The 144,179-nt window shown below is 46.0% G+C and overlaps 10 protein-coding genes across 10 annotated transcripts in view; 3 read left to right on the top strand and 7 right to left on the bottom strand.

Annotated features, from left to right (window-relative positions):
• Nucleotides 1-10,969: 10,969 nt before the first annotated feature.
• Nucleotides 10,970-11,902, bottom strand: LOC132251740 (olfactory receptor 6N1-like). The gene has a single exon (XM_059731669.1). The coding sequence runs from the start codon at nucleotides 11,900-11,902 to the stop codon at nucleotides 10,970-10,972; it is 933 nt and encodes a 310-aa protein (XP_059587652.1).
• Nucleotides 11,903-20,877: 8,975 nt separating this feature from the next.
• On the bottom strand, nucleotides 20,878-21,810 carry LOC132251739 (olfactory receptor 6N1-like). Its single transcript, XM_059731667.1, has one exon. The coding sequence runs from the start codon at nucleotides 21,808-21,810 to the stop codon at nucleotides 20,878-20,880; it is 933 nt and encodes a 310-aa protein (XP_059587650.1).
• Nucleotides 21,811-28,344: 6,534 nt separating this feature from the next.
• LOC132251738 (olfactory receptor 6N1-like) lies at nucleotides 28,345-29,277 on the bottom strand. The gene has a single exon (XM_059731666.1). It carries the CDS (start codon nucleotides 29,275-29,277, stop codon nucleotides 28,345-28,347), a length of 933 nt encoding a protein of 310 aa, XP_059587649.1.
• A 7,863-nt stretch (nucleotides 29,278-37,140) lies between these two features.
• On the bottom strand, nucleotides 37,141-38,073 carry LOC132251737 (olfactory receptor 6N1-like). Its single transcript, XM_059731665.1, has one exon. It carries the CDS (start codon nucleotides 38,071-38,073, stop codon nucleotides 37,141-37,143), a length of 933 nt encoding a protein of 310 aa, XP_059587648.1.
• Nucleotides 38,074-46,888: 8,815 nt separating this feature from the next.
• On the bottom strand, nucleotides 46,889-47,821 carry LOC132251736 (olfactory receptor 11L1-like). Its single transcript, XM_059731664.1, has one exon. It carries the CDS (start codon nucleotides 47,819-47,821, stop codon nucleotides 46,889-46,891), a length of 933 nt encoding a protein of 310 aa, XP_059587647.1.
• Nucleotides 47,822-54,352: 6,531 nt separating this feature from the next.
• On the bottom strand, nucleotides 54,353-55,285 carry LOC132251735 (olfactory receptor 6N1-like). The gene has a single exon (XM_059731663.1). The coding sequence runs from the start codon at nucleotides 55,283-55,285 to the stop codon at nucleotides 54,353-54,355; it is 933 nt and encodes a 310-aa protein (XP_059587646.1).
• A 19,612-nt stretch (nucleotides 55,286-74,897) lies between these two features.
• LOC102568865 (olfactory receptor 13G1) lies at nucleotides 74,898-75,827 on the top strand. The gene has a single exon (XM_019481175.2). The coding sequence runs from the start codon at nucleotides 74,898-74,900 to the stop codon at nucleotides 75,825-75,827; it is 930 nt and encodes a 309-aa protein (XP_019336720.2).
• A 17,806-nt stretch (nucleotides 75,828-93,633) lies between these two features.
• Nucleotides 93,634-95,471, top strand: LOC102568630 (ribonuclease). The gene is made up of 2 exons (XM_006268793.4): nucleotides 93,634-93,798; nucleotides 94,684-95,471. The coding sequence occupies exons 1-2, from the start codon at nucleotides 93,654-93,656 to the stop codon at nucleotides 95,154-95,156; spliced, it is 618 nt and encodes a 205-aa protein (XP_006268855.3). The 5' UTR covers nucleotides 93,634-93,653; the 3' UTR covers nucleotides 95,157-95,471.
• Nucleotides 95,472-130,792: 35,321 nt separating this feature from the next.
• On the bottom strand, nucleotides 130,793-131,755 carry LOC132251651 (olfactory receptor 226-like). Its single transcript, XM_059731606.1, has one exon. It carries the CDS (start codon nucleotides 131,753-131,755, stop codon nucleotides 130,793-130,795), a length of 963 nt encoding a protein of 320 aa, XP_059587589.1.
• An 11,674-nt stretch (nucleotides 131,756-143,429) lies between these two features.
• LOC106739727 (olfactory receptor 6F1-like) overlaps nucleotides 143,430-144,179 on the top strand; it is a 921-nt gene continuing 171 nt past the window's right edge. The window contains exon 1 of the mRNA XM_014604767.3: nucleotides 143,430-144,179. This exon is cut by the window's right edge and continues 171 nt beyond it. Within this exon, the coding sequence (XP_014460253.2) occupies nucleotides 143,430-144,179 (750 nt within the window).

Genomic DNA, 144,179 nt, shown 5'->3' with positions numbered 1-144,179 from the left:
TGAACCTGAAAGCTTGCTTAATAACTATTCTCCAACTATTTGGGTTGGTCTAATAAAAGATATCAAATTCACCCAAGGAACCTGGTCTGTATTAAGCTTAGATTTTTGTGGGCACAATGAAGTCACTCATTTTGGCTTTGAGCTCCCATTGCTACTGCTCGTGTCCTGTTCTGACATTTTCATCCATGAGGTGGTGCTTCTGGTCTCTATGGTGATATTTTGATTAAGTTCGTTCTTCATCACCCTGGTACCTACATATACATAATCTCTGCCACCCTGAGGATACACTCTAAGGAAGGCAAGAGGAAAACCTTCTCCACTTGTAGCTCCCACCTCATTGTGGTAGGTTTGTTCTACTTAGCAGCTTTCTTCAGGTATATGAAACCATCTACAGCCTCCTCGGGACTTCTGGACAGAATGGTTTCCATCCACTCCAGCATCTTAACCCCCATGCTGAATCTCATCATCTGTAGTCTGAAAAACAGCCATATGAAAATTGCTCTGCAGAAAAGAGTATGGAAATTCTTGATATGGCAGTAGCTTTTAAATGGGAGTGACACAAAAAATGATGTCTTGGTCAGACGCCTTACCATCAACATAACCGCAGTCTAATCTATTTAAGAACCGCTTGTATTATGAGACAACTCTCCCAGATCTCTGTAAAAAAAAAAAAATTTAAATCAATCCATAAAAGAGCAGAACAGTAAAAAGAAAGAAATAATTGAAATAGTTATTCCAAGCAATGTTTCATAATGTCCAGAGAGCATCCAAAGATGAAAAGCTAAGGGTTTTGCATGTTTATTTAATTTCAATGTTTGGATGTTAATGGATTTTCTTAAATTGTTTTGAAGATCACTATAAAACATATTTGGCAAAAGCAAAAAATTCCATATTTTCTCTCATTCAACATGCTCCCAAATAAAAATAAACACTGAGGTTTTTGAAAAGCAGAATATAGAAATTTTTTTTCCAAAGTTGTGATCCACTATGTGATGTTGAGTAAGTCCTCCTGGGAACATTAAGGGCACATCCCCATAAGTGCAAACATGTGTTTCCCGAGGGACAAATAGCAGTGCAAATACTTGGTTATTTGTGCCCTTGCTAGTTGTCCCAGGACATGCCCCAGCACATGTGCTCTGGCATGTGGCAAATTCCTGCAGGTGGGGTAGGGGAGGCTGTGTTGGCTTAGAAATGGTATTTAAAGGCTTGTTTTTTGGGAATTGGCTTACAGGTATATGCATTTAAGGGGTCAAGATAGGCAGCAGGGGTTAAATGAATTTCTAAAGAGTTTAGGAGACACACGCACAGCTTCTCATGGCTCTGGAAGTAGATGGGCTGTCTAGCACAACAAGGCCAGTGGATGAACACAGCCTGAGTATATAAGGGGGGCATGCCATAACTTGAGATCACAGCTTTCAAGCCAGACAGGTTGTCTAACACAACAAGGACACACATCCTGGAAACCAAAGAAGTATGTACCATACTGTCCCATAACACAAGATAAGTTACACCAACAACAAGGCCTCAGAGAGCAGACCAAATTAGGACAAGGCAAAAGAGAGCAGGGGGGTCTAAGTCCTGGTTTTTGGGGAACAGATCCTAGAAAGTGAGAGAGATGCATTTCAACCCCTTGTCCATTTCAACCCCTTAAAAGCATAAGATGGAATTGAACCAGTTTCTTTCATTTTTTGAACAATTCTGTAAAGGGAAGCACCCGTGCTCATGTTCCTATCCTTGCTTTCTTAGTGGGGTTGAAACGTTGTTGTAGGTACAATGTTCCAAGAAACATGCAAGAAGCAAGGGTTTTTGATGGAAACATTTATTGGATCAACAGCAAAGTTTGAAGAGATGTTTGGAGAAGATAGATAAGCACAAAAGCTTATCTATCCCTGGCACCCCTTCATTCTTACTTATTCTATTAAGAAGTGAAGGCTTTCAGGCATTGGGATTCTTCAGCTACAAACCGCTGAACACTGTGGGCCCTCTGGAATTCACAGTGACCACCACAAGGGTTGAAATCAAACCTGGAGATGGTGGAAACTCACAATTTCCAATTCATGGGGATTTGGCAATAAACAAACCCTGTATTTTCACACTGAATCAGAACACAAACAGAAATTTTAGAACTTTATTCATTTTGAAAAACCTTCATGAAACCATTCTTAGATTTAATGTCAGAATTTTACAATTCAGTTTGGAAAATGTATGTTATTACATCTCCTGTCCATAAGTATATTTGTGTATTTATAATGCAACATCAGTATTACATATAACATATACCTGATATACCCTTGGCATCATTTTGTAACATATATATTATAGCAGCATATAATACAACACAAAATGACAATCTGGTTCACTATGACACATTCAAACATGGAGCTTTTGTTCCATCTGCTATTTAGCTCTGCTGTGTATGCTTCCCTCCCACAGGTCAGAGTGGAATACCCAGTATATGCCTATCGCAACTTGGCCAATTAAAGATATCTCCCAAAAAGAAAGCTTACCCCTCTCATTGCAATAGCATGGCAGTTCTAGTAAAAATTCAAAATGCTGCCATTTTTTAACTGCTTTTCGTCATTAATACTTTGAGATCAAAGAATTCTGGCTTGTTCTAGTGAGAAACACATGCTTGAAAGTCCGTTTCATGCACCAAATTTTACCTTAAAACTGGGAGAACTTGATGGAGAATGTCATATCCCATTCCTTTATTGGGTTTCCAATGTAAGTTGTTGTTGAGTCCAACCATTGCATATTCACAGGACTCCTGAACATACTTTTACTTTAAAAAAAATAAAAAATCAGGAGATTTTTTTTAAGGATTCTGATAAGGATACATCTTTTCATGTTATGCCTACTCTACCATGGCAAAATCTATGTGCAGATCTGAATTTTGTGGCTGCTCATTTTTTTTAAAAAGGTCAGGTTGCAATAACTTTACTAACAAGTAATTGAAGCTCAGAAAAAAAAAATATAAAAAAAAGAAAAAAAATTGATCAAACTATTCTTTAGGAATAGCTCCAAGTAGTATTTTAATCTATTTACTATCATATTATCTGTAGCTGGCATAAAGCAAAATACATTCATGGATATATTGTGGCTAGCTTTTATTATTTTTGACCTGAAACAGAGAGATACCATTCTACTCTACCCTAGGATCTGGCCATTGATATTTAGCTCCATCTATGTTACCTAAATGTATTTCTGTTCCATATTAATGGAGTGCTGGTTCTGGGATGCCTTGACTTTTCAGTGAGCCATATATAAGGAACCTAACAGGAAATTCTTAATACTCAGTTCTTAAAGGCAAGCCCCTATATGTTTTACCAAACATGCAGCCAGGAATGGGTGTACAGGCAGTCACTGGTCCCTTTTATCACATATATTCCTTTCCTGAAGGGTCCCCTATTAAGCAATGAGACTTGATCAAGGGAAAGATACTAGGACCATTAGATTAAGCACTGGAATGGAGAAACACAGGTGTCCAAAAATAGTAATAGGGAAGTCATGAGAAATCAGGAACTCCCAAACTTAGCCCTTGCCCCTAAAGAAAGTTCTTTTCATGGCCTCTTACACATCCTTGTTTCTCAGTGTGTATATGATTGGATTCAGCAGTGGCATTACCATTGAGTAGAAGGCAGATACCACCTAATTGACACTTGATTCATACTTCACTGCAGAGTGCACATACACGTAGATGAGTGTCCCAAAATAGATGCTGACCACAGAAAAGTGGACAGCACAGGTGGAAAATGTATTTTGTTGGGGAGCAGAAAATGACACCCTCAGAATGCTGACTATGATTTGGACATAAGTAGCCATGGTGAGAAGGACAGTAGTCATAAAGATAACAGTGCTCAAGGCAAAGCATAACACTTGGGTGGCACAGGTGTCAGAGCACGAGAGTCTAAAGAGCTGATCAGCATCACAGAAGAAATGGTTAATCCTTTTTGGGGTGCAGAAGGAAAACCTGGCCAGCATGGTGGATGTAAATGTTAGGCGGATGAACCCCATGAGGCAAAATACCACAGTCAAGTTCTGGCAGGTCCTGGGGCTCACTATGTTGGAATAACGCAGAGGTTTACAGATGGCTAAGTACTTGTCATAAGCCATGACTGTCAGAAGAAAGAGCTCAATGGCAGAAAGAGAGAAGGGAAAGTAAAAGTGGGCTATGCAGCTAGAAACAGAGATTGTGCTCCTCTCCACCAGGAAACTGGCCAACATCTTGGGCACTGTGACAGTGGTGTACCAGATTTCCACTACTGAGAGGTTGCAGATGAAGAAGTACATGGGAGTTTGCAGCTGGGAGTCCACCAAGACAATGATGATGATAAGAATGTAGCCCATAAATGATAGGATGCAAATGATTAGGAACAAAATAAAGAGAACAACCTCGAGCTGTGGCTGGGGCGTGAACCTCAGAAAGATGAACCCATCAACCTCGATCCTGTTAATAGGAAAATATTTACCCATAAGAGGACAAAAAGTCCAGTCACATTAGAAACCAGAATATAAAATCACCTATGACAGAATTTTGTGGAGATCAATGAATGTCATAAAATAAAATAAAATACATTGAAAAAGAACTTTTCTTTGATCAAAGAAAAGTTTTGAGATTTTTGATTTTCTAGGAGGCTTTGAAAACTTAGTCCTCTTGTATATATTTCATAAGAAAAAGAAAATGAAGTAGAAAACAAAAGGGAAGAAAAGAAAGGGTTGAAGTAGTTAGATTCCAAATGGACTCATTTAATAACAATATAGTAACGTAACCAAGGAGCTGGTGATTCTTCTTTTGAATAACAGGGCTGTGCTAAATTTCGACAGTTATTTTATTTTGAAGCTGTTTCAACACGTTTTGAGCTCAAAACAGCGAAAATGTAATGAAACAAAATGCTTCGAAACAAAATGTGTGCACTCAAAACTTTTCAAGTTTCAAAACATTTTGAGTTTTGAAGCCCGGCTTGCTTGCAGCTGAACAGAAAGTAAGGAGAGGGAGGGGGAGGAGGCGGGGAAGGACTGCTCTTATATTGACTGTGTAGCTGGCCAGTGACTGAGCTCCTTCCCTGAGGTCCCTTCCAATCCCAATGCTCTGGGGGAAGGATAGAAAAACTGCATAAAAAGCATTGTTTGAAATGAGCTTTCTCTGTGCCTTCACACTTACAAGTGACATGAGTTTTGCTCTCAGCAGTTTGAGGTGGTTTCCCAAAAGCCCTTACACCTATCTCCTTGAAGCTTGGCAGGATTCATGGCCTTAGTGGGGGCTACCAAGCCTGCTGTTTTCACCTCCCTGTGCCTTCACACTTATAAGTGACATGAGTTTTCCTCTGAACAGTTTGAGGTGCAGTTTCTCAGAAACCCCTGTACCTATCTCCTTGAAACTTGACAGGCTTTGTGGTCTCAGCAGCATCTACCATCCCTGCTATTCATTCGAATCAGGAAAGAAATGACAAAGTTATAGGCATTTTTGTGATTCCCCATTATAGCCTATGGACAAAACATCAACATGCATTGAAACAGCAAAACAGTTTAGATGACATGAAAAGGAACAGTGCTTTGAAACAGCAAAATACAACACTGTCCCTTCAAAACAGCGAAATGGATGTCGAAACGAAATGGTGCTGTTTCACACAACCCTACTGAATAAAAAGCATGTGTGTGGTTGCTTTGGGCATTTCGTAACTCCCAAAAGAGCAGTGATATGAAAAGTATTATGATTTTTGTGATCTATTGTCCAGAAAAAAATAATGGTAAAAATGAGATCATAATGGGCAAGAACCCTCCTGAACCTTCTCCTTCTATTTCCTGAAGACCTCTTCTCAGTGTGGGTTTAGGGCATCAAGAAGCACAACTGACATGATCTTCACTGTTTGCCAGCTGCAAAGAAAATGCAAGGAACATCATAAACCTCTCTACATGGCCTTATTTGACCTGAAGAAGGCCTTCTACTGTCAACCGAGAAGCGCTGTGCAGATGCTTCTGAAATAAAGATACACACTGAAATTCATCACCATTTTTTGCCTCCTCCATGACAGTACACAAGTGGTGGTTCTCAAAACCAGATCTATCACATATCCTTTAGAGGTTAAGCTAGGAGTTAAGCAAGGCTGCAACACTTCTCAATATTCCTTGCTATGATGGTACATCTGACCACCAACAAGGTTCCAGCTGGAATGGAGCTGAACTACTAAATGGATGGTAAGATGTTTAACCTCAGCTGACTCCAAACCAAAACCAATACCACGCCAACCTCAATCATTGAGCCCCAGTACGCTGACCATGCTGTAGCGTGTGCTCACTCAGAAGTAGACCTTTAGGTAATTGTTGACATCTTTACCAAGGCATACAAGAAACTAGGGCTGATGCTAAACATTCAGAAGTCCAAGGTCCTCCACCAACAAGCTCCTAATGAAAAGTCCCCATATCTGGTAATTTATAGTCATGGTGAGACTCTAGAGAACATTGAATATTTCCCATACCTCAGAAGGCATTTCTCACAAAAGGCTGTCACTGACAAAGAAATACTACATCACTTCAAATGTGCAAGTGCTGCCTTTGGATGCCTGATGAAATGAGTGTTGCAAGACTGTGACATCATGTCCAAAAAGAAGCTCATGATTTATCAAACAGTGGTGATCCCCACCTTGCTGTACCGAGCTGAGACATGGACAGCATATAGGAGGCATTTACAGTCGTTGGGACAGTTCCAGAAACACTGCCTGCAGAAGATCTTCAGAATCCAGTGGGAAGACAGATACATCATCATTAGAGTCCTCTCACAAGCAAACACCATGAGCATCAAGGTGATGATCATCTCACACAAACTTCACTGGGCCCACCATGACATCTGGATGTCCAACACTGGACTCGTGAAGCAAGTTTTATTTTCCCAGCTCAGCCAAGGCATATGCTCACGAGGAGTGCAGAGAAAGCATTTCAGGGATGTCCTGAAGGCCAACTTAAAAAATACAATACTAAAGTCAACTCATGGGACACCAAGACCACCCAAGACCACCCCTAATGGACGAAGAGTCTTCTTCAGGGATCACAGTCATTTGATACCTTACAACATGAACAAGAGATAGAAAATTGGGAACAGCAGAAACAGCATGTCATGGGCCAAATCAAGAATCCAGTGCCACCCATCCCACACAAAAATACATGTTCCAGCTACAGTAGAATTTCTTGATCCCAGGCAGGCCTCATCAGACATCTTTGGAGACATAGATAGACAATTGTGGAAGACAATCATTGTCAATGGCAAGAAATTGCTGAAGATGAAGGTTGAAGGGATATTTTGAAGGAAATGGAGGCTCTCTAACCAAACCTTCACTGGGATGCACATCAGAGCTTTCCACATTGCTTCATGTTTTAGAAAACAAGTGGAGGGAACTGGATGAGACTCTGCTCCTACATTTCTAGCAAGGGAAGGAAAAGTTCCCATCTACACTTTTGAAGCTTTTCCATTTTTAATCATCGTCTAATTACCTCTTCAATGGGGTAGAGAGAAAGAGTTTGAGATTAAGTCAATAACTTATTGTTTAGGGCACTATCTTTAAAGAGAGGAGACCCCAGGATCTGACCCTGCTCCAATGAATATTTCAGGATTTTATAAAAAGTTAAACATATTCAGCAGGACATTTAGAGAGTCATGCCACCCTAACAAGCCACCATGGTTAGGAGGTGGGATAATTCTCATGGGAGGCTCATATCTCCTCAGACAGAAAAGAGATTTCAGCCTGATTCTCCCTTAACATAGGTGAACACATGAGCCTTGGGAATATTTGGTAAGAAAGTAGTACATTTTCCTCCAAGTGTCTGCTGTGTAGGGTTACACATGCTCAAATGTATTTGCAGGATGAGGCTCTGCAGGTGACATAAGCAGAAAACTACCTCTTTTCTGGATCCCAGTAGAGTTCAGGGTGAGGCAGGCTCCTGACGTCAGATACAATTCCACCCATCGGGCACCTGAGTGGGCTTAAGTGCCTAAATGTGCTTCTATTCTACGCTGTTCAAATCTTTGATCTGTTTGACTCAGGTCTTTCAAGGGAAGTGTTAGTCTGATCCAGGGAGAAAAAAAGTGCTCTAATTTCAGTCCTTCAGCTAGCCAAAATGCACGATTTCAGCCCTTCTGTCTTTGTTCCATGGGCAAATTTTCAATCCTTCGGAGCTCTACTGCCCAGGGGCAGGTGCTGGCCTTAAGCCAACACCTCCACCTTCTGCCACAGGGTATGACCCCAGAATACTTTGACCTCTATGAGCATCCCAGTGCAGTCATGGCTCAATCTAGACTTTTGAACAGGTAGGTCCAAATAGGATGGCACATCATCACATAGAACACAAGACACATTTTTCTCCAGTTAATGACAAACTGGGAACTTTGCTACTATTCTAGGAGGCTAACACTGAAGTACTTAGTTTTGGTTCAAAGCAAAACCAAACATAAATATTGGCATGTGCACTATGTTGTTAGACTATATATAAAGCTTAACAAAAAACAACAAACTAGACAATAATAGTCAAAACACTCAAAAAAAGATTCCCATTAGTCTGGTAGTCATTATAGTTATATGTATGTTTCTTACACAAATTCATAAAACAAAAAGATAGCCTTCTCAAGTATCTTGATAGTGCCTCTAATACTTCATTGTCAGTCATTTCTACACCGGAGTTAATATTACAACACCTTAAGAGGTGTTGGTGGAACTAAAAACAGACTGCCGGGCTGTGAAATGGAAGAAAGGCATTACCAGGAGTGACTGACAAGCAGCAAAATTGCAGAAGAAATAGTGAACCCTCAAGACCATTACAAAATATTATTCAAGGTCATTCACACCTGTGGAGTGGGGGGGGGGGGGGGGGGATTAGCAGGAATCAGGGAGATGAAAATGAGCCATGAAGTCAGTTGACTGTCTCAGTATTGCCTAAATAGAAATGCCACTGCCATTCCCCAGCAGCTAGTTTTAAAGTTTTGGTAGGGCAGGAATCATAGGAGGCTGCAACCAAGGAAAGCACCAGGCCAACTGTAAACTGGATGTCACCTCTGCCGCAGTGTGGCATGTCACAAGCTTGCTGGGTCTCAGCACTCACACCAGGGTAGAGCTAACCTAATTCCTTCTGTGGTGTGGCCTGCAACAAGCCTTCTGTCTCAGCTATGACATGATGTGTGTACTTACCCAAATCTCCCTAACCCTAACCTAATTCAGTGAAACACATCCAAGACCTCACGCCCCACCTTTTTTTTTTTTAATTCTTTTTTTTTAAGTCCTTTATCTTTACTTCTCTCCCACTGCCTGTTCACTTCAAAAAGTGCTTTTCACAAGATTTTTCACCTCCAACAAATGCCTCCAGCAGGCTCCTGCTGGCTGTAGAGGGAGAGAACCTCCACTGGTGGTTTCTCCTCTCCCAAGTAGTGACAGGCCACCCTCATCACTTGTCTTCCACCAACCAGGAAGGATAGAGTACTGGCTCCTGTCCATACCCCTACTCAACATGCCACATAGTGGCAAGCCAGAGTGAGAGAAGTGTGTTTCAACTGGGAACACACAGGAATTCAGTGACCACAACAAAGATCGAATCAAACTTGGAGGTGTTGGACACTTACAACTTCTTTTCATGGGGATTTGGAAATTAAAAAATGTATTTTCACACTGAATAAGAATAGAAACAAGAATATTAGAACTTTATTCCTTTTTACAAAACTTCAAGACACCATTCTTAGCTTTCATGTCAGAATTACAAATTTTAGCTTGGAAAATGTGTTATTCTCATGTACATATGTAGATTTGCGTGTTTATAAGGCAACATCTGTATTACACATAACATGCACATGGTATACTCTAGGCATCATTTTGTAACATATATTATAGCAGCATATACAATAACACAAAGTGAGAATCTGGTTCACTATAACACACTTGAACATGGAGTTTGACACAAGCATTGGTTCCATCTGTTACTTAGCTCTCTTGTGTACGCTTCCCTCCCACAAGTCAGACGAAGACTGCTACCATACCCAAAAGCTTGTCTATGCCTATCCCAACTCTACAGTTTGTTCAATAAAAGGTATCACTGAAATTGAAAGCTTGCCTCTTTCATTGCTATAGCACGGCAGTTCTGGTACAAGTTCAGAATCCTGCAACATTTTGAATTGCTTTTCTTCGTTAATATTTTGATATTGAAGAAATCTGGCTTGATCTAGTGAGGAACGGGGGCTTGACAGTTCATTTCATGTACCAAATTTTACCTTAAACCTGGGAGAACCTGATGAAGAATGCCATATTTTATTTCTTTACTGGATTTGCAATGTAATTTGTTGCTGAGACAAGTCATTGCATATTTCCAGGACTCCTAAACACCATTAATTTACTTAAAAAAAAAAAAATCAGGAGAGATTTTTTTAAGGATTTTGATAATCAGACATCTTTTCATGCTATACCTATTCTACCATGGACAAATCTATGTGAAGATCTGAATTTTGGAGCTCATTTTTTTAAACTGTCAAGTTGCGATAACTCTACTAACAAGTAATTGTGGTTCAAAACCCCCCCCCAAAAATTGATCACACCCATCTTTGGGAATAGTTCTAAGTATTTTAGTCTATTAACTAGAATATGAGCTGCAGCTGACAGAAAGCAAAATACCTTCATGGATTTAGTTTAGGAGTCTGAGGACACATCTACATGAGATGCTTACTGCACAGTAGCCTAATAACACTGACCAGTAACATGCCAGTCAAAAACCATGTTAATATGCTACCACATGGTGTTTTTAGGCTACTATGCAGGAAGAGTCACAAAATACCTGTGTACTGGCACTACTGAACATTATCTCTAGTTACTGTGCATATAGTTAGTACTTCATTCAGCAAGAACAAAAGTAATTGTGCTGTAACTGAGGCACGTTCATGAACATGTACATGAGCCCTGAAATGAGGAATAGGGAAGCCAGGAGAACTCAGGAACTCCCAATCTTATTCCTTACCCCTCAAGAAAGTTTTTTTCAGGGCCTCTTTCACATCCTTGTTTCTCAGTGTGTATATGATTGGATTCAGCAGTGGTGTTAAAACGGAGTAGAAGACAGATACCACCACATTGGCATTTGATTCATACTTCACCGCGGGGCGCACATACATAAAGATGAGGGTCCCAAAATAAATGCTGACCACAGAAAGGTGTGCCGCACAGGTGGAAAATGTTTTCTGTCGGGCAGCAGCAGATGACATCCTCAGAATGGTGACTATGATTTGGACATAGGAGGCCATGGTGAAGAGGACAGCAGACATAATGACAACAGTGCTGACAGCATAGCCCACCCCCTGGATGGCATAGGTTTCAGAGCATGAGAGTCTAAAGAGCTGATCAGCATCACAGAAGAAATGGTTAATCCTGTTTGGGGTGCAGAAGGAAAGCCTGGCCAGCATGATGGATGCAAACGTTGGGCAGGTGAACCCCAGGAGCCAACATACCACAGCTAAGTTCTGGCAGGTTCTGGGACTCATGATGGTGGAGTAACGCAGGGGGTTGCAGATGGCTAAGTATCGGTCATAAGCCATGACTGTCAGGAGAAAGAGTTCAATGGCAGCAAGGGCGAAGAAAAAATAATACTGGACTATGCAGCTGGATACAGAGATCATGCTCTTCTCCACCAGGAAACTGGCCAACATCTTGGGCACCGTGACAGTGGTGTACCAGATCTCCACTACTGAGAGGTTGCAGATGAAGAAGTACATGGGAGTTTGCAGCCGGGAGTCCACCAAGACAATGACAACGATAAGAACATTACCCATGAGTGATGAGAGGTAAATGGTTAGGAACAAAATAAAGAGAACAACTTGGAGCTGCTGCTGGCAGGTGAACCTCAGAAAAATGAACTCAGCAATCACAGTCCTGTTATGTCTTTCCATGGGGTTGGCTGGATTAATTTGGATAAAGAAATCTATAAACAAACAGGTATATCCGCAACTACAGCATCATGGTTTGCCCAAAGTGAACTGACCCTATCTCGCTAGCTAGCATGCTAAGCTTACTTCCAAGATATTTCTCCAACACTCCCTTTAGGGCTTATCCCAAATATCTGGTTACATTCTCTCTCTCTGGTTAACTGCCCATCTATCTATCTATTGATCACAGTCTTCTTGCATTGGATTGACCCTAAAGTGACAACTGCTGTAGGGTTACTAAAAAAGAATGGGACAATTTCATCCCAAGCATTCATTATCTGCCAGTACATTATGTCTGGGATTCCCAAAAACTCTGTAAAGCCATAGTAAATGTATATATATCTGCATCTTTTTACCACATATGGCTTGTTTTAAGACTACATAATAAATTCAGCAATATATCAATGAAACTTCTTTCATGAGGATAAATATTGATTTTATTACATTATCATATTTGGAGTAGAATTCCCCAATTAAATTATAGTCTACTTACAATCTGATAGGATGTTACTTTACTATATCAGAAGGGAACGACCAGAGTCACATAAAACTCACAATATAAAATCACCTATAATGGAAGGTTATAGAAGTCAATAAATAACATGACATAAAATAAAATATACTTATGAAAATGGAATTTTCTTCTAGAATGCTGATTATCTAGGAGGATTTTAAAAGATAATCTTCTATGGCATATGTTTTTAAGAAAAAGAAAATGAAGTAGAAAAAAAACGGAGAGAAAAGGAAGTGTTTAAGTTGTTAGATTCCAAATGAACACGATAAATAAAATGAGAAGAATGTAACCAAGGAGCTGATGATTATTCCTTCTAATACTCAATAAAACCAGCGTGTGGTTGCTTTGGAGCTTTCATGACACCCAAGGGATCAGTCATGTGAAGAGTATTATGATTTTTGTGAGTCATCCTCTAGCAAAGATAATGGTAAGAATGAGATCATCATGGGCAACATCCCATTCCTCCTTTCTCAACCTAACTTCAGAACTGAACCCACATAACTGCAGCTTTAGTCAGTTATGCAAACTTTGGGATTGTAGTCAACTGCATCGTGGAATAGGAGCACCCTGCATGGGAATCTGTTGCAAGTAAGACAGTGGAGAAAGAGAGGCCTCCCACCTTTGAGTCTAATAATTTACAGATTGGGGCACTTCCTGAGATAACAACCCCTCTCATTCTCAGTGGGTTTGTATCTGGATCGCTTTTCTGCAGAAATCTGGTCTAACTGCCAGCCCTCTTCTTGGGCTGTCAACCTGCAGTTTCCACTTTATCTTCATTAGATACGAACTACTCGGGTTGTTTCTGAATTGTGAGGATCAGGGGCACAGGTTAGCCTGAGGCTTCTCTCTGTGCTGCACAACCCCAGCAGGGAAGGCAGCTGGCTCCAGTATGTGGGGCTTCCCTCCTGTATTGGGCGAGTGCAGGGGCTGCATGAGTGGCAGGGAGTGCCAGCAATACAGATGCCCCGCTGGAGGCTGCACCGCTAGCTGCAATGTGCAGCACTGGCTGGAGCTGTGTCCCATGGGGCACCTGTGCCCTGAGTGCCCCACCTGCTGCTGCTGCTGCTGCTGCCACCTCGTGCTGGGGATGCACACCACGGGGTGAGTGTGGGAAGGTCCCCACACCCCCAACCCTCCCTCACACCTACACGCCACCCAACCAAGCTCTGCGCTGCCATCCCCCACTTGAGTGCGGGCTCTGCCACCAGCCCCATCCCCAAGCTCCCCATGCAGAAGCTGCACGCTGGCCAGGCAGATCCTTTCTGCCCATGAGGGTAGGAGTGAGGCAATAGGGTATGTTTGGATGTCGGTGTACATGTGGGCACCTCGCTCCCACCCTCATGGGTGGAAGGGCAGGGAGGGGCACAATTTGTTGGTGGTTTCTGCAGGCCCAATGAAAGTGCTTGGAGGGCCAGATCTGGCCCGAAGGCCTTATATTGCCTGCCCCGATCTACCTATTGCTATAATAGGGACAGCTATGAATCCAGAGGGAGGAACAGAATCAGTCCTACAGTTCATTTGGGGAGCTCAGACTTGATAGCAAGCTGGGTTTTGGTTATCCACTCGGTGAGAAAGAATCTACATTTACCTTCCTGAAACGTGGAATAGAGCCAGGCCTCTAGCTATTTAGTAGCCAGAAGTTTCAAGATATATGACTGCGATCACCACAAACATAGACACTGGGGGAAGAATTTCATTTGAATTGTGGGTGCCAAGTATACTTTTGCAGCTGCAGGATGAGGAGGTCTTTTGAGAGTTCCAGGGGTATCAGACTGTTTCTCATAGGCAGACTGAGGAAAAGCATTTGGGCTAGGTACAGATAACCAAAAAGCCCAAGGATGAATCAATTCAGTCTTTGCAGATTTGTATAAACTGCACAGATTAAACTGAAACAAGTGAACAGGAATGCAGCCACATGCCTGCAGTAGCTCAGGCCAGAAGCCAGGGGGCTCTAGAGCATGGCTCCCCGGTTGTCTTCACTTCCTCTCCCTGCTGCCCCCAAGGTCTCTGGGATTTTAAGTCCAGACTTACAGCAGCAGGACTATGCAGGGTTGCTCATCACTTCGTCTTCCTACTTCCAGTTGCTTCTGGGATTTGTAGTGCAAAGTTGCAGCCAGGTGTAAGTTTTAGTGGGGGAAGGGGTGTTTAACCCCCACTCCCCGGCCACAGACCTGAGACCCCAACCAGAGTTTGCCTGTGGTGGGGGGGGCACCCCCCCTCCAACTGGACACTGGATTTTGTCCCCAGATGGGCTTGCCAACCCCCATCTTCTTATCAGACAGCTCTCACTGGTCCAGCTAGGGAGCAGAGGGGCAGGCCCAGCCCTGCTCTCTGGAGAAGACAGCACAGCCCAACACAGAGCTGCAAAGCATGCCGGGATGCTGGGGGACTATGATTTAACTGAAACCAGGAAGAGGGCTGGGATAGAAGTTTCATAAATCAGTTTGACCCAAATCAGTTAAGTCTGATACTACATTCAACCAGGCTTATCTTAAACCAGTTCCAGCCATTTTTAAACTGGTTTACCTGCACTGAGCTTCTGTTCTGTTACAGGTTTAAACCAGTTTCTGATCACTAAAACCAGTTTATGTGTAACTTCTGTCCCTAGCTGTGGAGTCTAACTTCTCTTCCAACTATTCTGCTGGGCCAATAAAATATATCCCCAAACCAATTCTGCTCCTCAGCTTTAGGCAGAGGCACTGAGTCCATACAGCCTGCCTCTTGTGTCTGGCTCTTAGCTGTGAAGTCTGTGGGGGCAGTCTCTGGGGCCTGCTTTGATAGTGGCTGAGACAGAGAACCCTATAGACCATTCTGCTTAGGTCCATATAGAGAGGTATTGTGTCCTCCAGTCCGTTCAGGAGACATGCCCAGGTGGGTTGATAAGCAGGGAAAACTGCCAATCCACCAGTGGAGGGAGCAAATGCAGACAGCTTTCAGTAACATGCAGAACTGCCTGTGTAATTTAGAAATGGGAAAAAAAGCAACCATAGCTCTCAGCAGAAATTGGTATGGAAGTGTTCCCACCAATGGGTCACAAAAGGTAACACTGAACAAGACCACTGAAGTGAAATGGCCATTGGCCACTAGGTTGGGATTGAAGCCTCATAGAGAATGGAGGGCCTTGAAGCAGATCTCTAAAGGATGATCAAGACCTTGTGTTCCACAAATGTGTGATGCCATATACACAACTGGAATAAAGCACCCAACAACCTGACTATGTGTCTCTGAGCACTCACCTACCAGTCTGGCTTGCTGTTCTCTTTTCCCACCCAACAAGGAGACCTGCTATTCCTGAGAATCACATAGCATGGAAACCTGACCAGATGTTCAGGACTCCGCCCCCACTCCCCGAACTCTAGCACAAAGATCCCGCAACCAAACCAGCACTCATAGGTGCTATCCTACAGTCCAACCAGCACTCTGAATTGCTGACCCTGAGCTTGAGTCAGATGTTCCTGTGGTTTAAGTTATTCTAGATCAGTAGTCATCAACCAGTAGATCACAATCGACTCATCGATCGTGGAGCCTCTGAGAGTTGATCGGAGGCTGAGTGTAGGCATGCATGCCCATGCACATGCCCCACCCCACCCAGTAGGTCAGTCTGTGAGGGAGAGAAGGGCTGGGAGGCTCAGATCAAGGTCCCTGTGATGTGGGAGGGAGTGGGACAGAAGCAGGGACAGCGGCAGAGGCTGGGGTGAGTGGGGCCCAGCCAGGCTGGGAGATGAGACAGAGCCCATGTAGCTCATCCAGAGGTACGGGGGGTCTCCCACCACCGTGCACACCCCAGCAGAGGCCCAGAGGGATGAGCCCCTGATCTGTGCGAGGGGCAGAGGCTGCTGCTTCTGTGCACTGGTCTCTGAGCCCTGAGCCCTGCTGCAGCTGTCCCGGGAGCGGTGTGATGCCATGTGTGTCCCACCACCGCGTGGGCTGGGGTTGTGGCTCAGGTAGATCCTGGGTTGCACTTTAATAGAAAAAGTGATCTTGTGCTTAAAAAATTGGAGACCACTGTTGTAGATCAAGAGATGAAACAGGGGAACATTGATATACACCATCTGAAGATGTAACCCTGCAGCTCTGAGTAGCAAGGCCAGTTAAACCCGAGTTGCAACAGAGTCTGACGATCCTGAATCAACTCTGTCAGCCATATCTGGACCCACAGGAAGGAAAATCATGGAAGGCAATCATCCTTGACTGGGAGAGATTGCCGAAGAAGATCTGTCCCTGGCACTCCAGATGTTACAGTCGCAACAAACAGTTGCTGTGATTTCCATTCCTGCTGCTCCCCCTCCCCTTTTAAAGCAACTACAAATGTGCACTTGCCTGTACCCTGGCAGAGGGTATATTTTAATTGATATGTCATCAGTTAGAGAGCCAAATGATCTAGGTTCTCTTCCCTTGTCTGTGAGTAGAAGCAACTTATTTTGCCTTCGAGCACTTCTATTTCCCTTTAAATTCCAGGGTCTCATGTCAGCTCCCGCTGTGGGAAATCCAGGGCTGGAATTATCTTTCATTAAGGGTAAAGTTACAGGGCAAAATGCAGTACCATGAAGAGAAATGATAGCTCACTGAAATACAGGAAGCATTATAGCTGTATTAGCTGAGTACTCCAGTCAGGTTATCATCCCTATTTCCTCAGCACGGCTAATTCAACCAGGAGGAGCACCAAGCTAATAGGGACGCACTACTTGTGGTACTCAAACTTGCTTTTTAAAACTGAGGTATCACTATATGACACTAGTCTGCCATGCACGTTGACCCAAAGCTTTGGTACAGTGACTAGCAAGCACAAAGGGATTCTGATATCACCTGGAGCTGCCGGGAGAGGTTTTATTTTTATATCACTTGCTTCTCCATTTCCTGGTGGAGAAGTTCCTGGGTTTTCTTGAGAAGTCAGATACTCTTCATGCCTGAAGGGTGTCAGACCTTGATTCAATTTTAGGAAAGGGACTTGAAATGATTTCTAGAGGGAGTAAAGTCAATGCATGGGGACAATAGAAATACATAGGATGGCAGGCTGCCTACCTTGTCGGCCTCACATTATGGGACCATCTTGTCCCATATGCAAATGTTGGCTAAGTCCATAAATCATATCTCATTCCATAAATTAATTGGTTTCAATACTAGAATATGACAAATAATTCATCCTCAATTGACAGGTCACAAAATCCTTAGACGCAGGTGTAGCAGTGGATGTAGTCTTTCTGGACTTTAGGAAGGCTTTTGACACTGTCTCCCACCCCATTCTCATTAAAAAACTAGGGGACTGTGGCGTCGACACCTACACAGTCAAATGGGTCACTAACTGGCTGGAGGGCCACACGCAGATAGTGGTGGTGGATGGGTCATTTTTGACCTGGAGAGATGTGGGCAGTGGGGTTCCCCAGGGCTCAGTCCTTGAGCCCGCAATGTTCAACATCTTCATCAGTGACTTGGTTGGGGGTGTAAAAAGCACCCTGTTCAAATTCGCAGATGACACTAAGATGTGGGGAGAAGGGGGCACACTACAAGGGAGGAATAGGCTGCAATCACACCTAGACAGGTTACAGGAGTGGGCGGATGAGAACAGGATGGTTCTCTACACTGACAAGTGCAAGGTGCTGCGCCTGGCAGGGAAGAACCAGCAGCATACCTACAGGCTGGGGAACTCCCTTCTAGTCAGCGCAGAGGCAGAAAAGGATCTTGGAGTCATTATTGATGCCAAAATGAACATGGGCCGACAGTGTGGGGACACGGTCAGGGCGACCAACCGCACCTTGTCATGTATCCACACATGCATCTCAAGCAGGTCCAAGGAGGTGATCCTCCCCTCTGTGCGACACTGGTCAGGCTGCAGTTGGAGTACTGCGTCCAGTTCTGGGCACCGCACTTTAGGAGGGATGTGGACAACATGGAGAGGGTCCAGAGGAGGGCCACCCGCATGATCAGGGGGCAGCAGGGCAGGCCCTATGAGGAGAGGTTAAGGGACCTGAACCTGTTCAGCCTCCACAAGAGAAGGCTGAGGGGGCATCTGGCGGCCATTTACAAACTAGTCAGAGGGGACGAGCAGGTATGGGGGGGGGGGTCCCTGTTCCCCCGAGCACTACCAGGAGTGACAAGAAATAGCGGTCACAAGCTGGCAGAGGGTTGATTCACACTAGACATCAGGAGGTGCTACTTCAGTGTCAGGGTGGCAAGGATCTGGAACCAACTTCCAAGAGAAGTGGTGCTGGCTCCTACCCTGGGGGTCTTTAAGAGGAGGCTGGATGAACACCTCGCCAGGCTCCTTTGAGCCCAGTACTCTTTCCTGCCATGGCAGGGGGTTGGACTTGATGATCTGCTCAGGTCCTTTCTGACCCTACCAACTATGAACTATGAATCTTTTTCACTGGATGAATGGACGGACGGGAAGATGGACAGATTTACAGATGATCTTTTTTTGTCTAGATTCTTCATGAGTAGAATATCCGTCTTGCCTGAGGTGTAATAATCTTTCAAAGAAAATCCCATGAAGAACTGCCCTTTTTCAAAATGGGAGCTGTTGCCCAGTTTTCTACCTGGGATGGAGGTCTTTTTCTAAGTACTTCTCATTTAATGGAGTCCACTTTGCAGATGTTTTCAAAAGAAGAAAAAACAAGTTATCTTTCATCATATATTTATGTATTTATAATACAACATCAGAATTGCCTGTCACGTACTGTAGGCATTATTTTGTAACATATCATACCAGCAGAAAATATGATGCCAAGTGAGATACTGATTTACTATAACAGTCAAACATGGAGTTTTACAAAATGTGCTATCTGCCACTTAGTTCTGCCGTACTTGGTTCTCTTCCACAGGTATCTGTTTTGCTCTCACCACTTCATAATGCAATATCATAAATATTTTATATGTACTAGATGTACTGTAGGCATTACTTTGTAATGTATATATTAGAACTGAGTATAATACAACACACAGCGATAAACTGGTTTACTATAACATGCTCAAACATGGAGTTTGACACAAGCATTTTTTCCATCTGCCACTTAGCTCTGCTGTATTTGCTTCTCTCCCAAAGGTCAGAGGAAGGGTGCTGGAATATCCAAAAGCTCGCCTATGTCTATCCCAACCATGCAGTTCTTTCAATAAAAGATATCACCGAAAGAAATCGCGCCTCTCTCATTGTAATAGCATGCAAGTTCTGGTAAAAATGTAGAATGCTGCCAATTTTTAACTGCTGTGTTTCTTCAGTACCTTGACAATGAAAAATGTTGCCTCCATTTAGTAAGGAGCATGTGTTTGAAATTTCAGCTGATGCACCAAATCTTATCGTAATACTTGGAGAACCTGATGCAGAATGCCACACTCCATTCTTTCGGTGGGTTTCCAATGTAATTTTTTGTTGAGTCCAGCCATGGTATTTTACAGACTGTGAAACACCGTTAATTTTTTTTTTTGGCAAGGAGGGGTGGGAATCAGGCAGGATTTTTTAAAAGACTCTGATAAGATTTCATCTTTCCATTTTATACTTGTTCTACCATATCAGAATCTATGTAAAGATCTTAACTGTATGGCTCATTTTTGAAAAAGGCAGGTTGTGATAATACGACAAACAATACATTAAATTGCACCTCAAAGAAAGAGAAAAGATTGATCATAGTATTCTTTGGGAACCATTCCAACCATTTTAATCGATACACTATAATATGAGCTGCAGCTGACAGAAAGCAAAATGCCTTCGTGGATTTAGTTTAAAGACAGGGCCAACTTTTATTATTTTTTACCCAAAAAGGAGAGATGTCATTCTGCCGTATCCAAGGATCTGGCTGTAGAGGTATAGCTACATCCATTCCCCTAAAAGTATGTCTACTCCATGTTGATGGAGTGCAGGTTCAGAGATGCCTTGACTTTTCAGTGCATCAGAAATAAGGCACCTGACAGAAAATTCTTAATACTCACTCTGCGAAAGCCAGGCCCTCCTATGTTTTCCCAATCATACACCCAGAACTAGGTGTACCATCAGTCAAGGGTCCTTTTATCATACATCTTTCTGTCTGTCTTGAAGGAACCAAAGTTAAGTACTGTACGGTTTTTGAGTAGATGTCATATCTTTCATTATACCAACTGAGTAGTTAGAAAAAAGTTCTTAGCAAGCTTTTGGGCACAAACACCCTTCTTCAGGAGACTCCCTATGCTTGAAGAAGAGTGTTTGTGCCCAAACGTTTGCTGAGAAATGTTTCCAACTACTCAGTTGGTCTAATGAAAGATATCACATCTACCAAAAAACCTTGGCTGCCTATGTCTTTAGATCAACATGACTACAACCAAAAACCCAGCAAAGTTAAGTAATGGCACTTGATCAAAGGAAACATGCTGGGACCGTGAGATTAAGTACAGCAATGGAAAACCACAGGAGTCTGAAAAGACTGATAGGAAAGTCAGGCAAACTCAGGAATTCCTAAATTTAACCCTTACCCCTCAAGAACGTTTTTCTCAGGGCCTCTTTCACATCCTTGTTTCTCAGTGTGTATATGATTGGGTTCAACAGTGGTGTTATCACTGCGTAAAAAACAGATACCACTTTATTGGCATTTGATTCATACTTCACAGTTGGGCGCACATATATGAAGATGATGGTTCCAAAATAGATGCTGACCACAGAAAGGTGTGCAGCACAGGTGGAAAATGTCTTTTGTCGGGCAGCAGCAGATGACATCCTCAGTATGGTAACTATGATTTGGACATAGGAGGCTATGGTGAAGAGGACAGCAGACATAATGACAACAGTGCTGAAAGCATAGCCCACCCCCTGGATGGCATAGGTGTCGGAGCATGAGAGTCTAAAGAGCTGATCAGCATCACAGAAGAAATGGTTAATCCTATTTGGGGTGCAGAAGGAAAGCCTGGCCAGCATGATGGATGCAAACGCTGGGCAGATGAACCCCATGAGCCAGCATACCATAGCCAAGTTCTGACAGGTCTTAGGGTTCATGATGGTGGTGTAACGCAGAGGGTTGCAGATGGCTAAGTACCGGTCGTAAGCCATGACTGTCAGGAGAAAGAGCTCAATGGTACCAAGACAAAAGAAAAAGTAATACTGGGCTATGCAGCTAGAGGCAGAAATCGTGCTCTTCTCCACCAGAAAACTGGCCAACATCTTGGGCACTGTGACACTGGTGTACCAGATCTCCACTACTGAGAGGTTGCAGATGAAGAAGTACATGGGAGTTTGCAGCCGGGAGTCCACCAAGACAATGGTTATGATAAGAATGTTACCCATGAGGGATAAGATGTAAATGAGTAGGAACAAAATAAAGAGAACAACCTGGATCTGTGGCTGGGAGCTGAACCTCAGGAAGATGAATTCAGCAGTCACAGTCCTATTCACTCTTTCCATGGGATAGTCTGGATTAACTTGGAAAATTAAATCTGTAAACAAGCAGGGATATCAGCGACTACAGAAGCCTGATTTTCCAGTTCATCATATCTAGTTAGTTAGCATCCCAACCTTAATTCCAAGATATTTTTTGCAACAACTCTCTTTAGGACTTCTCCCAGAATCCAGTTACTTTCTGTTTGCCTGCTTAGCTGCCTGTCTATCAATTTATTGATCACAGTCTTATTGCATTGTATTGACAGGAATGTTACAACTAATGTAGGGTTACTAAGAAAGAATGAAACATTTCATATCCACCATGTATCATCTCCCAGTACATAATTTCTAGGATCCCAAAACACTCTATAAAGTCATTGTAAATACAGCTTTCTGTGTAGCTCTTTTAACATACATAGCTTGTTTTCAGTCTACATAATACATTCAGCAACATTTTGATAAAACTTATTTTGTGGGATAAATAGGAATTTTCTTCTAGTATCATTTTTAAGTACAATTCCCCATTGAAGTTAAACTCTACTTACTATCTGATAGGATGACATTTGCTCAGAAGGGAAGGGAAATTCCAGAGTCAGATTACAAGTCAGAATACAAAATCACCTATGAAAGAACTTTTCAGAGATCAAAAAATGTCATAAAATGAAATAAAATAAAAGAAGTAAAATACCATGAAATGGAATAATGAATATGGACTTTTCTTCTAGGATTTTGGTTGTTTAGGAGGCTTTTCAAAGATAAAAATCTAATGCACAGAATCATTAAGAAAAAGAACAAGAAATAGAAAAGAAGGATAGAGAAGAAAGGATTTAAGATGTTAGATTCCAAATGGACACTTCAAAGAAAATTATAATAATTTAACTGGGGAGCAGATAACTGTTCCTTCTCATACTAAATAACAAGCCAGTGTGTGGTTGCCTTGGGATTTTGGTGTCACCCAAGGGAGCAGTGATGGGAAGAGTATTATGATTTTTGTAAGACATCATCTAGAAAAAATAATGGAAAGGATGAGATCATCATGGACCAGATCCCATTCTTCCTTTCTGAACCTAGCTCAGGGGTTCACAATTGAACCCACATAACTTCATTTTTGTCAGTTATGCAGAGTTTGGGGTGCTATTCAACCCCGTCATGAAATAGGAGCACCCTGCATGGGAACCAATTGAAAATAAAACAATGGAGGGAGAGCGGCCTCCCACCTTCTAGCCCAGTAACTTACTATTAGGGCACTTCCTGAGAGAATAACCCCTCTCATTCTCAGTGGGTTTGAATCTGGGTCTCCTCATTCCCAGAAAACTGGTCTAACTGCCAGACCTCTTCTTGAGACTGTCCACCCACACCTTGCATTTAATCTTCATTAGATAAGACCTACTAGAAAAGTTTCTGGCCAGCCAGGATCAGGGGCCCAGGTTGCAAACCAGGGCTCCCACTTTCCATGTCATCCTGTCCTAATAGCCACACACCTCCAAGCCTGTCTTTGTTCATTCTGGCCCCACATGGACCCCTTTCCCCTTTCCCATTTACCCAGTGAGGAGGGCTCCTCACAAAAGGAGACTGCATAATGTCCTGAATTATGTCTGTCTTGGTGTGCAGTGGCTAGAGTGTTTTCCTGGGGGTCTTGAAGCTGAGGGAAATAGAATAGCTGAGGCTCAAGTTCCTGGGCCACTCCACTAAGCAGCTGGGTGTGTGACAGCTCACAGACCAGGTGGATGTTGGATAAGCCACTGCATCCTAGGATACTGAAATAATTCAAGTTGTGTGGCACATCTATGGGGAGAGGCCCCACATTAATGGGACAGCACCTGGTTACCAGCTCCACCCAGCCCTGTGTGCTGGTTTTGGGCCCTGCTAAGGACTGGGCCTTGGAAGCTTGAGCTACCTCCGCTTGGTCTATCATGCTGAGTCATGGCTGGTGGGTCTGGGGCAATTTGATGTTCTATGTACAGTTTGGAAACTCTTCACATGCACACATATATACACACACAAAAGCCTTTAGCCTTTCACCAGATATAGATTTTCCCTTTATATTCTTGGTGTTCATTACTGGAATATTACTACAGAAAAGATAAATAGGTCATTCTTAAGTGCTAAAATGGGCTTCAGGAAAGATAGTCATGGATTCCACATATGGTTAAAATTATGTAGTAGTCGATGGCTCAATGTCTAGTTGACAGCCATTATGTATCAAGCAGAGGGGCCCAGGGCTCAGTCCTGGGGCTGGTTTTGTTCAATATCTTCATCAATGACCTGGAAGATGGCATATAGTGCAGCCTCAGGAAGTTTGCAAATGACATAAAGCTGGGGTGTGAACAAATTGGAGAGAATACAGCAAAGGGCAACAAAAATGGTTTGGATCCTGGGTACATGACTTATGAGGAGAGGCTGAGGGAACTGGGCTTATCTAGTCTAGAGGAGAGAAGACTGAGAGGGGACTTAACAGCAGGCTTCCACTACCTGAAGGGTGGTTCCAAAGAGAATACAGCTAACTCTTCTCAGTGGTGGCGGATAACAGAGCAAGGAGCAATGGTCTCAAGTTGTGGCCAGGGAAGTTTAGGTTACATATTTGGAAGATTTGTTTTTTCCCTCAGAGGGAAGTAAAACACTGGAACAGGTTCCCCAGAAAGGTTTGGAATCTCCATCCTTGGAGATGTTAAGACCTGGCTAGACAAAGCCTTGGCTGGAATGATCTAATTGGGGCTGGTCCTACTTTGAGCAGGGGTTTGGACTACATGACATCCTGAGGTCCCTTCCAACCATAATTTTCTATGATTCTATGATCAATCACAAGTGTAAGGCTTTTGGTGCTTGGCAAAAAGATGCCAGCTTCAAGCAAAGGAAATTGAATCTCCAACATGCGAAGGTAGATGTCCTAAGGAGAACCTGCAATATGAAGATCAAAAGTTGGGGATAGAAAGCAATAGAGATTCAACATCTCACTGACATATACAAGTGATTTTTTTCAGGGCCACCAAAGCCATAGACAGTGTGAGCACCCAGGGGTCAGCCCCCTTGAGACCAAAGTATAGAAGAGACATTATCAAGGAAAGATGAGACATATAAACCCACTGGAAGGAGTATTTTGAAGATGTTCTCAATTAACGCTCTGCTGTTGATTAAAGTATTCTCAACTCCATCCTGCAACACCCAGGCAGAGATGATCTCAAAATCCCTCCAACCCTTGATGGGGTGAGGAAAGCCATCAAGCAGATGAAGAATGACAAGGTATCTGGAGTGGTTGGGATCCCCATGGAAATCTTCAAGAAGGGGGAGGAGGGGTGGAGAAAACTTCAAAGCTCCATGCCATCATCTTAAGGATCTGGAATGATGAGGAAATCCCAGATGACCTCATGGATGCCATGATTGTAATTTCCATAGTCAGACTTGTGTCCTTTCTTGAAGCTTGTCACAGAGGGATTGCCTGGCTGCCCACCACAGGAAAGATCATTGCAAGAACCCTCCTGAACCTTCTCCTTCTACATCTGACCACCAACAACGTTCCAGCTGGAACGGAGCTAAACTACTAAATGGATGGTAAGCTGTTTAACCTCAGCTGACTCCAAACCAAAACCAATACCGCGCCAACCGCAATCATTGCGTTCCAGTAGGCTGATCATGCTGTAGCGTGTGCTCACTCAGATGCAGATCTTTAGGCAATCGTCAACATCTTTACCGAGGCATTCAAGAAAATGGGGCTGATGCTTAACGTTCAGAAGTCCAAGGTCCTCCACCTGAAACTTCCCAATGAAAAGTGCCCATCTCTGGTAATTTATAGTCATGGTGAGACTCTAGAGAACATTGAATATTTCCCATACCTCAGAAGGCATTTCTCACAAAAGGCTGTCATTGACAAAGAAATACTACATCACTTCAAATGTGCAAGTGCTGCCTTTGGATGCCTGATGAAATGAGTGTTGCAAGACTGTGACATCATGTCCAAAAAGAAGCTCATGATTTATCAAACAGTGGTGATCCCCACCTTGCTGTACCGAGCTGAGACATGGACAGCGTATAGGAGGCATCTACAATCGTTGGGAAAGTTCCTTGAATGCCCGAGGAAGGTCCTCGGAATCCAGCGGGAAGACAGCTACACCAGCTTTAGAGTCCTCTCACAAACCAACACCATGAGCATCAAAGTGATGATCATCTCACACAAACGTCATTGGGTCAGCCATGACATCTGGATGTCCAACTCTGAACTCGTGAAGCAAGTTTTATTTTCCCAGCACAGCCAAGGCATATGTTCACGAGAAGGGCAGACAAAGCACTTCAGGGACGTCCTGAAGGCCAACTTAAAAAAGTACAACACGGATCTCAACTCATGGGACACCAAGACTACCCAAGACCACCCCTAATGGAGGAACAGTCTTCTGCAGGGATCACAGTCATTTGATACCTTACAACATGAACAAGATGGAAAAGTAGGAACAGCAGAAACAGCATGTCATGGGCCAAATCAAGAATCCAGTGCCACCCATCCCACACGAAAATACATAAAAAGTTTCCAGCAACACTTCTGAAGCTTTTCCACTTTATCATAGCCTAATTATCTCTTCAATGGGGTAGAGAGAGATGGTTTGAGATTCTGCCACTAACCCGTTGTTTAGGGTGCTATCTTGGAAGAGAGGAGAGCACAGAATCTGACCCTGCTCCAATGAATATTTCAGGATTGTAAAAAAAGTTAAACATATTCATTAGGAGATTTAGAGTCTCATGCCACCCCAACAAGCCACCATGGTTAGGAGGCTGGATAATTCTCATGGGAAGCTCATATCTCCTCAGACAAAAAGGAGATTTCAGCCTGATTCTTCCTTAACATGGGTGAACACACAAACCCTGGGGATGTTTGATAAGAAGGTGGTATATTATCCTCCAAGTACCTGCTACGTAGAGTTACACATGCTCAAATATGTGAGAAACAAAGGTTTTTTATAGGCACTTTTTTTGGATCAACAGTGTAGTTTGGAGAGATTTGAGACAAGCTTTCCAGCACAAAAGCTAATCTGTCACTGGAGCCCCTTAATTATTCAATTAAAAAGTGAAGGCTTTCAGAAAGCTGGATTTTTAACTCCAAACTGCTGATCACTGGGAATATGCAGGAATTCACAGTGACCACAACACAGATCAAAATCAAACCTGGAGGTGCTGATCACTCACAATTTCTTATTCATAGGGATTTAGAAATTAAAAGATGCATTTTCACACTGAATAACAATACAAACAAGAATATTACAACTTTATTCATTTTGAAAAAACTTCAAGACACCATTCTTGGCTTTCATGTCAGGATTACATAATTTAGTTTGGAAAATGAATGTTATTCCTTCTCATGTACATATGTATATTTGTGTGTTTATAAGGCAACATCGGTATGACATGTAGCATACACAAGATATACCCTAGGCATCATTTTGTAACATATATATTATAGCAATAGATAATATCACATAAAGTGAGAATCTGGTTCACTATAACACACTCAAACTTGGAGTTTGACACAAGCATTGGTTCCATCTGCTACTTAGCAGTCTAGTGTACGCTTCCTTCCCACAGGTCAGACGAAGAGTATGAGCCTACCTAAAAGCTTGTCTATGCCTATCCCAACTCTGCAGTTGGTTCAATAAAAGATATCAGCAAAAAGGAAAGCTTGCCTCTTTCATTGCTATAGCATGGCGGTTCTGGTACAAGTTCAGAATGCTGCAACTTTTTGAACTAATTGTCTTCATTAACTGAAGAATTCTGCTTGATCTAGTGAGGAACGGGGGCTTGAAAGTTCATTTCATGCACCAAATTTTACCTTAAAACTGGGAGAACCTCATGGAGAATGCCATATCCTATTCCTTTACTGGGTCTCCAACGAAATATGTTGCTGAGTCCTTCGCATATTTACAGGACTCCTAAACACTGTTACTTAATTTTTCAAAAAAAATCTGGAGAGATTTTTTTAAAAGATTCGGATAGGCATGCAACTTTTCGTGCTATACCTCTTCTACCATGGCAAAATCTATGTGAAGATCTGAAGTTTGGTGCTCATTTTTTTAAAAGGTCAAGTTGTGATAACTCTACTAACAAGTAATTGTGGTACAATCCTCCCCCCCCCCTCGCAAAAAAAAAAAAAAAAAAAAAGATTGACCACCCTAGTCTTTGGGAATTGTTCCAAATATTTTAGTCGATTAACTAGAATATGAGCTGCAGCTGACAGAAAGCAAAATACCTTCATGGATTTAGTTTAGGAGTCTGAGGACACATCTACATGAGATGCATGCTGCACAGTAGCCTAATAACACTGACCAATAACATGCCAGTCAAAAACCATGTTAATATGCTATTGCATGGTGTTTTTATCCTACTGTGCAGATAGAGTCACCAAATATCTGTGTGCTGGCACTACTGAACATTATCTCTAGTTCCTGTGCATTTAGTTATTACTTCATTCAGCAAGAAGAAAAGTAATTGTGCTGTAAGTAACGCAAATTCATGAATGTGTACATGAGCCCTGAAATGAGGAATAGGGAAGCCAGGAGAACTCAGGAACTCCCAAACTTATTCCTTACCCCTCAAGAAAGTTTTTTTCAGGGCCTCTTTCACATCCTTGTTTCTCAGTGTGTATATGATTGGATTCAGCAGTGGTGTTAAAACGGAGTAGAAGACAGATACCACCACATTGGCATTTGATTCATACTTCACCGCGGGGCGCACATACATAAAGATGAGGGTCCCAAAATAAATGCTGACCACAGAAAGGTGTGCCGCACAGGTGGAAAATGTTTTCTGTCGGGCAGCAGCAGATGACATCCTCAGAATGGTGACTATGATTTGGACATAGGAGGCCATGGTGAAGAGGACAGCAGACATAATGATAACAGTGCTGAAAGCATAGCCCACCCCCTGGATGGCATAGGTTTCAGAGCATGAGAGTCTAAAGAGCTGATCAGCATCACAGAAGAAATGGTTAATCCTGTTTGGGGTGCAGAAGGAAATCCTGGCCAGCATGATGGATGGAAACGTTGGGCAGGTGAACCCCATGAGCCAACATACCACAGCTAAGTTCTGGCAGGTTCTGGGACTCATGATGGTGGAGTAACGCAGAGGGTTGCAGATGGCTAAGTACCGGTCATAAGCCATGACTGTCAGGAGAAAGAGTTCGATGGCAGCAAAGGAGAAGAAAAAATAATACTGGACTATGCAGCTGGATACAGAGATCATGCTCTTCTCCACCACGAAACTGGCCAACATCTTGGGCACCGTGACAGTGGTGTACCAGATCTCCACTACTGAGAGGTTGCAGATGAAGAAGTACATGGGAGTTTGCAGCCGGGAGTCCACCAAGACAATGACAACGATAAGAACATTACCCATGAGTGATGAGAGGTAAATGGTTAGGAACAAAATAAAGAGAACAACTTGGAGCTGCTGCTGGCAGGTGAATCTCAGAAAAATGAACTCAGCAATCACAGTCCTGTTATGTCTTTCCATGGGGTTGGCTGGATTAATTTGGATAAATGAATCTGGAGACAAACAGGCATATCAGCAAGTACAGAATCATGGTTTGCCCAAAGTGAACTGACCCTATCTAGCTAGCTAGCATACTAAGCTTACTTCCAAGATATTTCTCCAACACTCCCTTTAGGGCTTATCCCAAATATCTGGTTACGTTCTCTCTCTCTGGTTAACTGCCCATCTATCTATTTATTGATCACAGTCTTCTTGCATTGGATTGACCCTAAAGTGACAACGTCTGTAGGGTTACTAAAAAAGAATGGGACAATTTCATCCCAAGCATTCATCATCTGCCAGTACATTATGTCTGGGATTCCCAAAAACTCTGTAAAGCCATAGTAAATGTATATTTATCTGCATCTTTTTTACCACACATAACTTGTTTTAAGTCTACATAATAAATTCAGCATTATATCAATGAAACTTCTTTCATGAGGATAAATATGGATTTTTTTATATTATCATATTTGGAGTAGAATTCCCCAATTAAATTATAGTCTACTTACAATCTGATAGGATGTTACTTTACTATATCAGAAGGGAACGTCCAGTCACATAAAACTCAGAATCTAAAATCACCTATAATGGAAGGTTGTAGAAGTCAATAAATAACATGACATAAAATAAAATATACTTATGAAAATGGAATTTTCTTCTAGAATGCTGATTATCTAGGAATCTTCTATGGTATATGTTTTTAAGAAAAAGAAAATGAAGTAGAAAAAAAACAGAGAGAAAAGGAAGTGTTTAAGTTGTTAGATACCAAATGAACACGATAAATAAAATGAGAAGAATGTCATTAAGGAGCTGATGATTATTCCTTCTAATACTAAATAAAACCAGCGTGTGGTTGTTTTGGAGCTTTCATGACACCCAAGGGATCAGTCATGTGAACAGTATTATGATTTTTGTGAGTCATCCTCTAGCAAAGATAATGGTAAGAAAGGTTCGGAAAGGGGGAATGGGATGTTGCCCATGATGATCTCAAACTTCAGAATTGAACCCACGTAACTGCAGCTTTAGTCACTTATGCAAACTTTGGGATTGTAGTCAACTGCATCGTAGAATAGGCGCACCCTGCATGGGAATCTGTTGCTAATAAGACAGTGGAGAAAGAGAGGCCTCCCACCTTTGAGTCCAATAATTTACAGATTGGGGCACTTCCTGAGATAACAACCCAGCTCATTCTCAGTGGGTTTGATTCTGGATCTCCTTTTCCCTGGACAACTGGTCTGTCAGCCCTCTTCTTGGGGCTGTCAACCTGCAGCTTGCACTTTATCTTCATTAGATACGAACTACTCAGGTTGTTTCTGAATTGTGAGGATCAGGGGCACAGGTTAGCCTGAGGCTTGTCTCTGTGCTGCACAACCCCAGCAGGGAAGGCAGCTGGCTCCAGTATGTGAGGCTTCCCTCCTGTATTGTGCGAGTGCAGGGGCTGCATGAGTTGCAGGGAGTGCCAGCAATACAGAAGCCCCACTGGAGGCTGCACCGCTGGCTGCAATGTGCAGCACTGGATAGAGCTGTGTCCCATGGGGCACCTGTGCCCTGAGTGCCCCACCTGCTGCTGCTGCTGCTGCTGCCACCTCCTGCTGGGGATGCACACCACGGGGTGAGTGTGGGAAGGTCCCCACACCCCCAACCCTCCCTCACACCTACACGCCACCCAACCAAGCTCTGCGCTGCCATCCCCCACTTGAGTGCGGGCTCTGCCACCAGCCCCATCCCCAAGCTCCCCATGCAGAAGCTGCACGCTGGCCAGGCAGGTCCTTTCTGCCCATGAGGGTAGGAGTGAGGCAATAGGGTATGTTTGGATGTCGGTGTACATGTGGGCACCTCGCTCCCACCCTCATGGGTGGAAGGGCAGGGAGGGGCACAATTTGTTGGTGGTCTCTGAAGGCCCAATGAAAGTGCTTGGAGGGCCAGATCTGGCCCAAAGGCCTTATATTGCCTGCCCTGATCTACCTATTGCTATAATAGGGACAGCTATGAATCCAGTGGGAGGAATAGATTAATTCTTACAGTTCATTTGGGGAGCTCAGACTTGATAGCAAGCTGGGCTTTGGTTATCCACTCGGTGAGACAGAATCTACATTTACCTGCCTGAAAGGTGGAATAGAACCAGGCCTCTAGCTATTTAGTAGCCAGAAATGTCAAGTTATATGACTACAATCACCGGAAACATAGACACTGAGGGAAGAATGTCATTTGAATTGTGGGTGCCAAGTGTACTTTTGCAGCTGCAGGATGAGGAGGTCTTTTGTGAGTTCCAGGGGTGTCAGACTGTTTCTCATAGGCAGACTGAGGAAAAGCATTTGGGCTAGGTACAGATAACCAAAAAGCCCAAGGATGAATCAATTCAGTCTTTGCAGATTTGTATAAACTGCACAGATTAAACTGAAACAAGTGACAGGAATGCAGCCACATGCCTGCCGTAGCTCAGGCCAGAAGCCAGGGGGCTCTAGAGCATGGCTCCCCGGTTGTCTTCACTTCCTCTCCCTGCTGCCCCCAAGGTCTCTGGGATTTTAAGTCCAGACTTACAGCAGCAGGACTATGCAGGGTTGCTCATCACTTCGTCTTCCTACTTCCAGTTGCCTCTGGGATTTGTAGTGCAAAGTTGCAGCCAGGTGTAAGTTTGAGTGGGGGAAGGGGTGTTTAACCCCCACTCCCCGGCCACAGACCTGAGACCCCAGCCAGAGTTTGCCTGTGGTGGGGGGGGCACCCCCCCTCCAACTGGACACTGGATTTTGTCCCCAGATGGGCTTGCCAACCCCCATCTTCTTATCAGACAGCTCTCACTGGTCCAGCTAGGGAGCAGAGGGGCAGGCCCAGCCCTGCTCTCTGGAGAAGACAGCACAGCCCAACACAGAGCTGCAAAGCATGCCGGGATGCTGGGGGACTATGATTTAACTGAAACCAGGAAGACGGCTGGGATAGAAGTTTCATAAATCAGTTTGACCCAAATCAGTTAAGTCTGATACTACATTCAACCAGGCTTATCTTAAACCAGTTCCAGCCATTTTTAAACTGGTTTACCTGCACTGAGCTTCTGTTCTGTTACAGGTTTAAACCAGTTTCTGATCACTAAAACCAGTTTATGTGTAACTTCTGTCCCTAGCTGTGGAGTCTAACTTCTCTTCCAACTATTCTGCTGGGCCAATAAAATATATCCCCAAACCAATTCTGCTCCTCAGCTTTAGGCAGAGGCACTGAGTCCATACAGCCTGCCTCTTGTGTCTGGCTCTTAGCTGTGAAGTCTGTGGGGGCAGTCTCTGGGGCCTGCTTTGATAGTGGCTGAGACAGAGAACCCTATAGACCATTCTGCTTAGGTCCATATAGAGAGGTGTTGTGGTCTCCAGTCTGTTCAGGAGACATGCCCAGGTGGGTTGATAAGCAGGGAAAACTGCCAATCCACCAGTGGAGGGAGCAAATTCAGACAGCTTTTAGTCACATGCAGAACTGCCTGTGTAATTTAGAAATGGGAAAAAAAGCAACCATAGCTCTCAGCAGAAATTGGTATGGAAGTGTTCCCACCAATGGGTCACAAAAGGTAACACTGAACAAGACCACTGAAGTGAAATGGCCACTGGCCACTAGGTTGGGATTGAAGCCTCATAGAGAATGGAGGGCCTTGAAGCAGATCTCTAAAGGATGATCAAGACCTTGTGTTCCACAAATGTGTGATGCCATATACACAACTGGAATAAAGCACCCAACAACCTGACTATGTGTCTCTGAGCACTCACCTACCAGTCTGGCTTGCTGTTCTCTTTTCCCACCCAACAAGGAGACCTGCTATTCCTGAGAATCACATAGCATGGAAACCCGACCAGATGTTCAGGACTCCCCCCCCACTCCCCGAACTCTAGCACAAAGATCCCGCAACCAAACCAGCACTCATAGGTGCTATCCTACAGTCCAACCAGCACTCTGAATTGCTGACCCTGAGCTTGAGTCAGATGTTCCTGTGGTTTAAGTTATTCTAGATCAGTAGTCATCAACCAGTAGATCACAATCGACTCAGCGATCGTGGAGCCTCTGAGAGTTGATCGGAGGCTGAGTGTAGGCATGCATGCCCATGCACACGCCCCACCCCACCCAGTAGGTCAGTCTGTGAGGGAGAGAAGGGCTGGGAGGCTCAGATCAAGGCCCCTGTGACGTGGGAGGGAGTGGGACAGAAGCAGGGACAGCGGCAGAGGCTGGGAGATGGGACAGTCAGAGCCCAGGTAGCTCATCCAGAGGTACGGGGGGCCAGAGGGATGAGCCCCTGATCTGTGCGAGGGGCAGAGGCTGCTGCTTCTGTGCACTGGTCTCTGAGCCCTGAGCCCCGCTCCAGCTGTCCCGGGAACGGTGTGATGCCATGTGTGTCCCAACACCGCGTGGGCTGGGGTTGTGGCTCAGGTAGATCCTGGGTTGGGTTGCACTTTAATAGAAAAAAGTGATCTTGTGCTTAAAAAATTGGAGACCACTGTTGTAGATCAAGAGATGAAACAGGGGATCATTGATATACACCATCTGTAGTTGTAACCCTGCAGCTCTGAGTATGAAGGCTAGTTAAGCCGGAGTTGCAACAGAGTCTGACAATCCTGAATCAACTCCGTCAGCCATATCTGGACCCACAGGAAGGAAAATCATGGAAGGCAATCATCCTTGACTGGGAGAGATTGCCGAAGAAGATCTTTCCCTGGCACTCCAGATGTTACAGTCGCAACAAACAGTTGCTGTGATTTCCATTCCTGCTGCTCCCCCTCCCCTCTTAAAGCAACTACAAATGTGCACTTGCCTGTACCCTGGCAGAGGGTATATTTTAATTGATATGTCATCAGTTAGAGAGCCAAATGATCTAGGTTCTCTTCCCTTGTCTGTGAGTAGAAGCAACTTATTTTGCCTTCGAGCACTTCTATTTCCCTTTAAATTCCAGGGTCTCATGTCAGCTCCCGCTGTGGGAAATCCAGGGCTGGAATTATCTTTCATTAAGGGTAAAGTTACAGGGCAAAATGCAGTACCATGAAGAGAAATGATAGCTCACTGAAATACAGGAAGAATTATAGCTGTATTAGCTGAGTACTCCAGTCAGGGTATCATCCCTATTTCCTCAGCATGGCTAATTCAACCAGGAGGAGCACCAAGCTAATAGGGACGCACTACTTGTGGTACTCAAACTTGCTTTTCAAAACTGAGGTATCACTATATGACACTTTAGTCAGCCATGCACATTGACCCAAAGCTTTGGTACAGTGACTAGCAAGCACAAAGGGATTCTGATATCACCTGGAGCTGCCGGGAGAGGTTTTATTTTTATATCACTTGCTTCTCCATTTCCTGGTGGAGATGTTCCTGGGTTTTCTTGAGAAGTCAGATACTCTTCATGCCTGAACGGTGTCAGACCTTGATTCAGTTTTAGGACGGGGACTTGAAATGATTTATAGAGGGAGTAAAGTCAATGCATGGGGACAATAGAAATACGTAGGATGGCGGGTTGCCTACCTTGTAGGCCTCATATTATGGGACCATCTTGTCCCATATGCAAATGTTGGCTAAGTCCATAAATCATATCTCATTCCATAAATTAATTGGTTTCAATACTAGAATATGACAAATCATTCATCCTCAATTGACAGGTCACAAAATCCTTAGATGCAGGTGTAGCAGTGGATGTAGTCTTTCTAGACTTTAGGAAGGCCTTTGACACTGTCTCTCACCTCATTCTCCTTAAAAGACTAGGGAACTGTGGCATCGACACCTACACAGTCAATTGGGTTACTAACTGGCTGGAGGGCCAAACGCAGATAGTGGTGGTGGACGGGTCATTTTTGACCTGGAGAGATGTGGGCAGTGGTGTGCCCCAGGGCCTAATTATCTCTTCAATGGGGTAGAGAGAGATGGTTTGAGATTCTGTCACTAACCCGTTGTTTAGGGTGCTATCTTGGAAGAGAGGAGAGCACAGGATCTGACCCTGCCCCAATGAATATTTCAGGATTGTAAAAAAAGTTAAACATATTCATCAGGAGATTTAGTGTCTCATGCCACCCCAAGAAGCCACCATGGTTAGGATGGTGGATAATTCTCATGGGAAGCTCATATGTCCTCAGACAAGAAAAGAGATTTCAGCCTGATTCTTCCTTAACAAAGGTCAACACACGAGCCCTGGGGATATTTGATAAGAAAGTGGTATATTATCCTCCAAGTATCTGCTACATAGAGTTACACATGCTCAAATATGCGAGAAACAAAGGTTTTTTATAGGCACTTTTTTTGGATCAACAGTGTAGTTTGGAGAGATTTGAGACAAGCTTTCCAGCACAAAAGCTACTCTGTCACTGGAGCCCCTTATTTATTCAATTAAAAAGTGAAGGTTTTCAGAAAGCTGGATTTTTAACTCCAAACTGCTGATCACTGAGAACATGCAGGAATTCAGTGACCACAACACAGATCAAAATCAAACCTGGAGGTGCTGGACACTCACAATTTCTTATTCATAGGGATTTGGAAATTAAAAGATGCATTTTCACACTGAATAACAATAGAAAGAAGAATATTACAACTTTATTCATTTTTACAAAACTTCAAGACACCATTCTTGGCTTTCATGGCAGAATTACATAATTTAGTTTGGAAAATGTATGTTATTCCTTCTCATGTACATATGTATATTTGTATGTTTATAAGGCAACATCGGTATGACATGTAGCATACATAAGATATACCCTAGGCATCATTTTGTAACATATATATTATAGCAATATATAATATCACACAAAGTGAGAATCTGGTTCACGATAACACACTCAAACTTGGAGTTTGACACAAGCATTGGTTCCATCTGCTACTTAGCTCTCTTGTGTACGCTTCCTTCCCACAGGTCAGACGAAGAGTACGAGCCTACCCAAAAGCTTGTCTATGCCTATCCCAACTCTGCAGTTGGTTCAATAAAAGATATCAGCAAAAAGGAAAGCTTGCCTCTTTCATTGCTATAGCACGGCAGTTCTGGTACAAGTTCAGAATGCTGCAACTTTTTGAACTCATTTTCTTCATTAACTGAAGAATTCTGCTTGATCTAGTGAGGAACGGGGGCTTGAAAGTTAATTTCATGTACCAAATTTTACCTTAAAACTGGGAGAACCTGATGGAGAATGCCATATCCTATTCCTTTACTGGGTCTCCAACAAAATATGTTGCTGAGTCCTTCGCATATTTACAGGACTCCTAAACACTGTTACTTAACTTTTCAAAAAAAAAAAAAAAAAAAAGGAGAGATTTTTTAAAAGATTCGGATAGGCATATAACTTTTCATGCTATACCTGTTCTACCAAGGTAAAATCTATGTGAAGATCTGAAGTTTGATGCTCATTTTTTTAAAAGGTCAAGTTGTGATAACTCTACTAACCAGTAATTGCGGTTCAACCCCCCCCCCCCAAAAAAAAAGATTGATCACACTAGCCTTTGGGAATTGTTCCAAATATTTTAGTCTATTAACTAGAATATGAGCTGCAGCTGACAGAAAGCAAAATACCTTTATGGATTTAGTTTAGGAGTCTCAGGACACATCTACATGAGACACTTACTGCACAGTAGCCTAATAACACTGACCAGTAACATGCCAGTCAAAAACCATGTTAATATGCTACTGCATGGTGTTTTTATGCTACTGTGCAGGCAGAGTCACAAAATATCTGTGTACTGGCACTACTGAACATTATCTCTAGTTACTGTGCATTTAGTTAGTACTTCATTCAGCAAGAACAAAAGTAATTGTGCTGTAACTAAGGCACGTTCATTAACGTGTACATGAGCCCTGAAATGAGGAATAGGGAAGCCAGGAGAACTCAGGAGCTCCCACGCTTATTCCTTACCCCTCAAGAAAGTTTTCTTCAGGGCCTCTTTCACATCCTTGTTTCTCAGTGTGTATATGATTGGATTCAGCAGTGGTGTTATCACTGCGTAAAAAACAGATACCACTTTATTGGCATTTGATTCATACTTCACCGCGGGGCGCACATACATAAAGATGAGGGTCCCAAAATAAATGCTGACCACAGAAAGGTGTGCAGCACAGGTGGAAAATGTTTTCTGTCGGGCAGCAGCAGATGACATCCTCAGTATGGTGACTATGATTTGGACATAGGACGCCATGGTGAAGAGGACAGCAGACATAATGACAACAGTGCTGAAAGCATAGCCCACCCCCTGGATGGCATAAGTGTCAGAGCATGAGAGTCTAAAGAGCTGATCAGCATCACAGAAGAAATGGTTAATCCTGTTTGGGGTGCAGAAGGAAAGCCTGGCCAGCATGATGGATGCAAACGTTGGGCAGGTGAACCCCAGGAGCCAACATACCACAGCTAAGTTCTGGCAGGTTCTGGGACTCATGATGGTGGAGTAACGCAGAGGGTTGCAGATGGCTAAGTACCGGTCATAAGCCATGACTGTCAGGAAAAAGACTTCGATGGCAGCAAAGGAAAAGAAAAAATAATACTGGACTATGCAGCTGGATACAGAGATCATGCTCTTCTCCACCAGGAAACTGGCCAACATCTTGGGCACTGTAATAGTAGTGTACCAGATCTCCACTACTGAGAGGTTGCAGATGAAGAAGTACATGGGAGTTTGCAGCCGGGAGTCCACCAAGACAATGACAACGATAAGAACATTACCCATGAGTGATGAGAGGTAAATGGTTAGGAACAAAATAAAGAGAACAACTTGGAGCTGCTGCTGGCAGGTGAATCTCAGAAAAATGAACTCAGCAATCACAGTCCTGTTATGTCTTTCCATGGGGTTGGCTGAATAAATCTGGATAAAGAAATCTATAAACAAACAAGTATATCAGCAACTACAGAATCATGGTTTGCTCAAAGTGAACTGACCCTATCTAGCTAGCTAGCATGGATTGACCCTAAAGTGACAACTTCAGTAGGGTTATTAAAAAAGAATGGGACAATTTCATCCCAAGCATTCATCATCTGCCAGTACATTATGTTTGGGATTCCCCAAAACTCTATAAAGCCATAGTAAATGTATATTTATCTGCATCTTTTTTACCACACATAGCTTGTTTTAAGTCTACATAAATACAGCAATATATCAATGAAACTTCTTTCATGAGGATAAATATTGATTTTATTACATTATCATATTTGGAGTAGAATTCCCCAATTAAATTATAGTCTACTTACAATCTGATAGGATGTTACTTTACTATATCAGAAGGGAACGACCAGAGTCACATAAAACTCACAATATAAAATCACCTATAATGGAAGGTTATAGAAGTCAATAAATAACATGACATAAAATAAAATATGAAAATGGAATTTTCTTCTAGAATGCTGATTATTTGGGAGGCTTTTAAAAGATAATCTTCTATGGCATATGTTTTTAAGAAAAAGAAAATGAAGTAGAAAAAAAACGGAGAGAAAAGGAAGTGTTTAAGTTGTTAGATACCAAATGAACACGATAAATAAAATGAGAAGAATGTAACTAAGGAGCTGATGATTATTCCTTCTAATACTCAACAAAACCAGCGTGTGGTTGCTTTGGAGCTTTCATGACACCCAAGGGATCAGTCATGTGAAGAGTATTATGATTTTTGTGAGTCATCCTCTAGCAAAGATAATGGTAAGAATGAGATCATCATGGGCAACATCCCATTCCCCCTTTCTCAACCTAACTTCAGAACTGAACCCACGTAACTGCAGCTTGAGTCACTTATGCAAACTTTGGGATCGTAGTCAACTGCATCGTGGAATAGGCGCACCCTGCATGGGAATCTGTTGCAACTAAGACAGTGGAGAAAGAGAGGCCTCCCACCTTTGAGTCCAATAATTTACAGATTGGGGCACTTCCTGAGATAACAACCCCTCTCATTCTCAGTGGGTTTGTATCTGGATCGCTTTTCCGCAGAAAATTGGTCTAACTGCCAGCCCTCTTCTTGGGGTTGTCAACCTGCAGTTTCCACTTTATCTTCATTAGATAAGAACTACTCAGGTTGTTTCTGAATTGTGAGGATCAGTGGCACAGGTTAGCCTGAGGCTTGTCTCTGTGCTGCACAACCCCAGCAGGGAAGGCAGCTGGCTCCAGTATGTGCGGCTTCCCTCCTGTATTGTGCGAGTGCAGGGGCTGCATGAGTTGCAGGGAGTGCCAGCAATACAGAAGCCCCACTGGAGGCTGCACCGCTGGCTGCAATGTGCAGCACTGGCTAGAGCTGTGTCCCATGGGGCACCTGTGCCCTGAGTGCCCCACCTGCTGCTGCTGCTGCTGCCACCTCCTGCTGGGGATGCACACCATGGGGTGAGTGTGGGAAGGTCCCCACACCCCCAACCCTCCCTCACACCTACACGCCACCCAACCAAGCTCTGCGCTGCCATCCCCCACTTGAGTGCGGGCTCTGCCAACAGCCCCATCCCCAAGCTCCCCATGCAGAAGCTGCACGCTGGCCAGGCAGATCCTTTCTGCCCATGAGGGTAGGAGTGAGGCAATAGGGTATGTTTGGATGTCGGTGTACATGTGGCCACCTCGCTCCCACCCTCATGGGTGGAAGGGCAGGGAGGGGCACCATTTGTTGGTGGTTTCTGCAGGCCCAATGAAAGTGCTTGGAGGGCCAGATCTGGCCCGAAGGCCTTATATTGCCTGCCCTGATCTACCTATTGCTATAATAGGGACAGCTATGAATCCAGAGGGAGGAACAGAATCAGTCCTACAGTTCATTTGGGGAGCTCAGACTTGATAGCAAGCTGGGCTTTGGTTATCCACTCGGTGAGACAGAATCTATATTTACCTGCCTGAAAGGTGGAATAGAGCCAGGCCTCTAGCTATTTAGTAGCCAGAAGTTTCAAGATATATGACTGCAATCACCACAAACATAGACACTGGGGGAAGAATTTCATTTGAATTGTGGGTGCCAAGTTTACTTTTGCAGCTGCAGGATGAGGAGGTCTTTTGTGAGATCCAGGGGTGTCAGACTGTTTCTCATAGGAAGACTGAGGAAAAGCATTTGGGCTAGGAACAGACAACCAAAAAGCCCAAGGATGAATCAATTCAGTCTTTGCAGATTTGTATAAACTGCACAGATTAAACGGAAACAAGTGAACAGGAATGCAGCCATATGCCTGCAGTAGCTCAGGCCAGAAGCCAGGGGGCACTAGAGCATGGCTCCCCGGTTGTCTTCACTTCCTCTCCCTGCTGCCCCCAAGGTCTCTGGGATTTTAAGTCCAGACTTACAGCAGCAGGACTATGCAGGGTTGCTCATCGCTTCGTCTTCCTGCTTCCAGTTGCCTCTGGGATTTGTAGTGCAAAGTTGCAGCCAGGTGTAAGTTTGAGTGGGGGAAGGGGTGTTTAACCCCCACTCCCCGGCCACAGACCTGAGACCCCAACCAGAGTTTGCCTGTGGTGGGGGGGGCACCCCCCCTCCAACTGGACACTGGATTTTGTCCCCAGATGGGCTTGCCAACCCCCATCTTCTTATCAGACAGCTCTCACTGGTCCAGCTAGGGAGCAGAGGGGCAGGCCCAGCCCTGCTCTCTGGAGAAGACAGCACAGCCCAACACAGAGCTGCAAAGCATGCCGGGATGCTGGGGGACTATGATTTAACTGAAACCAGGAAGAGGGCTGGGATAGAAGTTTCATAAATCAGTTTGACCCAAATCAGTTAAGTCTGATACTACATTCAACCAGGCTTATCTTAAACCAGTTCCAGCCATTTTTAAACTGGTTTACCTGCACTGAGCTTCTGTTCTGTTACAGGTTTAAACCAGTTTCTGATCACTAAAACCAGTTTATGTGTAACTTCTGTCCCTAGCTGTGGAGTCTAACTTCTCTTCCAACTATTCTGCTGGGCCAATAAAATATATCCCCAAACCAATTCTGCTCCTCAGCTTTAGGCAGAGGCACTGAGTCCATACAGCCTGCCTCTTGTGTCTGGCTCTTAGCTGTGAAGTCTGTGGGGGCAGTCTCTGGGGCCTGCTTTGATAGTGGCTGAGACAGAGAACCCTATAGACCATTCTGCTTAGGTCCATATAGAGAGGTATTGTGGTCTCCAGTCTGTTCAGGAGACATGCCCAGGTGGGTTGATAAGCAGGGAAAACTGCCAATCCACCAGTGGAGGGAGCAAATTCAGACAGCTTTTAGTCACATGCAGAACTGCCTGTGTAATTTAGAAATGGGAAAAAAATCAACCATAGCTCTCAGCAGAAATTGGTATGGAAGTGTTCCCACCAATGGGTCACAAAAGGTAACACTGAACAAGACCACTGAAGTGAAATGGCCACTGGCCACTAGGTTGGGATTGAAGCCTTATAGAGAATGGAGGGCCTTGAAGCAGATCTCTAAAGGATGATCAAGACCTTGTGTTCCACAAATGTGTGATGCCATGTACACAACTGGAATAAAGCACCCAACAACCTGCCTATGTGTCTCTGAGCACTCACCTACCAGTCTGGCTTGCTGTTCTCTTTTCCCACCCAACAAGGAGACCTGCTATTCCTGAGAATCACATAGCATGGAAACCCGACCAGATGTTCAGGACTCCCCCCCCACTCCCCGAACTCTAGCACAAAGATCCCGCAACCAAACCAGCACTCATAGGTGCTATCCTACAGTCCAACCAGCACTCTGAATTGCTGACCCTGAGCTTGAGTCAGATGTTCCTGTGGTTTAAGTTATTCTAGATCAGTAGTCATCAACCAGTAGATCACAATCGATTCATCGATCGTGGAGCCTCTGAGAGTTGATCGGAGGCTGAGTGTAGGCATGCATGCCCATGCACACACCCCACCCCACCAAGCAGGTCAGTCTGTGAGGGAGAGAAGGGCTGGGAGGCTCAGATCAAGGTCCCTGTGATGTGGGAGGGAGTGGGACAGAAGCAGGGACAGCGGCAGAGGCTGGGATGAGTGGGGCCCAGCCAGGCTGGGAGATGGGACAGTCAGAGCCCATGTAGCTCATCCAGAGGTACGGGGGGCCAGAGGGATGAGCCCCTGATCTGTGTGAGGGGCAGAGGCTGCTGCTTCTGTGCACTGGTCTCTGAGCCCTGAGCCCCGCTCCAGCTGTCCCGGGAACGGTGTGATGCCATGTGTGTCCCACCACCGTGTGGGCTGGGGTTGTGGCTCAGGTAGATCCTGGGTTGGGTTGCACTTTAATAGAAAAAGTGATCTTGTGCTTAAAAAATTGGAGACCACTGTTGTAGATCAAGAGATGAAACAGGGGAACATTGATATACACCATCTGAAGATGTAACCCTGCAGCTCTGAGTAGCAAGGCCAGTTAAACCCGAGTTGCAACAGAGTCTGACGATCCTGAATCAACTCTGTCAGCCATATCTGGACCCACAGGAAGGAAAATCATGGAAGGCAATCATCCTTGACTGGGAGAGATTGCCGAAGAAGATCTTTCCCTGGCACTCCAGATGTTACAGTCGCAACAAACAGTTGCTGTGATTTCCATTCCTGCTGCTCCCCCTCCCCTTTTAAAGCAACTACAAATGTGCACTTGCCTGTACCCTGGCAGAGGGTATATTTTAATTGATATGTCATCAGTTAGAGAGCCAAATGATCTAGGTTCTCTTCCCTTGTCTGTGAGTAGAAGCAACTTATTTTGCCTTGGAGCACTTCTATTTCCCTTTAAATTCCAGGGTCTCATGTCAGCTCCCGCTGTGGGAAATCCAGGGCTGGAATTATCTTTCATTAAGGGTAAAGTTACAGGGCAAAATGCAGTACCATGAAGAGAAATGATAGCTCACTGAAATACAGGAAGCATTATAGCTGTATTAGCTGAGTACTCCAGTCAGGTTATCATCCCTATTTCCTCAGCACTGCTAATTCAACCAGGAGGAGCACCAAGCTAATAGGGACGCACTACTTGTGGTACTCAAACTTGCTTTTTAAAACTGAGGTATCACTATATGACACTAGTCTGCCATGCACGTTGACCCAAAGCTTTGGTACAGTGACTAGCAAGCACAAAGGGATTCTGATATCACCTGGAGCTGCCGGAAGAGGTTTTATTTTTATATCACTTGCTTCTCCATTTCCTGGTGGAGATGTTCCTGGGTTTTCTTGAGAAGTCAGATACTCTTCATGCCTGAAGGGTGTCCGACCTTGATTCAGTTTTAGGAAAGGGACTTGAAATGATTTCTAGAGGGAGTAAAGTCAATGCATGGGGACAATAGAAATACATAGGATGGCAGGCTGCCTACCTTGTCGGCCTCACATTATGGGACCATCTTGTCCCATATGCAAATGTTGGCTAAGTCCATAAATCATATCTCATTCCATAAATTAATTGGTTTCAATACTAGAATATGACAAATCATTCATCCTCAATTGACAGGTAACAAAATCCTTAGACGCAGGTGTAGCAGTGGATGTAGTCTTTCTGGACTTTAGGAAGGCTTTTGACACTGTCTCCCACCCCATTCTCATTAAAAAACTAGGGGACTGTGGCGTCGACACCTACACAGTCAAATGGGTCACTAACTGGCTGGAGGGCCACACGCAGATAGTGGTGGTGGATGGGTCATTTTTGACCTGGAGAGATGTGGGCAGTGGGGTTCCCCAGGGCTCAGTCCTTGAGCCCGCAATGTTCAACATCTTCATCAGTGACTTGGTTGGGGGTGTAAAAAGCACCCTGTTCAAATTCGCAGATGACACTAAGATGTGGGGAGAAGGGGGCACACTACAAGGGAGGAATAGGCTGCAATCAGACCTAGACAGGTTACAGGGGTGGGCGGATGAGAACAGGATGGTTCTCTACACTGACAAGTGCAAGGTGCTGCGCCTGGCAGGGAAGAACCAGCAGCAGACCTACAGGCTGGGGAACTCCCTTCTAGTCAGCGCAGAGGCAGAAAAGGATCTTGGAGTCATTATTGATGCCAAAATGAACATGGGCTGACAGTGTGGGGACACGGGCAGGGCGACCAACCGCACCTTGTCATGTATCCACACATGCATCTCAAGCAGGTCCAAGGAGGTGATCCTCCCCTCTGTGCGACACTGGTCAGGCTGCAGTTGGAGTACTGCGTCCAGTTCTGGGTGCTGCACTTCAGGAGGGATGTGGACAACATGGAGAGGGTCCAGAGGAGGCCACCCGCATGATCAGGGGGCAGCAGGGCAGGCCCTATGAGGAGAGGTTAAGGGACCTGAACCTGTTCAGCCTCCACAAGAGAAGGCTGAGGGGGCATCTGGTGGCCATTTACAAACTAGTCAGAGGGGACGAGCAGGTATTGGGGGGGGGGGTCCCTGTTCCCCCGAGCACTACCAGGAGTGACAAGAAATAGCGGTCACAAGCTGGCAGAGGGTTGATTCACACTAGACATCAGGAGGTGCTACTTCAGTGTCAGGGTGGCAAGGATCTGGAACCAAATTCCAAGAGAAGTGGTGCTGGCTCCTACCCTGGGGGTCTTTAAGAGGAGGCTGGATGAACACCTCGCCAGGCTCGTTTGAGCCCAGTACTCTTTCCTGCCATGGCAGGGGGTTGGACTTGATGATCTGCTCAGGTCCTTTCTGACCCTACCAACTATGAACTATGAATCTTTTTCACTGGATGAATGGACGGACGGGAAGATGGACAGATTTACAGATGACCTTTTTTTGTCTAGATTCTTCATGAGTAGAATATCCGTCTTGCCTGAGGTGTAATAATCTTTCAAAGAAAATCCCATGAAGAACTGCCCTTTTCAAAATGGCAGCTGTTGCCCAGTTTTCTACCTGGGATGGAGGTCTTTTTCTAAGTACTTCTCATTTAATGGAGTCCACTTTGCAGATGTTTTCAAAAGAAGAAAAAACAAGTTATCTTTCATCATATATTTATGTATTTATAATACAACATCAGAATTGCCTGTCACGTACTGTAGGCATTATTTTGTAACATATCATACCAGCAGAAAATATGATGCCAAGTGAGATACTGATTTACTATAACAGTCAAACATGGAGTTTTACAAAATGTGCTATCTGCCACTTAGTTCTGCCGTACTTGGTTCTCTTCCACAGGTATCTGTTTTGCTCTCACCACTTCATAATGCAATATCATAAATATTTTATATGTACTAGATGTACTGTAGGCATTACTTTGTAATGTATATATTAGAACTGAGTATAATACAACACACAGCGATAAACTGGTTTACTATAACATGCTCAAACATGGAGTTTGACACAAGCATTTTTTCCATCTGCCACTTAGCTCTGCTGTATTTGCTTCTCTCCCAAAGGTCAGAGGAAGGGTGCTGGAATATCCAAAAGCTCGCCTATGTCTATCCCAACCATGCAGTTCTTTCAATAAAAGATATCACCGAAAGAAATCGCGCCTCTCTCATTGTAATAGCATGCAAGTTCTGGTAAAAATGTAGAATGCTGCCAATTTTTAACTGCTGTGTTTCTTCAGTACCTTGACAATGAAAAATGTTGCCTCCATTTAGTAAGGAGCATGTGTTTGAAATTTCAGCTGATGCACCAAATCTTATCGTAATACTTGGAGAACCTGATGCAGAATGCCACACTCCATTCTTTCGGTGGGTTTCCAATGTAATTTTTTGTTGAGTCCAGCCATGGTATTTTACAGACTGTGAAACACCGTTAATTTTTTTTTTTGGCAAGGAGGGGTGGGAATCAGGCAGGATTTTTTAAAAGACTCTGATAAGATTTCATCTTTCCATTTTATACTTGTTCTACCATATCAGAATCTATGTAAAGATCTTAACTGTATGGCTCATTTTTGAAAAAGGCAGGTTGTGATAATACGACAAACAATACATTAAATTGCACCTCAAAGAAAGAGAAAAGATTGATCATAGTATTCTTTGGGAACCATTCCAACCATTTTAATCGATACACTATAATATGAGCTGCAGCTGACAGAAAGCAAAATGCCTTCGTGGATTTAGTTTAAAGACAGGGCCAACTTTTATTATTTTTTACCCAAAAAGGAGAGATGTCATTCTGCCGTATCCAAGGATCTGGCTGTAGAGGTATAGCTACATCCATTCCCCTAAAAGTATGTCTACTCCATGTTGATGGAGTGCAGGTTCAGAGATGCCTTGACTTTTCAGTGCATCAGAAATAAGGCACCTGACAGAAAATTCTTAATACTCACTCTGCGAAAGCCAGGCCCTCCTATGTTTTCCCAATCATACACCCAGAACTAGGTGTACCATCAGTCAAGGGTCCTTTTATCATACATCTTTCTGTCTGTCTTGAAGGAACCAAAGTTAAGTACTGTACGGTTTTTGAGTAGATGTCATATCTTTCATTATACCAACTGAGTAGTTAGAAAAAAGTTCTTAGCAAGCTTTTGGGCACAAACACCCTTCTTCAGGAGACTCCCTATGCTTGAAGAAGAGTGTTTGTGCCCAAACATTTGCTGAGAAATGTTTCCAACTACTCAGTTGGTCTAATGAAAGATATCACATCTACCAAAAAACCTTGGCTGCCTATGTCTTTAGATCAACATGACTACAACCAAAAACCCAGCAAAGTTAAGTAATGGCACTTGATCAAAGGAAACATGCTGGGACCGTGAGATTAAGTACAGCAATGGGAAACCACAGGAGTCTGAAAAGACTGACAGGAAAGTCAGGCAAAGTCAGGAATTCCTAAATTTAACCCTTACCCCTCAAGAACGTTTTTCTCAGGGCCTCTTTCACATCCTTGTTTCTCAGCGTGTATATGATTGGGTTCAACAGTGGTGTTATCACTGCGTAAAAAACAGATACCACTTTATTGGCATTTGATTCATACTTCACCGTTGGGCGCACATATATGAAGATGATGGTTCCAAAATAGATGCTGACCACAGAAAGGTGTGCAGCACAGGTGGAAAATGTCTTTTGTCGGGCAGCAGCAGATGACATCCTCAGTATGGTAACTATGATTTGGACATAGGAGGCTATGGTGAAGAGGACAGCAGACGTAATGACAACAGTGCTGAAAGCATAGCCCACCCCCTGGATGGCATAGGTGTCGGAGCATGAGAGTCTAAAGAGCTGATCAGCATCACAGAAGAAATGGTTAATCCTATTGGGGGTGCAGAAGGAAAGCCTGGCCAGCATGATGGATGCAAACGCTGGGCAGATGAACCCCATGAGCCAGCATACCATAGCCAAGTTCTGACAGGTCTTAGGGTTCATGATGGTGGTGTAACGCAGAGGGTTGCAGATGGCTAAGTACCGGTCGTAAGCCATGACTGTCAGGAGAAAGAGCTCAATGGTACCAAGACAAAAGAAAAAGTAATACTGGGCTATGCAGCTAGAGGCAGAAATCGTGCTCTTCTCCACCAGAAAACTGGCCAACATCTTGGGCACTGTGACACTGGTGTACCAGATCTCCACTACTGAGAGGTTGCAGATGAAGAAGTACATGGGAGTTTGCAGCCGGGAGTCCACCAAGACAATGGTTATGATAAGAATGTTACCCATGAGGGATAAGATGTAAATGAGTAGGAACAAAATAAAGAGAACAACCTGGATCTGTGGCTGGGAGCTGAACCTCAGGAAGATGAATTCAGCAGTCACAGTCCTATTCACTCTTTCCATGGGATAGTCTGGATTAACTTGGAAAATTAAATCTGTAAACAAGCAGGGATATCAGCGACTACAGAAGCCTGATTTTCCAGTTCATCATATCTAGTTAGTTAGCATCCCAACCTTAATTCCAAGATATTTTTTGCAACAACTCTCTTTAGGACTTCTCCCAGAATCCAGTTACTTTCTGTTTGCCTGCTTAGCTGCCTGTCTATCAATTTATTGATCACAGTCTTATTGCATTGTATTGACAGGAATGTTACAACTAATGTAGGGTTACTAAGAAAGAATGAAACATTTCATATCCACCATGTATCATCTCCCAGTACATAATTTCTAGGATCCCAAAACACTCTATAAAGTCATTGTAAATACAGCTTTCTGTGTAGCTCTTTTAACATACATAGCTTGTTTTCAGTCTACATAATACATTCAGCAACATTTTGATAAAACTTATTTTGTGGGATAAATAGGAATTTTCTTCTAGTATCATTTTTAAGTACAATTCCCCATTGAAGTTAAACTCTACTTACTATCTGATAGGATGACATTTGCTCAGAAGGGAAGGGAAATTCCAGAGTCAGATTACAAGTCAGAATACAAAATCACCTATGAAAGAACTTTTCAGAGATCAAAAAATGTCATAAAATGAAATAAAATAAAAGAAGTAAAATACCATGAAATGGAATAATGAATATGGACTTTTCTTCTAGGATTTTGGTTGTTTAGGAGGCTTTTCAAAGATAAAAATCTAATGCACAGAATCATTAAGAAAAAGAACAAGAAATAGAAAAGAAGGATAGAGAAGAAAGGATTTAAGATGTTAGATTCCAAATGGACACTTCAAAGAAAATTATAATAATTTAACTGGGGAGCAGATAACTGTTCCTTCTCATACTAAATAACAAGCCAGTGTGTGGTTGCCTTGGGATTTTGGTGTCACCCAAGGGAGCAGTGATGGGAAGAGTATTATGATTTTTGTAAGACATCATCTAGAAAAAATAATGGAAAGGATGAGATCATCATGGACCAGATCCCATTCTTCCTTTCTGAACCTAGCTCAGGGGTTCACAATTGAACCCACATAACTTCATTTTTGTCAGTTATGCAGAGTTTGGGGTGCTATTCAACCCCGTCATGAAATAGGAGCACCCTGCATGGGAACCAATTGAAAATAAAACAATGGAGGGAGAGCGGCCTCCCACCTTCTAGCCCAGTAACTTACTATTAGGGCACTTCCTGAGAGAATAACCCCTCTCATTCTCAGTGGGTTTGAATCTGGGTCTCCTCATTCCCAGAAAACTGGTCTAACTGCCAGACCTCTTCTTGAGACTGTCCACCCACACCTTGCATTTAATCTTCATTAGATAAGACCTACTAGAAAAGTTTCTGGCCAGCCAGGATCAGGGGCCCAGGTTGCAAACCAGGGCTCCCACTTTCCATGTCATCCTGTCCTAATAGCCACACACCTCCAAGCCTGTCTTTGTTCATTCTGGCCCCACATGGACCCCTTTCCCCTTTCCCATTTACCCAGTGAGGAGGGCTTCTCACAAAAGGAGACTGCATAATGTCCTGAATTATGTCTGTCTTGGTGTGCAGTGGCTAGAGTGTTTTCCTGGGGGTCTTGAAGCTGAGGGAAATAGAATAGCTGAGGCTCAAGTTCCTGGGCCACTCTACTAAGCAGCTGGGTGTGTGACAGCTCACAGACCAGGTGGATGTTGGATAAGCCACTGCATCCTAGGATACTGAAATAATTCAAGTTGTGTGGCACATCTATGGGGAGGGGCCCCACATTAATGGGACAGCACCTGGTTACCACCTCCACCCAGCCCTGTGTGCTGGTTTTGGGCCCTGCTAAGGACTGGGCCTTGGAAGCTTGAGCTACCTCCGCTTGGTCTATCATGCTGAGTCATGGCTGGTGGGTCTGGGGCAATTTGATGTTTTATGTACAGTTTGGAAACTCTTCACATGCACACATATATACACACACAAAAGCCTTTACCCTTTCACCAGATATAGATATTCCCTTTATATTCTTGGTGTTCATTCCTGGAATATTACTACAGAGAAGATAAAAAGGTCATTCTTAAGTGCTAAAATGGGCTTCAGGAAAGATAGTCATGGATTCCACATATGTTTAAAATTATGTAGTAGTCGATGGCTCAATGTCTAGTTGACAGCCATTATGTATCAAGCAGAGGGGCCCAGGGCTCAGTCCTGGGGCTGGTTTTGTTCAATATCTTCATCAATGACCTGGAAGATGGCATATAGTGCAGCCTCAGGAAGTTTGCAAATGACATAAAGCTGGGGTGTGAACAAATTGGAGAGAATACAGCAAAGGGCAACAAAAATGGTTTGGATCCTGGGTACATGACTTATGAGGAGAGGCTGAGGGAACTGGGCTTATCTAGTCTAGAGGAGAGAAGACTGAGAGAGGACTTAACAGCAGGCTTCCACTACCTGAAGGGTGGTTCCAAAGAGAATACAGCTAACTCTTCTCAGTGGTGGCGGATAACAGAGCAAGGAGCAATGGTCTCAAGTTGTGGCCAGGGAAGTTTAGGTTACATATTTGGAAGATTTGTTTTTTCCCTCAGAGGGAAGTAAAACACTGGAACAGGTTCCCCAGAAAGGTTGGGAATCTCCATCCTTGGAGGTGTTAAGACCTGGCTAGACAAAGCCTTGGCTGGGATGATCTAATTGGGGCTGGTCCTGCTTTGAGCAGGGGTTTGGACTACATGACCTCCTGAGGTCCCTTCCAACCATAATTTTCTATGATTCTATGATCAATCACAAGTGCAAGGCTTTTTGTGCTTGGCAAAAAGATGCCAACTTCAGGCAAAGTAAATTGAATCTCCAACATGCGAAGGTAGATGTCCTAAGGAGAACCCGCAATATGAAGAACAAAAGTTGGGGATAGAAAGCAATAGAGATTCAACATCTCACTGGCATATATGAGTGATTTTTTTCAGGGCCACCAAAGCCATAGACATTGTGAGCACCCAGGGGTCAGCCCCCTTGAGACCGAAGTATAGAAGAGACCTGATCAAGGAAAGATGAGACATATAAACCCACTGGAAGGAGTATTTTGAAGACGTTCTCAATTAACGCTCTGCTGTTGATTAAAGTATTCTCAAATCCATCCTGCAACACCCAGTCAGAGATGATCTCAAAATCCCTCCAACCCTTGATGAGGTGAGGAAAGCCATCAAGCAGATGAAGAATGACAAAGTATCTGGAGTGGTTGGGATCCCCATGGAAATCTTCAAGAAGGGGGAGGAGGGGTGGAGAAAACTTCAACGCTCCATGTCATCATCTTAAGAATCTGGAATGATGAGGAAATCCCAGATGACCTCACGGATGCCATGATTGTGACAGGCTTCAAGAAAGGACACAAGTCTGACTATGGAAATTACAGAGGGATTGCCTGGCTGCCCACCACAGGAAAAATCATTGCAAGAACCCTCCTGAACCTTCTCCTTCTACATCTGACCACCAACAAGGTTCCAGCTGGAATAGAGCTAAACTACTAAATGGATGGTAAGCTGTTTAACCTCAGCCAACTCCAAACCAAAACCAATACCGCGCCAACTGCAATCATTGAGTTCCGGTAGGCTGATCATGCTGTAGCGTGTGCTCACTCAGATGCAGATCTTTAGGCAATCGTCAACATCTTTACCGAGGCATTCAAGAAAATGGGGCTGATGCTTAACGTTCAGAAGTCCAAGGTCCTCCACCAAAAACTTCCCAATGAATAGTCCCCATGTCTGGTAATTTATAGTCATGATGAGACTCTAGAGAACATTGAATATTTCCCATACCTCAGAAGGCATTTCTCACAAAAGGCTGTCATTGACAAAGAAATACTACATCACTTCAAATGTGCAAGTGCTGCCTTTGGATGCCTGATGAAATGAGTGTTGCAAGACTGTGACATCATGTCCAAAAAGAAGCTCATGATTTATCAAACAGTGGTGATCCCCACCTTGCTGTACCGAGCTGAGACATGGACAGCGTATAGGAGGCATCTACAGTCGTTGGGAAAGTTCCTTGAATGCCTGCGGAAGGTCCTCAGAATCCAGTGGGAAGACAGATACACCAGCTTTAGAGTCCTCTCACAAACCAACACCATGAGCATCAAAGTGATGATCATCTCACATAAGCTGCTTGGGTCAACCATGACATCTGGATGTCCAACTCTGAACTCGTGAAGCAAGTTTTATTTTCCCAGCACAGCCAAGGCATATGTTCACGAGGAGGGCATAGAAAGCACTTCAGGGACGTCCTGAAGGCCAACTTAAAAAAGTACAACACAGATCTCAACTCATGGGACACCAAGACTACCCAAGACCACCCCTAATGGAGGAACAGTCTTCTGCAGGGATCACAGTCATTTGATACCTTACAACATGAACAAGATGGAAAAGTGGGAACAGCAGAAACAGCATGTCATGGGCCAAATCAAGAATCCAGTGCCACCCATCCCACACGAAAATACATAAAAAGTTTCCAGCAACACTTCTGAAGCTTTTCCACTTTATCATAGCCTAATTATCTCTTCAATGGGGTAGAGAGAGATGGTTTGAGATTCTATCACTAACCCGTTGTTTAGGGTGCTATCTTGGAAGAGAGGAGAGCACAGGATCTGACCCTGCTCCAATGAATATTTCAGGATTGTAAAAAAAGTTAAACATATTCATTAGGAGATTTAGAGTCTCATGCCACCCCAACAAGCCACCATGGTTAGGAGGCTGGATAATTCTCATGGGAAGCTCATATCTCCTCAGACAAAAAGGAGATTTCAGCCTGATTCTTCCTTAACATGGGTGAACACACAAACCCTGGGGATGTTTGATAAGAAGGTGGTATATTATCCTCCAAGTACCTGCTACGTAGAGTTACACATGCTCAAATATGTGAGAAACAAAGATTTTTTATAGGCACTTTTTTTGGATCAACAGTGTAGTTTGGAGAGATTTGAGACAAGCTTTCCAGCACAAAAGCTAATCTGTCACTGGAGCCCCTTATTTATTCAATCAAAAAGTGAAGGCTTTCAGAAAGCTGGATTTTTAACTCCAAACTGCTGATCACTGGGAATATGCAGGAATTCACAGTGACCACAACACAGATCAAAATCAAACCTGGAGGTGCTGGACACTCACAATTTCTTATTCATAGGGATTTAGAAATTAAAAGATGCATTTTCACACTGAATAACAATACAAACAAGAATATTACAACTTTATTCATTTTGAAAAAACTTCAAGACACCATTCTTGGCTTTCATGTCAGGATTACATAATTTAGTTTGGAAAATGAATGTTATTCCTTCTCATGTACATATGTATATTTGTGTGTTTATAAGGCAACATCGGTATGACATGTAGCATACACAAGATATACCCTAGGCATCATTTTGTAACATATATATTATAGCAATAGATAATATCACATAAAGTGAGAATCTGGTTCACTATAACACACTCAAACTTGGAGTTTGACACAAGCATTGGTTCCATCTGCTGCTTAGCTCTCTTGTGTACGCTTCCTTCCCACAGGTCAGACGAAGAGTACGAGCCTACCCAAAAGCTTGTCTATGCCTATCCCAACTCTGCAGTTGGTTCAATAAAAGATATCACCAAAAAGAAAAGCTTGCCTCTTTCATTGCTATAGCACGGCAGTTCTGGTACAAGTTCAGAATGCTGCAACTTTTTGAACTAATTGTCTTCATTAACTGAAGAATTCTGCTTGATCTAGTGAGGAACGGGGGCTTGAAAGTTCATTTCATGCACCAAATTTTACCTTAAAACTGGGAGAACCTGATGGAGAATGCCATATCCTATTTCTTTACTGGGTCTCCAATGAAATATATTGCTGAGTCCTTCACATATTTACAGGACTCCTAAACACCGTTACTTAATTTTTCAAAAAAAATCTGGAGAGACTTTTTAAAAGATTCAGATAGGCATGCAACTTTTCGTGCTATACCTGTTCTACCATGGCTAAATCTATGTGAAGATCTGAAGTTTGGTGCTCATTTTTTTAAAAGGTCAAGTTGTGATAACTCTACTAACAAGTAATTGTGGTACAATCCTCCTCCCCCCCCCCAAAAAAAAAAAAAAAAAAAAAGATTGACCACACTAGTCTTTGGGAATTGTTCCAAATATTTTAGTCGATTAACTAGAATATGAGCTTCAGCTGACAGAAAGCAAAATACCTTTATGAATTTAGTTTAGGAGTCTTAGGACACATCTACACGAGATGCATGCTGCACAGTAGCCTAATAACACTGACCAGTAACATGCCAGTCAAAAACCATGTTAATATGCTACTGCATGGTGTTTTTATGCTACTGTGCAGGAAGAGTCACCAAATATCTGTGTACTGGCACTACTGAACATTATCTCTAGTTACTGTGCATTTAGTTAGTACTTCATTCAGCAAGAACAAAAGTAATTGTGCTGTAACTAAGGCACATTCATGAACATATACATGAGCCCTGAAATGAGGAATGGGGAAGCCAGGAGAACTCAGGAACTCCCAAACTTATTCCTTACCCCTCAAGAAAGTTTTTTTCAGGGCCTCTTTCACATCCTTGTTTCTCAGTGTGTATATGATTGGATTCAGCAGTGGTGTTAAAACGGAGTAGAAGACAGATACCACCACATTGGCATTTGATTCATACTTCACCGCGGGGCGCACATACATAAAGATGAGGGTCCCAAAATAAATGCTGACCACAGAAAGGTGTGCAGCACAGGTGGAAAATGTTTTCTGTCGGGCAGCAGCAGATGACATCCTCAGTATGGTGACTATGATTTGGACATAGGAGGTCATGGTGAAGAGGACAGCAGACATAATGACAACAGTGCTGACAGCATAGCCCACCCCCTGGATGGCATAAGTTTCAGAGCATGAGAGTCTAAAGAGCTGATCAGCATCACAGAAGAAATGGTTAATCCTGTTTGGGGTGCAGAAGGAAAGCTTAGCCAGCATGATGGATGGAAACGTTGGGCAGGTGAACCCCATGAGCCAGCATACCACAGCTAAGTTCTGGCAGGTTCTGGGACTCATGATGGTGGAGTAACGCAGAGGGTTGCAGATGGCTAAGTACCGGTCATAAGCCATGACTGTCAGGAGAAAGAGTTCAATGGCAGCAAGGGCAAAGAAAAAATAATACTGGACTATGCAGCTGGATACAGAGATCATGCTCTTTTCCACCAGGAAACTGGCCAACATCTTGGGCACTGTGACAGTGGTGTACCAGATCTCCACTACTGAGAGGTTGCAGATGAAGAAGTACATGGGAGTTTGCAGCCGGGAGTCCACCAAGACAATGACAACGATAAGAACATTACCCATGAGTGATGAGAGGTAAATGGTTAGGAACAAAATAAAGAGAACAACTTGGAGCTGCTGCTGGGAGGTGAACCTCAGAAAAATGAACTCAGCAATCACAGTCCTGTTATGTCTTTCCATGGGGTTGGCTGGATTAATTCAGATAAAGAAATCTGTAAACAAACAGGTATATCAGCAAGTACAGAATCATGGTTTGCCCAAAGTGAACTGACCCTATCTCGCTATCTAGCATGCTAAGCTTACTTCCAAGATATTTCTGCAACAACTCACTTTAGGGCTTATCCCAGAATCTGGTTACTTTCTCTCTCTCTGATTAACTGTCTATCTATCTACCTGTTGATCACAGACTTCTTGCATTGATTTGACCCTAAAGTGACAACTTCTGTAGGGTTACTAAAAAAGAATGGGACAATTTCATCCCAAGCATTCATCATCTGCCAGTACATTATGTCTGGGATTCCCAAAAACTCTGTAAAGCCATAGTAAATGTATATTTATCTGCATCTTTTTTACCACACATAACTTTTTTTAAGTCTACATAATAAATTCAGCAATATATCAATGAAACTTCTTTCATGAAGATAGTTATTGGTGTTATTATATTATCATACTTGGAGTAGAATTCCCCAATTAAATTATAGTTTACTTACAGTCTGATAGGATGTTACTTTACTATATCAGAAGGGAATGTCCAGTCACATTAAAACTCAGGATATAAAATAACCTATAATGGAAGGTTGTAGAAGTCAATGAATATCATGACATAAAAGAAAATATACTTATGAAAATGGAATTTTCTTCTAGAATGCTGATTATTTGGGAGGCTTTTAAAAGATAATCTTCTATGGTATATGTTTTTAAGAAAAAGATAATAAAGTAGAAAATAAAGGAGATAAAAGGAAGTGTTTAAGTTGTTAGATACCAAATGAAAATGATAAATAAAATAAGAAGACTGTAACTAAGGAGCTGATGATTATTCCTTCTAGTACTAAATAACAACCAGCGTGTGGTTGCTTTGGAGCTTTCATGACACCCAAGGGGTCAGTCATGTGAACAGTATTATGATTTTTGTGAGTCATCCTCTAGCAAAGATAATGGTAAGAATGAGATCATCATGGGCAACATCCCATTCCCCGTTTCTGAACCTAACTTCAGAATTGAACCCACATAACTGCAGCTTTAATCACTTATACAAACTTTGGGATTGTAGTCAACTGCATCGTGGAATAGGAGCACCCTGCGTGGGAATCTGTTTCAAGTAAGACAGCGGAGGATAAGAATCCTCCCACCTTTGAGGCTAGTAACTGACTAATAGGGCACTTTCTGAAAGAATAACCCCTTTCATTCTCAGTGGGTTTGAATCTGGGTCTCCTCTTTTCCAGAAAACTCATCTAACTGCCAGTCCTCTTCTTAAGGCTGTCTACTCATACCTTGCATTTAATCTTTATTACATAAGAACTACTGTAACATTTTCTGGCCTACCAGGATCAGGTGCACAAATTGGAAACCAGGGCTCCCACTTTCCAAGCCCGCCTGCTTTAATAGTCACACACTTTCAGGCCTTTAGATCTGTTCATTCTGGCCCTACACAGAACACTTTCTCATTTATCCAGCAAGGAGGGTTGTACACACGCAACTGAAGAGCAATCGAGTGTTAAAAATGGCTTGGTGCTTGGTGCTTGAAGTGTTTTCCTGGAAAGCAAGAGTTGCAGGTCCAAAGCATACCTATAGAAGAGATTGCTAAAATACATAGCTATATTAACAGACAGACAAATGAATCTTTTTCCTGTTACTTATATCAAGATTGTCTAACCCATCTGGCCCCATAGCAGATTGAGTGCTGCAGGACCTCTCCATGGACCGAATAAATGGCACAGGGCTGGACCTCTGAGTTAGATCATACCCTTGGACCACCCCACCATGCTGATCCAGTGCTCAGGATACCCATTCTAGCCAGTCCAGGACCTGGCAGGTAGAGACCCAGCACCCCAGGTGTTGTCCAGAGGGGGGTCACCAGCAGGGCCTCTGGGTGGAAAGGTGGTGTGGCATGTTGCTGGTCCAGATGGAGAGGACATCCCACTGGGTCTGTCTTCACTACCCCTTTTATAGGGGCAGACCTTCTGTGACCCCAGTGGCAGGGGGCCTGCCCAGGCAAGGGCCAGCCCCTGGGGCACTGAGCATGTGCATTCCAAGTCAGGACATGCAGTTTCAGGTGTCTATAATGGTGGCTTGGGTGGGATCTGCAGCATTCTTTCTCCTTCAAATCTTGAGCCAGGGAGGGTCAATGCAGGCTGATGGTTGGGTCATGGAGCTGATGGCTCGGTCATTCAGAAGGAGCTATTTTTAGACGTACTGCCATTGTCTCTCAGGCACCCTCATTCATCCCCATTCATTCAGGAGCCAAGTTACATAAGAGAGGCAGGTATGAGTCACACAGTTACAAAAGAGTTACAATAGGGCATGCCCAGGCAAGGGACACAAGATGGAGACTTGAAAAACAAAATGGAAACTTGACGTGACTTATGCTAACTTACATATGTAGGCCTAAATCATAGTATCAGTAAAACAGTAATATAGAATAGTAAAAATTAATATAAACATAATAATTATACAATATAAAGAAGGAGAAAAAACAAAACAAATACAACTTACTACCAAAATAAAATGCTGAAGTTTATCTTATGTCTTAGCTCACTTATACTTATCTATAGGGAATACAGAGGGAGAGAAAAAGTCAGAAATTGTTAGGGGAAGGGGAGGGAATGTATTTTTAAATTAAAAAAAGAACAACTGGGGGTTTTGCCACACCAGGAGCACCATGGCCTCTTTCTGTGGAGTCAGCCAAGTGCCCTAGAGCTATATCAATAGAGTCCCAGAAGCACAGTGGAAAAAGGCCTGACATAGAGGCTACTTCCTACCACATCAGCTAAGCCCTCATGATGCTGGACTTCTTGCTGTGCTGAAGAAGCACTGTTGTTCTCACTAGGCTCCCTGAGATGTTCAGCTATGGTGTTCCTGGGCCCTATGTCTTACGTGTTGCTTGGGCACTTGGCTGCCATTGGGGGTATGTCTCCCATTAAGGCTGCATGCTGGATGGTCCAGCTCTGTGGGCCATATCTGAAAAGCTCACTGGCCAAGTTCATGGATGACATCAAGTTATGGGGCAGTGCGGTCACTCCAGGAGATAGGTTACAGATACAGTTGGACCTGGACAAGCTAGAGAGTTGGGCAGACCAGAACCAGATTAAGTTTAACACCCCCAAGTGTAAGGCGCTCCATCTGGGGGCAAACAACCCTCAACATACACACAGGCTCGGTGGTGACAGCTTGATTTGCACCACAGCCGAAAGGGACCTGGGGGTAATGATTGACCATCGCATGAATATGAGCTGTCAGTGCGATGCAGTGGCCAGCAGGGCACATAACACATTGGCATGCATCAACCAATGCATCTCATGTAAAACTAGGAAAGTGATACTCCCACTGTACTCAGCACTGGTGAGACCGCAGCTGGAGTACTGTGTCCAGTTCTGGGTGCCGCATTTCAATAAGAACGTGGAAAAACTTGAGAAGGTCCGGAAAAGAGCCACGTGTATGATCAGGGACTTGCAAGGCAAGCCATACAAGAAGAGCCTGAGGGTCCTGGGCCTCTTTAGCCTAAAGAAGAGAAGGCTGAGAGGGGACTTGATAGCAGCTTACCGCTATATCAGAGGAGAGCATCAGGAGCTCGGTGAACAACTGTTCACTAAGGCATCCCCAGAGAAGACCAAGATGAATGGATACAAACTCCTGGAAGGCCGCTTCAGGCTTAATACCAGGAAAAACTCCTTCACAGTCAAGGTGTCCAGACTGTGGAATAAACTCCCTTCAGAGGTGGTGCAGTCACCTACCCTGGAGGTTTTCAAGAGGAGACTGGACAGTCACTTTACTGGGGTCACTTGATGCCAGTTGTCTTCCTGCCTAGAGTGGAGGGGCTGGACCTCATGATCTGTGAGGTCCCTTCCAGCCCCTAACAATCTATGAATCTATGAACTGAGCTGTATTTTTGACACCTCTGACTGAGATCATGTTTAAAGAAGTTCATGTTCATTGGGTTTGCCACTGCTGTAATGAAAAAAAATTCTATCTTTATTAACTCATCAATATTAACAGACATATAAGAAAACAGAAAAAAAAGCTGTGACGTTTTGATTCTGTTCATATGTTCACCAAAGCATCCCATGGGGAGACAAGAAACAATGGGCACAAACTAATTGAAGATTGCTTCAGATTGGACATAAAGAAAAAACTTCTTTATAAGTCAAGTGCCAAGGGTCTGGAACAGACTCCTCCCAGAGGTGGTACTGTCACCCACCCTGGTGATTTTCAAAAAGCATCTTGATGCTCACTTTGCTGGGGTCATCTGAACAGGTGGAGTACCTTGCATTTGTCTACATTGAATTGCATCCTGTTTCATTCTGCCCATTGATCCAACCTGTCCAGATTGACCTGTATCCACTCCCTGTCTCCGATGTGTTAACTTTGCCCCATAACTTGGTGTCATCTGCAAACTTGGACAGGGTGCTCTCCACGCCCTCATTCAAATCGCTGATGAAGATATTAAATAACACCAGTCCAAAGACTGAACCCTGCGGCAAACCACTGCCCACCTCCTTCCAGATCGAAAACGACCCATCCACCACCACTCTCTGGGTGCGGTTTGCCACCCACCTGACTGTGTAAGATCCATTTCACAGCCTGCTAGTGTCCTTATGAAAACAAGATGTGAAACTGCATGGAAGGCCTTCTTAAAGTCCAGGTAGATGACATCTGCCTCAGCTCCAGTGTCAAGGCAGTGTGTTACTTGGTCGTAAAAGGCTATAAGGTGTGTCAGGCAGGATCTACCTGTGACAACCCCATGCTGGTTTCCTTTCAGCATCATTTCCCCTGCTAGGCCTTCACAAATGCACTCTTTAATGATTTTTTCCAGTGTTTCCTCAAGGGTAGAGGTAAGACTGACTGGCCTAAGGTTACCCGGCTCGTCCCTTCTCCCCTTCTTAAAAATGGGCACCACGTTGGCCCTTTTCCAGTCCTCAGGGACCTGACTAGAGCACCATGAGTGCTCAAATAGCCGTGCCAGTGGCTTAGCTATGACACTGGCCAGTTCCTTCAGCACCCATGGATGGAGGTCATCCAGGCCTGCTGACTTGTACCCATCCAGCCCCTCCAACTGTTCCTTAACTAAGTCAGCACTAACCATTGGTGGTCTAGCGCTTCCTGGACATCTGTGTTCAAATTGGGGGAATTGTCTTGGCCAGTACTTAGGAATACTGAAACAAAGAACTCGTTGAAAAGCTCCGTCTTTTTCCCTGTGTCGGCCACCGACTGTCCTAATTTGTCCTGCAGGGGCCCTGTGTTACCCTTTCCTTTCCTTTTGCTCGCTATGTATCTGTAGAAGGACTTTTTATTGCCCTTGATTGTTGTAGACAGCCTAAGCTTCAGCCCTGCCTTGGCCTGCCTAACTGATTCCCTGCAATAGTGCACCAGGGAGGTATATTCCTCCTTGGTGGCTGCCCCCCACTTCCACTGCTTATAAATCTCTTCATTTGCCCCCAGTCTTTTCTGGAGTTCCCTGTTCAGCTAAGGGGGCTTTTTAGTCCCCTTTCCAGCGAAATGGAATAGTCTCCTTTTGTGCCCCAAGGATCACTTCCTTGAGAAACCGCCAACCCTCCTGGACCCCCATATGCTCGATGCTCTTGAGTTCAGCCACCTCACTAACTAGCCTTCTAAGCTTACTAAAATTGGCCCTTCTGAAGTCTAACGCTTTAGCCTTGCTGGTTATTTTTCCCACCCTTCGCTGGATTGTGAATTCGACCAGCTGATTGTCACTATCTCTCAGGTTACTGTGCACTCGCAGTTTACCCACAAGATCATCCCCTGTTGCTAAGACCGGGTCTAGCAAAGCGTTACCCCTGGTGGGACTGGACACCTCCTGGGTTAGGTGGAGGTCCTGCACGCAGTATAAGAACCCACATGAGAGGTTTGTTTTGGCTGTCTGCTCCTCCCAGCAGATGCCCAGGTAATTTAGGTCCCCCATGACCACCGCCTCTCTTGCCTGAAAGGCCTCTGAGAGCTGCCTGGAGAATACCAGGTCTAGCTCATCATCCTGATGAGGAGGTCTGTAGTAGACCCCCACTATCGAGTCCTTTTCCCCTGGACCCCCCTGTATCCTGACCCATAATACATCGGTATTCCCCACCTCTACCCTTGCCTTGATGATGGTAGATGTGTACTGCTCCCTAACACAGAGGGCACACTGTTGGCTCATATTCAGCTTATTGTCCACTGTGACCCCCAGGTCCTTTTCTGCAGAGCTGCAGCCCAGGCAGTCGGCACCCAGCCTGTACTGGTACATGGGATTGTTCCTTCCTAAATGCAGGACTTTGCACTTGTCCTTGTTGAACCTGATGGGGTTCATTTTGGCCCAATCCTCCAAATTGTCTACATCACTCTGAATCCCAGCCCTACCCTACCCTACCCTACCCTCCAGCATATCTACTACTCCCCACAGCTTGTTGTCATCTGCAAACTTGGTGAGAGTGCATTCTGTGCCATCTTCCAGGTCACTGATGAAGATATCTGTCTTGATACCTTTAAGAGTGTTATGTGTAAGTTGTTACATTGGCCCGTGGATTTCAGGAGGGAACCGAAGGGAACAGCAAAACAATAGGCTGAGCACTGCTTTCTGAATAAAAAAGCTTTATCATTGTATAAGCTTAACTCCTTGGTCTTTTGATAACTACACATAATACCAAGAGGGGGTGCCCAGAAAGACAGAAATATGGAGCATCTCAGAGGAGTTAAAGCTGTCCAGGAATGCAGCAAAAAACTGGAAGAAATTTAAGCAGAGTTTTACCATATATATGATGACCAGTGGAAATACAGAGAAGGAACCACTCTAGGTAGCAATTTTTTTAAAGATAGCAGGTCCAGAAGCTCTGTCTCTTTATAATAGCCTAGAGATAAACAGAAAAGCTATGGTGCAGTAATTTAAAAAAAAGTTAGAGGAATATTGTATACCCCTCCCAAAATGAAACCTTTGAATGGTATAATTTCCACGAGATAGCAGAAAGAATGTGAGACAATACAGGAGTTTGTCGAAGACCTGAGGAGCAGGATGAAGCACACAAGAAACAGCAGGTGCATGCTCTATGCAACAAGGAAGAGGAAGAATTCCTCATTGGCACAATGCAAGAAGAAGTTCATCTAGGGGGTAATATACCCCTTATTGATGCAACTAAGTATCGGGTCATAAATGATCAAATAAGTACACTTCCTCAAAGTAAAATGGAAGAATAAAGCCCCAGGTCCAGACAGAATACTGATGGACGTTTATATTGATAACATTAATTGGTGAACTCTAGTCTTGGAAAAATGGTATAACTTGATAACTGAGCTGGGTCAAAACCCAGATTCTCAGAAAAGGAGTACCATCAGACCTATTTTCAAAAAGGTTTAAAACATAAGCCAGAATCTTATTGCCCCATAAGTTCAATAGATGTTTCAGCTAAAATTTTTGTGCACCACTTGTTATACCATCTTGTAGCATGGGTAAAACAAGAAACCATATTACATGAACATCAGACTAGATTTAGGGATGGGTATTCCCCTATTAATAACATATTTATTCTTCAGTTTTTGAGACATAAATACAGGCAAATGTGCAAATTAGCACTGTAGGTTGCACTTGTTGATCTGTCAAGAGCTTTTAACAGTATATATAGAAGTAAACTTTGGGAAAAAAATTGATAAATTATGGGATTGACCCTTCTCTTTTGTACCTGATGATAGAATACTATAAAGACACATGGGTCCAAGTTAGATGGGGCCTGAGGGGCGAACTCACACAAAAATTTCAGACACAAAATGATGAATTAACTGTGCAGTAAATGTCTTGGCGTCTACACATATGCCCCTATTAGGGCATATATAACTAATACACTCCACAGCAGGGTAGTATTTGTAAATACTTGTAAATACAAATGCTACCCTGCTGCGGTGTTTTTTTCATGTGAAGCAGAGCATGTGTAGACACTGCCCAGGCTGGCTAGGGAGCAGGGTGCTCAGCATGGGGGCTAACTGTCAGGCAACCGCATGCTGAAGCATCCTTGTGCCTCAGCCAGCCTCTCCACAGCACGTGCAGCCCAGTCAGAGCAGACCTTGGTTGGCACACTGACACCTAGGTCCCCTGCCAGCTCCAAATGACAAATAAACTCTGGTGCAATATGCTCTGGAGTTTCTTGTTCTGGGGTGCACATTCAAATGGTGCACCCAGGAGCAAAAAATTCCAGAGCAATAAGCTCCAGAATTTATTTGTGTGCATTAATCGCACATGTATATGTACCCACTGTGAACCAAAGCTCTTGAGGGACACATGATACAAATCAAGGTCAGATGTTCGTTAGGTTTACCTCCTTGTAGATCCATTGAGATAAGCTTTCGGCTTTCAACAACACTTTCCTTATGGCAACCAAACGTACACAGTTGACATTGTTGATGAATTAGTAAAAAAATCAGTGAGCGAGTTCCATAGAGAATTCAGGGATTAATGCCCAAGGGAACCTGTGGATTTTTTGTGCTGTTCTTTTAGTATAAATGAGTTTGGTGCGACTCAATTCAAGACCATTAATTTCTTAAGGAGGATCGGCAGCTTGGTTCATCCCTATTGCAATGTCGTTGGTTGTTTTCTTATGTCATGATCTCACAGTCATCCAAAAATCCTTTCCCTGTGGTTACAAGTGACAATTTCTCCTGTGAGATATGAAAGCTGCTGCAAAGGCTGAACAACTCTAACAGGCAGCAATAGGCATACAGTAAGGGTGAGTCCTTTCATTTGTTGTACTGTTATGCTTCAGAAAATATATTTTTCTCTACTCAACTAATAAAGTAAGGTCACCTGAACTGTGTTCTCAATTCTCCTCCTGTTCATATGTAAAATTCTCTTCTCTTTCTATATGGTCTCATAAAAATAAAAGGAAACAATATTTTTTTAAATTAAAACATCTGAAAATGAAATTTTATGTATATATAATTTCATGTGTAGATGTTATAATTATATATATATAATTATATATATATAGTATATAACCTGTGCAATTAAAATATATAATTTTAATAAATATATAATTTTAATAAACATATAATTATATATATATATAAACTTTTAATAAACATATATATAGTTTTAAGTCTTCTTATTTTCAGTGACTGAAAATATTTGATTTGCCTTATTGAGAAATTTGGAGAAATTAAATGATGTAGTTTAACTTAAACTTTTTTATTTCTTGCTTTTTCCAAATTAGACAGTCCACCAAAGATTATTTTACAAAAATCTAATTGCAGGGAGATTTTCTTTCTGTGTTTATAGAATGTCAACCCTTTAATGAATCTGGAGTCTGGAGGCAGCCTCAACCAGCACAATGTAAATTAGAAATCACTGTTTTGATGTCAGTAGTGCATCCATCGTATAACTGCTAGATGTGTGGTCAGAGCTGGACTTCTAGTTGACTTGTCGTGAAGTTCAAACGCAACTCTGTTCTCTAAAAGGTCTAAAAGACCTAACTGTTACATTTGCAGCCATTTGTACAGAGAAGGGAAAACCCAACCCCAGTTCTAGGGTACCCAAAACATTTTTACCTTACCTTTCCCACTTTTGCAGAGTTTGTAGTTGACCTCAGCATTTGCAAATCAGTGAATACCTATGGAGTATACTCAAGAGGACTGTTCTCTGGTCAGGAAGATGTACATAAGCATAGGAATGTCAATAACCCCTGAATTTTTTTAGCAAAAGTAGAAAAACCTTTCCACCCAATACTGTAGTGGCTTGGGTGCTTGTCCATGTACTAGGTTCACTTTGCTATGCAAGGTCTGAACTTGTTTCTCCAGGTAAACATCAGATCATGGGCTAAGCATTATCCGGACCCCTCTCCAGCTCTTCTCTTCAACCTATCTCACTGGTCAGCCAAGCATGGAAGATATGTTGGGCCCAGAACATAAAGGGAGGGGGATGCCCACTAGCCTGTGCCTGTGCTTCCAATGGGGCAGCAACTTTCCTATTACTACTTAGTGAATGCTAAGTAAGTGGAAGATGAAATGTCATGAAGTTGGCAGCAGAGAGCACTGGGCAGTGGCTGGCTTATGGCTTGATAGTTAGAGCCCTTTGGCTGGAAGCAAGAGTTGTTATTTCAACACGCTCTGTGGGGTTTAGAAATTGGGTACAGTGCTTCCTCAGGAAGTATGGTAACATCCTGAGTCAAGTGGAGAGACAGCTGCCTTCTTCCAGTTCCAGTTTGCTTTCTGAAGGAATGTGCGCATGAGTGCCAAAATTTGCAATTGGGAAACAATGCACATGCCATTTAGGAATGTAAAATCAAACAAGTGGGTTTTACACGCCTAACCTAGTCAAACTGAACTGCTGTCTGGAGCAAGATAATATTATCACACCCGAGTTAAGGTTTTTAGCTAGGGCTAAAAACAGTCTGCATGGTTCTGAAATAGAAGAGAGGCAGAGATTATCCGGAATGGCTAACAGGCAACAAAACCACAGAATGAAGGTTAATTTGAATAGCTGAACAACAAAGCATTAAAAGAGAGAGGGTCATTAACATCTATGAAGTGAAGAAAGATTAGCAAAAATCAGGGAGATTATGGTAAGTCATAAAGTCAATTCATTCCATCAGTGCTGTATGAATAGAAATGCAACTGCCCCTCCTTGCTAGTTGGCTTTAAACTTTGGGTAGGGCAGGAATCAAAGAACTGCACCACTGCCCCCTCCCTGGATCCACCCCTGTGTACACATCTCAGCACTTTCGCCCAAGTTTCTTTCAAGCTGTGTGCAAAATTCCCTTGAACTCCGCTTACACTTGATGTTCATCCTGGTGTCTTGTAAGGATCACAGACAATCAATCCTGCTTGTGTTTTGGAGTCCATGAAAAGTGTTAAACAGAGCTACACTACCATATATAACCCTATGTGGATTTTAACAAAGACACTCCTATTCAACGGGGGGGAAAACTCACAGTGCATCATGCTACGATTGCTATGGATAGACACCATATTTTTTTTTCATATTTCATTACATGCATTCCAAGGGGGAGATCATACAATAACATTTCAAGTACATTTTCTGCGGAGAACTCTAAGTGATACGTTAAAGGGCTGCCTGTGTCACAGAAGCATAATCTGAACATAATTGATAGTAATTCACTGTTCTATATGTAATTTCTGCTGCATTAAACTCACTGAATGGAAAAAGGGGCTTCAGAAACTCTGTCCCAAATAAACATAGTCCCAGTATTAAATGAAAACCTTTAAGTCAGAGAAACCAAGCAACCCCTTGCTCACAAATAACAGCAGAGAGAGCTGAATTTTATGTCTCAGACCCACTTAACTAAGATCTTTTCATTTTTTTTCAGAGTAAAGATCATGGTATATTATAATATGGGCACAGGGTGTCAGAAGAACGGACAGGCAGACAGACAGATATTTTCACCTTTTATCATTTCTGCATTTGAAAACACTGAAGGGTAAGAATTTAACATTTCCATTTCCTTTAGTCATCAGATGTGTATCTTTTCTATTTTCCTTTTATTGTTCTAGTTCACCCCCTTTTTGTGAGTGATGAATTTAAACTTAGGGTGAAGTTGCACATGACACTTCTCTATCTGTGGTACATTAAGCAGTGTTAAAGTAAGAATGTATGGTGAGCAGATGTTGCTAAGAGTTAATATACCATCTTGTCTGCACAGCTCTGACCTTGCAGCAAGAGGGCTGATGAGCAGGGGCATGGCTAGGGAGGAAGGAGGACTCAGGAAACTATAGGCCCATAAGTCTTACCTCGGTCCTGGGGAAGCTTTTCAAAAGAAATATCCTGACACATGTCCAGGAAGGGCCAGCAGGGGAGGTTATGCTCAGGGGCAACCAGCATGGGTTCATTAGGGGCAGGTCTTGTCCAACCAACCTGGTGGCCTTCTATGACCAGGTCACCAAGTCCTTGGATGCAGGTGTCGCAGTGGATATATTCTTTCTGGACTTCAGGAAGGCCTTCGACACGGTCTCTTACCCCATTCTCAGTAAGAAACTAGGAGACAGTGGTTTTGAAGCCTACACAGTCAGATGGGTCACTAACTGGCTGGAGGGCCGCACCCGGAGGGTGGTGGTGGACAGGTCTTATTTGACCTGGTGGGCAGTGGGGTTCCCCAGGGCTTGGTCCTCAGGCCCGCACTATTCAATGTCTTCATCAGTGACTTGAGCGAGGGGGTAAAAAGCACCCTGTTCAAGTTCGCAGATGACACTAGACGTGGGGTGAAGTGGGTATGCTAGTAGGAAGGAACAGGCTGCAAGCAGATCTAGACAGGTTACAGGGGTGGACCAAAGAGAACAGGATGGGGTTCAACACTAACAAGTGCAGGGTACCGCACCTGCGGAGGAAGAACCAGCAACACACCTACAGGCTGGGGAACTCCCTTCTCATCAGTGTTGAGACAGAAAAGGATCTTGGAGTCATCATTGATGCTACAATGAACATGGACCAACAGTGTGAGGACGCGGTCAGGAAGGCCAACCATACCTTGTCATGCATCCACAGATGCATCTCAAGCAGGTCCAAGGAGGTGATCCTCCCCTCTACGCGGCACTGGTCAGGCTGCAGTTGAAGTATTGTGTCCAGTTCTGGGCACAATGCTTCAGGAGGGATGTGGCCAATATGGAGAAGGTCCGAAGGAGGGCCACCTGCATGGTCAGGGGTCAGCAGGGCAGGCCCTATGAGGACAGGCTGAGGGACCTGAACCTGTTCAGCCTCCATAAAAGAAGGCTGAGGGGGGGATCTAGTGGCCATTTACAAACTAGTCAGGGGGGACCAGCAGGCATTGGGGGAGTCCCTGTTCCCCTAAGCACTACCAGGAGTGACAAGAAATAATGGTCACAAGCTGGCAGAGGGTAGATTTAAGCTAGACATCAGGAGGCGCTACTTCACTGTCAGGACGGCTAGGACCTGGAACCAGCTTCCAAGAGAAGTGGTGCTGGCTCCTACCCTGGGGGTCTTTAAGAGGAGGTTAGATGAACACCTCGCCAGGGTCATCTGACCCCAGTACTCTTTCTTGCCACGGCAGGGGGTCGGACTTGATGATCTGCTCAGGTCCCTTCCGACCCTACCAGCTATGAAACTATATGCATAGTGACTAGTTCAATAGGATTTTGTTCTCAACTTTAATTGAGACGATTCACATTCATAGCAACTATATATTACATTTGCTTTCCTCTTTTCCGGCCCAGCAGCTTGTGGAGACACACACTCACACACACACAAACACCTACACCAGTTTTCTTTTTTGCCATATGAGATTCAAGTGTGGAATAAGCATGGGGTTTTCACCTGTTATATTCAATTACATGTGAGTGGGGCTCCCCCGTCCCTGTTAAATTCAATGAGAGACATGTATAACATTCATAGACTCCTCTTAAAAAGTCCAAAATCATAGATTAAAATCAGCTCCTTGAACTGAAACCCACCTAAAGATTTATTTTACCATGTATACTATACAAATCTTCTACTGCAATTTAGGGATGTGCCACTATTGACTTCATTGGTGTTTTTTAAAGTGGATTAGCTAACCATCATCCCAAATAGCTCACATTGGCTTAACAAACAAGAGGTAAATTAATAGCTTTCATTTCCAAAGGGACTGATGGAGAAATAGGTAAATCCCATCAATCTCTACTAGTCTGTTGCTTTCACCATTGTCTTCAGCCAATCCCTTCATATCATTTCCACTTAATTTGATGGCATTTGTTCCCCCCCCCTCTTTTTTTTTATAGATCCTATATCTGAAGAAGAAATGTCAGTGGAAAATCAAACAACTCTGAGCTACTTTATTCTCCTGGGGCTTTCCAGTGACTCACAGCTCCAAATTTTACTCTTCACGGTGTTTTTAGTTATATACGTAACAACCCTAGTGGTGAACATGTTGATCATGTTAGTGATAAGGGTGGATCCAAACCTTTCCACCCCCATGTACTTTTTCTTGTTCCATTTGGCCCTCTCAGACATTGCTTATTCTTCAGTCACCGTTCCAAAGATGCTGGGGAACTTCCTAGCAGAGCTTCAGAGAATTTCTCCCCAGGGTTGCATTACCCAGATCTTCTTTAGTCTCTTGGCTGGTTGTAGTGAAGTGTTTATTCTGGCAGCAATGGCTTATGACCGATATGCAGCTATCTGTGTCCCACTACATTATATGAGTATTATGAATAACAAATTATGCAGGCAAATGTTGGGTGGGTCATGGGCTATGGGTTTAATATATGCACTGCTGAACACTCTCCCCTTTTTAACTGTGCATTTCTGTGGACCTAAAAAAATTGACCATTTCAGCTGTGAGCCCCCTCCAGTCTTAGAAGTAGCTTGTACTGAGACTTTTACCAACAAACTGTTGCTTCATACATCTGCAATGTTGGTTGGAGCCATTACCTTCTCCTGTAACTTTGTCTCCTACATTCGCATCCTCTTCACCATCCTGAGGATACGCTCCACAGAAGGCAGGAAAAAAGCCTTCTCCACCTGCAGCTCCCACCTTATTGTGGTGGTTTTGTTCTACAGCACAGGTTTGTTTAGGTATCTGAGACCTAATTCAGCTTCCTCAGTGGTTCTAGACAGACTCTTCTCCATCCAGTACAGTATCCTAACACCCATGTTAAACCCCATCATCTATAGCTTAAAGAATAAGGAAGTAAAAACATGCTTAGGAAAATTGTTAGGGAAACTTTATTTTTTCCAAAACCAGTCTTGATTCTTGGATGCGCTGGTGTCAACTTTTATTTTTGCGGGGGGGAGGGGGGTTACCTAAGATGATGCCCACCCCCACCCCCAGCAGCACAGCTGGAGGAGAGCTGAGCAAAGCCCACAAGGGGGTGGGGGCAGAAGTTAGAAGAAATGTGTTTGGATTATCGGTTGTTTTAAACTCCTTCTTTTCTCATCCTCTGGGAACTACAAAGGCTGTTTGGTCATTCTGTTCGTTGATGGTCACAGGCTCCAAAAGGAAAGGACAGGTAGGATGACTTCTGGTCATTGAGACTTCCGGATCTGGCAATTGATTATCTAAGTGCCACTAATGCCATTTATGCACAGGCTGGCATTTTATCCTTTGGAGTTTAGTCCTGCACATGTAGACAACCTCATGTGACTATTAGCCCTGTGTGAATAGGGAACTAATTTGATTCGGGTTCAGATTCAGCCGATTTGAATGCCATACCTGCAACTGTCATCTGAATCAGACAAAAGACAACAAAGTTACAGATATTTCATTGATTCCCCATTATACCCTATGGCTGAATCTCTGAATCTTTTCCGAATCGATTCAGAAGCTCCGAATTGATTCAGAAAGCCTGAAGCTTCCCGCGATTCGATTCAGATTCATAGATTCGGCCTCCAAATCATCTGAATTGTCTCTGAATCCGAATTCATGATCCAAAGCTTTGCACAGCCCTAGTGACTATATGGTCGCACAGATTACAGGCATGCACAGGTGTAGTCAGGGTCCATGTCCATGCTCCTTGTGGAAGCATAGTGGCCTCTGACACCCAGAAATGAAGTCAGTAAAAATCCATTACTTTTAGGCTTATACTTAGGAATAGGAAAAATATTCTATCTTCCCCCCATGCCTCAGTGCCTACAGTACGCAGGTGTAATGCTCAAGGTTGTGAGATATAAAGCACTCTCACTCAAATGGGATTCAAACTAGGGCTTTTCTCACTTTTCCACATAGCACTCTAACCACCACAGTGCAGCCATTGGTCTGGCCTTTCTCCAGCATTCATTCTGAAGCTGAACCCTAATAAAACTTTTGAAAAACAATACACAGAGGGCAATTTCTCCCTCACTGAAGTAGGGGGGAAAGGAAGAATTTGAGGTTTAGTTCCAGACTAAAGCTTAAGTCTTTGCCTTTTCAAAGCCAACAGCCATTTGACAGCCACACACCTTTCAGCTCACTTGTTGCCTCCCATGGACCTCCCTTTTGTGGTTGTATAGGGATCAGCGCAGTGCAAGAACAAAGCTGCTGCTTCACTAGGGCAAATTCCCCAGCTAAAATTAGGGCCCCCTTGACTTTCACTTATTTGATTTACACACTCTCTAGCTTGCCCTCTTCCTTCTGGCCTCATATATCTTCCCTCCTTTCTCCCACTCAAGGCTGCCAATGAGGCCAACTTCAAATAGAGCACTGTGAGGGGGTCTGTAGAAATGAACATGCTTTCCCTTTATTGCTGCCCTCCCACCTCTGTGCAACATGTTTACCAGATCTAGAATTCAAGATGGATTTACTTTCCTACACAACTGGGGTATCAAAGATACAGCTGGCAGGCTGGGTTTAACTTGCAGAGTCATGTCACTCAGCCCGTGGGTCTCAGGCTACCATGGAAAGCCCATCTGCTGTGTACTGAACATGGTGCAGGAGTTGGACCCAGCACAGGCTGAACATACACTCCAAATTGGCCCCATGTGCTATGTGCTGCATGTGGCCCCGGGACCAGACACACCCTGCACTCTGGATCTGGGACTGGTAAGGATAGGGCCCACAGATCCAGCAGGCAGAGCCAATCTGGAAGAGGCACCATATGCATCATGCACACCTGATCTGCCCCATGAGCAGCATGCTGCACCAGGTATGCTGCATGCTGCATACAGCACAGGAGGGCTGGACTCAGTGGGCCCTGCGCACAGTGCTTGGGCTGGTTTGGGGGCAGCACTGCATGGAGTACCTGTGTTAGACCAGTCCTGTGCATTGGATCCTGGGCCTGTAGGGATTAGGCCCACACACTGGTCCCATGTGCGAGAGTCAGCATTCAAGGCTGATCTGGCGCACGCACCACATACAGCATGTCCTCCAGACTGGCCCCACATATTGTTTGTAGTGGAAGCCCCAGACCAGCCTCACATATGGTATGCCATGCCCAGGGCTGGAGCTGACTCAGGCTGCACGCAATACAGCTGGTGCCTGCTTCAAGCAGTATCTGGGGCTGTTCTGGATCACATGCTGCATGTGGCATTCACACCAGACCATTCCTGTGGGCTGACTCTGGCATGTGGAGTCCAATGTCTATTAATCATTTCTCAACACCTTCATTACCTTTAGATTGTATGGATCTGTCTACCCACCTTGTATTTTCACCTGTCCTAATTGAGAGTTAAATCAATGAAGCTATGCTGGTTGGGAATCTGGCCCACTGACTTAAAAGGAACAAAGAAATAAGATACTGCTCAAGGTTATCAGACTGTGAGCCATAAGTTTCATAAGATAGTGTGGAATAGCAGACATTATACAAGGCAGCCAGCTCAGATCATATACTACTGAGGACAATGTCAAAACTCCTCTTGAATTAAATGACACCAGACTTTAATCTCTGAATGTTTATGCACTCAGTCTGAGTAACTAAAATATATATCAATGGGTACCATTAGTGTCAGGGGAAAAAATGGAAAAACATATTAATTCAGAATCAGAGTAATATGCATAATTTGATAACATTTCTAGAAGAACTTTGCCCTTTAAAAAAAAAAATTCATGTTATTTGAAGTGATTCCCATTTATTTGCACCTTTGGAATGTTGTTTGAGTTAATTTTTGCAGAGATGCACAAGGGATATAAGATTTCCCTAAAGAATGGTTCTATGTATGAAGATGAATAATCATAAACACTTCATACTTTTGGAGTCCGCACTTACCAGTTAAGTTCATTCACCATTAAGCACTCAGCAATAGGTAAGGATGTGCATGGATTTCATTCATCCTTTCTCCCTTTCCTAGTCACTTTTCATTCTTATGTATTAATTCAATTGTATTCCTGATTGTTTTTACATGCTTAGAAAAAAAAACCTAATAATAATTTCTACTAGGAATATGCTAAAAGTCCAACCATATCATTGCTAACAGAGCAACCATTTGATTCTGATCTCAAATTTAAGGTTCATATTATCAAAGTTTCATGAAAACATGAAGCATTAGGTTGAGTAATATGTTTATGTCTCTAAACAATCCAAATAGATTATGTTTTTCTTATTTTGCTTTTATGATTTTAATTTTTCTTATTTTGCTTTAATTTTGCTTTTATTTTGTATTTTATTTTCTGAGATTACACAATTCCACAGCTGTGTTTATGAATCTTGCAGCATATTCTGATTTTAAGTTAGACCCAAGCAAATCTGGTCTACTTTTAGATATATTTTGGAGTCCCTCTGAATTTCACTGTGGTTAGAATCTATACACAATGGAGTTTAAATGTTGAAAGAATTGTATAAGTGAGCAAAGCTCCATAAACTATTGAGTGTGCTTTGAAATAGGGTGAAAATAATTAATTAAGATACCATGATGTCTTGCATGTATTCAGACTGATACTCATTTTCAACGGTTTTGCAATACAGAAACTCCTTTGGCGTCTTAGAAGACATCACCTTTTTCATGTAGGATGAGTAACAGGAGATGCAGCAGATTCAATAAAGTGGTATTAAGAACAAAGAAGTCTCAGGGCATTGTTACACATTAAGTTTAGGCATCTTCTGTAGCTATTAACTCCTGGATTGTCAACACATTACCCCTGAAACTAGTTTTAAGCACACTTTAGACAGCTTAAAGTTATACCACTCCAGAACAGGTTTATCTGTGTTACCCAGTGCATAAGGTGTGGTTATTCCCCACAGATGAGCCACCCCAGTTGCAGTCCTGCAGCATCCCAGGATGCAGAGTTTCCTCCCTGACCCTCCAGTTCTATGTGGACAAACTTTCCATTACTTGAACTCTACTGCCTAGGTAGCATTTCTGACACCAAGCCAACTCCCCCTCCTGCCACAGGAGCTCCCCTGCTGCAACCCTGTGCAAATAGGCTGCAGAGCACAAGCCAGCTACCCAGGTTTCTGGGCATGGACTAGTCTAGGAGTGCGATCAAAGAAGGGTGGGGGGTAAAGGTAGGGGACAAGAGTGGGTCCTCATAAGGTGGGGCTTCCTTCCCAGGGCAGGAAAAGTAGCTCCATCAAAAGCACCTTCCATCACTGCTCACAGGTCACAGCCATCCTGGGAAGCATGACCAGCAACCCCCACACCCCAGTCCCAATATATTAAAATATAACACCTGCTTTAATTTAGTTTAGCTTAATTTTTAAAAAATGAGAAAAAGGAGGCATTGTATCTTGATTGTCCCATAAATTATTATGGGTCCCATACTTGAAAAAATGGTACGGTAGAAAATATCTAACCTCGTTTATAGGTATGACCATCAATGTAAGAATGGCATTCAAGATCGTATTAGAAATAGCTTATTGACCCAGGTGAACTTATATTTTAAAATGTGGTTGAGAACATCCTGAGTCCAATTCCTGCCCTCTTCTCTACTTATAATTGGAAGCCTGCTGGCTAGGTAGCTGCAACCATTTTGCGTGTTAACACATCTTGATATAGTTTTGCTTGTGGTCTGAATGAAATATTGAGAATGTCCAGGCTAAATGAAATGTCTATAATATATATTGTATATAAACACATATTCTAGACATTTCATTCAGCCTGTTACATTTTTTATATACATATACACACACACATACGTACACACACGTGTAGCTAAATATATACGTATCCAACTCTCTCTCTCATTTCTGATTGGCAATGTGACAGCTTTAATTTTTTGTTTTCATTTCTAGGAAAGAAATGCCGAAAGGAATGGAAGCCAGTAATCACACCAGAGTGTCTGAATTCATCATTCAAGGGCTCTTTGACCAGCCCTATCTCCAGGGTATGTTCTTTGGAGTCCTCCTGTGTCTGTATGTGATGGCTATCAAGGGAAATTCCCTGATCATCTTGGCTATCCTCTTCCACCCACCTCTACACACTCCCATGTACTTCTTCATTGCCAACTTAGCTATGGTTGACATTTTGTGCAGCTCCTCAGTTCTTCCCAAGATGCTGCAGAACCTGATGCAGGAAAAGAAAACTATCTCCTTCAATGACTGCATAGTCCAGCTCTTTGCCTTCACTTTGCCAATGGGGACAGAAGTTGTGCTCCTCACAGCCATGTCATTTGACCGCTATGTGGCCATCTGTCATCCCTTGCGCTATGTAACCATCATGAGCAAACCTGTCTGTATCATGTTAGCAACTGGTGTCTGGGCAACTGGTACCATCAATTCTCTGGTGCATGCATTCCTCATGGTGCAACTGGATTTTTGTGGACCCAACCTCATTCAGCATTTCTTCTGTGAGATTCCACCACTCCTGGCATTGTCCTGCAGTCCAACCCACCTCAATGAAATCATGGTATTCATGGCAGATATCTGTCTAGGCATGGGTGGTTTCCTGCTGACCATCATATCCTATGGATTAATCATTCTCAGCATCCTGAAAATCAAGAGCTCCAAAGTGAAACGGAAAGTCTTCTCCACATGTTCTGCACACCTTGTTGTGGTCACCTTGTACTACTCTGCCCTCATCTACACCTACATTCGGCCTACGTCCAGCTACTCACTGAAAAAAGACAAGTTAGTGACTGTTCTGTATACACTTGTGACTCCTGCACTCAACCCTCTGATCTATAGCCTGCGCAACAAGGAAGTCAAAGTTGCCTTCATGAAACTCCTTCCATTCACAAGATAATCCTTCTCCTTTCAATACAACTGATTCTCTTGTGCATAATCATGTCTATGGAAGATCCACTGACAGTGACTTTTTTTTTGTATTTTTACAGACTTCTATAAACATAGAGGAAGACATAGTCTGTTCTGTTTAATGGAATTGCAGTGATCTATAGAAGCTAGGCACATGGTGCATTGCCAGCAGCGCATTTCTCTGGATTTGCACCAAAGGAGTATAAGCTCTGATTGGCATCATTCAGCTATGCTGGTTTATGATGGATTAAATGACATGCATTGTGTAGTACAATTCTTCATATGTAGATTCATTAGTGTGGGGTTTTACATACTGTTCTTCAGGGATCATTACTTTTTTTAAAAGACTATGCCTTATTCTCTAATTTCTTATGAGACATGAAATCCAAAATCCCCATCAAGAAATCATTGATCTGAGACCATAGACTCCATTGTGTGTCCAACATCAGCCCAGGGGCTCCAAACGTGCAGATTGCAGGGCTCAGGTGGAAATGGTGGTGGTGAAAGGTGACCCCCATTATTGTACCTGCACCCCACCTGTGTCTCTTGCTGATCAGGAGCAGGTGCTGGAAGGAGAAAACTGCTCATTCCTGCTGCTGTCCCCCATTGAGTCCAGGTCCCCACATAGCTGCTTCCTGCACTGCCTGCTGAATCATGGAAGCAGGAGCTCTGCAACTTCCACTACCCCCAACCCTAGATCACCCAAGGACAGTGATGGCGGCATGTAGGGTTTTTTTCTGCACCTGCTCCCTACCCAGACCCCTTTTCCCAAATCATTCCAGGGATTCCAGCAACATCCTCCCCCCCACCATCCCCTCCCCAACATGGTCTGACCTCACTCCCTGCCTGGACTCTTAAGGGGACCCAGGCATCTGGGGCCATGGAGAACTGGAGCTTCTGGCATGCCCCCTGCTAAGCTGGCTCCAGCGGACAGTGCAAGTCCTGGAAATGGCTGGGGGAGGGGGGGAGGAATCTTTCCTTCCTTCTCGACTGTTGCACATTCTTTATTATAAGGTCAAATGTGTTTCTCGCTGCCAATAAACAATAACCTATAACTATGTCAAACAATATATGGAAATATGCAGCAATTCTCACCAGTCATTTCAAAATCTTCCACCAAATTTAAGTAATTTTCCTGAGCTATAATTTTCGGCAGACATTATTAAAACACCAAGATGGTGACAAGTGTCAGCACCTGACTTACCATTTCTTTTTGACCTCCTCAAATCAGCACCACACCACAAACTAGTAGTGTAGTATGTGGTATGGTCTGCAAGTTTGTTCATTCATCTTGCAGGGGTACCCACTTCCACCTTGATGCTTATGAATCTGGCATGGTATTCTGATCTTGGGCTAGGTCTGAGCAAATCCAGTTTAAAATCATGTTGGGCAATGGTGTTCCCCTGGATTACACCACAGACAGATTTTACCATATTTGCTCAAATAGAAGATGGCACTGATTATAAAATGCCTCCCTCAATAAATAGCTTCTATATATAAAAAATTTATAAATTTATTATCATTTTCCAGGCACAGAATCTAAGTATTAGAGATTTGCCTTGAATTTGTCCCCCTCCCCACTACTACACATGGGGAAATAAATTTGGGGGGATTAGCTAGCTCTTTGCTCTCTACTTTCCACCAACTTTTCCCCCTGGCAGCCTTTCCTTCTTCCTTTATTAGACCCAGCTCTTCCTGAGCTTATGCAAAAAATAAAGACAACAAAAAGTCCTTCTTCCGGTATATAGGGAGCAAAAAGAAGGTGCAGGGTAACATAGGACCCCTACAGGGCAGGTTAGGGCATTTGGTGACAGATAGGCGGGACAAGACTGAACACTTCAATGACTTTTTTTCACTTCAATGACTCTGTATTCCTGAACAAGGATCAAGACAAATCTCCCAATTGCATTATAGATAAGCACAGGAGGAACACCAGCTCACCAACAGTCAACACTGACCTAGTAAAGGGACACTTGGAGGGGCTGAATGTGTTTAAGTCAGAAGGCCCGGATGATCTTCATCCAAGGGTGCTGAAGGAATTGGCCAGTGTCATAGCAGAGCCACTGGCCTGGCTGTTTGAGCACCCATGGTGCTCAGGTCAGGTCCCAGAGGACTGGAAAAGGGCCAATGTGGTACCTATTTTCAAGAAGGGGAGGAAGGATGATCTGGGTAGTTATAGGCCAGTTAGTCTCAGCTCTATCTTTGAGAAAACCTTTGAAAAAATTATCAAGGTGCACATTTGTGGGAGCCCAGCAGGAAAAAATAATGCTTAAGGGCGACCAGCACAGGTTCATAGCAGGTAGATCCTTCCTGACTAACCTTGTTTCTTTTTATGACCACGTCACAAAATGCTTAGATGCAGGAGTTAAGGTACATGTCCTCTATTGGATTTTAAGGAGGCCTTCAATACGGTATCTCATCCTATTCTTATAAATAAACTGAGTGGCTGTGACATAGATGAGTACACAGTCAGGTGGGTGGCAAATTGGCTTAAGCATTGTATCCAGAGCATGGTGGTGACAGGTTGTATCAACCTGGAAAGACGTGGGCAGTGCCCCCTTCCCCCCCTGCCGCCCCCACCCTCCCCCCCAAGGCTCAGTTCTTGGACCTGTGCTATTCAGTGTCTTCACCAGCAACTTGGATGAGGGTGTGAAGAGCACTCTGTCCAAATTCACAAATGACATGAAATTATGGGGTAAAGTAAACACACCAGTGGGCAGGGATCGAATCCAGGTAGACCTGGACAGGTTGGAAAAGTGGGCAGAAAAGAATAGGATGCAGTTCAACAAAGACAAGTGCAAAAAGCTGCATCTAGGGAGAAGGAATCACCAACACACCTATAGGCTAGGGGATGACCACAGCAGCACAGCAGCAGAAAGGGATATGGGAGTCATAGTTGAATCCAAGGTGAATATGAGTCATCAGTGTGATGAAGTAATCAGTAAAGCTAGCCACACTCTAGCATGCATTAGCAGGTGCATCATGAACAGGTCCAGGGAGGTGATACTTTCCCTCTATGCGGCATTGGTCAGGCCACAGCTGAAGTACTGTGTCCAGTTCTGGCACCGCGTTTCAAGAGAGATGTGGATAACTTTGAGAGGGTCCAGAGGAGGGCCACTCATATGGTTAGGGTCTGCAATTCAGGCCCTATGAGGAGAGACAGAGAACCCTGGATCTCTTCAGCCTCTGCAAGGGAAGGCTGATATGGGATCTTGTGGCTGTTTACAAAATTATAAGGGGAGGAAGCAAGAAATAGGAGATGCTCTGCTTACCAGGACACCCTTTGGAAAACCCAGGAACAACAGCCACAAACTGACAGAAAGCAGATTTAGGTTGGACATCAGGAAGAACTTCTTTATGAAATGAGTTACCAGAATCTGGAATGGGCTCCCAAGGGAGGTGCTGCTCTCCCCTACCTTGGGAATCTTTAAGAGGAGACTGGACAAGCACCTGGCTGGGGTCGTCTGACCCTAATGCTCTTTCCTGCCCAGGGCGGGGGGTCAGACTCAATGCTCTATTGAGGTCCCTTCCGACCCTGACAACTATGAAACTATGAAGTGAAAAGCAAATTAAAAAAAAATAACCTTGAAATTAAACATGTTACCTTTCTTTAAAATGTTGCAGGTCTTAGCACAGCTGTTTCATAAACACACTTTTAAGCAGTACTTTGTCATCTGCTTATATCTAGTATAAACCATGCATGATAGGAAGAAGCAGGGCCTGGGTTCTAGCCTGCTACACTCTATTAATTTCATCCAAGCACTATTAAATGCAAGGTGCAGTGCGCTCCCACATCCTGAGTGAGTGCCTTAACCATTTACCTATTGAGCTACAAACTAAGAGGACACTCTTTTTCTTTCTTGGGATCAATTACATCATTTACCATAGGTCTCCCCCCCAAAAATGTAACCACGCCACTTCAAGATAGGATTAAAAAAAAAGATTTAGGCTCACAAGCTGATTGACTTAGACATTAATGGGATATGAGGTCTTCAACACGTATCAGTATCACACTAACTCTCAAGGATTCCAAGCCCAAACCATATGGCAAATTATGATTATACCTCCTCCATGTTGGTGACAAAAATTTTCACTTATTGCAATAAAGCCCTTTTGAGAGCAAGAAGTCTCCCTGCCTTTTAGCTATCAGATAGCACACATGCAACCCTCCTGCATAAGCCACTGTATTTTTTTTATCTGCATTTTTGCCTTCAACATATTCTCAGTCTTACTTAATGATAACCTTTTTCCTCCTCTAAAAAGGGTTTTGCCATTTGCTGAATAGCATAAACAGTCAATGTTCCCCGTTAGATACAGTATTTATCCAAAGATTACAAAATGAACTGACAAACTGATACCAAGCTTCAAATATTTCAAATGGGAACTGTAAAGAGGAAGAATATAAGGTGCTCCACTTCTCTGCCTGGCACAGGACAAGACATAATGGATTTGAACTGAAGCAGTGGTGAATTAGGCTAGACATTAGGAAAACTTTTCATGTGTGAGGATAGTCAAGCCCTGGAATACAGAACCGATGGAGGCTGTGGGATCCCCAATGGTGCAGTCAAGAACAGGTTAAATAAATACCTGTCAAGAATGATTTAGGTATGTTTGATCCTATACAAGGATGACTATGGACTAGATGAGTTTTCAAAGTTTGTTCCACACTATTGTCTAGAATCCCCATGTAGTATAATCACCTGCTTGTTGTTAAATATAGATGGGTTTTAAAAATATGGGATAAAAAAATTACAGGGGTGTAGGTTGTAGCCATGTTGGTCTAAGGACATAGGCAGACAACGTTCTTTGGGTGAATCTAGTATCTTTTATTAGACCAACTTAAATAGTTGGATAAAAAATTGACATTCAAGCACCTTTTGATTACTTGTTTAGTTACAATTTAAATGTTAAATATTCTTCAGCTGGATAATAAGAAGAGAGAACCAGACTGAGACATGTTCCAACACAAGGGAACATCCCCTGTTTGGGAAGTACGTTCTCCACCCTTATTGCAAGAACAGCCCCACTATTACCACAAGGCCTGTGAGAGCAGAAGGACTATGTCAGTAGTGTCCTAACCACCAGCTGACACCTAAAAGGTGAGTCAGGGCTGGCTTTGCACATGTAGGGTCTTCTTTGATCTTCACTCACATCTTGTGGTTGAGTTTGGGCAGTATGTGGATGAATGGATTGTGCCCGGCCCTGCAAATTAGCTCTGGACCTGCCTCTCAGCCTGTGTGCAGATGTGTGTGAGTGGACAGGTCTATGGATATAAGCACAAAGGTCTGAGAGAATAAGCAGCCTTTGGAGGGTAACTGGGGCAGCAGCTGGTACAGAGAGGGCAAGACCTGGCCTGAAGAACAGTACTGATGGAGATGGTGTTGGTGCTATCTGACCGTGAGGGTCAGTCCTTCCTACAGTGATATTTCCTGTATGGAGACTGATAAAGGGAACATGACAGGGATGAGATGCAAGACAGGATCAGATTGTGTATCTCAGTTTGACACCTCTGTGCTTAGCTCCTCAGCCCAGCCAGCCCTAGACTCCTTCCTCTTCTATCTCCCATGAGCCCCTGGCCAGGAAGCCTGGTCTCTCCCTGCACTTCCTTCACATCAGCTCTTGGGCCCAGATATCATGGTGTCCAGGGACTCCTACGCAGACACAGATCACCAGGAGGTGATCATGTGGAATAGGAAGCTTAGTGTAGTAGAAAAGGTGCCCAAGAAAGGGGCTCTATGAAGGGGCTGAGTTTGTTGGAAGCTTGAGGTGGATTGTGGGGGACCCTAGCTTTGAGAATGGTTGAAGTCTTCAGCTTGAGCTAGAGAGGGATTGGGGAATGATCCTGGGTCTGCGTGAGCTTGACCAGGAGGGGAACTCACGCAGGGAGGGTTGGGTGACTTGGAAAGGGCTCCTGAATCCAGAGGAGGTCTCTTATTCCAGAAGTGGGATGATATGGACTAGGGAGAAATCCTGCCTCTGCGATACTCTGACCACATCAGAAGTGCAGGTCAGCAGGTGGGTGAAGGAGCTCCAGACTCTCATGGGGATAGATGGTGGGACACACAGACCAGCCCTTTTAAAATGGCCTTGCTGCTGTAAGAGGGTCAGTTCCTTACCCTGGCATCATCTGCCCCCTGCCCTGTTTACCCATTGCTCTGCTGTTTCTGCCTAGAGCAGCACACAGGTAGTAACATGATAGCTGGACTGTTGGTCTGAGACAAGTAGGGATATGGCAGAAGACCAGGCTGGCTGGTCCTGGAAGCGGGGGAAATTGTCCCATGCAGAGCTCCATGCCTCCTAATTAGGTTACAAGGTTTCTCAGAGGGGGAGGATGACTTGCAACCTTTTTCATTAACAGTTATTCAGGTACCTGAATAGAGTGAGATGGAATCATGCATCAGTGGCTAAGTCCACTTAGGTTCCTACTAGGTAGTCTAGGATCTGGCTCCCGTGCTGGGCCAGTAGGGGGAGCTCCTGCATTAAGCCTCCCACCTCACTATGCCTGTCCACCTTCAAGACGCCACGTGTCCCTCCAGGGGCGCCTAAGCCCTGGCAGACCATCTTTCGAGCCTCACCACAGAGTCCAGGGTAATGTGTGCTACCAACACCCCGAGAAGGGACTGTCTGGGGCCTGTGTCCTCGGGGAAACACAGGCCTAGTAGTCCTAAAGGCAGGACTTCCATCCAGGAAGAGCACACACCAACTGCTGAAACTTCCTTAGCCTGACGAAGGGTTTTTGAACCCGAAAGCTTGCTTAATAACTATTCTCCAACTGTTTGGGTTGGTCTAATAAAAGATATCAAATTCACCCAAGGAACCTTGTCTGCCTATGTCCTTAGACCAACACGGCTACAACCTACGCCCCTGCTAATAGTCCTAAAGGTACTCGACCCAATACAAGAACTTGGGGCACTTCCCCAAGTCTAGGGCCAAAAAGGATAGTCTCCCTTAGTCCGCAGACCCAAGGGGCCTCCTAGGCATAATTAAACCCACCTCTCAATAAGTCTCCTACACCAGTCACACAGGAGAACTTTATTGGTTACAGAGGGTAGGGTTAGAATAGGGTACAGGGTAGAGCAATATCAGAGAAATCCCATTGAGCAAACTCCTGTGGCTGGGGTAGCCTTTGATCTTGCATCTGAGTTACTGCAAGCTATATATCTAGTTGGATCTCAGTTAGTTTACTCACAGTTATCATCCAGAGGCAGTTGGAGATTCCCTCTGGAGGCAGGCAGTTCCTTGATCATGAGTTTTGAGAGAGAGAGCAAGTTTCAGATGGTACAGCTCTTCTTTGTTCCTGAGTATCCCTCATGGCTGCTGCCCCCCTCCTCCTGGGCAGTCCTTAACTTATATAGCCCTTGTGACCTCATTTACCTGGTCCAATGGAGGCCACCACCTATAGGCTGTCAGCCAACCAATTTGAAATATTCCTCCCACCATGAAGGAAGCCCCTCACCCAGGTATGTGATACCAGTCATGTAGGCAGAGGAAGCAGGGTTCCCCCCCTCCCTCAGGAATGTATCCAGCTCAGGTTACCCAAAGAGATAGGGTAAAGGCGTGTATCCTCTGCTGGGCCCATCCTAATCACACTTGTCACATAGCAGAGTTTTTGAGGGAGAAACAAAGGTGGCTTTCTGCCACAGCTCCTAAGTCCCTGGTGTGACCTGGTGCTTTGTCTCTTACTGACTTTGATGCCAGTGGCTATACCCTGTTGGAGTGAGGGAGACTGGGATGGTTGGGCAGAGGAGCTGTCCTGTGGGAGAGAATGGAGAGACTGGGCCTGTGGGTAAATAGTTGGGGAGGGAAAGCAGAAGATGGGATGGGCCAGAGTGGGGAGAGAGGACTGATCTCGGGAAGGGCTGGGTTACAATTGGTGTGGAAGGTCCACCAGCAGGGAGAGAACGGGATAGATGGAGTTAGGGGCTCAGTGGGCAATTGGAGAACCTGGGGCATGGGGCCAAATGGCTGTCTGGGGAGAGGTTGGTGAGGTGCGGCCAAGGCGCTGCTCTGGGGGCAGGGGATGCCAATGAATTAATGCAGGAGCAGCTGGTCTAGCTGTTGTATGTCCCTTCACTCATCTCCCCTCCATCATCCTGCAAATAGTGGTGTGGGGGCAGGGGTGGCTCATTCAAGTAGCTGGATCCCAGCAATCCCCTCTCCATTGACACGTATTCAGGCCAAGCACTACCCTCCCTGTGTCTGCTACTGTCCCCGTCACCCCTGCAGCAGCCTAACCCTTTGTCTCGCCCTCAGGGTTACACACACACAGGCCCAAGGGCAGGGCCAGAGCTGTGCCTCACAGGGCTGGGTACAACCCCATCAGCCTGGGACAGCCCAACGCCAACACTGGGCAGTGAATGAGGCCTTGTGCTGAGCCGGCCCACACTCACCCGCTGGATGCCAGTTAGGACATTGCTGTCATGGTCCCACTTCCCTCGGGGCCCTGTGGTCAGAGGGAGATTGCTTTCATCATGATGGTAGGGGAAGTCTTGTCTATGCAGAGGAAGTTTCACAACTCTGGGGGCTCAGCATGGGAAATCAGTAAAGGGTCAGAGCTAGCATGGCAGCTAAAGAGAAAAGTATTTCTACCCGAGTCCTAACCAGAATGTCCTAGCCAGATCACCACGTGGTCCAAGGGGATGGTGTGCACAGTGATCTGGGCTACCTGGAAACTGGGCCACCTGGAACAAAAGGTGCTGGGATACAACCAGTATGAAGTCATATATCCAAGAACCTGGATTGCAGCCCTGGCTCCTGAGCTGGGAACTCCACACACCGGTGTCCAGTGGAGTCCTGTCCCTCTGCAGATAACCATGGCTCTAGGCAGAGAAACCTCCTGTGTGAGGAGTTTCCTGCTGTTGTGGTGAGAGACACATCCTCCCTCCTCTCCCCACTTCCCCTAAAGCACAGGGGCTCTGAGGGGACTTGAACCATGTCAGGAATGTCCCCGCTGCCAGCTGACAACAGCAAGAGAGCAGGGCCTGGCCCAGTGCAAAATGAGCCCTCACATCTTGCCATTTTCCAGGGTTGGGATTGGGCTCATCCTTGACTGAAGGGTTATCCCACAAGTGCTAACTCTGGGCCTCATTTTGGAGGAGGGTCATGTCTGGCTGGGCTTATTCAGGGAAGAGGACTAGCTGGGATGTCCATTCACAGGGGTCCTAGATCATTATGGGCAGACACGTGACTGCTCATGTGTATCCACACCCAACCCTATTCCTCAAGATGCACACAGACTGCCATCCATCTCCACTGTGCACATCCACATATCCCCCCCACACACCGACTTATGTTCATACCCTCCCATGTCACTACACCACTGCAGCACCGTCCCTGGAAACACACTTCCACTCATTCTCAATATGCAGGGAAGTATTTTATTGCAAGAACAGCAAGAGAATGGAACAGACTTTCAGTTTCCAAGGCACAGTCGGAGACAGTCAAATCCCTGCACTGTACAGTCAACATCTACCCGCTCAGTGGACAAGGGATGGGAAAGGGTTGGGTTCACTGTATAATGGACACTAACAGGAACCAGAAGGTGAGGGGTGGGGAGATGGGTGCCCTGTGTTCATGCACAACAAGGGAAGGTTGGTAGATCCCACCCTGAGGCCCCGAGTGACTGACAATTCAGTGAGCCTTAACCTAGAAGGAGCAGAAAGCAGCAGAGGATTTCACGTGGAACAAAGGCAGGTTGTGTAGGAGCTAGACCATCGCAGCATGGCCAAGCCCTTAAGTAGTTCACGATTGCCCGGAAGTGCACAGGCATCCAGCTGACACAGGCCACCTGCATGGTGCAGATCAGGCAGGTGGAATTGTAGGCACAAAACCTCCAGCAGCCCTGGCCCATCAGGTCGCAGCCAGTGAGGTGCAAGGGCATCCTGCTGTCAAAGAGGTTGCCTGCAAAGTGGTTTCCATTGATGCAGATATCTATAATTTGGTACATAGGCACATGGATGAAGCTGGCACCCTGGGTGAGGTGGGCCAGGCAGAGGGACAGCAGGGCAGAGAGGAGCAGCAGCGTGGGGCAGGGGCCCCTTGGAGCCACGGCTCTGTCATTCACAGGATCTTCTTGGAGATGGAGAGAGGGGATGGTGAGGGAGTGGCATAAAGATCTACTTCCCCTACAGCAGTGTTGTCCCCTGGCCCTGCCTCCTCCCATCACCCTCCCACACCACCTCCCCCGAGCTTCTCTCCTTCCCATTGCCCCCTAATTTGGCCTCAAAGCCCATCTGCCCCCCCCTTCCTATCCAACTGCATCCAGTGACCCCACTTATAGTGAAGCCCCATTGTGCCCAGTGCTGTCCCACACGTATGCATTCATATACATGCACACGCATGCGCCCACTCACACAAGCACTCTGAGAGCCAAGTTCTGTGAGGAGGAGTTGACGGTTTAAGCACAAGGAAAGGTCGATGAGTCCCCTGCTGCAGAGGGAGGCATAGGAAGGTCAGGATCAGGCATTTCTAGGACACCTGAGATTGCTCAGATCCTCAATTCCCAATTCCATTTGGGACACTAAAATCTTGTCACAAGCTTTGGTAATCACAGCTTTGGAGCCTGTGAATCAAAACCTGCTCTCCTGACTCTTTAATGAAATCTTTAACAAGTTCTTTGCCTCTGTTTTCTTGGACAGGGAACAGAACAGCTCTCCCACCACAAGTAGGGGCAATCTTGAGGATAGCACTGCCAGGCCTCGGGTCTGTGCAAAAGTAGTAAGGGATCTTCTGGAAGGGCTGGATGTTTTTAAATCTGCGGGCCCTGATGCCCTCCACCCACGGGTGTTGAGGGTCATTGCTGTGCTCTTGGCCCGGCTGTACGAGTGATCGCGGTCCACGGGCCAGGTGCACAGAGACTGGGAACTAGCTAATGTGGTCCCCATCTATAAGAAAGGGAGAAAGGAGGACCCAGGAAACGATCGGCCCATAAGCCTCACATCAGTCTTGGGGAAAATCCTTGAAAAAAATTATCAAGGAGCACATCTGTGAGGGGCTAGCAGGAGGAGATAATGCCCAGGGGAAATAACATGGGCTCATCAAAGGCAGGTCCTGCCAGACCAACCTGATGGCCTTTTATGACCAGGTAACTAAATCCCCGGATGATGGTGTCGCCATGGACGTAGTCTTTCTGGACTTTAAGAAGGCCTTTAACGCTGTTTGTCACCCCATTCTCATTAATAAACTGAGCAACTGTGGCATTGATGCCTACACAGTTGGCTGGGTCAAAAATTGGCTGATGGGGCGCACCCAGAGAGTAGTGGTGGACGGGTTGTAGTCGACCTGGCGGGATGTGAATAGTGGGGTCCCCCAGTACTTAGTCCTGGGGCCTACACTGTTCAACATCTTCATCAGCAACTTGGATGAGGGGGTGGAAAACACGTTGTCCAAGTTTGCCAATGACACCAAGATGTGGGGAGAGGTAGGCATGCTCGAAGGCAGAGAGAGACTGCAATTAGATTTAAACAGACTACAGAAGTGGGTGGATGGTAATAGGATGGGGTTCAATGTAGATAAGTGCAGGGCGCTGCACCTGGGAAGGAATCCACAGCATACATACAGGCTGGGGAGCTCCGCCCTTGTGAGCACAGATGCAGAAAGGGATCTTGGAGTCTTTATTGACTCCAAGATGAACATGAGCCGCCTATGCCAGACCGCAGCCAGCAAAGCCAACCATACCTTGTCGTGCATCCAAAGATGCATCTCAAGCTGGTCCAGAGAGGTGATACTCCCCCTGTACGTGACATCGGTCCGGTCTCAACTGGAGTACTGTGTCCAGTTCTGGGCACCGCACTTGGAGAAGGATGTGGCCTGCCTTGAAAGGGTTCAGAGAAGGGCCACCCGCTTGATTGGAGGGCAACAGGGCAGGCCCTATGACGCCTGTTTCAGGTGATTTTTCAAGTGATGTTTGTGCGTGTGTGTTATGAATGACATCTTCCAAAAGAGAACCAGAAGCAGACATCAGCCCGGAGCAGGAGGAGAGAGGGACACCGTGGTAGGATTGGCAGAGCAAAGGTGAAGTCAGGATCAAGGTCAGGGTGAGCAGACCGTGGCTGGGGTTAGAGAAGGGCAGGTGGAGGGGGTGCATGCTGCAGTTTTTCGAGCACAGACTGAAATGCCTGGTTCAAGTGAGATCATCCAGGAAGAGGAGATACATTGCTTCCCTATCTGGGCTCTACTCAGCCCAAAGGAAAAGATGCAGCGAACTTGCCCCCCCAGCCCATGAGGAGTAATGCCAACATGGACCTACCTGTAGCCCTTGCAGTAGGTGCTAGGGTAGGTGTTTCGGCATGAGAAGGTGCTTGTATGGAAAGAGATGTAACTTCTGCAGGCAGTCCCACAGCACAGCACCCTACTGTGGGACTACAGATTTGCTGGAAGTCCCTGGGGGAAGCCTGCGTGACTGTATGGGAGATCTCAGCAGGCTGGGGGCTGGGGCTCTTCCACCCCATCATGCTCACACAAACATCTGTCCACAAGATATGGGGATAGCTCACGTGCTTCATCACCAGCCTCTTAAAGCAGAACTTTTGGCCCTGGCAGGAGGGCCGTGGCCCTGGGCCCTGCCTTCAGCGTCATGTTTGGTGACAGATGCATTGGTGGAGGGATGGTCTGATGGAGTGGTGGGTGCCTGTTATAATGAGTGTGGGCGACTGGGAGGGCGCAGAAAGACTGGGGAATTCCACATTGAACAATTTCTCAGTGCGGGTGACTGGGAAATGAGGACAGGAGGAGCCAGAGACTCATTTTCAATCAAATGTTCACACGTGGCAACCTGCAGCCCCTGCGCACCCCAACCCTGCACTCCCACAAGCTCCACTTGTTTGACTAGCTCCCACAGCACCCTCTGCATTTCTTTGCTTTGCTTGTCTTCTGCAAATAAGGTCAGGGACATCATATGTCAATATGGAGCCTTGTGATGAGTTTGAGAGATCAAACCCACAGCACGAGGAAGGTTTTAATAGCAGGGAGCTCTGAGTGGAGAGCGTCAACCTGTATCTGAGCAAGTAACAATCACGTGTACACCAGTAAGATTTTGTTGATCCTGGCATTTGCTAAGCTATATTGAACCTTGATCAAACTTCACCTTTCCACTTCAGCTGTTAATGATAAATCTCCATCTCTTGCTGTTTGGCAGTGAAAGAGAAACCAGAATCTAAAGCATGACTGCAAATATCATGGCCTCGTTTCTCTAAGCCATATTGCTCAACTTCAGTGTTGCCTTCCTAAGAAGGAATATTTGCAGGCAGCTGTTTTTAGTATAAAGTCTGGGTCAGGCTTGACCCTGACACCTAATCTAGATTCTTGAAACTTTAAATCCTGTTTTGGCCTGTTTTGACCTGTATTCTGATATTAAAGGACCCAAATATGAGAGAGAGAGAGGTCACTTCTTTTCTGCTCTATAACTGGGAGGTAAAAGTCTCTGACAATGACATTATCTCTGGCAGCATTTACCTTTGAAATCACATTAAATATGTCTTTATCCACAGCCAGATATGGCAGAGACCTCTCTCCAAGAGCATGTGTTGTCAAATCTGTATTCCTCATTTCATAGTCTATGTGAGAGCACTTTGCTGTGTTTCTAACAGCTTCCATCTCCTGTTACCCAGCCAAACGCCTGTGGGCAAACAAACCGGGGTGTGTGCCAAGGACAGCCCTGGAGAGATGCCAGGGTGAAATCATTAAAAATAATCAGTCCAAATCCAGGAGCTCTCCCTCTCTTGTTGCAGCCTATAGACTCTCACCTATGTCATGATTTGCCATCCTTGATAGATGGTTTTGTAGCAAAGAGGACAAAATATAAGCTTTGTAACTGAGCTGTGGCATCCCAGTCCCTCTGTGCCCTGAGTTGCTGGTTCAAACATCCCCGTCCAGAAAGGGAAAGTGCTGTGCTAAAGCATGCAGGAGGATTAATTCTATGGGACGCTGGTGCACGGCCATGCTAGTTTGTCTTCTGAGGGCCCGTAGGCCTCCCCATACTTAGCCAGAAGTTTGCTGATGAAGGTGCACAGTGCTCTGCAAGCCATTTGGAGGGCTGGCATTGGTCTGTTGGCCTAGGAAGTGGAAGAGCTGATACCCTGTGATCTCAGAGGCCTCTCTGGAGCTTGTTGTCACTAAGGACGTCCCGGACTAAGAAGTTTTTCAGCCTGGGAAGTAGCAGCAATTGGGGGCAGTGGCCAGTTCGGCAACAGCTGCCATTCCAGCACCCTCTGTAAATGGATGCAGGACATGCCATGAGTGCGCATGCGTATCTGTGTGGGCATGTTGGCTAAAGGTGAAGGAAATCAGCACAACTCCATGCTTGTGCACCTGAAAGAGGGAGAGGAATGACTGCCCACAGTGAAGCCATTTCCAAGCTTCATCTTGCATGAACCCAGCCTCTGCCATTGCCAGCAGAGAATTTCAGCAGCAAGGGCAAATGCTCTCTCCACTGCAGCAAGAAAAGAGCAACACTTTTAATTATGCTCCAAGAGTAGACTTGGAAATTAGTTAAGTCACACACCACTGGGAGATCTCACTGGGGCACACACACAGTGTCATTATATTGCAACAGCATGTTCAGACGGCACTCTCTCTGTCCAGGTCTCTAGCTATCCCCATATCCTGCTTCCTCCCATTCCCTACACCAGTGCAAGCCTTGCTGGAACATAGATCAGTCTATACTGCTCCCACAAGGCTTTGCTAGCATTGACCAGAGTAAGCCTAACCAGTAAATCTGACCCAACCATGAACTCCTTACACGGGAAGGGGAGATGGTGACTAGGGCTGTGCGAAACTTCGCCACTGTTTTGTTTCAATGCTGTTCCAACCTGTTTCAAGGCAACAAGGCAAGTCAAAACGTTTCACCGTTTCAAAGCTGTTTTGACGTTTCGCCCATAGGCTATAATGGGGAAGGTCAAACAGCCTATAACTTTGTCATTTCTGGCTGGATTTGGATCAAACTTTCAGCAATGGTATCCCCTTCTGAGGGCATAAAGCATTCCAAGTTTCAAGAAGGTGTAGCAGAGTCCAGTACCAGGACGATAAGGCTGGAACAGGAACACCTAGATCAAGACGTGGAACAAGCCCATGGTACAGGACAGCTTAAAATGTTCAAGATACTGGTGGAATGTAAAACATCATTTGTTGTGACCACTGTATAAAAGGAGAATTGGAAAGTATGGGGCCTTTGTATTCGTCTAGGGGGGGCCTATGCAGTGTTGTGGCAATACCTTGGCACAGGTTATATACATTAACTCCTTGTCTGTCAGATCACAAGTGTGGTAGCACTATACCTTGTAGACAATAAATCTGGTCAAGCTTTTGCCAGTGAACTGAGCATGGGGTTGTTTTTTAAGACAAGATTAGTGCTTGGATCTCCCAGCTGCAACTTTTTGCTGGCACTGCAGTTCCTGAAACTTCAGCACTGACAGCATATCAATAACACCTGATGAGGACAGCAATGAGAACCAGGGTACATTTGACAGCCCAGAATAGAGAGAGGGGAACAGATACAGGGCCTTGTCACACATGAATTTTAGGCAGCTCGAGGAACTCTTAAACCCTGGATTGTCCACACATCAACACCTGGAACTAGTTTTAAGCACACTTTAGGTAGCTTCAAGTTGTGCCACTGCAGGCATGTTTATCTCTGATCCATGTTATCCAGCTCACGGTCAATGAATGTGTGGCCATTCCCCATAGATGAGCTGCCCAAATTGCACCCCTCCAGCATCCCAGGATGCAGTGTTCCCTCCCCCACCATCCTGTTCTATGTGGCCAAACTTTCCCATCACCTGAACTCTACTGCCCAAGGAGGTGATTCTGGCACAAAACCCTATAGGTTAGGGAGTATCCTTCTCAGCAGCTTGGAGGCAGAGAGGGATCTTGGAGTCATAATTGACTCCAAGATGAACATGAGCTGTCAATGTAATGAGGCCATCAACAAGGCCAATCACACCTTGTCGTGCATTAGCAGGTGCATGACTAATAGAACAAAGGAGGTGACGCTCCCCCTCCATGCGGCACTGGTCAGGCCACAGTTGGAGTACTGTGTCCAGTTTTGGGCACCGCACTTCAAGAGGGACGCGGGGAATCTGGAGCGGGTCCAGAGGAGGGCCACTCGCATGATTAGTGGCCTTCATGATAGACCCTACGGGGGGAGGTTGAGAGAGCTGAATCTCTTCAGCCTTCACAAGAGACAGCTAAGGGGAGATCTTGTGGCCACCTATAAATTTATTAGGGGAGGTCAACAGGGAATAGGGGAAGCGCTGTTTACTAAGGTGCCCCAGGGAGTGACTAGGAATAACGGGTGTAAACTAGTTGAGAGTGGATTTAGGTTAGCTATTAGGAAGAAATTTTTCACAGTAAGGGTGGCCAGGATCTGGAATGGGCTTCCAAGAGAGGAGCTATCACCTAGCTTGGAGATCTTCAAGAGGAGGCTAGTCACCTGGCTGGGGTCATCTGACCTCGGTCCTCTTTCCTGCCAGGGGCAGGGGGTCGGACACAATGATCCATTGTGGTCCCTTCCGACTCGACAATCTATGAATCTATGAAAACCCAGTGCCCCTTCCCACCCCAGGATTGCAACCTTATGCAAACAGGCTGCAGAGTGCATGCCAGGTAGCAGGGCACAGAGGGGTCCAGGAGATGGAGGAACAAATTAGGGAGGCAGATCAGGTCCCCATGATCTAGAGCTTCCTTCCTGGGGCAGAGGCAGTAGGTCTCCCAATAGCACCTTCCCTCACTGCTCCTACCTACCAGGCAATCTAAGAAGCACAACCAGCACCCCACAATCCCAATTTATTAAAACATAAGATATTCTTTCATTTTTAAAATCTTTAAAAAAATTACTTCTGTTTATTTTATCCTTCAATGGCTGACTTCCTTCATTTCACACCCCCCAATCTCTCCCACATCCCCACCTAGGGCAGGAACAGAAGCCTGTCCTGGCTCACCAGCCCCGATTTGCCAGCCATCTCGTGGCAAGTCAAAGCTCTGCAGGTGGGGGACAGTCAGAGAAGGTTTTTCACCTCAACGTGTGACTGTTTCAAAAGCAAGCACCTCACAATGAATGCTCAGAGAGCAGCTGGGCCCCAGGCACCCAGCTATGCCTGTGTTGCTAAGATTTGGGCTCCCAGATCTGTTGTATCAATGCTGCTTCTCTAAGTTGTCCTGAAACCAAAGTCCAGCTCAGCCTCCTGTGAGGTAAAGAGCAGTTGTAAATTCAGAAAGTTCAAAATAGAAAGATGAAGCTAATGCAAAGCAAACAGCTCGCCGACACCACCCTGGGACAGTGTGGAGACCCACTTGGGGAGGAGAATCGACAAAGTAAAAGCTTATTGGAAGCACCAAGCTAGCTTAGCAGTAGGAGGAAGAGATCCCACCCCAAGCTGGCGTAGCTGTCATCCCACCAGCCCCAGCACGGACACAGTGGTGCACGAATCCCAGAGATATCAGGCCTGCCACATCCCCTCCCAGGCCCCATCAAGGGCCATGGCCCAGCTGGCAGCTCCTCCTGCCCACCTCTTTCGTCTGTCTACCCGTGCAAGAGAGAAACCCTTAATGGAGCTCCCCAAAGACTGGTGTGCTATTAACACTAACTGGAAGTCAGGCCTTAAACAGGGAGCTGGAACCTCCTGTTATGCAGAGGGAGAAGACTAATCAGAACGGCTGCTCTGGGAGTAAAGCAGCAGCCAACATAAGGGTTGCAAGCCTGAAATTAGGCCACCTCGGGAGGGAGGGACCAGAAATCAACTGTAAACAAGGAAGACTAAAACTCAGGAAGCCAGTTAAAGTCACCTGATGCAAGTGGTAATCAAAGAGGTTAAGTAAGAGCATGCGCAGGAGAGTTGGCAGCAACCAGGGAGGAAAACACTGGAAAGACCAGCGACTGGAGGAAGCTCCCCCAGGACCCGCACCCCATACACAGAAGGAGCGAGTGCGGGAGAGCTCGAGGAATAGACAGAGCCTTTGGGAGCAGGGTGAGACCTGGGTTGGCAAGTGCCCGAGTGAGACTCGTGCACTCTGAACACGGAGGTTTGGTTGTGTTAAAGCAATGACTCATTTTCCTGTTTGCTCATTTCTCATGTTTCTGCCCGGTGGGGCTGCCTCTGTTAGAGACAGCATGCCGGTTTTGTTCTTGCGTAAGCTTAATCAGCATGGGGGGTGGTGTTGAGTTAAAATGTGAACCTGCCTCTCTATTTCTTCTATAACCAGCGGTTTGGGTTGGGACAAAAGGGCCGGACAAGGTCCCAGTGTTGCTCAGAGCAGGGTGGAGACTGGGCCCAGTACAGAGCAGGGCAGAGATAGAGACCAAAGAGGGACAGAGACCAGAGGCTGGGGGTCCACAGCCCTAAAGGGCGAGACTGGGGTTGGGTCCCAAGGTTGGGAAGGACAAGGCAAGGGCTAATGCCCAATAAGCCAATGGGCCTAAGCAAAAGAGGGCAGGTAGAGTGGTGGGCTGGATGCGGAGGAGGCTGAGATCCCAACTAGGGAAAAAGACCAAACAGTAACACCTGTATGGTATGGACATGGCTGTAGAGGTAGTTCGAGGCCATGGACGCACCCTGCTGCTCTGGAGATCTCCAAGATGCCCCTTGCACTGGCTCTGGCTGTAGATCAGAAGAGAGATCAGATCAGCTCATCTCCTGGTCACATCTGTCATGGCAGGGCCAAGCCCACTGTGCTCAGCAGTGACCTCACCCATCACAAAAGCCAGTTCCTGCCTTGAGGAGCTGGCGTGGTGGGGGGCTTGGGCAGGGAAGGGTCTTTGGAGCTGCATGGGGTAGGAGAGAGTAGCAGGAGGGTTGTGAGAGGGGAAGGGCAAGAGGGAGTAGTCATCCTTTCTCCTTGTTGGCTCCATCCAGGCACTTGGAGCAAATCTAAGGAAGCCATGTCTCCAAGAGATGCCTGCCCTGCCCTGCTGCTCCTCCTGCTGACCCTGCTGTCAGCCTGGCCAACTGTGGACAGCAGGGAAACACCAAACCAGAAGTTTCAGAGGCAGCACGTTGACCCATTTACTCGCCCTCCGTACAATGATGTCTATTGCAATCAGAGGATGAAGGCCCAGGGAATGACCTTGGGCATCTGCAAGAGCAAGAACACCTTCATCCACGCACTATCATCATCAATAAATAGCATCTGCACAGGGGCTGGGACCAACCCACACGGCAACTATTACTATAGCAACAGCAACTTCCTGATCACTGACTGCACATTTGTAAGCGGCTCCCCACCGAATGGCTGTGTGTACAGGGCCAGGTCCTATAACCAGAGGATTTGCATTGCTTGCACTGGAAACCTGCCTGTGCACTATAGCCCAGTGAGAGACTGCTTGTAATGAATCCCACACTGCCCCGCAGCTTTTGCTCGTAGTGGGGCCCCCATTGCCAAAGCCTCTCAGCCTGGCCCTCTCCCTGCTCCCTCCTAGACCATGAAGCCAGATCATTTGGTGCCAAATCTTAGTGTCCCAGTTCCAGCTCTTCTGCTGCCGTCAGTGCCAGCTGCACACTACACTCACCCCTTCCACCTCATGCACCCACAGGAGGGACTGGACCCTGGTGCAGAGCAATTGCCCTCCTGCTGCCGAGTCCTCAGTGCTGTCACTGAGCTGAATTTCTTGCTGCTTTCTGTAATAAACTTTGGCAACTGCAAACTCAGGATCCTGAGTGTTTGTGGGGGCTCAGGACAGAACAGATTACCCACTTGGTCTCCAGGGGCTTGCGGGGAGCATGAATCATGGGGTGGTATCAGGGCCCTTTCCTATTCAGGGTGGCGTTCCCCTTCCCTGTAGCCACAAGGGGAAGAAGGGGGTCATCCTCTCCTGGCCATCGCCAGTCCAGTGCCACAGGCTGCAGCCTACTTTTCTGCCTCCCAGCAACAGCCCAGCACGGTGAAGCATGGGCTGGGAGACGCTTCCCAGGCCGTCAGAGCAACAGGGCTGTTTCCTGCACTTTGCTGTGCCTGAGCAATACCTGCCCCAACCCTGAGTGTGAGGGTCCTTCATGTGCAGCAGGGAATGACCTGGGTCCCATCACAGCTAGAGCTGCCAGGCCAGCCTGAGGAAACCCGGGTGGGGTGTCCAGGCAGGGCACAGGATGATCCAAAGCACCAGGGATCCTTTATGACCCCGCAGCTGTGAGCACATCATGCTGGGATTGTTCAAGTCTGGACCAGGCAACACCAAGAGCAAGACTTAACGGGACAGCACTGCATTGGTGGGCTGAGGGGGAGGCCCTGATGCTCTCCCCAGACACTCAAGCCTTGTACAGGCTTGGGTTGCCTCGTGCATCATAGCTGACCATTAGCACTGGGTAGGGAAATCACCCACAGTGGGACTCATTCAGCAGCTGCATGCATGGCTGCTCAGCTTCATTTCCATCCATGGGGAGATGAGAACAGCTGAACACTTGGTTACAGTGAGCAGGCCCCAGGCTGGACCCCGGTATAGGATGTGAGGGAACAGGGAAGCAAAGCGGGGCTAAAGGGTGATGGAATTGCAAAATGAGCGCTGTGGTAGTAGTGGAGTTGGAGGGAGGCAGGAGTAAAGGTGGAGGAAGAGGCACATGCCTGCTCTGCTTCAGAGGGCTCAGATCCATCCATTGGTGTAACGAACAGGCCAGCCGTTATCACAGCAGCTGGCGACTTCAAGGGGAGATGTAAGTGAAAAACTTTCTCTTGGGGTTGCCCAGGACTTTGCCGCAACGAAACCCTGGGCTGCTGCTTGCTGGTGGCACAGGCACCTGTGATTGCCCTCTCTATCACTGCACACAGCCTTGATCTTGTTCTTGGTGGCATGGAGGGGAGCGTTAATCTCCTTGCTCTTGTCTTAGTTGATGCCCCTCTTCCTCATCCTGCCTTTGCACTACGTTCCCTTGGTCTTGGCCCTGGGAAGAAGGTAATACTGCTGCAGGAACGTCTCCTACCTGAGCTTGTTATGCCCAAAGGTTTGCCATGTATGGCCCCCACCAGGCCAGGGTGGCCTCTGGGAGAACAGCCAAAGCACACTGCAGGTCTCCCATTTACTCTGCCACCTCCTGCCTGTACCCTGGATGGGGGATCGAGCATGGGGCAGGACCACTCAGCCACTTCTCATCTGGCTGTGTTAAAATGCTGGCCCAGCCCTGGCCCTGGATCCCAGAGGGAATTTAAACACTATCAGCCCCAGACTCACTCCTCCCCCATGCCTAGAAAATAGACATTAGCACAGATCCATTTGCACTGCCTGGTACGCTGGGCACAAGGACAGGACGAGCATTTTAATGCTGGCAGATGGGAAATCACATGTCTAAGAGCAAAGAATGCATCAACTGTTGCATCACCCCACCCTGGATCCACCCTCGGTGCTGACCTAGGTTGCTGTCTCCAGGTCACAGAGCAGGATGGAGGTTTGGGTCTGTTTCTTCCCAGACTTCTGGGGTTTACTGGTGGCCACATAGGGCTGGAAAGGAGTTTTTTCCCCTCCTGTTGGTATAGGAGTCAGGAGATTTTTTGTTTTCCTCCGTAGCACTGGTTATTGGTTGAACCCAAAGCTGGGATTTTGACTGGGGCGTGCCTATGTTCCTGCTGCAATTAAAACCCCAAGTACCTGGTTAGAGGATCTTGCCCTTGTGACTGTCACATTTGGGAGAAAGGAATTTGACCTGGTCATCAGACAAGTATGGACTGTGGGGATTTTTGCCTGCCTCTGTAACAGAGGGCATGGACCCTGAGCACTTTTCAACATCTGCCACAGTAGAGCCCTCATAGCTCTCACCCCCCAGCTTTGCCTGTGGCAGAGTAGGGGGCTTTAGGAGATGGTGACTTCACCCTCCACATGCTGCAGTTGCTCTTCAGCAAGATGAAATATCCAGCAGACACAGAGAGCAGCTCAGCAGAGGACACCACAGCATTTGGACCCCTGACAATAAGTGACAGCCCAGGCCTAGTTGTGCCGATTCCCCGTTGAGGGCTAGGATCCTGGTTCTGGAGAGCTTGAGGTAGGACGTTAGGCTGTGGGGCAAGCTTTTCTCCCCTGCTTTCCTGCCCCACGGTCATCCCTGCTCTGCTGTCAGCTGCAGAAACACAGCAGCTTTAGGACTCCGTGCCTGACAGACTCCATGAGACTCTGGAACTAGAAACTCCTGTAACCAAGAGGCTCTTTCTGATTTGCAGCTCTCCGTTCAGGCTGCTGGTGCTCCTGCACTTCCCAGGCAGGACTACAGGGATGTGACTAGGAAAGGAGTGACTGGGAAGGGATGTGACTGGGAGAGAGCCGAGTGCTAAGGGAGATGCTTCCAGAGATGTCCTGTGCTCTCTTGGATGTGAGGAAGAGACCTTTAGACTTGGAGTTATGGCTTTCCAGATGTCTTCCCCGGGCTGACTCTGGTCCTCTCTATCCCTTCAGGCAACTTGTGCCTCCCTGGAAAACATCAGCACCCTTCACTCTGGCCCAGTGCTGAGGGAGCTTCTCCCAGAACTGCTGTGTGCTCTTGTGGAGCAAACGAGCCACACTGTGGGGCAGGAAATGCCAGTGCCTAGCGGGAGCATGTGGAGCAGGGAGCCGAGGGAGGGCCACCTGCACGTGGTGGGCAACCCTTGCAGGTAAGGGGCAGGCTGAGACTGCTTTCACAGGTTTGGCCTCACTTCAGGCCCGCTGCCTGCAGGGTGATCTTGCTCTTGCCAAGGGCTGTGCTGAGCTGTCTTGGTCTTGGCAGCTGAAAGAAACGGGGGCTTGTCTGCCAAGGGCTGGAGAGGGCCTATTTGATCCTCCTATATGAGCTCCTCGGGGGCAGGCCAGGCAGTTTCAGCCAGGGGCTCCGAGTGCAGGCATCACAGTCTCCATCAGTGACAGCACACGCTGTGCTCCCAGGTCTTGGGACCTGGGCATGTGATTTCTGCATGTTCCTGTGCTCTGCATGTGGCCTTTGTCCTTGTAGGGAGAGAAAAATGGCTGCCCAATGCTGCCCAGAGTACATTCAGCTTGGGAGAGCCTCCATGCTTTCCTTCTGGCTTCCAGCATTGATGCATGCAAGGCCCAGCCCGCCCTGTCCCTGCCAGGGGACAAAGGCATGAAAAAGAATGGCAGCATCAGCTTGATCTGAGCTGCCTGCCTTAGCCATTGGGAAGGCTTGGAGAGCAGAAGTAGCAACCAGTTTGGAGACCTTTGTCATCACTACTGCTGAAGCTGTCGGCAGACAGGGACTTTTCTCCCTTTGGGTGTCCAGGGACATCAGTATCACACAGCACTTGGTTGGGTGCGCAGTAAGTGTCTGAGCAATGCACCTCCCGAGTGACAGGGAGTTTTGGTTCTGCTCAGGCTGCAGCATCTCATTACAGTCTGTAAATGTGGCCTTCTGTTTTCCCAGGCTTTCCATGGAGGCCCTGGCATGTGCCATTTCAAAGGGCATTAGGAAAAGAGTGGCAGCATCCCTCTGCAAAGAGGGAACTTGGCCACTCCTTGAAAGCCTGCAAATGCACCATGAAGGGATGTGCCAGCTGGCCAGATATGAAAGGCAGGTTGCATTGCATCTGTGCTCTAGGCAGTGGGAAGAGCGGTGTGTCAACAGATAAAGTGACCACCACCCAGTGCCCCACTCAGGACGCGACTGCGACCGTTTTCCCACACACCTCGTGGAGAATGCGCCCCACATGGCAATGAGGATGGGATCCGGGGAAGACAGAATAGAGATGGAATAAGTCAAATACTGCCCATGGCGCAGTGAGAGGCGCCAAACCTCTGATTCAGATGAATTGCGGGCGCATATTGCCTAACATCAGGCAGGAGGGAGGACTGAGAATTTGATTGCTGGCTACTTCTCACTCTGGGGAGAAGAGGGAGCCGGGAAGGAGTGGGCCGCCCAACTAAGCCCCAGCTCTTTTGGATGTGTGGTGAGCAGGAGAAGGGTCGTGTACCGACCGCAGGACGAGACAAAAACACTGTCCCTGGCCTGAGTAAAAGCAAAGGGCACAGACACTCTGCATCCCACCCAGGCGTTTGCCCGATGCATTCAATATGTACGGGAAGGTGGGGAAAGAACACCCTTGGACCAGTTCCAGTTCAACTGTCCGACTCTGGCGCCCCAGTCGTGCGGCCACGAGCTGCTTGCTCGGCTCCGAGAAAACCTGGAGATGGAGGGCCGCACCGTGACCACATGCTTAGGACCAAGGTGGAACAAGGAAATGATGTAGGTCCACCTCCTTCCTACTGGAGGGGGCATCAGGTGAAACACTGTACCCACCTTATCCATCAGGTACAGTAATGACTTCAGCAGCCGCTTGTCCAGCTAAACATCAAAAGCCAAAGCATTTTCAGTTCAATTCACAAAGACAGCCACAGCTGTTGCCTCAAAGAACACCACAAGAGAAAAAGATGTTCGGATTTCTTTTACAGCGAACAGCACTCACCAAGCAACAGTTGCACGCTCTGGGGGACACAGGCCAACAATTGGCGCAAACATTAGGATTCACATATATAGAGAGACCAAAAGACGAATAGCCGCTGCCGATCGGGCTGACAGCGACGACCTCGGACCCGACCCCTAAATCTGCGCTTATGTACCCGGCTCGTTGTTTATAATCCCATTAATCTAGCCGTGCAACATAAAGTCCCTTTCTGCAATATGGAAAAAGGTTTCTAAAAACCACAACGATCACCAAAAAGAAGAATATAAAGAATCAATCATCGAAAACCACTCAAGAATAAATATGATAAGTTCCACCCATCTATATGGCGAGACATGGCAAATCTTCTTCGACGTCTGAGAAGGTGAAAGTACAAAAAAGGTTTAGAGAGTGAGAAGAAAGAAGATGATGATGGCAGGGGGCAAGTAATAAAGACGTAAAGAGAAAGGTGATCAGATTCTATGGAACCTGTACGCGGAAGAAAGAGAAAAGGAAAGAGAGATAAAAATAGAAGGAAAAGAGGGGAACTTTGGACAGAGGGAGTGAAGTGAAGAATAATGTCGTGAATGGACAGAAAGACAGTGTCGAGACGTCAAGAAAAAACCTGCGCCAAAGCAAAGTACCACCCGGCGGAACATCAAAAGAAAGATCAACTCCTCGCTCACTATAATTATAACCTGTTGAGCTATAACCCAGTTGCTGCGCATTGTTGTTTGTGTTTTCTTTTAGGTTCATCTCACCATCAGCGTTCACCATCAGTATCCGAGACCCAGTGAGAGAGAGAGCACGCCACCGTCGACACCAAAGTCCGGCGCATGACGTCACTATGATTCCTACAGAAGCTCTCGCGACTGAACTTTTCCTAGTTACTTTGGTTATGTGTATCTGTGTCTGCATTATTTGTTGTTTACTTCGATCTATTAAGGACAACCTTGGTTCATTGTCAACCTTTGTATATACTCATTTACAATTTGAACATCTTGAACGAGATGACAACGATGTGACCGACTTATAATGTTTTGTGCAATAATCTGGCAGAGGTCAAGGAGGCATGTCAACAGATAAAGTGACCCCACCAGATTACTGTATCAAAAATGGGTTAAGTGACACAACCATCTGCGACTGGTGATGCGGTGGCAGAGTGTGTCCACACTCTAACCCTCCATGTGAGCGGCGCGTGATCACCTGTGGCCTAGCCAACCAAAAACCACCTAATGGGCATGGCTGGCTGTCCAGCATGTCCATGTGTTCCAGAACTTACCATCAGGGGAGCTTTTGGATTGGCTAAAAAGTTTATATAGGGGACCGCACGCAAGGTGCGGGGTCCCTGGGCTCCGACTCTCGAGACAGACTGATCACCTGTCTTGGGGCCTGGTCAGACCCCTGGGTCACCAGCAGAAGCTGCTCTGGTTGCTCCGAGCGCCATAGCTTACTGCCTCGCTTTGCCCGCCACCCATCGCTTGTCTTGCCGTTGTATATAGTTTATCATCTGTATTGTTCTCCAAGTTATATCACCTACCAAGTGTTTAACTGTTCTGTAAGTAAACTTCAAGTTTTATTTCACCCTCTCATTGCCTCCGGTATACATCTCTCTCTCGCACCCGGCATCCCCGAGCGTGTCTGGGTTGGTGTCACCACCCAGTGCCCCACTCAGGACACGACTGCGGCCGTTTTCCCACACACCTCGCGGAGAACGCGCCCCACGCTAGCCAGCAGCTCTGAGTTTTGTCCTAGCTAGTGCATCCCCCTATATGCACCCAGCATCCCAGGAAGACACAGCCAAGCAGTGCCCCTATCTTCTTGCTTTGGCATCACCTCTCCCACTCACATTAAGCTCCTGTCTTGACGATTTTCCTGGCTCCAAGAAGATAATCATCCCCATGTCCAACAGGAAAGCACCACGTGCTGAGGCCCTTCCTCGTGGCGTTTTGTGGGATTCTGCTCTGGCACGGGTTACTTTTCTGCTGCAGGGCTGGGCTCTTGGGTATGACTGTGCTGGAAGTCATGGACACTTTGATTTCTTTTAGCTTATGTGTGACCCATGCATTCAAGGCCAGGACCTGCTGAAGCCAGTCTTTCATCTACTGGCAGAACAAGACAGGGACCACAATTACGCCATTCGGCAGATGGCAGCCAGAGCCCTGGGGAACGTGGCACATGGTGGCCCTGTGCAGGTGAGGTCGAAATCTCTCTGCACACTCTGGAAAGGAGCTTGACCGTAGAGAGCAAACAATGAGGCAGGGCTGAAAGGGTGCACAACCCCCCCGAAATATATCCAGTGTTGCTCTCTCACCCCTTGTGGTGTCTCTAGAGACACTTGGGTGTGACAAGTATAATTTTGGTGCAGAAGTGGGGGCATTGCATCTCACAGGCATACGGGAATGTAGCCGTGAGGGCTTGCTTGGTCTGATGAAGTCCTACACGGTCTGTGAATAATGGGGAACCCCAGAGGTGAGGAGCAGAGGTGCTGATCAGTGTGTCATGTCTTCTATCTGTACAGCTGAAACAACACCGGAGCCTCATCCTGGACACCCTGTTCTAGGCATCATTTGTGCCGTCTGGAAATGAGGTGATGCATGCAGGAATGAAATCGCTGCCCAAGGTCCTCAGCCACCTAGGCACAAGTGCAGGGCCCTTGATTTTGGCTGTCAGGACCCATGTCAGGGCCTTTTTTGACCACGTGAGTGAGCACCACTCACCATCCCCATTCAAAGCTCTTTGTTTGGGGCCATGTCAGAGGTGAGGGATGCACTTGCTGCCCCGTGCTCCAGTCCAAACTGGAAGATTTTATTTTTTGTGGAAGAAATGAGTTCTCAGGAGGAAAAGCAAGTGAAGGGAACGGGATGACAGGTGAGCCCTTGGAGACAAGGAGGGGCTCTGGGGCGACTGGGAAAGGCTGCAGCCAGGGTCATGGGGCTCTGTAGGGCTCTGGGGCTGTTCTCTTCATTGTTGGTTCTCCTGAGCCAGAAGCAGAGCTGGGCAGAGACAAGTGACCACAGGGGCGGGGGGATTTGGTTTTATTGGGATTCAGATTCAGAGCCCCCGGTGATGGCACATTCAGAGAATGAGGCTTGCTGCTGTTCCTCACACTGAGCTGAGTGCCCCGGCTCCCATGCAGCCCACGTGGGGCAGGAGCAGTCAGAGCCCACCCTGCAGACAGCATCATTTGTCCTGTTTTGCACCTTGGCAGGGTGCATAAAAACAAAATGACACAGCTGGTACAAAAGCCAGAGGCAGAGCTGGGCAGCACTGATGCTGCATCTGCAGGGCCCCAACAATGAGGTGGCCAAGGTAAACGCTCCCAGTGTTGCAAGCCTGGTGTGGACAGGGAGTCAACCAGACAGCACGAATGGGGGTGGTGGCAGAGAAGCCCTGGGCCGTGATTCAGTCGTCCCGAGTGATGAAGACATGTCTGGGACGTGGTCGCCCAGCATGGCTCAGAATTGGTTAGCACCACTTCGTGGCGGGGGCAGATGGGAAGGGGCAGAGGCATCCTGGGCCACAGAGTGCAGGGAGTGTGTTGGTCGTAACTGCCTCTCATGGCAAACACGGCACAGGGGAATGGGGGCTTGTCAACCCTGACACAGGGGAACCAAAGACCTTCCTCTGGGTTGAGTTCTCCATGCGCCCTGACCAGGGGAAGCTGATCTGTTCTCCCTGTTGTGTGTTTAGGCATCATTCTGGAGTACAGCAGCCCAGATAGTGCCCGATGGCTGAACATTACCCACTTGTGGAGCTCTAAGTCAGAAATCCAGCCCCTGCCCTTCCCTTCTGGAGCCCAGATGAGAGGCTGCAGGGACTGAGCCCTCCTCCTGCTCTGCAGCCCAGTGCATGCGCTCTGCCCTCAGTATAGCCTAAGAGAGCCTTGCCAAGAGCAGGCAGCTCCTTTCCCCTGGAGCAGCAGGGTGCAGCAGGGAGGAGCTGAATCCCTGCATCTCCTACCTGTCCTGCCCAGGCCTCCCCCCAGACACAGCTGCCCAGGCTCCTGCCTCCCTCGGCTTCCTGGGGTCCTCAGGTTGGGGGAAGTTGTAGCCACTGGGTGCCACTGCCAATCGCCCCCTGAACAGCCTGTCTGTCAGGTCTCCTCCATCAGGTGCAAACCAAGACAAGCCAGGCCTGGTGGCAATGGCAGTTCTTGGAAAGGTTTTTGGTGAGGAAGGCAGGAGAATATTGTCTGTAGAAGTTGCTGGGACTCTCAACCTTCCTCCTTGGGCAGCAAAGCTGCTCCGGGCCCAGAAGAATCAGCATTTCCCACAGCTGGGAATGCAGGAAACTCCAATGGAGAACCCCCAGCCACGTCTGTGTGGGAGCGTTTCTGTAGTGTGGGACCCAGAGAGACCACAAGTCTGCATGCATTGTGCACGCCCCACCCCCACATCACACCTGAGCCCCATTCCTCAGGAATGACCTGCCTGTGGTGCTGCTCGCATGAGTGGCCAGTGCTCCCCCAAGTTGGGAGTGTCTATTCATGAATGTCTCCCTCTCTCCTTCCAGCTCTGAGGTCTCTGGAGAAGGACTCCTCACTTGGAAGTCCAGGTCATGGCCACCCAGGCCCTTGAGGAGATTTCTAAAAGCCCTTGGGGAAGGGTACCCACTCAGAATGAAAATAATGGGCATACCTTACCCCATATAATTTCTACCTTTTGCTTTGGGTGCCTGACACCCCACTCAAATTGAGAGCGAGCTGCTATGCGTGCATGTGTGCACACGCACATTGTCTGTAAATTATGTTCTTTGTTCTTCTGGCTGTTGTGGCTTCTCTCCTGAACGCGGCAGAGAGAGAGGAGGGTGAAGCCTTGTTGCTTTGAAATTGTGTGTCTGCTTAGTTTGGGCATCTTGCCTTTTGGTGGGGTTGTGCGGGCAGTGAGGTGGACACTGCTGCTGAATTCAGGGCATAGGTGTTACCACATGTTAACCAGGAGGTGGGGCTTTCCCAGGCAAACAGGCTAGGTACAGAAGTTTGGGGAGGTTAGATTGGGTTAAAAACTCAGCCCAGCTGGCCTAAGTTCAGTGTAACCATGGCGCAGGGGAAAGTAACTCAGTGCAGCTGGGCTGAGTTCCCAAACCCAGCCCCACCATCAGGCTGGAGACATACAGCCTAGCTGGGCTGAGTTCCTAACCCCAGCCCCACCATCAGGCTGGGGAAACTCAGCCCAGCTGGGCTGAGTGCAGTGTGACCATGGCACTGGAGAAAGCAACTTAGCTCAGCTGGAATGAGTTTCCCAAGCCCAATGGTGGGGCTGGGGTTGGGAACTCAGCCCAGCTGGGCTGAGTTCCTTTCCCCAGTGCAATGGTTGGACAAAATGTGCAAACAGCGTCAAAACAACCTCACTGTTTTGATGAAGCAAAACAGTGAGGCTGTTCCAATCCAGAATTAAATTAGATACAAAACACTGTTCTGTCCAGACCTCAAAACTGAAGTTGGAATGGAACAGTGCCATTCTGCACAGCCCTAGCAGACATCACCATCGCCACTGACATCCCTGCACGCAATCTGACTCCTTTATCACCTGGATACATCCCAGGGGGACCTTAATTCTCCTAAAGCCTGAGCAGCTGTGGAGTGACCCTGGCACATGAGGCAGCTATTATGGATGTCAATGGGATGCAGGCCTATTAACTCAAGGATACCTTGGGAGACTCCCCTCTCATTTGCCCTCTTGAAGGAAACCCTCCCTGTTTCTTTGGCTCATCCCCACCTTTCGCAGAAAAGACAGCTCTGCCTGCTCTTACTGGCTACTCACATAGATCATCTCCATTAACCAACTCTCAGTGGGATCTTCTTCGTGGGCTCGCCCAAGGCCTGCATAGACAACCTGTGCAAGGACTGCAAGCAGGAGATATAAAAGGGAAGCTCAGTGCCAGCTGGAGTGTGTTCACAAAACCCAGAACCATTCTAGGGGGGGCAGGGGTGACTGCCAGGACCCAGGGCAGGCTGGGGAGCAGGTCCCAGCAGGTGATGCCAGAAGACAGCTGTTTAGGTGTATCTGTATTTGCAACGAGTCCTGAGCTGTCTGCCCTCCTGTCTCACGTACTGCACAGCTGGAAGAGGTACCAGGCACCTGAGGCAGTTATCCAGCATGTTCCGGTTTGCATCCAGATTCAGTGAGGGCTTCACCTTGCTGGCAGAACAAAGAGAGGAAGAAAAGCCCTGAGTCACACTGACTGCTAGCCCCAAGGGAAAGTGGGTCTAGTGCTAAGATATGATGTGAACCTAGAACACAAAATCCAGACACCCCTGGGCAGGGCAGATGAGAAGCTCCTTGCACTCCCCACCACTCCTAGTTGTCCCACAACCACCACCTCCAGGTCTTTCAATCCAAATCCTCAAGTGAATCAAACACATTCAAACCCTTCTGACCCCAGCTGCAGGGAGAGCGGCCTGTGACCTGAGCCCTTCATGCGTCTCTCAGCTCCACATCTGACAGGAAGAGCAACAGAGAGTTAAGGAAGGAGCTCATCTCTGAGCAGGGCTTCCCAGCACCAAGAGCCAGGGCAGGAATCACCAACCCCAGGTGCTTAATGGCAAGCATGGCCCTGAGGCGCACAGGAGAGGCCTGGGAATCCATTGGTTCCTCTTTCATGAAGTCCTAAAAGGCAGAAACAGAGATGGGATGCAGGCAAAAATGGGTGTGGAAAGCAGCCTGCCCCCACAAACCCACCAGGCTGACCTGCTAGGTGGGCCATAAGCAGAGCCAGGGCTGTGCTGGGCACTTGCCCAGGAATCCGGCTCAGGACAATGGCATCAGTGCAGGGGCACAGAGCTGTATCCCAGTCACTCACCATGCGCAAGCGGCCCCCCCAGAGCAGCACACAAGGCAGCCGTGCCTAGAAAGCTTTGAGGGGTGCCATCTTTCTGGGCCCTAATCAGACCTCTCATAACACTCCAATAATCCCATCCCAGCCAAGAGAGAGAACAGCCACTCCCAGGAAAACCAGTCCCGCTAGGTTCCCACCAGCAACTTTGCAGTTTGGGCCCCAGTGCTCCTCCCCACTCACCAGCATGTACCCCAAGAGCTCCTCTTTGTACGTGAACTGGAAGCTCTGGGAGTTGTCAGTGTCCTGGATGGCACGGCTGATCTCAGTGACTGACCGGATCAGGCCTGGATGGGGCCTGGGCTCAAACCGCTGTGAGTGCTGAGGTGGTGGCTCTGCTGGACTGGGCCAGGCCTAGAGGAGAACCTGAGGCCCCATTTTCCAGCAAACATGTAGGTACCTTTGGACTCTCCAGCACCTGCCCAGGGAGCTGGGGGTGCATGTAGATTATGCACTTGGAGCTGGCGGTTTCAGGCTGGGCAATAGGGCTCATGTCTCCTCTCCCGCAGCTAACTGAAAGATGTGAAAAATATACAAGCTCTTTCTCTGGGTGAACAACAGATGTAGTTGCCTCAGTACCCAAAAGGGGCTGTTTGACTGCTGACCCATTAACATGAGACACGAAAAATGTGAATAGTAAAAACTGTGCTCCCCTCTGTCTCACCAGATCGCTGATGTGGAGCATGTCCCCTGGGAGAGGGTGTTACCAGAGAGAGTAGCCACTGCCAAGCTATTTTTCTCAAGGGTTTATAGGGGGAGGAAGCCTGAGAAACCCTCCAGTTCCATTACCTGCAGGAGGCTGACAATCGCAGACACCTGCACTTTACTCATGGCAGCACAAAAGTCCTCCAGTGTGCTCAGGATGAGGTCCAAGTGGCCCTTGGCTGAGAAAGCCAGGACGTTCATGACTTGCTGGTGTCAACAGATAAAGTGACCCCCGCCAGATTATTGTACCAAAAAAGGGTTAAGTGACACAACCATCCGTAACTGGTGATGCGGAGGCGGAGTGTTAAGTGACACAACCATCTGTAACTGGTGATGCGGTGGCGGAGTGTGTCCGCAGTCTGACCCACCATGCGAGCGGCGTGTGATCACAATGTTAAGTAGGGCATGATCACATGTGGTCTAGCCAACCAAAGACCACCTAATGGACATGGCTGGCTGGCCAGCATATCCATGTGTCCCAGGACTTACCATCAGGGGAGCTTTCTGATTGGCTAAAAAGTTTATATAGGGGACCGCACGCCTTGGTGCGGGGTCCCCAGGCTCTGACTCTCGAGACAGACTGATCACCTGTCTTGGGGCCTGGTCAGACCCCTGGGTCACCAGTAGAAGCTGCTCTGGTTGCTCCGAGCGCTGTAGCTTACTGCCTCGCAAATCCGGAACGCCCTGTACCTTGTCCTAGCCAGACATTGTACTTGTATCGTACTTAGACTGCGGTCTTTACCCGTCACCCATCGCTTGTCTGTCATCTGTTATCTGTATTCCCTTGCTGCTGTATATAGTTTATCATCTGTATCGTTCTCCAAGTTATATCACCCACCAAGTTGTTTCAATCTACGTTCGACTGTTCTGTAAGTAAACTTCAAGCTTTATTTCACCCCCTCATTGCCTGTGGTGTTTATCTCTCTCTCGCACTTGGCATCCCCGAGCGTGTCTGGGTCGGTGTCACCACCCGGTGCCCCACTCAGGACGCGACTGCGGCTGTTTTCGCACACACCTTACGGAGAACGCGTCCACAGCTGGAACCCAAGAAATGCATTGGTGAGTGAACCTGACCTGCTGGCTGCCAGGCCCGAGCATCCTCCCCGTCTGCCCTGATACTACAACTGCCCATCCGACCTGGAGCAAGTGAGGGGGCTGTCCGAGGGGAAGGACAAGGGAAAGCCATGCAGCAAACCAGCAAGAGACATGAATACACAGGGAGGAGTCTGGGAAGACCTGGCCATGTCTGGAGAGAACAGGGTCCTCACCTCTCTCTCAGAAGTGTCCAAACAAAGACAGAGTGCAGCCTGTCTCACCCAGGAGAGACAACATCCACAAGCAGTGGGGTGGTAGCCAGCCACTTCTATAGCCCATGGCGGGAAGCCCCAAATCTCCATGTTTTAAACTGCCATGCCCTGACCATAATCCCTGTACTCCACAAGAGAGAACCTCCAAGCCTCCCTCCCTGTGAAGCTTTGAGATGCCAAGCCCAGAGGACGCAAAGTGAAACTCAACTGGAAGGAGTGGTCCAGAAGTACATTTCTTTTGTCTCCCCTTATCAGACTTCCCAGAAAATGGAAGCGGCATTCCCAACACAGCCATGATCTACAGATCAGGCTGCTGAGAGTTTAGCCTCCAAGGGTAGGCGAAGCTGATTCATTAAGGACTCCTGACCTGTACCATGAAAGCCCCATGAGAGCTACAGAGCTCCTAAGGAAATTCATACACACACACACACGTGTGCCAGTATGCACACCCACGCATACAGACAGGGGCCAATACTGGTTTCCCAGGCGGTATCTCGTGACGTGAAGATTGTTGACCCCTCCCTTGTACTGCTGCAGCAGACATGAGAGCTTCTCAAAAACAGTATCATCATGCCCCTCATGATGGAGGAGGCCCATCACAGAGCCCAGTGCCTGGACCGCAGCCTGCTGTAGCTGAAGAGAGGGAAGGCAGGCCTGAGTTACTCACACAGACTTTCTGGGAGGTTGCTCTGGATCAGCAAGAGGCACAGCATTTCTCCTTCTCAGGACAACGCCCTTGGTTCATCATTGGACCAGCCCTGTCTGCATGTTCCCACCTACAGCATCTGGGAGGGCTGTGGTATATGGCCCTGGGGCTGGTGCATGAATCACACCTTCCCGCTGTGCTCATATGCCCAGATTCATGTGCAGAGAGAGCCAACTCCTCCTTCCTGCCATGTCTCTGGGCACCAAAGGAGACACGCCTGGAAGGACCTATGCCAGTGCTCACTGGGATAGCACACACAACTGCACACTGCCTCTGTCAGAGCAGATTCTCAAGCACATGATATGAGATCCTGAGACTGGGTCTTCCCTGCCAGGACTGCACAGACAGGCAAACATAGTGACACGTGACAGATGTGCTACACATTTAGAAAGACAGTAGCCCTCACCTCTGGGTCCTCGCTGCTCAGCCAGCTCATGAGATTAAAAAAAGGGAGCACGTGGCAACAGTAGTCCGCTGCCCGACTGATGGGGAATGGGATCTCTTGCCTGACCTAGAATTATATGTTGACAGTGCAAGCAAAGCCTTGCACAACTGCAGAAGGGGAGAAAAGACAAGACATTTTCACAGGAATATTGGAGTGAGGAGGTGCTTCTGCAGCAGCACGGCATGCAGGCCTGGTGTTCATGACAATGTCCCAGCAGCCACCACACTGCTCGGGGCAGATGGAGAATTTGGGAAAGGTGAAGCAGGCACCAGGGACTACAACTAGGGTAAAATATGCTCCATTTGCCCCAGTCCAAGAGCCGCGGGGCCTAGAGGTGGCTCTAGCCTTGGTGATGGCTCCTGGGAAATACTGTGTGAGAGTCAAAAAGGGCCCAAACCTGCTCCCTGCTCAGAGCTTACAACCAGCCCGGGGAGGGGATTGTTCTCCACTTGTGACTGGATCAGGCCCAGGAGGTGCATTGGAGGCCCCCTGACCAATGTGGCACACTCCAGTGGGGCCCAGGCTCTGTGTTAGGCCCTGGGTGCCCACTGGGGCACCTGCAGAAGGGACAGCACCTGCTTCATCTTGTTGGTCTCCACCAGCCTCAGCACATAACACAGTTTGCTGAGCGTCAGCACAAGAAAGGGCTCAGACCTCAGGGCTGCAGAAGGGATTGGAGGACACACTGTGCTGTTAGAGACATTCCTGTCTACCTTCATCCCTCACACTCAGGAGCGTGGCTGGGCTGGGCTGCCTCTTGTGGCCTCCCCAGCCAGGCTGTGCTGGGTGATTAGGACACAGGGGGTTTAAGGATGTCAGAGAAACACCACAGTGACCTCCCCTATGTAGGGTAATCTTGTGTCTGCTTCCCCTCCCATGCCCAGATGCAGGGGAGAAGCAGGGGATGGAGGGGCATGTTAGGGAATGGCAGGGCTCCTGCCCACCTGGTCTCCACTCCTTCCCATCCTTACAGCTCTTCCACCTGTGATGGGAGTTAGTGCCATCACCTTAGAGCCAGGAGCCAGACTCTTTGGGCCGCAAATCCAGCTCAGTTGTGGTGGCCCCATTGGACAGAGGTGGTATTCATCCCCTCCCTCCGCAATCCCTGAGCAGAGCCCAGTGGCACAGGTCTGACCCTGGTTCAAGTGACTCTGCCTGGCTGCCCTGGGGCGCCCTGTGCTCCTGCTCCAGCCAGGGGTAGGCTTCAGCCTGCTACAACATCAGCACCAAGTCTCCAGCCTCCATTTCTCTTACCATTTGGCTGCTAGACAAGCTGGCCTGCTTGAAAATATAGGCCACCAGCTCCCAGGCCCACTCATCCAGGCCCTGCACATTGAGCAGCATCCTGATGGACAACAGCCTTCTTCACCTGGAAGGGTGGAGAGGACAGGCAGGAATGAGGACTGCCCTTCTGCCCAAATGGTGGAGGGAAGTGGCCATGGCACGAACCTGACCTCAGTCCTTGGACAGGGAGGCAGGGAGGGTCCTCAGGCCTCCAATTTGACTTCTAGGGTTTATAAAGAGGGACACGTTCGCACGGGCAAGACAGCAATGTGTCCTTGACACTCAGGAGTCCCGTATTGGCTTCTGAGGGAAAGCAGATCCCCTCCCCACCGGCAGTGTGAAGGATAACACTTCCCTAGCCCCCGGCTCTCCCCAGCTATGGACGCAGAGGGGCAGACTCTCTGCACTGCCTCCCCTGAAGATGCTGAGAGGGAGGAAAGGTTTTCCCTACAAGAGACCCAAGAATCTGGGGTGGGAATATTGTGCCAGGTCCACGTGCCATCCTGGCACAACCACTGCTCACACATCACCTCACCGCAGTACTCTCATCGCTGAGTGTGCACCTCATGGCCTGGACTGTTTCACAATTTTTTTCACGTATCTCTGGCACCGGAAGGAGAAGGAGGGCACAGTGTGGCGTTGTTCTGGGCACTCACCCTCCACAGCGAGATGCACCCCAATTTCAAAACAGCTGCTTGTGGCAACCTGCACAACCCCTGTCTCTACTCTGCAACCTGGGAAAGCTTCTTGGGCCATAAAAAGGGTTTCATTAAACCTCTTGACTTTGGTGTGCGGCCAAGAAAGTTGTCTGAGCAGGATTTGGCCCCAGCACTCCTGTGTCCTCCAGCAGGACTCAGGGTGCTCCTGGCCCTCTGGGACCGAGCAGCAGAGGATGGAGGTCTGGCTCTAGCTTTACACAGCCAGGGCTCTTGAGCACAGCTAGAGAAGGACAGGTTATTAATCCTGGCCAGTCCTAAAGCAGGTCCTGAAGGGTCAGCCAAGACGGCAGTCAACACGTTTGCTCTGGTCATACTTACAGTCAGCAGCAACGATGCCGCTGAAGATTGAGAGGGACGCCACACGGCTTGCCTCCTTGTCAGCCCGGAGCCAGGAGCCCACAAGGGAAACAAATTGGTCTGGGGAGAGACAGGCTGCAGGGGAAAAGAGCACAACCTCGGGGAGCTCAGCACTTCTCGTTCCCATTCCCCCGCCCAGGGCTTGGCACAGTGCAGGGAGGTTCGAAGGAAACCCCCGTGGCACTTGGAGTTTCTTCTCCTTACCGAGCAGACCGAGACAGTACAACACCTTGGTGTGGTTCTCTGGTCTCGGCAGCTGCGCGTGATCACACGCCTGTGGGAGGAAGGGAAGGGATGCTCCACAGTCCCATCTGGATGGAGATGAAAGTGTGGAAGGGATCCAAAATTCCCACTTTCTATGAGCTGAACCAGAGTCTACCTAAGCCCAAGGAGACATCACTGCCATCACGGCAAGAGCCAAGAACTCAAAGGTCCAGACCATAAACCAGAGGGGATCCTGGTTTCCAAGTCCCTATAGCAGAACCGCTGCTCTTGGCTGGACTCATGCCACGGGGTGGATCGTTCTGGGTCCGACTCGCTAGGACAAAGTGATTTGCATGGACCTGCCCCAACAGTTGAACTGGACTGAGGGGAGACTAGGAGGCCACAGCCTGTATTCTTCTTCTTGGGCAAGCAGAGAAGTCACCAGCAGAGTGGGGCTTTGCACAGCCATCAGCTGGGTCTATCTGGTTCGTGGGACTTGGATCTGCTGAGCCTCAGGATGAGCGGTACAGGACCAGCCTTCCCTTACCTGGTCGTGCAGGGCGAGGCAGATGTTCTCGAGTTTCCCATCAGGGAGGGACCTGAAAATCATAGGCCACCTCCAAGACCTGGCTGGTGACCGTCAGAGGGAGGGTCAGCGAGGAGAACCATGGAGCTCTCCTCACACCCACATACCCGCATAGGCAGGCGCAGGCCAGGGCTGCTTTCCCAGGTGGTATCTCACCATGGTGACATGAAGATTGTTGACCCAACTCATACTGCTGAAGGAGACAGGGGAGCCTCTCAAAAATGGTATCATGATACCCCTCCTGATGCAGAAATAGGCCCATTGTGGGTCCCAGCGCCTGGACTGCAGCCTGCTGCAGCTGCAAGAGGGAAGGCAGGACTGAGTCCCTCACAGAGACTTTCTGGGAGGTTGCCCTGGATCAGCAAGAAGCACAGGTTTTCTCCTTCTCAGGATAACAGCATCCTTGGTTCATCATTGGACCAGCCCTGTCTGCGTGTTCCCACCTGCGGCAGGTGGGAGGGCTGTGGTATATGGCCCTGGGGCTGGTTCACAGCTCACAACTTCCCGGTGTGCGGATGTGCCCAGGTTCATGTACAAAGAGAGCAAACTCCTCCTTTCTGCCCTGGGCACCAAAAGAGACACACCTGGAAGGCCCTGCCCCATCCCAGTGCTCACTGCCACCCAGTAGTGCACACAACCACACACTGCCTCCGGGCAGAGCAGATTCTCATGCACATGATATCAGCCCCGGAGACAGACTCTTCCCTGCCACGACTGCACAGACAGGCAAACATAGTGACACGTGACAGATGTGCCACAGATTTAGAAAGACAACAGTCCTCACCTCGGGGTCCTCGCTGCTCAGCCAGCTGCTGCTCGTGAGATTAAAAAAAGGGAGCACGTGGAAACAATAGTCGCCTACACGACTGACGGGGAATGGGACCTCGTCCCTGACCCAGAATCTCATGTTGGCAGTGTGAGCAAAGCCTTGCACCACTGCGGCGGGGGAGAAAAGACAAGGCATTTGCACAGGAACATCGGAGTGAGGAGGCAGCAGCAGGATGCGCAGGCCTGGCAGTCATGACGATGTCCCGGCAGCTCCTGCGCTGGTCGGGGCAGATTGGGTGCTGGGTGACCCCGAGCTGCAAATTTAGCAGGGAGGGTAGGGGGGCAGACAAAATGCTGCCAAAAACCATTGTGTGATTGGGTGTGTTACTGAATGAAGAAAGGAGTGGAAATACTTGTGAACCAGGTTCCCCAACTCAGCGGGGTCATACGTGGATGACAGAAAATGAGATGGGGAAGGAGTGTTGCCCAGGGTCTAGACAGAGACTCAGCACCCTTGGCTTTATTCCCAGGTCTTTTCCTGACTTGCTGTGGGAAAGTGGGCAAATCACTTCACCTCCTGGGCCCCAACGCTGAGACTTTCCAGGCTCACAAGGGTGCTGGGAAACTATATTTCAAGTTAGCACAATGCTGTGTGATACTTGGAGAAAGACACTAAAGAGGCTCACGGCATTATATGCAGGGTGACAGCTTCTTTGAACATGGCTTATACCACATCTACCATCCACTGGGAAGGGGGAGATGATGCCCATTTGAGCATGCCGCTATATCATAGTGACATTACAATAGAACAAGGGCATGTTATATTCTGACCTTTTCTTGGGAGAGAGGGAATGGAAAAGACACAGTAGATGGGCAAGGACCAGTTTTAGTTGGCCCCCCTGCACAGCCTTGGAAGGAAACACTTAGAGCAGCCACGGCCCTACCTCCTCCCGCTGGAGTCTCTCCAGCAGAAGGCTCACAGCAACGGCCAGCTCCACATCGGATGCCTGGCCGGACCCTCTCCCTGCAGAGGCATCACCAGTGAAAAGACCTGAGATGGAGGAAAAGGACTGTGCTGATCTCCATGGGAGATGTCACATTGGTCTCTCTCTTCACCCCCCTCTAGCAGCTCTGCTGGAGCCGAACCCTGTGGCCTGGCTCCAAAGGAAAGGTTTCCTAGCACAGCAACCACACGAGAGCTCTCCAGCTGCCCTCCTGGGCTAAGGCAGCTGCTCCTGCCCAAGAGGCACTTTCCTTAGTGCAGCTTAGTTCTGCCAAAAAGCCCTTGTCAGTAGGATGGACATAACGCTCTGGTGTTGGCCATCAGTGGAAGGTAAAAATTTATAATCATCAATCCCATGTGCACTGGCCACAGCTGTATGGGCCCGAGGGGCTAGAATGGACCTGGTCAGGGAGAGGAAAATATGTCTTCCCCTTTCTCCTCTGTTATGCTGGAAGTTTTGCTTGCACAATGACCCAGTCAGTTGAAAGGGAAAATTACTGTGACATTTGTTTTCTGGAAAATAAGGGAAGTCAAGGAAACAATGGCAATTCTTTCCTCCTTGACAATTAGTTGGAGAATTGGGATCATGCACAATGATTGTTTAGGGGCAAAGTTTTTGAAAGTTAATCTGCCTATACACATTCTGGGGGTGCGGAAGGGCTGTTTAAATTAGAGTGGTTCCTCAACAGCCACTCTAATTAAAATGGCTCATCATCACATGTATTAACTCTCCCACATTTTAAAATGGCCACGGGAACCCTTTAACTAAAGCTTATTCAATGAGCTTTAGATAAAACATGCCCACAGCCATTTTAAAATGTGGAGGGGGTGGGGGTTAATGCACATGCTGGTGAGACAATGCTGGAGCATTTTAATTAAGAGTGCAGGGAAGACTTGATTAATTAGGCCTGCTCCAATGGGTTCTAATGAGAACCTCAGGGATGGAAGGAGGCTTTTCCAGTGCAGGGCTGGCTCAAATCATTGCAGGGCTAGCTCAGATCATTGCATACCTGGGCCAGGACTTGCTCTCCTTCCTACGCTGAGCTCCACCTGACAGCAGCCACCAGGTGGAAGATGCTCTTGCAGTGAGGGTATTGTTTTAGGGTTCAGGACCTGGGGGCCCAAGTCCCAGCCATTCTGCAATGTCCCCGCACCCTGGGAAGCAAGTCTTCTATGGCTGCATGCTTTAGGCTTCCCTCTGTAAAGTGAAGGCGATTCTCCCTCTCCACACTCTCATTTTTGAGCAGAAGTCTTTCATGACTGAGAGTGCCCAAGGATGCAGCACTGGAATAGATGGATATGCATTTCGCTGTCAAGTACCACCTCTTCATCCTCCTGTTTCTATCTATTTTTATGAGTCCATGTTATAGAAATCCAGAGCAGCTGGAAATAGAGGGACTGAGACTCTTATACCTCAGTCAGATATATGTGCGAAGACCTCTGGGGTCTTGCAGGGCAAAGCCCCCAGATTTGGGAAGAGTCACATCAGAGTGAGACATTCACCACAGTTGCGCACAATTGCAGCAACAGCTGCCTGGAGTTTTTCAGGTCTGAATCCCTGTCTCTTTAGAGCATGGTCAGCATGGAGCCAGACATATCTGGACTTGTATTAGTATCGTGGTACAATGGACATACAGGGCTATGCACATAGGATGGGCATTGAGGCAGCTCAGGGTTTTTGTTTCCCTTTACAATGTAGGCTTCTACCTCATCGTGTTTGATCTGGACAGTGGCTAACACTCTGCCGGAGGTGAGAAAACAGCCCCTTGAATGTCTCACACGTAGACTGAGAATCAGATAGCTACATCACTCCCCTTAACATTTATCTCTAAAACTGCAGACACTGAAGGTTTCACAGAAGCCCTGTCTCAGGGTGGGGAAGAGAGAAGAAAAGTGGGAGCAAATAGGGAGGATGTCCACCACGCACCTTGCTCTGGAAGACTCTTATCCATGTTAAGTTCACAGCTGCCCAATAAGGCTGATTTCCTTTAAGCTTCAGCTCCTGGACCCACTGGAGTAGGTGAGATAGTCAGGTGTCCTTAAGGAAGACAGCAGTGATGCCTTGGGATTGCAGAGATAGGCTTATCAATGTGAGTTTTTCAGGTCAAAACCCTCATTATCTGTAACGTTGCATAAATTTGAGGGTCTGGTTTATGGTGTTTAAGCATCTGGGGCAGGCAGGAATAATGGCCTCTTTGACACAGGGGACCCAGGCCGTCCTCTCCCTAACCACTAAGGTACAAGGCAGGGGGTTTCCTCCTACTCCATGGCTATGTAACCAGCACTTCAGCATATAAAGATGAAATAGCATTTGGCACCTGTGAAAATCTGTCAAAATCTGCATTTGGTTTTTCTTCTTGATAAAAGAGATGAACCGTCTATAAAAAAAGCTTGATCATTTTCTGCATGATTAGTGGCCTTCGTGATAGACCCGACAGGGGGAGGTTGAGAGAGCTGAATCTCTTCAGCCTTCACAAGAGATGGCTGAGGGGAGATCTTGTCACCGCCTATAAATTTATTAGGGGCAGTCAATGGGGAATAGGGGTTGTGCTGTTTACTAAGGTGCCCCAGGGAGTGACTAGGAATAATGGGTGTAAACTAGTTGAGTGTGGATTTAGGTTAGATATTAGGAAGAAATTTTTCACAGTAAGGGTGGCCAGGATCTGGAATGGGCTCCCAAGAGAGGTGGTGCTATCACCTAGCTTGGAGGTCTTCAAGAGGAGGCTAGTCACCTGGCTGGGGTCATCTGACCTCGGTCCTCTTTCCTGCCAGGGGCAGGGGGTCAGACACGATGATCCATTGTGGTCCCTTCCGACTCTACAATCTATGAATGTATGAAAACCCAATGCCCCTTCCCACCCCAGGATACCCCACTATTCACATCCCGCCAGGTCGAGTACGACCCATCCACCACCACTCTCTGGGTGCACCCCATCAGCCAATTTTTGACCCATCCAACTGTGTAGGCGTCAATGCCACAGTCGCTCAGTTTATTAATGAGAATGGGGTGACAAACAGCATCAAAGGCCTTCTTAAAGTCCAGAAAGACAACGTCCACGGTGACACCATCATCCAGGGATTTAGTTACTTGGTCATAAAAGGCCATCAGGTTGGTCTGGCAGGACCTGCCTTTGATGAACCCATGTTGATTTCCCCTGGGCATGATCTCCCCTGCTAGCCCCTCACAGATGTGCTCCTGGATAATTTTTTCAAGGATTTTCCCCAAGACCAATGTGAGGCTTATGGGCCTATAGTTTCCTGGGTCCTCCTTCCTCCCTTTCTTATAGATGGGGACCACATTAGCTAGTTTCCAGTCTCCGGGCACCTGGCCTGTGGACCACGATCACTCATCCTTAATCCTGGTCACTAGCCTGTTGTGGAAACACACGCAGCATACTTTTGGGTCAGGTCAGCAGAAGCTTTTATTCGAATGAAACTATAGCTGTAGGGGGGACCCCAAAATGACATGGATTTTCCAAGCACTTGGAAGGTGTTACCCCCCAAGAGCAAAATCAGGAGACTTATATACTTTTTAACAGTCGCTACAACTCACGTGATTATATAGTGGAGTTTTCTAGAAAAAGCAGCTACAAACACTAGCTCATTACTGCTTTGCTCTTATCAGGATGGGAATTATGGGGGAGACAAGGTTAGTTCTCTGACTCCTAGCCCCTGGTGCCAGCCCCCTCCTAGACCCTGGTGCAGCCTATGGTTTGACTTCTGCCCTCCTGTAGTTGTAGCTTAACCACTGCAAGGTCCCCTACAACCCAGTCCCTTACACTCTATAAAAGAGAAAGTTGAAGAACAACATAACAAATTGTTAGCTCTTCAGATTCAGCAATTTCAGGGCCCTCCACGAGGGCGGAGATGCAGTGGAGGACGGAGAGGCAGAAGCAGAGGAATGGGCATGAATCTGGTAGACAGACAGAATTGTCATTATTGTGAGCAACGAGGGCATTGGAAAAATGAATGTCCCAATCACCCAACACCTGCCCAGTTTCCAACACAATGACGGGCCATTGGGGAACGGGACCAGGCAGAAGACCGTTCTCTCCTTACACCCCTTGTCCCCCTAACAAAAAAGGGAGAAATCTCTCTTTTGGTCGATGGCAAAGTGGCCCCCCTTTTTGGTTGATACCGGGGCCTCTGTATCGGCAATACAATCTAAATGCCTCCTTGACTGGACAGGTAGTTCAAGCGGTAGGAATCTCTAATGAGCCCGTTCCCCATCCAGTAACTGAGCCATTAACTGTGTCCATAGGGCCCTTATCAGCAGAACATGCTTTTTTACTTAGTTCCACTTCCCCTGTAAATCTTTTGGGAAAAGATTTACTTTGTAAACTTCGGTGCTCTATTTTTTGCACTCCCAAGGGTGTCTATTTGGAACTCCTGGAAACAAATGGAACATCTCCTCAAGCTGTACAGGAATTACTGGACATACATTTAGCACAATACACACCCATCCTTGCAAGCCTCACAATGGAAGAAGAAACCCTGCTTGATCAAGTTAATCCTTCTTTATGGTCTGCCTCACCCACAGAGGTAGGGCACTTAAATACAGAACTGGTTAAAGTTATTATTGATCCTATTAAACTTCTTCCGAGAGTGCCACAATATCCTTTGAATCCAGAGGCTGAACAAGGTATAGCCTCGATCATTCAATCTTTACTGCAACAGGGAGTCATCTCACCGTGTACTAGTCCTTGTAACACCCCAATTCTCCCAGTAAGGAAAGCAGATGGGAAAACCTACAGGTTTGTCCAGGACCTGCGAGCAATTAACTCTATTGTCATCCCAAAGTTTCCTGTTGTACCTAATCCAGCTACCATCTTAGCTTGTATACTCCCTACGGCCACCTATTTTACTGTAGTTGATTAGCGCAGTGCCTTTTTCAGCGTACCACTGCACCCCGATAGTCGATATCTTTTTGCTTTTACATATAAAAGGCAACAATATACTTGGAAGGCTCTTCCACAGGGCTTTTGTGAAAGCCCATCTTACTTCTCCCAAGATTTGCAGAGAGACATCACTTTCCCGAATAGGTCAGTTCTAGTTCAATATGTGGATGATCTTTTGCTGTGTTCCCTTACCAAACCAGCTTGTCAAACTGACTCTTTGATTTTACTGAATGCGCCAGTGGATAAAGGCCACAAAGCCTCAACGCCTTAATTGCAATTCTGTCAACCTCAGGTCCAGTATTTGGGTCATGGGTGGATAAGGGAAATGCTCAAGCACCTTATAATAGGAGTATTCATACTCATTGTCGGATTTGTCTGTGTTCAAATGATTATATGTTGTTGTAAACTATGTAAAACCACTGCAAGTAGACAAGCACGCACCACTGGAATCCAGTTGATGATAATGAAGATTGAAAAGAAACAAGAAAGAGAAGAGGTAAAAAAAATCTTATGGGTATTAAAATGTATTAAGTTAATTTTGGGTTGGCCTGAGCGTAGCTTGGCCAAAAGGAGGGATTGTGGAAGCCAGTCACCTAAGATGGCTCCGGAGACCATTAACTCTGAGTGAACTTGTTACGTAGGCACAGAAGTGAGCGGGAAGTATAAGAAAAGTGGAAAAGTACTGTGATGTGCCAGCATAAAGAATCCATTTCCTGATTAACCATGTATATATGGTACCATTGTTTGCGCGCACAGGTTGTTTACACTGTTGTATAAAAGTTGGAGCCTGGACACAACCAGGCAGAGTTGCTTGAGCTTCTCTCACTGCTAGCAGTTAATAATAATTCAGGGTCCTGGGGATTCAAGTAGCCTTGGTCAACCTCCCAGCCCCTCAGGCTGGGGGCTCCTCTCTGTGGAGTGATTTCTTGTGGTGTCCCCACACACTGGTGTACGTACAGTCTAACTATTTACAAAGTTTATTATTTACAAAACAGTCAGCATATGAATGAGGTTAATAGCAGGACAGGATAGCAATAATCTAATTGCAAAGGCAGGTATCAATGAACTAGAACGGTCTGTACCAATTGAATCAAAGACACCCTCAGTACAACTCCTCAGCTTAAACCTTGAGGCTCAAGTGATTTCAGCAGCAGCACACATCAGCTCTCCTTCGCACTGGCAACACAATAACCATGGCTGGTGTTGCTGCTTGGGAAAGTCCTGCTCTCTGCCAGAGGCTGCATGGGGAAGAGCAGCTCTCCTCTGCTCCTGCTGTCTGTGGGCTCTGCAAAGAAAGACACAGACAGAAGACACTGCCTTTTCTGCAGAAGCCCCTTTCTCCAATTCCCAGACACAGCCCCTTGTGCTGATAACTGAAACAACCCTGTTTCTCACCCACCCAGCCCCAGGCTGTTCTCACTTCACTACCCCACAGCCTTCCCAGACCAACACCCTGCCCTCCTTGGCAAGTCCCTCTTACCACCCTTTTTTCCCCTCCCCTCTCCTGCCACAGCAGCCAATCAAAAACATGCATAGGCTCTTGCAAGCAACAACTTTCTGCAAGTTTCTGCAAACTTTCCCTCCCTGCCTTTGCAGATGTTACAGTTCTCTCCCTTGGTTGGGATTATGGGTCCCCAGTAACCACTATGTGGGAGCAATCATTTACTGTCTCCAGGACTGCAGGATAGAGGTTTCTGAGGAATATATATATATATATATATTTGAGATATAGCATTTGAGATACAGATATATATGTGTCTGTGTATATATAGATATATATACACACACACACACAAGCAAATTGCCCATCAAGAATGACATGATTAGCCATTTTTACTGCACAGTAAGAGCACACGTGTACATGCACACCTATACTGCTCAGTAAATTAAGCTAATAAACATTAACACATCATGTGTCTTGTGCCCATTGTATAATAAATTACAATGTTCATGTCATTATAATTTGGCACTATATTAGTACAATTATGATTTTATAAACCTTTTCTATCATCCGCATAGACAGCCAGCTTTTTTCATATCAGAAAAGATTTTTTCCCTTTCTTAGTTAACTTCTATTTCCATTCAGTTCTTACTACAGAGCTTTGTTTTTATATTTCAATATTTTCTGCCATCTAGTGATTCTTTAAAGAAAAAAACATTTATTTGCTATTGTCTGTATTGTGCATCCTTTCAATTTGCTGCTCCAGGAGGAGCAGCTTTCAAAGACTTGCCATTTACCCTACTGATTTCCTAAATACAAGACTGTTATCAGACAAAACCAGGATCCCAGGTAATGACAAAATTCCCAATTTTTGGATTAAAAAAGTAACCCAAAAACCACATTTTTCCATGATTAAAATGAAACACCACAGATAGATAGATAGATAGATAGATAGATAGATAGATAGATAGATAGATAGAGCCATTTCATTTTAATCAACAAAAATGTGGATTTGGGGTGGGTTTTTTAATCCAAAAAAATTGGTATTTTTTTAATCAGAGAAAACCAGTATCCCAGGTCATTACTTACACCAGCACAATAAGGATTTGGCTTGAATCTTCATTTTATAGTTGCCCACACACAGCTTCCTGCTCTGTACTTATTCATCAGCTAATGCCATCCACAGACCTGAATCCTGAAGGCCCTGACATTTCACCAGAATTTAGCCTTTCATGTCACTGCACATAAGACTTGGGCCAGCATTTGAGATACAGTATACAACATCTTCCTGGTCACCTAAATGCTTCCGCTTACCATGCTGAGTACTCTACCTTGAACCAAACTTACACAGGAAATGAGGGAAATTTCATTACTCTGAGTTAAAGGAGACGGAAACAGACCCTGATCATGTCTGTACATCAACCTGACCTTCAGGTTTCCCAGTATTCATACAGGGCTTATCTGGAAGCCCCGTAAGTGTGAACGGATTCTATTGTCATGCCACTTCGGGGCAATGGGGGAAATGCTTTGCTATCTATTTTCCACATAAGAAACTGAGGCACAAGTTGAATTAAGTGACGTTTGCAGCAACACAGGAGCATGCAACTCCAATTAAGCTATGCCAATTTTCACCAGGCTAGGGATTCAGCCCAATACAGCCCAGTGAAGCAATGACAGATACATACCAATTGAGATATAGGGACATGGGCTGCAAAGAAGCTGATGTCACTCAGCTAATAATTGACCTCAGCAGAGCCATAGCCAATTCACACCAGCTGAGAGCATTTTACCCCAATATAATCCAGGTGGGAAACTACTTCTCAATTTGGATCCCAGCAACCACAATGTAGGTAGTGGCAATGCATAGGGGCTGCATGTGCACCCCCTGAGAGCACTGGTGCACCCTATGTCAAGCCATGCACCCTATTTAGCTGGTGGGCAGTGGGGCAGGCAGGAGCACTGGTGCCCCCCTACAAGCGTTGCCCAAGGAGTGGGGCCACCAGCAAAAGTAGTTGTTCACTCCTGGAAGTGGTCGTGGGACTTCTGGAAGCAGCGCAGCCACTTCTTGGTGAGTGAGATTGGCCATGGGGGACCCACGCCCGGTCAGTATGATTGCCCCCAATCCCCCCAGTTGCTGAGTCAAGAGGCACCAGTTGCCCATGAATGTAAGGTTTTACTAACTGCTTTAAGGGACACAGTTTGGACCAGATGCTTCCTATGAAGATTCAGAACTGTAATAAAAGGAGCATTTGTATGATAGTTTTCCCTGCTGTATATATATGGGTGTGTGGGGGGAGGACTGTTCTCTGCTGTCCTTTGCATAAATGCACATTGCATGTATATGTGTGTGCATATGTGTATCTCTATGAGAGAGAGAGTGACTGCTCCCCTGTTGCTCACTGCTAGAGGGCATGAGTTCTGTTTTGCATGTGTCTGCGCATGCATAAGTTTTGGTGCTGTCCGGTGAAGGAGGAATTGGGCTCCCTTCAATGTGTGCATGTGTGTGTATATCTCCTGACTCTTGGCAGAAGAACAGGGACTTGCTGTTGTGTTCGTGATAGTCTCTGCTGCCCCAGTAGAGGAGATTAATTGTGCACGTGTGTGTGTGTGTGTGTTTGTGTGAACAGAACTGTGGGGCTGGGACTGGTGGTGTGTGGGGCTCTGTGCTGCAATGAGCAGTCTGGCATGGGGTGCAGTTGGGTGTCAGGCTGTGGGGGTGAGTAGGAGAGCCTTGGGGTGGGGGCAACAGGATGTAAAACTTTTGCTGCTATCAAGCAGGGTTACTAACCCAAGACTTTATTTTTATTTATTTATGAACAGTAAAAACACCTGAACAACAAAAAATATAATAATTCTACTACTACTTGCAGATTGTCAATAAAAATAGCTGGGGGTGGGGGAAATGGGGGTTAGCAAGCCTGCTGGAAGGTAACCTGTCAGTAGTGAGCTGTACCAAAGGCATGACCTCGATAGCTCATCTCTGTTCTGTTCCTGTACTATTCAAGTACTGACTCTACATCACACCATGTGTGCGTCTCAGGAGCACTACTTCCCTCCTGCTTGACCCAGATTCACATGGCTCTGAATACCTCCAGCGTGAGCACCAAGCAGCCACAGGAAGGTGACAGCTGGAACATGCAATAGCAATACTTGCTAGGACAGGAAGGGTAAATGTAAGGCTCCAATGAGCCAGAAAACTCTGATTCACTGCAGGGTGTTGCACGCTGTTCCCACTTTGATACCAAGTGGCAGTGCTTTGTGATCTCTGTCCAGTATTGGTGCTTGCTTCCTGACCCAGAACTTGAAACAAGCTCAGGCCTTCTTTGTTTTACTGATGGATTTATTTATTTATTTATTTATTTATTTATTTATTTATTACAGACTTCATGGACAGGCATTTTTTAGGCTGTTTTTTTACGGATTATAAATTTACAGACTGTTGGAAACCCCAGCTTCCATCTCATGTCTATCATATAGTGACACAGGTGTAGGACACAAAGAGTTGGGTGCTGTATGTCAAGTGACAGGGGTATAGGTTGTAGCTCTGTTGGTCTTAGGACGTAGGCAGACAAGGTTTGGGGGGTAAATCTGATATCTCTTATTAAACAAACTCAAATAGTTGGAAAAATTCTTCTCTGCAAGCTTCCGGGTATAAATACCCTTCTGCCTATATGTGACATATGTCCAATATGTCAAGTGAGGTGCATCAGTCAAGCTGTGAAGGGAGCCAGGCTTCAATGACAAAGGTTGCAAAATGGCTTTCATAGGCATCAACAGAGTTGGTTTTGTGCAGACCCTAGAGCCTGGATAGAAGGGAGAAGATGGCCAGAAGTGAAGGGTACCTATGAAGTTGTTGAGGGAAGAAGCTAAGGGATAAAGCAACTGAGGGTTTCATATTCAAAGTGTGAGGAAATGACAGAGCTAAGGTGCGGGGAATTCAAGGACGGGAATAACAGTGAAGACTACAGGTCAGAATTGAGATGCATGCATACAGCTTTGCTGGTGTATGTTTTCCTTCTGCTAAGGGTCATAGTGGGGGCCATGAATATGGCTGGTGCATGTGTTTAACCCCAGGGCTGAGAAAGTGAGGCATCAGGAAGGGCTGCAGGTCAGGACTGACTTCCATCAACATAGCTGTGTGTGTGAGTCCAGACAAAAAATAGCAGGGCATGGGGGTGGAGGGAAAGGAAGGGACATATTCAAGGATTGGGGGCAGGCAGAGGTTGGTGCCCTAGGCAAGCTAGGGATGCTTGCCACAATCAAGGAACATTGGTTCATCTCCCTTACTGAGGCCTAGGAGCCAGGTAGTGTCTTTGTATCAGGCTATCAGAGCTTGGCTGCCTGTGCCAGCCTCCTGGGAACTCAAACTGGTTTTACATTGGCTTCCCTGCCTTCTTCTCCCTTGCATTCACTCCTGCAGTAAAATTCATGAATGAAGGGATTGCTTTCCTTTGGGGCTGGGGATTACTGCTTGACCCTTCACACTTTACACATCAGAAGCTACTTGACATGAAAGCTGGCAGCTTCTCCCCTTACAGCTTTAATCAATCATTCTGGCCTTTTTTAATCACCCTGTTGGGTTGCCACTCCAGCCTGCAGTTTCTTCCAGCTCTGAAGCATCTATGAGGAATTTCTGTGGGACTCGTCAACATAACAAGTCATTTGTTTCTGTTGCTATCCTTAACTTCCTTGAGAGATTTATCAGGCCTCCCTACAGCTTCTTGGTTTCATCAGTTGGGTGCAATATTCCTAGGAGCCTCATTAAAGCACCTAGTGTTATAATGAGCTGTGGGACCTCCTGCAATGCTCTGCGGTCTCAGGCGCTGCCCCACTAATTAGAGTTTTCTTTTTCATTAGTCAGGTTGCTAAGAAGAGTGATTTTTAATAAGCACATAATGAAAGAGATTTCTTTTGTGAATAGTATTCTTTTCTCATGTAAGAAGCAAAAATAACTTATGTAATTTGAAATGGACTTGTTTTCATTTCTTTCTTCTTTATTTTTTTTACTGTCTGGGATCTGTCCCCCTAGGCCTTGTTTCACACACAATCAGCTGTGCCCTTGAAGCAATCCTGCTCGCCCAGGACTGTGATATCTCTGATTAAAGTATATCCCCTTATCACCCCTATCCATAACAGAGTGCCACAATCATGGTCTAATCTCTTTGTCCATCCCCCAAATATTCTGCCTGTACAATGGGCTGCTCACAGAAATGGGAGAAATACACTTTTTAGTTACCAAAAATGATGCTTGTGTTTTTAATTGCATTCCCCTAATTATGAAATATACTTAACTCAGTGCTTCTGCCCACAGAGATAGGTTTATCAGTGATAGACATACAGAAAGCTAGGTATTGGAGAAGAAGAGGATATTGTAAAGACAATTAGTACAAACAATGGAAAGGTGATTAGACATGTGAACAGACAGGGAGGCAAACAAATTAGGTCCATAATGTCTCTCTGCCACTGTCAGATGCACATCCCTAGACTTGCCCTGTCCACTTGCTCTCACTTGCACGTGCTAAATGTGGAAAAGCACCAAAACCACACCAAGGGCATCCCCCCCTACACTTGAGACTTTGATCTCCAGTAAGTTTGAGAACAGCTGTTAGGTACATCTCAGAGAGCACATCTACATGAGATTTACTGTGGAGTAGACTAATTAGCTCCGCAGTAAACATCTTGTGTCTACATATGTGACCATATTAAGTAGCGGGAAACTAATTAACTTGGCAGCAGGGCAGTACTTGTAAATACAGCTGCGCGTGTGGACACTGTGGCCGCCTGTCTGCCAGCTAGCGCTGCACTGCAGCACCCTTGTGCCCCAGCCAGCCCCGCTGCAGCATGGTGAGCTGTGTTGGACCAGCTCCAGGCTGGCAAGCTTACCTCCCCAGGCCTCCTGCCAGCCAGGGCTGCTCTGACCCGGCTCCATGTTCTGTGGTCCTGGGTAAATGTGTAAATATGGTGCCCAGAAGCAATAAACAGTAAGTGTCAGAGTTTATTGCTTCATCTTAATAGCACATGTAAGCATGCCCAGAGATACTCCACCACTGCACTGCCAAGTTTGGCATGTGCAAGGTGGAAGCTGAGGCCTATAGGATGTGTGCTTTCCCCTGTATGCAGCAGCAGCAGGGATGCAGTGTAGTCACACCCATAGTCATAAATTTAGGTGGGCAATTGGGCAGATAGACATATAAATAATATGGTAGAGAAATAAATGAAGTGGGGAAAAGGGACAGGAGGTGGCAGGGAGGAAGTTGGTAGAGCTCAGACAGCTAGATACCAAGACAGGCAATTAGGAAGCTGACTATCCAGGTAGGCTGTTGGATGTATGGGCAGTGAGATGGTCAGCTATTAGACAGACGAAGCAGCGTCAATATAGGATTATACACATCAGTACATCTCATCAAGTGAACTGCTATAAAAATAACCCTGGCAGAACCTCTACTTGCAGGCCCACAGTTGTATAGGGGCAGCAAATAATGTTTATCCTTTACACAGCAGATAATGTTTATGCTTTACATACCTAAATGGCATATGCATAGCTGCATAACTGTGGTTTTTGGGCCCTAATACACAGCATTTCCTGAGCCTGTGCTGCAGCCAGGCAGCTGTCCAAGGGAAATAGTATCACACATGTATAAAACTGGGAAAGTCTGAAAATTTGAGCCAAAGGGGAACGCCCCCCACCCAGCTATTGGGTGCTAAATAGAAGATGAGGGCCTTCCCAGCTTTTATTCCAATAGCTCCTGCTGATTAAGGTGCTTGTCTAGGGAACTGGAGACCCAGATCCTAATTCCCCCAAACCACCCAAGATGGGGTTGAATACGCAGGCACTACTGCCATGGAAAATGATCTAATCACTGGCCTGTATGTTCAAACCCCTCCGGGGTGAAGGGTAGGGATGAAACAGGGAAGCTCTGAATTACAGACAAGTCCTAGTTGCAGCAGCAGCAGCTGTTTTTGCACACATACCCCTGCACACGGCTGTTGGTCTTGAGGAATTAGGACCTGACCTGGGTCTCCAGTTCCTTAGACCGGGGTCTGCTACATCGTCATAACCAAATCAGGCTGTTTCCCAAAGAAGATGACAGGCTGAATCTTGTTCCATTTCACATACATGAGTGGTAGGTACGTAGTCATGCAATCAATGTTTTTGGCACTTGCATGCAGACAGAGGAGGAAGGTGACCCTTCCAGGTTTTAGCCCACTAGCCTAAAGGTTAAGGCACTTGCCCAGGGGGCAGGAGACATGAGCTTTAGTCCCCCAAATGCACAGGGGTTATAAACAGCTTCCTAGCAAAGCACTTAACTGCCAGTCCATAGGCTAGGCCTTGCCCAAAGTACCATCTGGTTGAAAATGGGGCACTGCACCTTGCATTTAATACTGTATAAAAGCAGTGGGGCAGTTTCCACATTAATGGGAGCAGGGGGAGAGGATAAAACCCCTGGACTCTGCTTTTGGGGTAGCAGCTATCTCACAGAACCACACACCCTCTGCCATGAGCTTTCTTTGGGGCACACACAGCTCCCTCTTTTAGATGCCCAGTGTGTCAGCTGCAAGAGGAGGGCATTACCCTGAGCACTGTCCAGCCTACCATGCCATTATTCTGACTTTTTAGTTTGGGATGCACCCATCAGATAACTAGAGTGACAGACCAGGTGCCAGTCAGTCTCTTCAGGGCTCCTTGCCCCTCAATTTAGTCCACTGGTTGGTTTGGTCTTCAGTTTAGTCCACCAGCTATGCCAGGGGCCCACCAGCCACCCCCCGGGACACAAAAATGCTTCCCTCTTTCTTCTCACACACTTCCTCTCTCAGTAATAGGGCTAAGAGTCCCTGTTACATGCCCCCCCCCCCGCCCCCCCCTCCACTTTGTTTTATCCCCAGGGTTCACATATGGTGTCAGACTGTCTTCTTCCTCATACTTCTTAGAGGAAAAAAATCTGCATTTGAGTGTTTTGGGGTGTCAAAACCTCTTTGGGATTTGCAGTCCAGAATTACAGCTGCAGGACTTCTGCGTTTCCCCATTCTCTGGTGCTCCCCACTGACCATCATACAGCTCTAGCCCAGGGCTTGGCTCCTAGTGTGGCAGGAACTATCCCGATGTTGTTTACCTAATGAATAGATGCAAGTTGAAGTGGGCATGCTTCCAGAAGAGTCTGTCCTGGTTCACACCTAGCCATGGCTTAGTGGTTGCAGTCTGGTGCCAGGGAGCATAAGATACGGATGCAGACCCTCTCAAAGCTCTGCAATCATCCTCCTGATGGTCACAACTTTTGCCCATCTAAAATATTAGTACCTGCCTGGCATTATTCTGGTGCCCGGTTGATTCTGTTCCCAGGTCCCCACCTCCACCAGAGCAACTTCATGGTTATAGTGCACCTTATTGACCATTCCCTGGGTGAGAGAATGGGTGAAAGTAACCTCCTGGATCCAAAACTGTGCATAAGTGCCCCAAACTGTAGTTATGTGACTACATAACTGCATAACAGTTACGTCACTACACCTGTCACTTTGGCATGTGAAGGGTAAATATCTGGATTCAGCTCTTAAGCACTTATGTGCAATCTTGTTCCATGCCGCTAGAGGAGCTGAAAGACTCTTAATGCAAAAAGTGGGTGAGTTGCCCTCCTTCTCACTCCTTTTCTGTGACTTAATCTTAAAGTTAAAATGGAAAGGAGGTTATGAAAGTTGACCTGTTAGTCAAGTTTTGCAGAGACTTAAACATCATGGAGTAGGAGTGCGCCTGAGCACCTAAGAACCACTTTTATGCTTAAGGGGTGAAATAGAAAGACTTATTTTTTCTCTTCTTTTTTTCCAGTAGAATTAAGGGAAAAAACATTTCGTTTGTTATGTTTTGTTTGACCTGAATTCAGATTTTTTTTGACTGATTTAGCTCTTTTGGTTAACATTTTTCCTTTTAATATAAGTCAGAGTATGAATGCAGTTTTGGAACAGAAAGTTACAGGTTTAAGTCTGAAAATGTAAAAAATTAATGCTTTACCAAAAAACCCAGAATGAGCATAGCGGGCATTTTGAAACAAAATATTTCAGTATTTCTTAAATCTATTTTTCCCTTTTTTTTTTTTTTTTTTACCTAGATGAAACTATTGGCCAAATTTCACCACAATAATCTCTATCCAACAAAGCTACATTTTTGGGCAAATTTACTTTTTAGGCAGGGGCAGGGGAGACCTGTTCCAATACAGTGACTTTTTATAATCTAATTCCCTGACTTACCTTGAAAAATCCCAGTCTTCAATATTTAAAAGGTACAATTACTTTCTCTGACTGCATGGGAGGTGAATTTGCCCCGTTGTGAGGGATGTAGTATCGTGTAAAATTTTGTGAACCTCCTTCAAACTTTAATACAAAAGATTGAGGAGGTAGCTTTGTTATTTAATGCTCTTCTCAGGGTCTCCCTTACTTCCCTGTTCCTCAAACTGTAGATAATGGGATTTAGCAATGGAGACACTACTGTGTAGACTACGGACACCAGTTTGTTGAGGTCAAAGGTGCCAATGGCCCTGGGCCGGACATACATGAATATGGTGGTGGCGTAGAACATGGAGACAACCACTAAGTGGGAAGCACAGGTAGAAAATGCTTTCTGCTTCCCAGCAGTAGATGGGATCTTGGCCACTGTGGTGAAGACGCAGATATAGGAGCTTCCAGTCACCAGCAGGGATGGCATAAAGACAGACAGAGCTGCCATGAAGTCTAATATCTCAACGGTGGAGGTGTCTGTGCATGACAGCTTCAAAATTGGTGAGATGTCACAGAAGAAATGTCCTATAGTGTTAGAATCACAGAAATTCAGCTTGGAAATCATCACAACAGATGGGAATGAAGCCAGGAAGCCACTGAGCCAGGAAGCCAGAATAAGAACCACACAGACTCTGGGATTCATAAGGCCTGAATATTGTAGAGGGTGGCAGATGGCTAAATAGCGGTCGTAGGCCATGGCAGCCAGGAGAAAGCACTCGGAAGAACCAAGAGACAAGAAAAAAAATAGCTGAAGCATGCAGCCCCAGAGAGAAATGGCCTTGTCCCCCAGCAAGAGGTTGGAGAGCACCTTGGGAATTGTCACTGACACATAGAGGATTTCTAAGAGGGAGAGGCTGCCCAGGAAGAAGTACATTGGGGTGTGTAAATGGTAGTTCAACCTGATGGTCATTATCAAGAGCACATTCTCCATCAGAATAACCAAATATATGAACAGGAACAGCACAAAGAGCAGCACCTGGTGCTCCAGGGGTCCTGGGAAGCCCATGATGATGAATTCTGTGTGGGAGTGAGAGGAGTGGTTCCTCTTTCCCATATCTGCAGTCTGCTTTTCCTTCTGCCAAGACAACCAATAGGAAAATTGTGTGAAAAAGCTATGGGTGAGATGTGGCAGGAAACAACAATTCAAACTCCCTAACGAAAAACCATGCTCAATTCTATTTCTTGCTATTCCTTGCTTTCATCTGCTTAAAAACCTGCTGCTTTTTCAGCTACATCTGGAGGACCTTCCCTGGTGGCTTTTCTGCTCTTGCTTAGTATTATACTCCAGTTTTACTTGATGGCATCTCCGTGTTAACTCCTTACCTACTAGAGAGTTTTCCATCCCTTGCTCCCCCTGCTCTTAATCCATTTTGGTTCAGTGGGCATGTCTACACATGCATAATCAGGCTACACAATAAGTTGGTTGAAAATGGTACTTTGAACATCCATTAAGTAGATCCATTCTATCCATTCTATTATTTCAGCCCTATATTCAGTTGTGAGCACATGATATTTTTACTCAGGTTTTCATCCCAGAGTTAAAGGAGTCACTCACAAGTAGCTACTTGAAATCCCTCAACACATTTCTGTTGCCTGCATAAATCAGATGGACCATTTTTTTTTTTTTTTTTAAATGAATGGAGATGTGTAGGTGTAAACAAAGAACAATTTCAAGATACAAGAGCATAAGTCAGGAAGAATTTATTGTATTGACTTGGATCCATGAGAGAGAGGAACCCAACCTAGAGGAATATTAGTAAATGCAATGGAAATATCAGTCTCATACTTATTATAGTAGGTTTTCTCTAATGACTTTAGGGAATTAAGTGACCAACTCACTTTGGCTTTCAGTGGACATTGAATACTTCATGCCATTTATTCCTTTGAAATATCCAATTCCCTCTTATATCTTTTGAAACACTAAACTATATGAAATTCCCAGGACAACTACCAAACTACTAAGTCTGCTTGTTAAAATGATGTACTAGGTAGCCTCTCTATTGAAAATGGCAAAAATTGCAGTAGAATCTAACCCAAATGTACCCACCTTCCATCAAAAATTACCCTTCAAACATATAGTCCCCAGCTTATTTAAATCAACACTACTCAAAGAATGTGCTAAGGAAAATTCTATACAAATCAGCAAGGCTTCATGGAAATCAAGGGGGATATGTAGAAATTCACATTAGCTGAGGATCTAGGCTATCATGCTATTATTATATTACTTAATTTACCTGAGTATTCAAGGTCCGAAGTTGAAGGAACCTTTATTCATACATAGGAATATAAGATTGGAAGCAGCCTTCTCAACTACTGGATCCATACACCTGCATTTAAAGGCACTTTTCCAAAGAAGTTCACTCTGGCCTTAGGAAAGAGAAAGAGAGACAATGATACCACCAATGCCCTGACCATCTCCTCACTAGAAGTGAATTCTTTTTCCAAATGCCAACCACTGAAAGGGAGACCATGATCCTCAGTATAGATCTGATGGAGAACAAATTGCCTGTCTGATCATTTTCCTCAGCGGTATGGAGCACAAAGCTTTGTGTTTTTCCAAGAACATGATGCCTCAGTTGCAATTCTGGCTCTCTCTGATTCTGGCTGGTGGACAAAAGTATGTATGTTACTCTAGAAAAACCTTCGGGGACCAAATTCCCAACTCCTCAATTCTTCCCCCAAGTGTTATTATCTCATGGCTTATTTACTGGAGATTGCACAAGCAGTTCCACATTCATTAACCATACAGGGAGTTAGTTATCTACCATCACCCTGGTCCTCAGTGACCATTCTATCTTACTGTGAGTGAAGGGCTATGAAGTCTCTCTCTCTTGAGTCTGTGCAAGTTTGTCATGATTTCTCAGGTCACATATTTAGGTGTACATAGACTCATTGTCAACAAAATCATGGTCTTTCTGCTATCAGTACATTTCTATGATCAGCTATAAAGGCAGGTTGCATGAATGTACTATTCTCCATATTCTATACTAGACCATATTGTAGTCACTAAAGAAATCTCTCTCATACATATGCATTCATGACCATATATACACATTTTGATATCCTATATATCAATCAATCTATGTATCCATTCATATGTGCACCTGTCAGGCTCTCTTGCTTTCCATCCCTAAATATGTGTTTAAAAAAAGATGTCTTTCTACCTTGTATAACTAGAGACATACTCAAATCACTATTTTGTGGATTTCACAGAAATCAGAAAATCATTGTTTCATAGTTGACAGGGTTGGAAGGGACCTGAGCAGATCATCAAGTCTGACTCCCTGCCTGGGGCAGGAAAGAATGCTGGGGTCAAACGACCCTGGCTAGGTGATTATCTAGCCTCCTTTGAAGACCCCCAGGGTAGGAGTGAGCACCACTTTCCTTGGAAGTTAGTTCCAGATCCTAGCCGCCCTGACAGTGAAGTAGTGCTTCCTGATGTCCAGCCCGAACCTACTTTCAGTCAACTTATAGCCATTATTCCTAGTTACTCCTGGTAGTGCTCGGGGGAACAGGCTCTCTACCATTCCCCGCTGGTTACCCTTGGCCAGTTTATAGGTGGCCACCAGATCCCCTCTCAGCCTTCTCTTGTGGAGGCTGAACAAGTTAAGGTCCCATAGCTTCTCCTCGTAGGGCCTGCCCTGCTGCCCCCTGATCATGTGAATGGCCCTTCTCTGGACCCTCTCCATGTTGTCCACATCCCTCCTGAAGTGCAGCACCCAGAACTAGATGCAGTACTCCAACTGCAGCTTGACCAGTGTCGCATAGAGGTGGAGGATCATCTCCTTGGACCTGCTCATGATGCATCTGTGGATGCATGACAAGGTGTGGTTAGCCTTACTGACCGCATCCTCATGTTGGCAGCCCATGTTCATCTTAGAATCAATAATGATTCCAAGATCCTTCTCTGCCTCTGTGCTGATGAGAAGGGAGTTCCCCAGCCTGTAGGTATGCTGCTGGTTCTTCCTCCCTAGGTGCAGTGCCTTGCACTTGTCAATATTGAAACCCACCCTATTCTTATCTGCCCACCCTTGTAACCTGTCCAGATCTAGTTGTCCCTCCCTTCTAACATGCCCACTTCTCCCCACATCTTAGTGTCATCCGCAAACTTGAACAAGGTGCTTTTCATCCCCTTGTCCAAGTTGTTGATGAAGATGTTGAACAGTGAGTGCCAGAAGACCGAGCCCTGCGGAATCCCACTGCCCACGTCCCTCCAGGTCAAAACTGATCCGTCCACCACCACTCTCTGGATGCGGCCTTCCAGCCAATTTGCCACCCATCTGACTGTAGGCATCAACGCCACAGTCACTTAATTTTTTAATGAGCATGGGGTGAGAGACAGTGTTGAAGGCCTTCCTGAAGTCCAGAAAGACTACGTCCACTGCTACCCCTGCATCTAAGAATTTTGTGACCTGGTCATAGAAGGCCACCAGGTTGGTCTGACAGGACCTGCCTCTAATGAACCCATGTTGGTTGCCCCTAAGCATAATCTCCCCTGCTGGTCCCTCGCAGATGTGTTCTTGGATAATTTTCTCAAAGAGCTTCCCCAGGACCGAGGTAAGACTAATGGGCCTATAGTTTCCTGGGTCCCCCTTCCTCACTTTTTTGAAATGGGGACCACATTGGCCCTTTTCCAATCCTCCGACACCTTGGCAGAGCACCATGAGGGCTTGTAGAGCTGTGCTAGGGGTCCCGCAAAGGCCTCTGCCAATTCCCTCAGCACCCTTGGGTGGAGATCATCTGGACCTGCTGATCTGAACACATCCGATCTCTGTGAAAATCTGGCGATTTCTGTAAAATCTGCAGGGGGGAAGAATGTTACTAAAAATAAAATACTGGCTTCCCAGTGGGATCCATCAGTCCTCCCATCTGCATAACCCAGCATGAAGGGGACTGCTGGCACAAAGGTGAGCAGGCAAGATGGCTGCCACCCCCACCCCTCACTGATGATTGGCTGAGAGGGTAGTTTGTAGTGTGGTCCCACTCCTCTCTGACAATCAGTGGCAAGGGGTGGGGCCACATAACATACTGCCCTTTCAGTCAATCAGCGGTGAAGTGCAGGACCATATCATGCACAGCCCTCCTCACCAATCAGGGGCAGGGAGCAGAGCCACCAGGGCCCCTCAGCCTATCGGAGCAGGGCTACCACATTAAGGCCACGAAAATGGCAGATGGCCCAATGATCTGTCTGAAAAATTGACTTGCCACCATCTTGAGTTGAGTAGATCCCTACATATAACTATTATAGTCCTGAAGTATTGAACTCTCCATGTTCTTGTAAAGTTTAAAAACAATTTCATAGCAAAATTATTTTTATGTAAACTCATTCATCTGAATAAAGAACTTGTCCATCCATCCATCTATCCATCTAAAACTTTTAAGGAGCCTAACAGAATTTGGGGCCCTGCTCTGCCACTACTGAGCATAGTGCAATTGGGGCCCCATGCTTCTCCCAGTTGGTTCCACATGCCAGGATTTGGGCTCCAGACCACTTCTGCCCAGTCTTGTGTGCCAAGGCCAGAGCCATGGCTCCCCAAACCACCCCTGCCCAGTCCCACATGCTAGATTTGGAGTCCTGGGGCCTCACACTGCCTTCACCCTGTCCTGCATGTTGGGATTGGGTCTTGGTGCCCCACTCTGCCCCTGCCCACTCTGTGTTCTAGGATCAGGCCCTGGGGGCCAATGCAACCTCCACACCATCCTGTACACCCAATGTAGAGTGGAGGGCCAGATCTGGCCTAGGGGCCAAAAGTGGAACATCCCTGCTGTAACCTATATGGGCACCTTTTGGGCACCTGATTTCCTTCAAAAGTCTGTCCCTTGGGTTTCTAAATCATGAAAGTGATTTTGCAAAGGTGCCTAAATGAGCCAGATCCTAACTGGATACCTGCATTAGGAGACAGGTCATTTAAAACTAGCAACCTGAGGGGATTCACACTCACATCTCCCACTTCTCTATCCAGTGGGCTATAGAATAGTCTGAGTGGGAGAGCCTTCCACACATCTTATCTCATGAACTCTCATAGGGTGCACAGGGCCTGTAACCTGCATCTTCCACCTCTCAGAAAGGTGCTCTAATAGCCAATCCTTTATGGAAAAGGTCACAACTGCTGGTGTTTATGGAGATATGCTCAATATTGTTGGCACAAGATAGTGTCATACTGGGTCATGGGTGGCCAGGTCTGGTGGTCACCCAGAGTTAGAAGAAACAAACAAGATCTAAGGAGTGGGAAGAGTCCAAGCATAGGAAATCCAGGAAGTCAGAAGCTAGATGTCCAATTGAGGGATCAGGCAGATCATGAGGTCAGGAAGCTAGCTAGGTCAGGTATCCAGATGAAACCATAGTTGCATTAGGGAGCCAAAGGGTCAGACCAAACTCAGTGTCCTTAGGTAAGACAGATCAGGTAAGATGAGAATCTACCAGAGACCCAGTAGAGGCACAAGCCAAGGGTAAGGCAGCCTGGATACAAGACTGAGCCTTGTTACCCCAACACTTCCTCTTCCAGATCAGGGGTTTTCATAGGAAGAGGTAAAGGGTCAGATCACCCTGGCTGGCCACTCCAGTTTCAGGGACTCAGCATATGGTTAGCCCAGATATTGGTTTATGATCACCTATGTCCACCCCAGTGCTCAGCTAAGGAAATAACAGCCTGGGAAGAACAGTGGTGCCAGGTAGATTGAGGCCTCCAGGTTCAAAGCCATGGCTTGACAGATAGTCAGGATATGAGTATGCCTAATGGGTCAGATCCTCCCTGGACATAGGCATCTCTTAGCACAAATGTACATTGCAATTGAGCTTAGACAATAGTTAGGTCCCACGGTGATCAAACAGGACTACTTCCTGATTGCTCAGAAGCCCGATTGTAGGTGCCTAGTGAGTACTGAATGCTAAAATGGAGAGGTTTCCTGAATCTAGGTGTTCTTTAAGTTTTCTGTTGTGTGAAACAATGTCAAGAAGAGCCTCCCTCAAACATAGGTGCATAAATACTTTCTCAGTCCCATTTAGAGGCCTATTAGATCAAACTGGATGAGGCACTTAGATAACTCTGAAAATTTTGGTACTGATGCCTAATGAATGGTCCATGAAATAAAACTGTGTTTCTGAGACTCTCTTGTATTGTGAGTGTGTCTATGATCCAACTTTATGATGTGGTTGAGGAAAAGGCAAACGTAAGCCTACAGAAGGTATTTCACGGAAGGAAATATTAAATGGCGGTGAAGTAGCAATGGCGCTATAGGGGCACTTGTAGATGTGCCCATGGTGACCAAACTGGATTAGTACCCTATTGCTTAGAAGCCTAACTGTAGGTACCTAAAGAATATTGCAGCCCAAAATGCAGGGGTTTCCTGGATCTAGGTGTTTTTTGAGCTTTCTGTTTTGTGGGAAAGTGCCAAGAAGAGCCTCTCTCAAACACAGGTGTCTAAATACTTTCTAGGTCCCATTTAGAGGCCTATTGGATCAAAGTAGATGAGGCACTTAAAAACTTCTGAAAACTTTGGCTCTGGTGCCTAATGAATGGTCCGTAAATGAAAAATGTTTCTCTGACAATCTCTTTTATTGTGAGTATGCCTGTAAGTCAACTGCACGATATAGCTGGGGCAAAGGCAAATGTAGTTCTAGCTTGATATATTTCCCAGAAGGGAGAGTGAGGACTTGCAGCCACTGTGCAAGGCACTGGTACTATACATTTGGTTACCCCTGTATGAGATATATCAATCCATCTTGGAAGAGAGAGAAAGAAAAGCTACTAGGAGGGATGAGGGAATGGACAGCCTCACCCATTGGAGGACACTGGAAGAACTTGGCTTTTTTGGTCAAGGAGAATGGTCACAGAAAATGATGATTGTGAGGAGATACAATGACTCTCTCTAATTATTTCAAAGATGAAACTATGGAGGGCTGGAAGGAATCTCACAAGGTTATCTAGTACAGCCCCCTACTCAAGGTAAAATAATCTCTTAACTGGCTTAGCCAAGTGTCTGTCCTACTTGATCTTGAAAATCTCCAAGGATGGAGAGGCCACAATTTCTCTGTGCAGCCTGTTCCAATACTTGACCGCCCTCATAATCAAGTCCCTCCTAATTTCCAACTAAATTTCCTCTGCTGCAACTTGTCCACTGCTCCTAGTCCTCTTCCCTATGACCACAGAGAAAGCCCATCTTCACCATCTTTGTAACCTCCCTTCAGGTATTTGAAGACTATTACCAAATCATCTCTCAGTCTTCTCTTCTCCAGACTAGTTGTTTCATTCTTTCCTCATAATCCTTGCTTCCCAGGCCTTGAATCACTTTTTCAATTGACTTTGGATCAGGCCCTATGAGGACAATATTTTTAGCAATTTAAATTTTGTCCATGATCCTGCAGGGCTTTTCCAGCATTCTTATTTGTGCACTAACACTTTATTGCTTTCAGTTTTTCATGTGTTTTAAGAGGGATGGTGCCCAACAGAACATCATCTGTATTTGCATGAACAGCTGTCAGGCCTCCTGAGGTATGGGACAAAGTTCTGAGTTCAGTCCCAAAGTCTGTATCTGTTTTGAAATGGTAGGGTTTCCACAGCAGTACTATTGGTCTTCATACAGGTAAATAGTGAATAGATTTGGTACTACTAGATGGGGGTCAATACTATTATTATAGGACCAGTAATGTTCACTACCCTGCGATTCAAACGTTTGTCTTTCTGAAGAATTTTCTTGTTCCCAGTGAGTTGGTGGAAGGGTCAAGTTGTAGATGGGGAAACCAAGGCACAGAGAAAGGCTGAAATAAACCATTGAAACCCCCACACTGTAGGAAGTATTTAGCAAAGGCAGGAGGAAATCCTAACTAGATGACTGTCCTGCATGTTTCAGGGAAGCCTGTGAAATTCCCTTGAGCTTAAAATCTCAAAGGCTCTTCAAAGAGAAGACAAATACAAAACAACCTCCCTCTTACAACCAATTTGAGTTCCATTTCATTAACGAGGTAAGTACAAGTAAACAGGTTGGATGGCGATGGAAAGTTTAACTTGCTGATGGAAGAAGGATGTAGTTTGCTACTGTATTTTGTCTTGGAAGTGTTAGGTTCTCTTTTATATTAATACCATTCCATACCAACATCAAGATGTTTCACTATGGAGGAAGGCCAGCATGTGTCCAGGTCTTTTTTAACATCTAGAATGATGTAATTTAGCTTTAATATACTTGAAGACTAGGCATCTATAATCAGTTCATGGTGATGGGAACCAAGCTTTATGATGCATCATTTATTAACAACCAATGTCAATGTGCTTTGGAGAGAAAATAAAATGATGGCAAGTAGGGAAAATGTGTACAGACAAGGTCCTGTAACAAAGATGGTAGGTGTGAACCACTACCTAGATTCAGCTTCCAATGGAACTAGAGTTTAGTGTATTAATAAATAGGCATATGCGCTTTTGGTGACATTAACTCAAAATCCTTTTACCACTCTAAAACTCTGCCCTATCTCAGATTACCCAACAGATGCTGACAGAATAGCTATATTGCTTCTCTTTAATACAGCATGAAATTTGAAAGGAAGTACAGGTCTTTGTGAACAGTGTAGATCACATTTGAACTACTTTTCTAATCGTTTTGGGACCAAATGAAAACATTTCCCTTTGTTTTAAACTTTAAAATTGGTGGAAGGAGGGAGTTATCATAAAATCACAAACATAAGATTTTTTCATTTAAGCACATGTTCAGCTTTCTAGACTCAGAATTGGAGTCTGAGATCCTGTTTTCTATCCTTATCATATTGCTTTGGGTTGAGGAATAGCTTTGGCCACCTTATTTCTCTCACCTGTAAAATGGGGAAAACAATGCTTACCAAGAGCTCATCCACATTTGATTGAAGTTATTAATTTACACTCGCATGTCTCAAAGCAGCCTGCTAGTGTATAGACACACAGGAGAATAACAGTCATTCTGTACATAATACTATTTGGGTTGAAGAGCAATGCAAATGCAAGGGGAAAAAAAACAAGTAAAAAAGGATAAATGTTACAGATAAGCGATTTTCAAGGAGACATAAAGGAGCCAGTCATCCAATCTTCAATTAATTTTATAAGGTTGGACCCCTGACTCCTTTCTACCCCTATGAAAATTCCAGCAAACTGTAAAGATCAATGATTTTCTCTCTCTCTGCAACCCCCCCCCCCCCCGATTTCTCTTTATTCCTTACAACAGTACCCCTTATACAGTAAGACAATAATAATAATAATAGTAAGAGGGTAGGCTGCAAGTCTTAAGAATTTGACTTGGTTGGTGTTGGTGTTGGTATTTGATTCCTAAGCTATTGTTTAAGTGCAAACTAGGTTACAAATGTATGAGTGGAAACTTACTGGAGTAAGATGCAGAAGATGGGACCTTTTATGTGAAAGGCAAACTAAGAAGAATTTGTTCTCACTTTGGGAAGCTGTGTCTTTGTGGATAGCGGGGTGGGGGGGACTTTAGGCAGCAGCGAGTGTCTTTTATGCTACTTCTGTATAGTAATGAGATTTTTATTCTATGTGGTGGATTAGCCTATTACCAGAAGACAAACTTCTGAAATTTGGGGTTGGATTTTCAAGCCCTGATAAATGTCAGCGATCTTGAAGTAATATTGGCTTCTGTAGGACTTACACTTCTAAATGAAGTGGCTTGGGAATCTTCTGACAAACCAGGTTTTTCTGGGAACTGCAGACTTGTTAAAGAAAACTATTTGAGTTTGTTTCAAAAAACACCTTAGGAATGTAAGAGCTTTGCTTGGTTTACTTCAAGTCTACCTAATGGGCTCTTGGCGATCCTGGGATTGTAGGATCCATTACTTGAGTGTGCAAACACCAGGCAAGCTAATGACCCCAAACAACCTAGGATCCTTGGTTCTGGGATAGGGCTGCTACATATGATGGACCAGAAATGAGGATATTTGGGCTACAAAAGTCCCTCCCACAGAGGCAGGAACCAAGACACATTGAGAGCCCTAGTTCTCCCAGAACCTTGTCTCTCTGCTCTTCTTCATGGAGCCGGGAAAATCTGAGGAAACACAGACTCAAGCTGTAGCTCTCAGGGCTGCCTGACTATCCTCTGCGGAGCCAAGATCTTGGAGGCACCAGAGATAGAAGCTTCAAAACCATGTGGTCCGTACCCGAGCCAGGATACTTATAGCTGGCATCCCTATTTCAATGTCATTTGCCAAATTAAACCTTTTAAAAAATCTTGTTATATAATTCTTGAATAATATTATTTCTTTCCCCTTGAAATTTTCAAAATGCTACAATCCAAATGTATACTTTTTTGTCCCATACTTATAATTTAACAAAGAATTTAAATTCTAGCTTTAACCTGCTCTACTTCTAAGTACTTAAAAAATCCCACTCTTCATCCTGAGCAGGAAATTGTTAGGGTAACACTATGTGGATTTTTGGGGAGCATTAAACCTGCAACAGGAACAAGGCTTTAATCTGTGTCTCAGTAAAGCTGCTGACCACAAGGCAGAATGAGATATATTAAAACTAACTTTGTGAATGCTTAGGCAAGTAGTTTTAACCATATAATAGTATTGTCATGAGACGCATAGCTTTTATATAGAAGATTTTGCTTATGTTAAGTAACCATCTTAATTGTGTTAACCATTTTTTCTGGAAAGAGCAGCAAATAAGTCTGTGTGCTGTGAACTAGCTACCGTGAGGAATGAGATAAGATACAGGGGCCCAAGTAGTTGGGCATCTCATGGAGTCAGGGTCTAACAGAAGCAAATCCCAGGACATCATTCTCTCATTATACTTGGCCTTGGTGAGGCCGCAGCTGGAGTACTGCATCCAGTTTTGGGCTCCACAGTTCAAAAAGGATGTGGAGAAGCTTGAGAGAGCCCAGAGAAGAGCCATGCACATGATCAGAGGTCAGGAAAACAGACCTTATGATGACAGGCTGAGATCCACGGGACTCTTCAGCCTAGAAAAGCGCAGGCTTAGGGGTGATCTGGTGGCCACCTATAAGTTTATCAGGTGTTCACCAGGATCTGGGGGAACATCTGTTCACCAAAGCGCCCCAAGGGATGGCAAGGTTGAACGGTTACAAACTCCTCCATGACCATTTCGGGCTGAACATAAGGAAAAACTTCTTTACTGTCTGAACCCCCAAGGTTTGGAATAGACTGCCGCCCGAGGTGGTTCAAGCACCTACTTTGAACACCTTCAGCAGACATTTGGATGTTTATCTTGCTGGTCTCCTATGATCCCTGCTGACTTCCTGCCCCTGGGGCAGGGGGCTGGACTCGATCTTCCGAGGTCCCTTCCAGACCTGTTGTCTATGACTCTATGAAACAGAAATGATGGAAACTTCAAGGTTGGGTGGGAAGACAATGGGCTATATATTGTTCCAACTATTGGGTATATTAGGATACTCGGGCTCCTCAAAGCAATTCCATTATACTCAGTTCAAGTCCCTGAAATTCCATGAATGCCTTCCAAAGTACATTTGTAGTACTCTGTCATCTGAGGTATTATACAGTCACAAGAAAATCAGCACAGAGGAAGAACTATAACCCTTGCCATATTATTCCCTTGTGTGCAGTTGGCTGATGTTTTTACTCTGCTTCAGTAACACAAACTTGATTGGGTAATCATACTTGGACAGGACTTTTACATGAATGTTTGAGGAGGAAACAGTATTCAGAAGTCTGTTCCAGATGTTTAAATGCCTCATGATTTCTCATGTTTTCACAGGTGGATCCTGTGGCTAGGGTAGGCATGGGGAACCACACCAGTGTGCAAGAGTTCATCCTCCTGGGATTCCCTGGCACGTGGTACTTCCGCTTCTCCCTCAGTGTGGTGTTTTCTGTGATGTATGCCCTGACGGTCATAGGGAACGTGTCCATCATAGCCTTGGTGTGGACCACCGCACATCTCCACACCCCCATGTACTACTTCCTTTGCAATTTATCCTTCCTGGAGATCTGGTACACCACATCCTGTGTCCCCAAAGCTGTGGGTGTCCTGCTAGGGAACAGCCAAGCCATCTCTTTCACTGTTTGCATCTTGCAATTGTTCCTCCTTCTCTCCTTGGGCTCTACAGAGTGTTTTCTGCTAGCTGTTATGGCCTATGATCGCTACCTGGCTATCTGCCACCCCCTGCGCTATAGCTCCCTCATGAGCAACACTTTCTGCTCTCAGCTGTCCTTTGGCTCATGGCTGGGTGGCTTTCTGGGTATCTCTGTGCTGGCATTTCTGGTATCCAGGCTGTCTTTCTGTGGCTCTAACATCATCAATCACTTTCTTTGTGACATAGACTCCTTGATAGCTCTGTCCTGCACTGACACTAGGCTTGTCGAGTTGGCAACATTCTTTGTGTCAATTATTGTTGTTGTGGCCTCGTGTGCTGTAACCTTGATCTCCTACATCTACATAATCTCCACCATATTGAATATCCGGTCAGCCCAAGGTCAGCGAAAGGCCTTTTCCACTTGCTCTGCCCATCTCACCGTTGTGACTATATGGTTT

The sequence above is a fragment of the Alligator mississippiensis genome, chromosome 7 (assembly GCF_030867095.1).
Source record: "Alligator mississippiensis isolate rAllMis1 chromosome 7, rAllMis1, whole genome shotgun sequence".
NCBI classification, from domain to species: domain Eukaryota; kingdom Metazoa; phylum Chordata; order Crocodylia; family Alligatoridae; genus Alligator; species Alligator mississippiensis.
This window is presented reverse-complemented; position numbering and strand designations above follow the sequence as displayed.

Excerpts from the sequence above, each read along its gene's own strand:
- LOC132251740 (XM_059731669.1), bottom strand. The coding sequence starts at position 11,902 with ATGGAAAGACATAACAGGACTGTGATTGCTGAGTTCATTTTTCTGAGG.
- LOC132251739 (XM_059731667.1), bottom strand. The coding sequence starts at position 21,810 with ATGGAAAGAGTGAATAGGACTGTGACTGCTGAATTCATCTTCCTGAGG.
- LOC132251738 (XM_059731666.1), bottom strand. The coding sequence starts at position 29,277 with ATGGAAAGACATAACAGGACTGTGATTGCTGAGTTCATTTTTCTGAGA.
- LOC132251737 (XM_059731665.1), bottom strand. The coding sequence starts at position 38,073 with ATGGAAAGACATAACAGGACTGTGATTGCTGAGTTCATTTTTCTGAGA.
- LOC132251736 (XM_059731664.1), bottom strand. The coding sequence starts at position 47,821 with ATGGAAAGAGTGAATAGGACTGTGACTGCTGAATTCATCTTCCTGAGG.
- LOC132251735 (XM_059731663.1), bottom strand. The coding sequence starts at position 55,285 with ATGGAAAGACATAACAGGACTGTGATTGCTGAGTTCATTTTTCTGAGG.
- LOC102568865 (XM_019481175.2), top strand. The coding sequence starts at position 74,898 with ATGGAAGCCAGTAATCACACCAGAGTGTCTGAATTCATCATTCAAGGG.
- LOC102568630 (XM_006268793.4), top strand. The coding sequence starts at position 93,654 with ATGCGCAGGAGAGTTGGCAGCAACCAGGGAGGAAAACACTGGAAAGAC. Across the intron at positions 93,799-94,683 it reads ACAGAGCCTTTGGGAGCAGG|GCACTTGGAGCAAATCTAAG; the intron begins GTGAGACCTGGG and ends GGCTCCATCCAG.
- LOC132251651 (XM_059731606.1), bottom strand. The coding sequence starts at position 131,755 with ATGGGAAAGAGGAACCACTCCTCTCACTCCCACACAGAATTCATCATC.